Source organism: Thalia democratica, chromosome 5, assembly GCF_965202585.1.
Source record: "Thalia democratica chromosome 5, ktThaDemo2.hap1.1, whole genome shotgun sequence".
In the NCBI taxonomy this organism is placed as follows: Eukaryota; Metazoa; Chordata; class Thaliacea; order Salpida; family Salpidae; genus Thalia; species Thalia democratica.
Window position 1 is genome coordinate 62,966,523 of NC_139169.1, and position 144,179 is coordinate 63,110,701.

Below are 144,179 nucleotides of genomic sequence, written 5' to 3' on the forward strand. Positions count from 1 at the left end.
TCGTCCTTATTAGGACTCATCAGTCAGTCACAACCGAAAAATTTGTAGTCGTCAATCTACAAACGGTTTATCATGCTTTCACATGAATCAACCATTTGCTAGCAATGATCAGTGACGTCAGCATTGTCATTTGCCGTGCAACGTTTAAAACATTGTCCACTAAGCAAGACATCTGGCACGCTCGTTTTAGTACGATCAACAAAAAACATCGGCGAAAGTCAAGTTTTTCGGTTGAGACTGACTGATGAGTCCTAATAAGGACGAAACCGGTCTCAGTCTACCGAAACTTGTGGTCTGATGATCGAATTGGCGTGATCAACCCTATTGTTAAACTTGAGCTTGTCTCACGGCAAACGAAAGTCCAGGCTTCTGCTCTGCTGACTTTCGCCGATGTTTTTTGTTGATCGTACTAAAACGAACGTGCCAGATGTCTTGCTTAGTGGACAATGTTTTAAACGTTGCACGGCAAATGACAATGCTGACGTCACTGATCATTGCTAGCAAATGGTTGATTCATGTGAAAGCATGATAAACCGTTTGTAGATTGACGACTATAAGTTTTTCGGTTGTGACTGACTGATGAGTCCTAATAAGGACGAAACCGGTTTCAGTCTACCGAAACTTGTGGTCTGATGATCGAATTGGCGTGATCAACCCTATTATTACAAAGTTTTACATTTATAATTTGTCTAATTCATTTAACAGCGCAGTTCTAAGGAAATTATACATCAAATCTAAACTCAAAATAAAAGATTCAAAGAGTCAGAACGCTATGCTTCATAAAATCACTAAAATTGTAGTTATTTTAGTGAGTTTTGTTTATCAACAAATATGTTTAAGCTTTAAACGATTAGTTATTTAAGATATAAACTAGTAAATCAAATTGGTTTAAAATTGCTAAAATTTGTGCTTATGGAATAAAACTTTTTATAACATATCTACGATATTGTAACAAATTTATTAAGTATTGTTTTATTTTACCTAGTCTTTTACATTTGTTGTATTTGTTTAACGTTCAAATAACTATTTCAGGTTATAGCATTCGCAACAGACTGGTTTCTTTATCACGTCATAAAGATGTGGCGCCACTTTGACCCGAAAAATTTCCCTTTCAACATGACAACCGCCTACTTGGAGATAGTGGGTCAGTTGCTAGGTTACTCGAACGCGTGCATCGACCCCGTAGTGTACGCGTTCGTCTCGAAACCCTTCAGGAATGACTTCAGGAGTGTAGTGGGTTTTTGTGGAATCTGCAGATCCGAGTCGCGGGAAAATGTGAGAGGTGCGAATAAGCGAGGTGGTGCCAACAGCACAAAGTTTACTTTGGATGCGAGTGATAACAATTTGAAGAAAAATAAACTTTTAGAACGCTCTAAAGCGGGTTGCTGTTATAACTCGTTGAATGTTAGAACATAAAACCTTTTTTCCGCTCTTAACTAACACTAATTTATTTTTCCTTCAATATCTTCTTTTAATATTGCTCTAATTCTAACTTTTATTTTTCATGTAAAAAAACTTTATGTCAACAGTATCAGTATTTAATTTTCTAAAATGTTCAAAAAAGTTTAAATTTTATTTATTTTTTTATTAAAGTAAAACTAATGTTTACTAGTTTTTTCTTTTGAGTTAGACGTGTTCATTTAAAACTACGGTCAATTTTCTATCAAAACTGTAAATAAATTTTAAACAACTTAAGAGATTTTTCAGGATATTTATCCACTGATCCTATTTTTCAAACTCACGTAAAAGAGTTAGTATTCATAAATAATTTTTGAAAATAAATACTAATAATACATCATTGTTTCTGTCGTTAAATAATAAGCGTTAATAAAAAAAAAGTATTTTTATGTACTGAAAATAAATAGAATTAATTAAGTGTTATCTTTGTTAAACAACTCTATTTTGTTGTTTACAAAACAATAGTTGTTTATTTACTTATTTTTTATAAGCTATTACATTTGTTTAACGCACAGGTACAAGTATTATTGATAAATATTTTGAAAATACTAATAGTTTTTTTTTTCGTTTTAACGCATAGTTAAGTGTCATATCATATGCTTCAAACATAATGGAACTTGATATAAAACAATTTATAAAGCTCTGAAACTCTCATTAAAGTACAAAATTTTAGATCAATTACTGAACAACTTATCAACAGAAAGTAAATTATGACTGTAATAAACGATACAGTTTGGTTTTTTATACATTAAAGCTATTTTGCTTTCACATTTGATAAGCAAAAGAAGATATTTCGCAAATCACTTTAGTTTTAAACTTTAATTTTTTATAATTTTTTCTAATTTGTAGGATGAGGCAATATTAGTATCTAAAAGTTAAGTTTTTTCTGTGATACAAAAGGTAAGCAAATTTAATTTCAAAACAATCTTAATTTTACTTATTTATTTATAATGACTTAAGGAATTTAAAACCTCAGTTATATATATATATGTATATATTTAATTTATGTTTATAGAAAGAAATGTGATTGGTCAGAACATATAAAAACCATAAAAACAAAGTTACGTAAAATACTGGGTTTCTGATATAAAAACAAAATATTTCTTAAATGAAAAAGCATTATACTAAGTTTTTAGTTCTCTGTTTACAAGCAATATTAGGTCTGGTTTGTTGTGCTTGGAAAATAAAAATAAAAAATAAATGATATATATTTTTTCTTATAAGCAGAGATTTTACATGCATAGATTGTAAGAAATATGATGATAGTGTTAGACTTTGATTGAATAGGCTATATTTTAATACTGGTTTTGTTTATGTCTTAACTACGTGGTCTCCAGTAACTTATAAACTGACTGCTTTACTTACAAACTCAAGCTTACAGTAATAAAGTAACAAAACTTATTCCTAAGTTATGAATAATACACACTTTGGATAAATGCAGTTTACTTTATTTAAAATAATAACTAATAATTCTCAAGAAACAAACTATTAAATCACGACACAAATAAAGCCTATGAAAGTATTAACAATCGTAAAGTTCAACTAAATACTAACGATGTAGACGTTTTCTTGATTCTCGAAACTAGTTAATGAAACGTCTTGCAGTAAGTAAAACAACTAACGATTATTTAAAAGACAAACGCCGTTATATACGCGTCAAAATGAAATTAACTCCTTTAAATAAACAATGTTGTTTTGGGATTTGGGAATTTTGTTTTACGAAAGCTTATCGAATGTTTTTGTTATTACAAAATATTTCGTATTTATTTCCGCTTTAAAATTATAAAATTAAATTTTAGTTTCATTACACTATTTTATTTTAGTTTTTCAAATTCGTGAATAAAGCCTGGTTTTAAATAATTTAAATCCTTAAAATCCAACTTAATACTACGACTTTAAACTTTTACACAAATATTAAAAGCGTGGGTGAAAAAAAGTAAGAAAAAGAAACTGTATTACTTATTATCTCAAAAATTACATAATTTTCAAAAAATAAGATAAAACATAACATAAGGACAAAGTAAAAATGATAGTCATTTTGTTGTTTTTAATAATTATCTTCGGTCTACATGTCTTCGGGCTTTTTGTTCTCAAGCTTCTTCTTTTACGGTGGTTTATTTTTAGCAGGAACGAATTGTTTCAAACCGATTGTTCTAAACTTCAAAATCAAAAATTCATCAAGTTTACTTGTTGACAAAGAAAATATCCATCTTTTCATTGTCCATCATTGTAGTATTCATTTGAAAGAATTCATGGTACAAAAATACGCGGCTCAAAAAAGCATAGTTGAGAAAGTTTAGTAAAAACTACTATGTTACTATGCCAAAAGATAATAATGTAACTGTCACTATTTACATTTAAACCAATTATTTTATAAAAACAAAAAAATCTAAGCATTTAGAGATGCATTGAAAAGAAAATTAATAGTTTTAATATATAAATAAATAGTAAGCTGAGATTACTATCTTAAGTTAACTTATAATCAATCAATCTAATTTACTGAGGATACCTAAAAATATTTTTCTTTTTTTATGTTTGCATAGTTATATAGTTTCATATAGTTACAATTTTTGGCTTAGAAAAACATTAACAAAAACAATTTAAAAATAAATTTGTTTTTGTTATAACTCATTGTTTTTGTTTTAACTTAGTTTTTCTAAGGTTTTTTTCTCATTAAGTGCGTAGTCTATAAGTGTTACAGTACTTATTTTTATACTTCTATTTATAAAAGTTAATTTGAGTTTATGGTTAAATTCACTTTTTTATAAAGTAATAATAGTTTTATGATATTATTTTGGTTCTAGTATTAACTTCTTTCAGTATTTTAATCAATTTAGAAAATATAATTTAACTTTTAGCATTATATAGTGATAAAATTCAACGTAAAAGTAATTCAGCTTTTTACAAATTTACCTTAAATAATAAGTGGTAACTTATTTTTTAGTTATTTTCATGCCTGCTTTTAGTATTGTTTATCTCATTTTATAAAATAAGTTAAAGCTAAAATTTTTTAAGTCTAGAAATGTTATTTACTTCTATATTTACTCTTTTCAGTTTTAGGTTTTTTAATTTGACATAAATTAGTTTAATATCGTTTAACTTTTTTTTTCTTTCATTTTATTGGTTGTTTTATTTCTTTAGATTTAAAAGAATTTTAATTTCTTAGCTCCTATAAAATTTTTGAAATCATGTGGTGTAAGAATCAATAACCGAAAGGTTTTTTCGTGCACCAGGTCCTTAGACCAAACTATTTAAACGCTTTTTTTATCGTTCAACAAACAATATATGTATATTAATTCTGATTATTTTTAGTTTAGTAGTGAAGCTGTTAAAGCTTTTATTTTTTATTAAGTGCATGCAAAATTTGAAAGATTTTGAAAGCATAAAAACTGGTTAAAAACACCATTGAAAAAAAAAAACTGTTTTTATTCTTTAAAAAACACTTCGTAAGAGATTTTTCGTTCATTAAAAATTCAATGTTGCTTATTGAAACAGAATCTGATAATTAAAAAGTTAAGATCAGGTTCCAAAAAATAAATGTTGTTTGTTAGTTTCTTGATTGAGTGCTTGCTTATAAATAACACGAATTTAGTAAGAACTTTCTAGTACATGAATAAATCAAAAAACAGCTTGAAAAATCTACAAACTTATTAGATATAAGTTAAGTTCAAAACGCTTTAAGACAAAAGTCCGTCTTCAGTAAACTTATGCTAAACTTTTGAGTTTATCATAAGTTTACTGAAAAGGGGCTTAAGGCTTTTGAACTTAACTAATATGCAATAAATTTGTAGATTTTTCGAACTATCTTTTGATTTTTATTCTAATTATTGATACAAAATAAAAATCACAAGTAAAAAATTGACTGTGTCCTGGACTGATAAAAAGTTTAATTTTAAATCTTGTCTAGTATATTAAGGTCAGATTTTGTTTTTTGTTAAACTAAATAAGCTTAAATTATTATTTTTTAAATTTCATAAAAGCGAATTAGGTATATGTCATAATATATAACTTAGTTATTGTTTTTTAACATAAAAAATACAGATAACGTTTGTTTAAAATATCATTTAATTGAAAAAACATTTTAGTTTGAGTTAAAAACAAATAAACTTGAAATTATTTATATATTGATTAGTTTTAATTAGCATTTTGCTTAAAAAACGTTGTTTTAACTTGATTGTACTCGTTTTTTGTCGATACGTGGTATAAACGTACTTATAAAAAAAAAAACAATAATGGTACGTATTACATTTAAAATAAATAAATACACTTAAAATATACAAATATCAATTAAAGATTTAGAATACTTTTTTTATGACATTTCATAATAGCAGTCTGCACTGCAGTCCTGCATTTAAGTTTAACTTGACTGTTTGCCTTGCAGTGTTAAACATAGTTTATGTATTTGAAAGTAATTTTTATAAATGTTGAAAAATTGAATAAATCTTGTATTTTAAATACTTTTACAAAAAAAGTTTTTTTGTTTTTTTATTTATTGTAATGTATTTCAGGCGAATGAACAAAACTTAAGATTTCATTTTCTTTCAGTATTAGTGACTTGTGTTGTATTTCATTTTCTCTAACTCGAAGCTGTGAGTTTTTACAATTCACGTTTAAAATCCATAATGGTTTCAGTGTTTACCCTTTTTAAGTATTTCATGAATACAAAACATATGATAAGTATTAGAGTAAAATTGCTACATTCTAAACATAAAATTTTATGAAAAAGTAAAATATCTAAAACTAAATCAAATAAATAAATAGTAATATTGTTAGAAACATAGAGAACAGAGTTTCTCAAACTTTTTTCCATTTGAAGAAATTAAAAAAGATATGGCCTTCTTCAACAATATTTTTCAAAAACTATCCTAAAATACATCTAAGGACTTTTTTTAGCTCTTCATCATCAACTGCAGAATGTCTAGTGTAGGATTCAAATTATGTCCTTGTCAAGTACCCATACTACACTCATATTCATTATAACAATCTTAAATATTAACACAGATTCTTGCACCTTTTTCACATAAAATTTTTATTTTGATGTTTATTATTTTTTACACCTTCAAATTTTTTTAGTTCATAGGAATCACAAACTTTTATTTAGCTCATTTAGAATGCAAATCCTAATAAAAATATTTTTGAAAAATTTATAGAACGAATCAGGTAGGCCATTTTATCTAGATACCTTATCAACCTGGAATTTTTTAATTTAGATTTAAAAATTCTAGAAAAATAGGAATTTTGATGTACTTATTATGAAAAAAGAATTCTGATTAAAAAAAAACAAAATTTTTTCACTTTATTTATGAAAAGTCATATACATACTATTTAAGAAAGAAAGAAAGAAAATTGTGAACGCTCACAACTATGGTCAATGGACTAGTGTGGAGAAAGACCTTTTGGTTATCAAGCCTCACACCATATATTTTATAACATTTTTTGAGCAGTTTTAATTAAAACCATAATAAAATCTTAAGATCAATAAAAAATTGACATTATTATTAATTAATTGATTTTTTTATTTTTTTCAGAAGTAACTATTTAAATCAACTCAAAAAAAAAAAAATTTAAGAAAAATTGGTGTGTTCTCTTTTTTATACCCATTTTTGCTAATATTGACTATGCACTTAAAAAATGCAACATAAAATTCCATTATAACATAAAAAGGGAGAAGTGGTAATAATTCTGTGAAAAAGAACTATTTAATACATTTATTTCACAGCATTTAAATTAATTGTTAAAATTTTTAACTAATATTCTATAATTTATTCTGTTTTAACAGCTTGTTAATATTTAGCAGAAGATATATTTATGTTTTTAATAAAAAAAACTTATTCTACTAAAATTAGCAGTGTTGCCAAAAAATCTAGAATCCTAGAAAAATCACTAAAAACCTTTAATTTTAAACAATTTTTACATTTAGAGGGATGAAATTTTAATAAGATAAAAATTGTCATGTTCTATAACTTTTTTCTGTATAATTATAATTTTATTTATTTTAAACCACACTTAAAGTAGCATTATAGTATCCTTTCTATACTGTAGTAAGATTATAATGTAGTGTACAACTATACTAAAAACCATAGTTAAATTTATATTCAACTTATACTAAATGCTGATATTAAATAATACTTAGGGCTCCTCTATATAAAACTAGGCTTGACATTGAATGAACATATTATATTAAAAAACAGTTGCAAAAACTAACAAACATATAAAGAAAACCAACTTAAGAAATTACTTTAAATGTATTCAAAACTTTAACACTTTAAATTCTTAGAGAAACATACAGAATTAAAAAAATATTATAACTAACTACTTAAAATTTAAATCAAGAACTACTTATAAGAAATAAAAAAGAACTTTACAGTAGACAACAAAAAGTGCAAATGTCTACATGTTAGCAGCAGCAAGGTGGACTAGAATGCACCCACTACTCTCTGTGGCTAGTTTATATAGCAGGGGTTGGCAAACTGTGGCCCGCGGGCCACATTAAAAATTTTGTTCAACTAGTTTAATATACTAATATTCTTGAAAACACAAAAATAAAATTTTAGTGTTATAATTAAAGGATATTCTATCGCCTAATTTTTTTGTTCAAAAAAATTGTCTCTAATTATGTTTTTTAAAGCACATAAAAAATTGTTTCTTTTTGACCTGCCGACCCCTGTTGTATAGCAATGTTCACAACTTTATTCAACATTACATCAGGAATTTATTATATGCTCTTTGTATTCTCCCTATGTTAACTGTAACAAAATTACATCAGTATTTTAATAGGTTTCTTTCAAGAATTTCATCTTAGACACAAAACGGTTTTAAATACAATTTTATGTACAGTTACATTCTTATACTATTTAAGACAGTTTTTACCTTAAATTTATTTTTTTACTAAACATTTAAAAAAAAACTTGTACTTTCAAAAGCCTTGAAGAATTTTAGAAAAACTTTTATAAAATTTAAAAAACCCTAAATTAGTGACATACTGAATCTACAGGATCTTTTCAGTAACTTTACATTAATTAAAACAATTTAACAATCTGAAATTTAACTTTTACTAAGACAAGAAAAACTAATAAAAAAAACCTATAAGAAACATTACTTGTAAAATGAAATTTATTTTTTTTTTAAATTTTATGTGTTGTTAAATTCATAACTAACATTAACAAATGTAAAAGCTAATAAAGATAAAATTACTATTAATAAAAGTGTCATTGAACTTAAGATTTACAATCTAGCTAGATATATATTTAAATAAATAGTGAATTTTGTATTCATTTATGGAAGCTATTAAGCTGGAGTCATGGAAAAACATGACACTGTTTGTACTTTTTGAAAAAATTCTGGAACTGTCATGAATTTTGAACAAAAATCATAGTAAAAGCTCAAATTTTGAAAAGTCTTTCTTAAAAATTACTTCAGCGTAAAAATATATTTATTTAATATTTTATTCATTATTGCATTTTTTGTTAAGTTTTGAGTACTAAATAAACTGCAAAAATTGAACAGAAAAAATAATTTCCAAGTAAAAAATGTTCTAAGGCTTATAATTTTTTTTGGCTTTAACTGGACATTGTTACAGAAGTTAAATACAAATTTAATTAATTTTATATACTATATTTTTTTAGTTAATGAAAATAATACGTCTAAATGTTTTGAAAACCAGTCTTCTTGATATTGTATAATATCATAAATTGTTGATAACAGTGATTGTTATTAACATACAAAACTGCTGATGTTGTATACTTATAGGTTACAACTCTACAAAAAAAGTTTAATTACAGTAACTAACTGTTTATACAAGTTAATATGTTCTTATTTTAATACCCAATTCTTCTTTTAGACATCTAATTTTATTTTTGTTTTAATTATTGTCAATGTTAAAATATGACTTTTATTATATAATCTTGACTTTTATTATATAATCTTGAAAATATTTTTATTCTTTTGTTTATAGAAAAAGCACTATTAAGGGGGGAGGGGGGTCAAACACCCTTTTTTTTTGAAATTTGATCTTATTTTATATAGTTTTTATTTAGCCACAAGATGCTTTTTACAGTTTTTAAAAATTCAAAATAATTTTTGAGATATAGCTGGTCTAAGCTGGAGGCATCAATAGGATCCTGATGGAAGCCGCAAACTAAAACCACAAATAACTAGAAATAACTAAAAATCTATCTCCTCCTACTTTTTTTTTTCAGATAACTACCTCAATTTTTTAGAAAATGTTTCTTGCAATATTTAGAAAATTCTGTTGGAACAATATATAAAAAAATTAGAAAATAAAAACTTTATAACAGAAAAACAAAAAAAATACAGTTTTGTTTCTTTATTTTTTATATAAAATTTTAATTTTTTAATTTTTTTTTAAATTTTTAAATTTAAATTTTGACGTTTTTTTTTATTAAATTATCTTTTTATTTTAAGTTTTTATTATTCTTTTTTTTTTTTACTTGTTTTTACCCTAGTGCAAAAATGACCCTTTGTGTAAAAGTATCCTTTTGTGCTTATTTACCCTTCATAAAAATATTTTATTGTAAATATTTACCCATCCCTATTAATTTTAACCACCAGTTAGATCAGGGCTTACCATGTGGCCCCCTTGGGGGCCATGAGGAGCAAAAGGGTCAAAGGGAGGACCATAATTTAAAATTTACACTAGATATTCTGGATTTGATGATGAAGAGCAAAAAAAAATCTTGGGTGATATTAATAGTTTTTTGAGTAATTTTGTTAAAGGGGGCCATAGCTTTTTTAATTTCTGTTCTGGGGGTCCTGTGTTAAATGGATTTCAAAAGTTACTTTTAAGAATAGAAGACTGCAGCCAACACCATAAGTAAAAACTGTATTTTTTTGGTTGTAAGCTCTTCTCATGGACTTATAAATGACTACTGAACACTGTGAGCTCTAAATGTTTTCAGAAGTTCCAATAGTTAATAGTTTAAAAAAAAAAAACAAATCTTGCTTAAATGAAGTGATAGATATTTGTGCAGAAATGTTATATAACCTTGAAAATCCGACTCTGAAAAGAAGTAATTTTGTTCGACTAATGAGACTCGCAACAGAAGAAGTTGAATTCAGTTTTAATAATATATTATACCGAGAAATTGATGGTATTGCCATGGGTTCCCCATTAGGACCTACATTGGCAAACATATTTATGGGCTATCTTGAATACAAAGTTCTACCAGAATTTGATTCAAATTGTAAGTACATGAGATACGTGGATGATTGTTTTGTTATCAGTGATAGTGTAAAAGTTAGTAATTTATTGTTTGAGAGGTTGAACTCTTTGCATAGTGCTATTAAATTTACAAAAGAAAATGAAGAAAATGATCAAATATCATTTTTAGATGTTTTAATCAAAAGAAAGGATAATAATTTCATAACGTCTATTTTCAGAAAACCATTTACTGGTCAATACCTTAATTTTCAATCATATTGCAGTAAAAGAAGAAAAATTGGTTTGATTAAAACCCTATTTCATAGAGCAAATAAAATATGTTCGCCAGAAGTATTTCAGAATGAACTTAAGGTTATAAAAGAATTACTAATAAAGAACGGATACCCTAATCCGTTGATTGATAAGGTATTCAAAACTGAATTGAAAAGACTAAAGTACACAAAACCTTATGGACCAGAGAAATGTCCTGTTCTATTAATTTTGCCCTATGTGGGTGAAAAATCAAAACAAGTTGAAAGAGATATCAAGAATATGACAGAAAAAGTTTACCATGCTTCTAAACCTAGAGTAATTTTTACATCTGCTGCTATCCTAAATCCTAGAGGTAAAGATCTAATACCCTACAAACACAAAAGTTGCGTGGTATACACGTATAAATGCTGTTGCGCAAACAGCTATATAGGACAAACATCTAGGCATTTAGAAACAAGAATAAAAGAGCACGTACCTAAGTGCGTGAAAGACCATATCAAAAATCAACCGAAGAAAATGAGTATTGCAACCTTAAACGCAACAAAAAGATCATCAATTTCAGAGCACTTAGTAAAAAATCCTAAATGTGGTAATAATTACAGTGAGACAAAGTTCAAAGTTTTAAGAAGTTGCACGAACATTTTTGATTTAATTAAAATAGAAGCTATTTATATTCACTTAGACAAGCCAGAATTATGCAAACAAAGAGAGTTTGATTACTCATTATCCTTGTTTAAATTAGACTAATTTTGTTTTGTTTTAAATGTTACAGTTAATTATGTTTTCCTTGTTGTTTTTAATTTTTTGTTATAGTTTAGGGTTTTTTTTTACTAATTGATTGATAATTTCTCATATAATTAAAAAGGCTATATAAGTTAAAATTTGTTTTACCTTGTTACAATTGTAATCACACTGAAGAAAATTGTTGAAATATATTTGTGTTGTTGAAAAAGACTTGTTTTATGTATAAAAAGTTAAAATTAGCAGACATATGTTTAAAATTTTAAAAATCTTGCTGTGTCATTTTTCAAATTGTTGAGAGTCTTTGCTCTGTCAATATTTTTGCTTTTTGACAGGTCTGAGGTATTATTTCTTTAATATCTGTTGGTAAGAAGTTTGAGATAGTTTCTGATGAACATTTCCATTGAGGTCACACTCACATACTATATCTAGCCATGTGCCTTGCAGATCTCTTAAGGTTTCTCCTTACCTCCTTCATGGACAGCTTTAATCATATTCTTTGAACAAGGAGAGCCTACTCTTGCAATGACAGTATTTAAGTGTATTTACCTTATTTATTTTCATAACATGGTAACATGTAGTTTCAACAACTTTCAAGAACTTCTAGTTTCTAAATTTGTCCTATCTGACCAACAAAGCTGAACTATTTCCTCGTTTATGCTTATTAAAGAAGTTACAAAAATGCTATTTTAAAAGCTCTCTGAAAATATCAAAAGAAATATTTATTTTGAAAGCCAAAAAAAATTAATTATTTTTTTTGTTAACTTGAAATTATTCCTAGGTATTTTGCTTCACCTTGTCAGTATGTTTTAGATATAAAAAGAAACAAAGTTGTATTATTAATGTTAAAAGATACAACAGTTTTGCTCACGTACTCAAAAAACTATTTTAATTTAATCAACCTTAAATAATTATAATAAAAAACACAAAACAATCTAATGTACTTGTACATTTGCATTAATACATTTTTGTAGTTGCAATGTGTTTGCTTTTAAAAAAGAAAGTTTAATTGTTTTGAAAAACTGTCAGCTATATCAAAAAATAGATTTTTTGTTCTTAAAGATTATTAATAGAAATTTTTTTGTATGTAAATATTTAATTTAATTCTTTGGAAGTTTTTTTTTTAGAGCTTTAAAGTAGATTGTTTAATTAAGATATATCAAACAATGTTTTTAAAAGCTTTTGTTGTTTTTGAAAGACATTATATATGAAAAAAAAAGATTCTTTAAAAGAGTTCTATTTGAAAAATCTGTCTTTTTATCGATTATGTCTTACTAAATGGCAAAAGCTTTGAATAACATTGTTTGGTTTATTTCAGGCACCAAACTAGTTATTTATTTTATACATTTTTAAGCAATTGTTTTCAAACCTTTCAGTCTAATCTTCTAATAAATAAAAATTTTGATGGAAGAAACTTTATAACTTTAAGGATTTTTTTTATAAAACAAACAAAGTAACTTTTTTTTTTCACTCATAACTTTTTTACTCTTCAGTTTAAAAATATGATTAGACTAACTTTTTAAAATATTAAAAGAAACGTTTCCAAAAAAATAAGGGTATCTAGCTCAAAAAAAGGTAGATAGATTTTTAATAAACTTTAGAATTTTTTCTGTAAAAAAATATCAAAATTGATCTTTGGTCTAATAACTATTATAGTGAACTTAACTTTTAAAATACTTATTTTCAAACTTTTTAATAGTTGATGGAGTTTAGTGATTATATTACTACAAATTGTACTTTTTAGGTCTGTTAATTTTCTTGCGCTAAAAAATATTTTTTCTGAAAAATATTTCAGGTTTAAACCTTATTTCAATGTCTGTTATAATATAAGCCTATATAAGATATGAGTTGAGAAGCTCATGTTAGTTTGATATAAAACAAGCTTGTCTAATTTTGTAAAGCTTACATTGTCATAGAGTTTTGAATATAAAACAACATATCCAATTATTAACAAAGCTTACTTGAACAAAATTGTTTTTCTATTTTAGTAAGTTTTTTCTAGCTAAAATTGGAGTAGAGCTGTGCTAAGCTAGATACATTTTTATTTTAATTGGAGCAGATTTTTTCTCTTTAGCTAAGTTATCAACCTTAATTTGAATGACAGTAACTTATTGTGTTTTTGGAAATATAAAGCTTACAGTGAACTCGTTTACTTTTAAGTTTTGTTATTCTTTTTTTATTTATTAAATGGTTCTGACATATTAAATTTTTGAAGGAAAAAAAATCAGGTAAGTTTTAATAACTAGAACTAAATAAGTTTATATGTACATTTAAAAACACATTTAAATTAAACAAATAGAATTATAAATATATTTAAAAACTTCTTTTTTAATAATATCTAAAGAAAATTGTTGCTAATAAATTGAAATTTTTTAGTTGATCATTCTCCTTGTATTACGTCAAGAACTCTTATTGTTATCTATAAAGTAAAATGTTCACAAAAAAATTGTTGACAAAAAAAAGTAAAACATATTTTAGATAGACATTATGTAAATTCTAGTTTTTGAATTAAAAAAATGTTTTTTTTCAAAAGAAAAATTGCTAACAGCTACCAATTGTTTATATAGTGCTGTATAAGTTATTAAATAAGTTAAATTTATTGGTGTTGACTAGTTTTATAATACGTTAATAAAAAAGTATAAACATATTAGTTAATTTTTTTTATCAATTAAGTTTTCAATATTGTATATATATCCATTTTAAAGCAATACAAAAATACAAAGAATGTATTGTCTGTTGTGTACAATTGATTTTTAACCTAGTTCTTCTTAAAACAGTTACATACAAGTTTTTTTTTTAATTTGAAGTGAAGTCAATAAGTTTACAATTTATATGTTTATATCATGTTTTACCTATACCGTTTAGATTATTTTTAAGAGGATAGTAGGAAGTTTAACTTAAATAACCACTAACTCCTAATTAAATTTTTTAGTATGAATTATAATCCAGTTTTTATTGAGTATAAAGTTTCCAATAAAAACCTATGGACTAAAAAAATTTGATTGCCAAATTTCATGAAAACTTCAAATTTTACTAAAAATCTATCTTTTTCTTCTGAGCTAAAGCAAATTTTTAGGAAGCGTTCTTAGCAATATTTTAAAAAATATAGTCCAAACAAAAAAAAATATAAGTATTATGACCAAAAATAAGAAGTCTATTATATAAATAAATTATAGTCAACGTAATATATTATTATTCAAAATAAGTTTAAAATTCCAAAATCTATAGACAGGGTTGCCACTTAACCTGGAATCCCGCAAAAACCTTAAAATACTTAGAATTTGACAATTTAGGCAAGAAAAACTTGAAAAACCTGGATTTTTAACAATTTTCATGTGTTTAATAGTAAAATTTTGATTTGACTCAAAAAATCTATCATATAGATAAAAAAAGTTTGTCATCATCAAAAAATTTTTTATTAAAAAGCATATTTTAAGTAGCTTTACAGTTCTTTTCAATGTTTTATACTATTTAACACAGTTTCTTACCTTTAATTTAACTCTAAACTATAAATAGACCCAAAAATGTGTACTTTTAAAAACCTGGAAGAAATTTGGAAAATCTGGAAAAAAATTAAGAAAACAAGTGGCAACCCTGCATAGACATATATTTAAAAGTTCTTTATAAAATTTGGACTGAGCAATTAAAAAAATAGCTCAAAACTGTAGGATAAGGTTTGATCATACCAATTGGATCATCAGACCAAAAACCTTTGGTAGACTGAGACCAGTTTTGTCATTTTAAGACTCATCGATCAGATTGATGAGTTTAAAAGGACAGAACCAGTCTCAGTCCACCAAAGGTTTTTTGTCTGAGGATCAAATTGGTAGTAGTGTTAAGTATGAAATTTAAAAAATTGTCTCCCCTATGCCCTGAATGGTTTTAATGTACTTGTTTTAATAATTGTAATATAACTTTTTATAAATGCGCTTTGAATAAAAATATTTGTTGTGCACAAGTTTATTCTTTGGTGATCAACTATACAAATATTTTGCAAATAAGTGTTTAATTGTTTTTTTTTATTAATATGTAATCAATTTATACAGCAAGTATTTTAGTTAAGTAAACCTTTTACCATTATATTATTTTGCTGTTTAAGTCATAACATTTAAAAGATAATTTATTAGCTTATTTTCTGTGCTCATTTAAATAAACTTGATTTTTAGCTTTAAAGTGAGTAAAAATTTCATAGTATAAAGAAATTTTATCAGATTGTAATTTAATTTAAAGATGTTTAACAAATTAATTTCTATAAATAACTACTGAGTGTCATAATGTAATTGTATTTTACAAAAGTTTCTATATGTAAACCAAGTTTATTACAAAAAAAAAATATAATTTTAAAAGCATGTTATAAATAATATAAACAGATAATAGTTTTATCTCAAAATTTAAACTTGAAAACTATAATTCAGGTTTTAATAAGTAGGATCATTATAATTAAAAATGTTAAGTAGGCTCTCACTTCTGACAAGGGTCACCAGAGTCAAGCCAAACTCAATCGCAGCATTACAAAAATGCAACTATGCTAAGAAAGCAGGTGATCAACACAATATACCGTACAAAAGTCAGATAATGAAGGTTAGTAGCAGCAGTTGTAGTACATAGTATGTAGCAAGTAAATGAAAACACTGATGGAATGTTTTTAATAAATTTGTATTAGCAATAAACAGGCCATAGGGGGTGAGCATCAAATCTGAGCTTAAGAAAAAAAAAAGTTGTTACTCAGTAAATTGAGCATTATTTTATAGTCAACACAATTGTTCAAATAATATATCTAAACTAAACAATGGGAATAAAATAGTAAAATAACATACATTTTTGTTCAATGTATTTATGTAGAAGTACATTGTTGTTCAAAAGTGTTATATGTAAAATTAGCTCTTCCTTTAGTTAATGCCGTTAGATTGTTTGGTTATATTTTTAATCTCAGTATCACGTTTTTACAAAAAATACTTTTTAATGATTTTTAAAGATTTTGAATTCATATTTTCATTCATTAGAGCATATTATTTTTAATTTGAACAAATACTTTTAGGCTGAAAGATGGAAAAGACAGTGGTTGATTGGACTCAAGAGGAAAGCAGAGATAGAGGGGAAGCCTGACCCTGTGCCAAGGAGGTTGCTTGGCAACTGGGATGAGAATGCGGAAAGAAGCTGCTTCCAAGCGAGGTTGGGCATAAATTTGGAAAATGAACTTTTAGAAGCTGTTTTCAGAGCAACCAACTCAGAGGATTCACAGAAGTATTCTCATGAGGATCTTGTGCAAGCAGGTGTTGATTTTTCATCAAAGCTTATCGAAAGCTGGCTATCTGCCACTTACAAAAGAGCACCTCTAGACTGTCTTGAAAAACTTGCTGAATTTTTACTGGGAGATGAAAACATAACACATGTTGCTTCACACCTTGGGTATGATGATCTGGTGTTTGCTGAAGAATGCCCCACATCAGCTGCAGTACTTTCAAACTGTTTCAGAGCGAGCATTGGCGCAGTCTCAATTGACAACCCTGAAAAGGCAGCTTACATTATGTTAGACCACGTTGTTCCACAGTTGGTAGGTAAGGATATTCTCCACGACATCTGGCAGCCTTACGACCCAATGAGAATGTTGAATGATATTTTAAAAGAGCACAGCAAAGGTGAGGTTGAAGCGAGGTTGGTCTCACAGACTGGAGTCAACACTGTCCTTCCAACGTTCCAAGTGGCGCTCTTTTCAGGTGAGAAATATTTGTCCCAGTCAGTGGCAGAGTCGATTGTTCTTGCTGAAGAAGATGCTGCCAAGATTGCATTGAGAGAAATTTTTGATATTGGAGAAAACAAGGCGTTTAAAGTTGGCATCAATGCTGATGAAAGTTTCGTTAGTCAGCTTTTGCTGGGTGTTGATGGAGGTAGTGCTAAACTTTCTGCCTCTCAATAGTTTCTTTATAGACAATTTTTCGTAGACCAATTGAACTTAGTACGTTAGGATTTTGTTTGCATTTGATTGATTTTGTAATATAGTAACTAGTTTTGATTTCTCTGTTTTACAATTAACTTTTGCATATTAATTATTTTCTAGCTATGTAAAAAATAGCGTTATTATCAAGCTATGTAAAGTTAATTTATAGCAAAATATTTCATTTATTGCTATAATTAATTTTTAAATTTTCCAAATAAATTAAGCTTTTACTTTAAAACAATTTACAAAAAAAAAATTCATACTAAAGTAATTAGTTATTTTTTACTTTTTTTTTTGTTATTATAAACACAGATTTAATGAAGCTATTAGTCCACATCTTTTTTTGTTAAAATGTTTGTTACTTTGTAATAACATAGTATCTTAACAATACAATCGACAGTAATAAAACTTTGCTTCTAGGTAAAAAGATAATAATGTTTTAATATTAAGTGTATACAAAATAGCATTTATAGTTTTGAAAATTCATGTGTTTTATAAACACTTTGTTTTTGTACTAATTTAGATGTATATTCATAGAAACACCAGCTTTTATTATTTCGTCAAACTTTCAGCTTTTTATAATCAATCACACTGAAATGCAACCATGTAGAGTTAGCATTGACCCCCTTCCAGCCAATAACCCCACTTTTACCGCCGAAACTTCACGCTCCAACGAGTTTGCATCTCACCTTAATCTGCGCCCGCTCAACAAGAACGACATCGACCAGCTGAAGTCGCTGTGCTACGACTGCTTCCCGATCAGCTACCCCGAATGCTGGTACGAGTCCACGACGTCGGACCCCAAGTTCACAACTTTTGCGGCGTGCCTGCCGGGGACGGACCGGATCGTTGCCGTGCTGGTGGCGGAGCACAAGCTGGTGGAAGGTTGCAACGTGGAGGACAGGAAGGTTTTGCTTGACAACAACGACGAAAAGTTTCCGCCAGAATCCACCTATGTTACGTATATACTGAGGTAAACTTACTCAAATTTGGTGTAAATTTCAAACTTTAATAGAGTTGATCACTACTTTATTATTTTTCTGTTTTAATGGTGTCTTGAATAGTTTGTACCAGTTACAAAAAGGCCCCAATTAATTATTTTTCACATTAGTTAAAATCGTAATTAAATAAGGGGCTAAGTAAGTAGCATACTTAAACAAAGGAAGCTGTAATTCTATTTTCACCTATTTGACATTTAATTAATGTAAAATTTTGTTTAATAAGCTGACTATTAGTTTTGCGTAGATGTAGTTTAATCACTAATTGTATTAAAACAATTTTTTTAGCTTTTTTTTTGCTTTATACATACATTTTAAAAGTATAAACTTGAAAATTAATTATACTTTTTGCTTTTAGGTTACTTACTTTATTTAAACTAAATTTTAAACTAAGATTAAGAAACTAAACCCAAAAACATACTAAATAACTTTCTTAATTTATATCAAAGTTTTTTTTTAACAATTTAACAATGTTATTTTAAATTTTTAAGTAAGTGAAAAACAATAACAAAATAAAATTTTATAAAAATTTTAATATATTGATAGTTTTTTTTTAAAGTGTTTTTAACTAAACTAAAATTTCAAGTTAAAAATTTAAGCACATACATATTTTTTGATCAAGTATATATAGTTAGTAATAAGTACAATTTGAAGACTAGATGAGTTTAGTTTGGTCAAATATATAAAAAATCAGTCAAAGTTGACTTTAAAAAAATCTTATTTTAATATATTGTTATGTTTTAATTTTTTGAGGTTTCATTGCATTTACTGATTTTTACCTAAAAATAAGCTATACATTTTTTTGAGATTCTATAAATTTGAGTAAAATAAATACTGATTCATTAAATTTAAACATGGAAGGTTCACATTTTAGGCTATTAAAATCTTTTGTTTTCTTATTACTATATTGTATAATATATTGCATTACCTTTCAATAATAAGTATATGTTTCAATAGCTTACACACTTGATATACATTTAAACCTTGTTTGTTTTTTATAATTTAATAGCATTTGTTTTTCATAAAATGAACTTTGAATATTTTAGTTGCAGAAAACTTTTATAACATACTATTATTTTAAATGCCTCAAAAACTTGCAGCTAAGTAAAACACTTTTTGCAAGCATAGTTGATTGAAATACAAAAATTAAACTTCAAAACTTAGTTTTAAATATAAAAGCTTTTTTTTAAATCAATGTGATAACAAACTATGTAATGAAATTTTCTAAGACTGTTACTGTGTTTCTAAGACATTATACAGAAACTTAATACAAATTCAGTTAACTTAGACAGATTATTAATCCTAAAAGTTTATTTTTGAAATTCTCTTAATGCACTTCAATAACAGTTTAATAAAGAACTTTGTTTAGTTTTTTTTATTTAAATTTGTTTGTTATATTATAAATTTGGTAACCAGGGGCAAGTTTAGGCTTTTTTTGAGTATCAAAGTAATTTACTCTAAAATGATTGAGCAACTGCTTTAAGGCATGTTTTATAAAAATCGACTTCAACAAACCCAATACCTAACATTAATATATGATTTGTGCAGTAGTTTCTTTTTGTGTACTAGAAGTAGAACTATTTTTGCTAACCTAGCTGTTAAACTAGATCATAATTTTTCGAACTCATTTTTACAATCGTTAACTTGGCATAAATTTAAAAACTCATATTGCCTCTTTCATTAGATATCGCCCCTTTACTAGTTGTTGAACCCCGATATACAAAGTCACCTTCAAAGGGGCGGTATTGCTCACTTTAATAAACCCTGAACTAGACCCAACTTAACAAAAGCAAGATGCTTGAATAGAAATCAAACTATTTTTATATTTGATAAGTAGTTTGTTTATAGTTTATTAGTTCATTTTCATGTTTGACTTTTTTTGTTTTGAGTTGTTTTTTTATTTTGTACTACTATAACTAACTTGAGTCACAAACTCCAAAGAAAATAAATTTCCCAAGGATGTAGTAACTTGATATTTTAAATGGTGTAGGAAGTGAATATATGAGAATGCTGTAAATAAATCAACAAAACATATACTAAAAGATCAAGTTTCAAATTATTTTTCAGATAATAACTTAGCTTTTTACTTGTAGCTAATATTTAGCTTGGTTATAAGTAGTGAGTACAGCATAAGAGAATAGAGTTTGTATTTTAAACACATATAATTTTGGTTTCATAAGAATAATTATTTAAAAAATAGCACTTGAAATTTTAAATAAAGTTTTAAAGCAAATAGTAGGTCCAAAATAAAACTTAAGTATTCTTTAAACATTTTATTGTTGTTTTCAAATAAAAAATTCTACTAGTATCTGTAACTTTCATACTTACAGCCTGGGAGTGGCCAGCGAATACAGAAGGAAGGGAATAGCTTCGTTTCTGCTGAACCGCCTCATAAAAGAATGCACGATCAACACTCAAGTTGCAACCACTCAGACAATCATCACCAGATGCGTTTACTTGCACGTGCTCGCCACTAATTACCAGGCAATTAACTTCTACGAGCGTCATGGTTTTCAAAAGTCAGTATTGTTTGTGTTGAAAAAGTTACAATAGTTTAATTTATGTATACATAGCTTCATTCATTTTCGTTAAGCGTTAAACATAAGTAAAAATGCTTGGATTTTTTTTTATATATATTCTCGGAATTATTTATTAAAATACAGATTTAATTCAACTACTTTTTTGTCATAAATATAAAAGTATTTAAAAATCAACTTTTGGTTAAAAGTTGTTTCTTTTCTTTAAAAACATCTTAGTTGAAAAATAACAAACTTTTTCACTGTAAGAATAATAAGAACTAAAATATTTTTAAGAAAATATTTCTCTAACTGCTAGTAATTATTACATGTTTTGAATTAAGAATTAAAGTGCACTAATATTTTTAAACATAATAAGTTCTTTTTTTTTCAACAGAAAAATTGCTTTATTTGAATAAATAAAGCCAGAGTAACTTGTAGTGTTTAGAAAATTAAAATCTGAAAATTGTTTATAATTATTAGCAAATAAGTCTAATCCAGGTCGAATTTGTAAATTTTAAAACTTGTATACATTCTTGAAAAAAAAAAATCATAAATTTGTCAACTTTTAAACATGTATATTATTTAATTGTTTTAGTTCACAAAAAGCTGATAAAAATTATTTGTAAATAAATTTTCAGGATTTCTTCGTATCAGGCCAAATCAGAATACTTTTTTGTGGAATTATTCTTAAAGTGTGAGAATTTATCAGTAAAAATGCTTAAAAACTTCCAACTTCATAATAGAAATTTGAGACTTTTTTTAAGTAGATAATTAAATTTTTGTTTATTTTTAATTAAACATTTAAATTTAAGGGATTATTCGTAAACAAGATTTATTTATCAGTGACTGGGGTGTATCATAAAGTGAGTCTGTCAGTGTTGCTGTAGTTAAAGTAAGTTTCAAAATTTAAAGATTGAGTGAGCGAGCACTCTAAAAGTTAAATATTAAATATTACAGTGGTTGCATTACAATTCAAGTTCCTACACATCATAACCTCGAGGTATTTTCCAGGGTCCATATCTAGTTAAATAATTTGAAATTAAAAAAGTAAAAATATGTACAAAAAACTTATATTATTAATAGACTGCAACCCTTTTACAAATTATAGGCTTTCATCGTTATAAGCCCAACTTAGCAATGACCAATAAGAATGAATGGAAGTGTCAGTTTTAAGCTGTCAGTCTGGAGTTTTTGTAAATAAACTACCTAACCTTTGCAAATAACTTGTCATATCATATGACTGCACTGTACAAAAAATCTAGTGCTTAATGATATTTTTTCTATAAAAAACATAAACAAATAGGTTTCAATACTTCAATTTTTTACACTAAAGTATTTAATCATGTCTCCGTTCAACAGGCTGTGCCACCTGCGCCATTATTACGTCATAGGGTTGGAAAAAAAAGACGGCTTCTCCTACGCGCTCTACTTGAACGAAGGCGCGCGACCCAGGACCGGCAGGCAGATTGTTGTTCAGGGAATTACCCTTGTTTCGAGGTACGTGGCGTGCAAAGTGGTCATGTTGGTTGTTGGCGCGTACACCAGGGTCAAGAAATTCGTCAGCACGGTCGCTTGAGGTCGCGCGTGAGAGGTACAAGGTTAACAGAAGGTATCTGGAAAGGAATAGTTTAAGTTTTGATTTTTAATTACGTTCTAATCATAGTATTCTTATAAATAGTTAAATATCTCCAAAGCGTAACGTTGAGAACTTTTGCTTTTTTCGTTTCAGGGTATATCTATGAACACTGAACAAATTAATTTTTCAAAAAGGGGTTTCCTAAAGAGAGCTTAGTGCCGCTTTTTGTCCCATGTAATTTTAAGTTAATCTTACGCAGCTTAAACGAGGTTTGTGTCACTATGAAGGGTAGCTTTACTAACTATAGCTTATCGTTTTTATCAAACTTTTTATTTAAAAAGAGTCACAAAATGTATTTACCAGTCAAATGTTGAAAAATTAAGTTAGCTCCTTAAATTTTGTAAGATGTTTTAGGCACATAAGTTTAGTTATTCTATATATATATATGCTGCAAAACACACATAATAAGCTGTCAATCATGGCTTTAATATTTCTATGCATTCTGAAAGTATTAGTATTTTTTGTATTACAAATTAAAGAATGAGGTATTCTGCTGTTTATTTTTTAGAATTGTGTAAATTGATTGCAATATTTTTTAGTAAACAAGCTGTAGAATGTAGTACATATTTTTTGCTTAATTTAGCATAAGTCATGTAGTGTTTTTATGATCGAATGTGATAAGAACTGTATAAAAAAAAAATTACATACTATTGTTATTTTTCTACAAATTTTCCTATTTTTCTTTTCTTAGTGTAAGACACTGCATGTATTTTATAAAAAAAACTTTTAATGAATAATTTCTACCATAATTGAAAGATTTTTATCAGATTAAAGTTAACAATTTATCAATCATATATTTGTTTTTTTTAAAAACTACTTGAAAAGTGTAAAAATATTGGTATAATTAATTTGATGAAGAATCTGAATTATTATTAAGCTTTTTGAAAGTTAGCTAACTATTTTTTATAGTAAACACTGTAATCATGTAGTACAAAATAGTCTTAATTTTTTTATATAAAAATTAAGCAAAATTTGTTTTCTTTCTAAATCGTGATTTTTATTTACTTGTTTTTGCTTATATTTTTTGCGAAAAAAAAAAACACTATTAGTTTTGAATTTTTTTTCACATGTGTTAATATTAAACTCATAAGTAAAAAATATATTATCTAAATACTTATAAAAATCTTAACAAAATGATATAGTTTGTTGTAATTGAAAACTGTATTAAATAATAAATAGTCGGAGATATAGATTATTTCTATGACTAAGTAAAGTATTTTCAAATCATTCTTTATACAAAAAGTTGTCAAATCGTGCTAGTTTCTACTGATTTTTGCAATTCTTTCTCCTGTCTTTTGGAATTAAGGAAAAATGGTAGCAAAATTTCCTTCTGTCAATGAATTAAATTGAATTAAAAAGAGCAACTTTTTTTTCTCTTCCAGCATTTTCAAACTTTTGTCACCTGATTGAAATTAATGATTTATTCGAAAGAAAAATCTGTCCCGTGTTCTGACTTTAAATAAAATGGATTTTATTTTGAAGCATTTTTACAGTTCAGTTTGTAATTTTTATTAAGTATGTTTGATGGTTTTGATGCAAAACGTTCTCCAAACCTAATTAATTATTTATTGAAAAGTAACATACAACTTTCCAAGAATGAGTTTTATAAAAGTTTATTAACAATTACAATCTACAACCTTTGAGTTTTATTCAGACTTCAGTCATTCAAATTAACTTGAAACCCTAAGTTACGTCCAGTTTAATTTTCAATCATGTTAATAAATTTGTTATAACTTATTGTCTGGTATCTCAATTGTTTGTTTTGTGGTTAATACTATTTACATTATAAGTTAAAAAACTTCTTACTTTTAGTTTAATAATTTATGCATGTATTCAATGCTTTTAAAAGTTCCGTTTATATTTTTCAACTAGTGATTTGTTAATTTTTCACCTAACGTTGTTAACTTTGTTTAAAGTTGTCTAAAAAACACAAAAACAAAGCAATTATCAATATAAATTTTAAACCCTCTTTTGTTTTAACAAGTGAATTTCATATTAATTAAATTATTGAATCATTTAATACGAAAAATATTAATGATTTTTTTCGAAACAAATAAAAAAAGAGTAAAACATGCACTTTACAACAAAAAATTAGCAATATTTAAATATTTTACAATTTATGATATTTCCTTTTATGATCATTATAATAATTTTTTCGTCTTAAACTACGATGACCTTTCTCAACATAAATTTTGCATGTGGCTTCGACTTTAGTTTTTTGTTCTGACTATTGAAAAATAAACTTATACTTCAGTGAAATTGTTTGAGTGTTTTAAGTTTTAGTTAATAATTGTTGATACTTTTTACGTTAGCAGAAAATAAATTTTACGTAAAGCAATGTTAACTCATTATAAAGTACATAGTTTAAAGTTTATTTTCGAATAAAGTACTAAATAAACAGAAAAAAAATTATTTATTTTAACTTTCTGCTGTATGCATTTAGACATGAAAAAATTACATAAAATGAAGATAGGAAGATTAACATTATTCGAAACTATTATAAAAAATAATCTTTAATATTTAAAATTATAAATAGAAGTTTAAATAGGCACCACCTAGTATAATAAACTAAACATGTGAAGTTTTCGTAATCTAGAATTTGTGCTCGTTTAAAGTAATTTAAAAATACTTCGAAGTCCTTTTTTGTAGTAAACATTTTGTAACAGAAAATTCAAAAACAAAAAGTTTTTTTTTAAGAAGGTAGGCAACTTTTTATAACAAAAAAAAGGTTCTAAGAATTTTACATACACAAAAATACATGTTGGGCCAACATTGCTCTGAACTTGATAAAGCGGAGTTTTGTATAAATTGAATTATTTTTATAATTTTTTTATTATTAATCTATTCAAGATTACATTAACTGAATTTTTCATACTAAGTAAAAAAAAATTCCTGACTTCAACTACTAGCTTACCAAAGTATTTTTGCATAATGACTTTTTGTACTAAAAAGCAGGGTTATTTTAAACATGAAATTAAAAATTTAAATAAATAACTTAAAATTTCTGTGTTTTAACAGCTTGTAAATATTTATTGATTTTAAACGTAAAGTTTTTATAAGTAAAAATAACTTTTTTTTTAATAAAACTAATCAATGACATTAAAAAATAAGTCATTAAGAGTATTTCTTGTGTATACGTAAACTAAAATATTTTTAAAAAGTTCTGCATATAAATAAAATAGTATTTCTAAATGTCTATATTACTTAATTAAAGTGTACTAAACCGGTTAATTAAAAAAATATGACTTAATCCTCCGACAAGTATTTTAATCTTCGAAGCTTAAAGACATTAGTTTAATTTTTTTATTGCTTAAATAGTTAAAACAAGCCTTTTTAAATATTTATTGAGCAAAAATTTATACAAATTTTAAAAAACTATGAGAAAAAGTAAGTTAAATAGTTAAAATACTTAAAAACTTAAAGTTAAAATAGAACTTTAAAACTTTTTATTTATTTTGTTGATATTATATTTTAAATAAATTTAAATTTCATTTAAACTAAAACCCTCCAAATCGGCTCACACCAACTGGTATGACTTCTGTCAGAATTTTTTTTTTTTGGTTTGAATTTACATTAAAGTCTTAGATTAGAGGTTTTAAATAAACGAAAGTTGAGAGCGATTTTAATTGTATTGAAACAACCTGAAGAAAATTTTATGGTTAGCTTTATAATAAGAAATAACATAAAGTCATGGTACAGAGTGGTAGTCTTATGTTATTGACAGCCATAGTTGCAATGACTTTTGAAATTAAGTGTTGTGCGTCTAGTCTTGACCTTTTAATAAAAAAAACTTTTTTAACTGTTATATTCGAAATAGCTTTATTTGTAATGATGCTGTAAAACAATGTTCACGTTAGGCCAAGCAACTGACACACGCATGAGCAGTGATTACAGTTAGGATCAGTAAGAGCTTGATTGTCATCAGACAAATAAAAGTTTTCTATGAAGCAAATACGTATCTGAGTTTTGACTGAATATAACGATCTCAGTATGATAACTTTTCTGTGAATAAGTGAGATCGTAAGCAAAGCTCAAGACTTTGTTGAATGGTGAAAATAAATCATTGATTTACCATTGGGTATAAGCTTTTTACAAAAATTCCAAAGGTTTTGTAATGCTAATACAAGGTTGGTTTACTTGCATGCAATGTTTTCTCAAATTCATAACAAAAAAACACTTAAAAATCTTAAATGTAAGCTTAAGTATATAGCTTAAAAACATAAAACTAAAGCTAAAATTATTGTAAGGATCATTGGTAGCAGATATATAAGTTGATAATGAATTTGGATTAAAATATTTTAAAAACTGATATATTACTAAATCTGAAAGTTTGAGTAAATAATGTTTACCAAGTTTTGGAACCACTGCTAAAAACTACTTTGATCATATATTGTTACTTCTGCTAATGTTAAGTGCTTAATCTTTAAACTAAAAGATTATTAAATATATTTAAAATCTGAATTATGCTTTTAAAAATTGAATAAGCCCATCCAAATTATTTTACACGTTTCTGTTTATTCAAACACTGCTATTATATTACAGTTTAATTTCACATTGCTTAGTTCAAGTTTTTTTTTACAACTAAACAATACGTAACGTGCAAATAAAGTTTATAAAAAATAATTACATAAGTATATCAAGCCTAAAAAATAGGAAAATTAAATAAAAAAAGCATAGAATCTTAGATTTCTACATAAAAATTTTATTACATGTCGTATTACTTGGTATGCTGAGCCCAAAAAAAAAAGTACGAATAGTCGGCAGGTGCAAGAAACTTAAACAGGATCAGTATTGAAGTTCAGTATGAGTGTTTACTGCTGCAAATCAAAACTTTTCTTTACTCGAAAAAAACATAACATACCTCATAAGAAGCTAAAGCTTCAGTTATAAATATTGAGCAGAGTATTTGTTTTAATTTAAAAACGTATTACAGTTGAAAAAAGCATGCACTTATACAAGATTTAAGGAAAAAAAAAAACTTTTAGGCAATTTTTTTAAAATCTGGTATGTTCTTTAAAATTAAAGAATATTACTACTAGCCTAAAAATTATAATGAACTAGTATCAAAAGTTAAAAAAAAAAAGTACTAAGTATCTTGTCAATATTAATTTTAAGCTAAAACTTTTTGATTTTTGGCGGTTTGCAGTATTTATAAATTTATAAAATACAAATTTTATTATGTTTTGTTTTGAATACACTACGTTATAGTATAAAAAGTTAAAATAACTATATTAAATACCAATTTCGATTTTTTTTATTTTAGTTCAACTACATTAGTTTTTACAGTTTTTATTTTGGATTTATTCAAATAATGATATCTAATCACAAATATATTTTACATATAAACAAATTTAAACTTTAATTCACATTTATCGGAAAAAATTGTTTTAAAATACTGTTTTAAGCTTTACAATTGCTAGTTTCATAAAAATTACATTTTTGTACACCAAACTTTAATTTTTGCATTTAATTCTATAACACTTTATCTAAGTACATAGATAGTTGTTAAAAGTTATTAAAGCACGCTTATGCTCTCATAGTTATTTTTACTGAAGTTTATCGTATCACCAACTTAAACTAATTTTTTTTATTTGGTTATGTAATACTGGTACGTCCTAACTCAGAGATCGGCAAACTGAGGCCCGCGAAAGGTAAAATTCAGCGCGTGAAAGAAAATTTTTAATTTACACGAATTAATCTGGGATTTGAAATGAACACTAAAAAAAGTCTAGGTAAATTTACTCGAGGTTAGAAACTTACACTAGATATTTCGGGATCTGCTATGAAAATTAAAACTACAACTGCCCCTGTGAATATTTATATTTTCAAAGTTTAGCCAGCGACCACCAAATGCTGCCTACCTCTATACTAACTAAAAAAAGAATAAAATTTAATTTTGTTAAGAAAACTTGAAAAAACTTCATGAAAATATTTGTTAGAAAAGTTTGTAGATTAATGTCGAAATTATTTCTAATAAAAACAAACATTTTTAAAGACAGATTATTTTTGTTTTTCATCATAGAATTTTAATAAACTAGTTTACTGTAGACCAACACATGTTTTTGTTAGACTGCTTAACTATGATCAGAGGTAATTTTTTTAAGTCTCCAGGTATACAATTATATTTTTTCTTGCTTTACTTTATTTTGCAGTTAAATTTTATTACCTAAAATTAAATTTAGTATACCTTTTTTTAATCTTGTTATACGTCATATTTTCAAAACTCCATATAAAATTTCTTCAGTTCATTTAAATAATACATAGTTTTAGAAGTTTACCTTTAATTTTTTAGTATAATTTATTAACTGTTAAGTTTTATACAAGAACTAAATACAAATTAAGAAATTAGGAGCAAGTAAAAAAACTTTTTTAACTTTAATTATTTAGACAAAGCTTCTTAAACACAAAATTAAATACAAATTTTTTCCACTTTGTAATGGGTTAAATAAAACATAAGGTTAAAGTAAAGAACAAATGACAAAGTCGTGACAAACGCATGATAAATTTTTGTTCAAACCTTTGCGAGCTGTTATTTTTCTAATGCAAAATGCATCCCACTTAAAAATTGTTGTGCAAAATTCATACACCTAAAAGCTTAAACTATTTTTTTTTCTAATTAAAAAAATTAAAAGTTAAATGTAAACTTTTATGATAACAATTTGTTTAAAACTTTACTCGCATTGGGATAATGTTGCACTTGGTCTAAAATTTTTCTGAGAAGAACAAAAATTTTTTTAAAGTTATATAATGAGACCTACAAATACCGTAGAAAGCATTTCTAGTTCATGTTAATTGATGAAAAGAAAAACTTTTATAGATTTTAGCTTTACAAAACAACAAGTTAACCTCTGAAAGGTTTGATAACAAAATAACATACTTATATAAAGAATATCTTTACTACGTATGAGCTCGTGGAGCTTATTAAGCTTCTACTATTAATCAGCTATCAAAATGTACATAAAAAAGCTGAAAAGTTCACATGATAAATTCATTGCTCAAAAACAATTTATTTTAAGTCTACTTTTTAGATGGTTTACTATTGGTTAAAACGTTGTGGGAAAATAAAACTTAATTGATACTCTTGTAGTGCTACTTGTTTAAATAGCTTAAACCAGGAGTCGGCACTCGGCAGAGGATATTGTAAGTAACGAGGGCCGCACTCTTTAGAAAAAAGTTTTCCACGGGCCACATTAATTTTAAAAGATTTTAGTAATCAGTACAAAACACTAGTAATCTTTATTTGATTGTTGCAACAACTCTGTTTTGAGTTTTGCACTTGCGTTGATATAGTTTTTAATAAGGTTTACAGATTTAATTATAAACTGTTGTGCAATCAAAACTAAGTTAACCAAGTTTACTTTTATAGAACTCAACAGTCAACATTCGCCTGATGTTTTCATTTTCTTTTTTATCTCAGCCACAAAGATTTATGCAACGGAATATTTTTCCGTTGCAGGAATAACATAGTTTAATGAAGACTTGCTTTGGTAAAGTAGCAAAGTGTCATAGTCAAAACGAAACTTTGTCAACAGTGACCGTCGAGCATTTCTGACACCAATTTAAAAGTTCTCGGCTGTTATCTTATCATTAAGATAGATTTATTACAAAAATTTTTTTTTACTAGTTTAGAAACTAGATATATACATACTATTAACAATGTTTTTCATGCTATTTTTTTAATGATTTTACAACGTGTCGTGTACTAGCTTAAAAAAAACGGAATTAATTTAATTTTAAAATAGTAAGTTAGCTTAGGTGAAAACCCCTACTTCAAAACTACTTTTCTTTCAGTAAAAACTGCAAGTAAACTAAAAGTACAATTAAAATGGTTCAACCAATTTCTTACACAAAAATAAACACATTTCAAAGAAACCTACTTGCGGTTTTGTCTTCAGGAATTGCACTTGTTAATCCCTACAGAGATGGTTAGTTTAATTATGTTTATTATTGAGTTATAAGTAGCAATGAGTCATACATTGTAACCAAACATGCTTTAATAATAATTTTAATCTATAACAGATTGAAATTTAAATCCAGAATCCTGAAATTCAAAAACTTAAACAAAAATGACCTTGAACCTAACAGTTTTTTAAAAGTATCTGGGAAAACCTGAAATTTATTTCTAAGGTATATTCATAATTACATAATACTGATTTTATATAGAGAATTACTGTTATATGAATAAATATAGAAAATTATTATTATTATTTTTTTAAAGTAATTTTTAAGTATCTTTTCAGTAAGTTCACACTAAAATGTACAAATTTTTACCTTAAATTCCATTTTATACAAAAAAATTAAATTGTAATTTTTATAACCAGGAAGAAAACTAAAAAAACCATGGGCCCCATGTTATAAACACCATGTTATAATGTTATTTTTGTTATTTATACAATTTATCTCTTTAATCCTACCTTATAAAGTTTTTAATTTTTTTGTGAGTGAATAACTATATCTTTTAATTTTATGACTTGCTGGAGTAAGGTTCCTAATGACAATGTTTAAATTTGTAATATTAGTAAGTTCTAAACTAAATACTGCTAGGCAATACATGTTGAAAATAAAATTTTTGTATAAATTAAAGACATGGCTTTTATCATAAAAAACAAACTCTTGCTTAGAATGAAAATATTTGTAAGTTGATTTAAACTTTTGAAAAAATAGTGATATATTAATTTAAGTATTTTGATACTAAAAAAAGTTACTATTGATACCATTAATTAAATTATCATTACACAATTTTACAAATGAATTTACTAAAAATATTTCCAAATTAAATATAAACTACACCAAAAGTAATATTACAAACCTTATCCAATTTAAAAGTTTCAAAATAAACAGTTTTGTATTCTTAGCCAAAGTATGTTTATTTATATTTGTCAAATTAAGTTTTTTGCTTGTTCTGCATTTTTAAGTTTCCAACATATTAAGGGCATAGGAGGGTATTCACTTTTTTCACATTTTGATCTTATTTTATAGAGTTTTAGCTAAGATACATGGTACTTTTACAGAATTAAAAAAATCAAAATATTTTTTGACATATAGAAGCTCAAAGTCAGAGGCAACAATAAGTTCCTTATGGAAAGCACAAACTAAAACCGCAAAAAAAAAATCTATTTCACTAAAAATCAATCTTCTCCTAAATTTTTGAGATAGATACCTCAAACTTTCAGGAAATGTTCCTTGCAATATTTAGAAACTTCTGCCGCAATAATACAAAAAACAAAAATTTTATTAAAAAATAAACAAAAAATAAACATTTTTGTTTGTTTTTTGTCATAAAAGTTATATATTTAAAATTTTGTTCCAACAGAATTTTCTAAATATTGCAAGGAATATTTCCTGAAAGTATGATGTAGTTATCTCAAAAAACATACAGGGTTCGTGCGCGTCAGGCTAAGTCAGGCTAAATCAGTTTTTTTGAAAAAAGTTGAAAGATGTCAGGCTAAATCAGTTTTTTTATTTAAAAATATGAGAATCTCAGTTTTTCTCAGTTCAAATGCTTGAAAATCTTTGATTAAAAAAAATTGAGAAATCTTTTTATGATCAAATTGAATTGTGTTTTTATTTCTAAATAAAGATATAGTTATTAAAGACAAGGTCAGTCAGTATATGTAAAAATAAATGCTTAAAACTTTAAATTTTTTTAAGAATCTTCATTATTTTGTTTTGATTAGATTATATATGTCATAATTATAAAAATTCATAAAAAAATACAGTTTAAATATTACAGTATAGTTCAACAACTTATCTGTTTGTTTGAATTTGTTTGCATCAGCTATGTTTTTCAGAGCTTAGTTGGTTGAACTGTATTAATTTCTAATTTAAAGGCTTTATATCAATACTTTTTAGGTTAAAACTCTTAGCAGTTTATTCATATATTTTACTGTATGTTTAAAGTTATTGGAGATATTCACAACACTAAAACTTAGCTTTAAGATATAAGTACTAGGTTTTGTGGGAGTACAAACTCTAGGTACAATTCATTTTTCTTTACAAGAACAAAATTTTAAACGTTTTTTTCAAATAAAGTGTAAGCTTTTTAAATCTTATATGACATCAACAATCACTGTATTTATTTAGAGTTTAGGATTTATAATTATGTATCAATTTTAAGTATTAGTCAAAATACCATAATAAACATATTTTGATTATTTAATACTTGTGTAAACGTTTCATTTTAAATGTTAATAACACACGACAATGCACGTCGTTTTATTATAAATCTTCTGGTTATAATGATTTTACTTAGTGCTTAATTAAATTGAACAATTGTGTTTAGTAATATATATTAAGTTTCTACACTAGTAATAGATTAAATTATTTAAAAACTTATCACTGAATTTGTTATGTTAAGGGCATAGGGGTGGGGGTCAATCACCTTTTTCACAATTTAGTCTTATTTTATTGAATTGTAACTAAGCTATGAGTTGCTTTCTGCATACTTTTGAAACTCAAAATATTTTAGAGATAAAGCTGGTTGAATTTGGAGACTATAGTAATACTAATCAAGACCCCCCAATACCTAAAATGACTTTCAAAGGGGATTTTCCTTACTTTGAAAAAATGTCAGGCTAAATGAAAAAAAAATTGCGCACAAACCCTGAACATAGGAAGAAATAGATTTTTTGTGATTTCTAGTTATTTGCTGATTTAGTTTGTGCCTCCTATAAAGAACCTATTGTAATCTCCAACTTTGACTGGCTTTATCTTAAAAATTATTATTATTTTAAAAAATTAGTAAAAAGCTACTTGTCGCTTAGTTAAAACTTGATATAATAAGACTAAATTGTAAAAAAGGTGAGTCCCCCCCTACATCCTTAATTTTAATTTTGTTAAATGTAAGAATTGAAATAAGTTGGTTTTTATAGTAAATATAAATAAAAAAAAGTATAGTTCTACATTAAATATGATTGCGCTACTGGTTTAAATATTTAATATCTAAATCTATGAACAAATTATATTGATCATTTTTTGTTAATAAGTTTTATATTTAAGACATGTGGTGATATCTATGATTTTTTTAAAGAATTTTTATTTTTATCAATTTTTTCAACTGTTATGCAAAAACAGCAGTAAAAACCAGTTATTTATCCATTAAAAAAAGTGATTTTTCTAAATTTAAAAAATATTTTTATCTTATCTAAATTTATAAATGTTTTATAGATAATAAAGAATATATTGTTAATTTTGAAATTTAAGGATAGATTTTTAATAATATTTTATACTTTTTAGAGTGATGACAACACTATCCATAAAATTTCTCAATAATTTTTTTAAAATAAGTTAGCTGAAGCAAAATTCTTATTTCTTATGTATTGAAAAATTATTATTAAACACTACTTTGATATCCTTAAATTTTTGACTTAAAATAAATATTCAGTTTTTGAAAAACTAGGTTTTTAAGTATAGTAAACTTTTTTAAGGATAATATTGCCAAAAAAATATATTCTAAAAAAACTTATTTTCTTTTTTTTTTTTAACTTGTTTTAAGCTGAAAGATTTCAAATATGTCTTAGTTGATCCATAGATTGATTAAAATTTACATCTCAATTTGTCAGTAATAATGCAATAAAAATTATTATTAATAATTGAATGAAATTATATCCTGTTATAAGCAGGTTTGCAAAAAAAACTCAAAAAACCTTGGAAAATGACAAATTAGACAAAAAACAATCTGGAAAGACTAGGTAATTGATAAGTTTTCAATAAAAACCTGGAAAATCTAGGATATTTAGAGGAGTTTATCATAAAATAAAAAAATTCAAACAATATTTGAAAAATCTATCATTTACAAAAAACATTTTGTATCATTTAGAATTTTATTTAATTTTAAGCACTAAAAAATTGTCATTGTAGTCAGTTTTCCATATTTTTACACTATTATTAATAATTTTTTAACTTAAGTAAAATTTTGTATTAAAATGAACAAGAAACTTATTTTTTCAAAAACCTGAAAGAAATTTAGAATGTACGGAAAAAAAATTCAAAAATCTTTTTGCAACCCTGTAAAAAAAGTGTTTGTTTGTAGAAATGATATTTTGTTACAAAATATTGTTACTAGCATATTAAGTTGTTTTTATGTACTGATAGTATTAAATTGTATTAAGTTGTTTTTATTTTATACTTTTATGATAACATACCAATTCTGTAAGAAACACATTCTAAGTTTAAAATTTATTCGCATGACGACTTTCAATTTTCCATTAGTCATTATCAACAAAATACTGTGCAAAAATAATTAAAAATTAGTGATAAACAACTAAGTATACAAATAACAGTAATTACAGTATATAAAAATTTATAAATTAAGATTATAAACTACAATAAAATAATATGTTACAGAAATACTAACAAATTGTTAAAATAATATATATCAAACTAATCAAAAATTCTCAGAGTATGGGTAATACCTGGTTTAGTTAATTGTTTAATTAAAATTGGATTATAACGTTTAATTAGTAGAGCTTCACTTATCAGGGTCTCAAATTTATTTCTACATTCTTTCAAAATTCCAAAACTATTATCAGTTATTTTTTCATTTTTACAAACATTACAATTGCTAATGTGGTCAGATACAGATGTTTTGCCTTTTAAATGTTCTTTAACTCTTTCTACTAGTGGTCGTGAAGTGAATCCAATATACTGAATACTCCTATCATAAGAGCATTTATACTCGTAGACCACGTTGGATTTTAATTCATAGGGTGTCTTATCTTTATTACTGAAGTAATTGCTTACTTTTGTTGTGGTAAAAATAACTTTGAAGTCTTCGATGTAATTGTTTAAACGCTTTTCTAGTTTCTTTTTATACACAATACTAGGTTTTCCAATATAAGGTACCTTTACAATATTTTTGAAGTCTGAGTTACTTAGTTTTTGCATAGTGCAGTCTTTATTAATATTATGAGATCTTACAATTATGTCATCAACAAATTTCTTTGGATAACCATTAGAAAAAAAATTTCTTTTAAGTTTGTTATTTCTTGTTTGTAAATGTTATGTGTAGAAGCTATAATTCTTGCTCTGTTTATAAACCACAGTTTTAGAGCTCTTTTCCATTTAGTTGGTGCCACTGCACTAAAATTTAAAATGACATCTGTATCAATTTCTTTTTTGTGTACCTTTGTTGTTATTTTGATATTAATGTCCAAAAATGGGAGTTCGTTTCCACCTAATTCATATGTGAAGTGATAGACTTATGTAGTTTATTTAACTTTTTGTGGAATTTTTCGAATGAAACATCTTTTCGGAAGATACGGATATGTCGTCAACATATCAAAGGTATAAAACTGGATTGTTTTCATCTTTGGTGTTAAAGAGATTTTTTGTCTACTAATATGTTATTTTTAGTTTGAAAACTATAGAATTAACAAAAGTGCTCACTACTAATTAAAAGACCAATGAAATTATTGAAATCAGTTTTGAATAGTTTTCAATTTATTATAACAAAAATAAAACTTAATTTAAAAAAAAGGCTTTAGAATGAAAAAGTACCATGAGTTCACTTAAACTATACACTTAGTTAGTCTTGAATGCAAACTTTGGTGATGTCAGCAGAAATAAATTATGATAATTTTTTCACTAGTCATCTAACTACTTATTATTCTTACAAAATTTAAATATTTACCTGTATGGTGAATCTAAAATATCAATGATTTTACTCATTCTGTTTACAAACCTCAAAGTAGCTAAGCGTATAGTTTTTTTTCTTAAATATAATACTAACAATTTATGAATTCTAACTAATATTAATATTAACTTTTCAGACATGGTAGCAGTCAGTGGGGAAACAACAGCCACCAAGTCCATATTCAACCAGATAGAAAGAAGAATGAAGGCCAGCGAGGAAGGCAGCAGAATTTTAACTGAGAAGCCAAGAATAAGTTCAACCACTTTGGATTTGGAAAAGTTGTCTCTGTTGCCAGAAAACACTCTAGGAAGGCAGTACACTCAAATGTTGGATAAATATGTGAGTTATATGCTTTCAACATCTTTATTTTCTTGAGTTCATGATCTAGTATCTTTTATTACCTTTTTTTTTCTGTAGTTAATTTCACATAAGAGTTTAGTTTACATACAAGTATTTATAATGTTTAATTTATAATTATTGATATTATTATAGATATTATGTTATAAACTGTGCTGGATAAATTAGTAACTATAAATTAAATACTTTTTCCGTTTTTTTACAGTTATCCTGATGCTTAATTATTTTTTAAGTTATAAAATCTTTAGTTTAGTTTAATTTTTTATTTTTAAAATTTTATTTTCTACAAAAAAATAAAAAAGTCTTAATTGAAAGCTTAAATTATATACTCATATACTCTATATATAAGTACTTTCTGATGAACATAACAATTTTATTAAACATAGTTTTCTAAGAAGTTCAGATTTAAAGTAAGGGAACAAGTTTTTTTATTGCTGATTTTATTATAATTTAGAATAAAATACTTAGAATCTATCTTCTTTTTTTTCATTAAAAATAAAATTTACCTCAAATTTCCAGGAAATATATCTTGCATTAAAATAAAATCAAGTTTAAATAATCAAAGAAAACAAATTAAAATTACTCTTATGACCACAAATGAAAAATTGTTATTTATTTTTAGAAAAATAAATTTTTACAAATTCTTATTAAAAATCCCATTTTATATTTTATTGTTAATAGCATGAGAAAATCTAAGATTGATTCCCTAAAATCATAATAAGTGAAGTTTTAAAGGAATGATTTTTTGTCTTTTCAATAAGTTTTTTCCTTAGGAAAATATTGATCTATTTTACTTGTACCCTAATATCTTAGAACATAATTTGAATTTTAAAAGACGTAAAAACCAACCGCTAGCCAAATCTATAAATAGTTGAAAATCTATAAAATTATTTTAATTAAGAATATTACTTTATACCCATATGGCCTAAAACGTAGTTAAAATTTGTATTTATCACTTTTAGATTATTTGTGAATTATATGATACTAATGATTTAAACTGTTTTTTAAATTATTAAATATTTTTACTAGTTGCGTTAGTTTTTTTAATGTAAATTATTAGTAATAGATTTTATTTTGGTACTATTATGATAAAATTTAAAATTAACAATCTGTCATATTTTAAAATACTTTAAATTTGTTTAGATTATTTATTTTTTTCTCTTCTTTAGTCAAAAACTTCTTAAAACTAAACTGTATGAATCTATTTTTTATAAAGGTTAGTAATTATTGCTACTTTATAAACTATCAAATGTGAAAATGTTTTTGGATTTAATTAAACATTTTGAGTTTTTAAGCCATGTATAAATAACTTACTTCAAATTTAAGAAATAAAAAATTTACTATAAGTTTTAACTAATAAATGTTATTATGACAGTAATAAAAAATTGAAAAAATCCATTTTTAAAAGAGAATCATTGTTAAACCACATTTACTACGAATTAAAAAAAATGGAATCATAAATTATCAGATTTCATGTGTTTTTTCACCTCTAAAATATGTTTTTTTTGCAAAATATAAACTTCAAATGTTTTATGAGATATCATGAGCTTTGTAAAAAGATTCTTGAGAAATGTTTAATGACCAATTCTCGCTAAATTAATAAAAAACTACCGAGTATCTTACTCTTTCTACATATTTGACCATTTCCCTTATATTTAGAAAAAATATGTTTGTAACATATATAAAGTCTTGTCAGAACTTTATTTTTAAAGATATATAGAAACCAAAATATTTTTTTTCTAAAATAATTTTATATTTCACGGTTTAAATACATCTTCAGACAAAATGATCAAAACTTTATGAAGAGTATGCTGGTAAAGCTTAAAACGTTTGTTCAACAGTTGTAAAAGAGGATAAATTGTTAGTTAAATAATATTTTTTTTGCCTTTTTGGTTGTTGCTTTCTTTAGGGAATCTATTACACTGCCTAAATTTGATCACTATATCTCAAAAATTACTTAAGTATGTTAATTGTGGTATAATTTTTAGATCTGGTAGAATTTTTTTTGTTCATTCCTCTTTTCTCTAAAACTTTTGAGGCATTAACTTGTGAGAAGAAAAAAATATTGTACGTACGGTATAGCAGGCAAAATAGTTTTCAGAAAAAATAACACAAATTAAATGGCTGTAAAGCTGATTGTTATAAAATTAATTGGGACTGGTGAAAAAGTCAATTAAGACTGTAAAAATTTTTTTAAGGATATAATAATGGCCTCAATTTTTAAGCTTGAAGTAAAGTCTTTTACGTAACTTTTATAAGGAATAATAATTTAAATTTATTTTTAGAATGTCGTCAATTTTATACAAAAAAAATTAATGCAATGGATAGTGAAAAATACTTTATGGTCAGTTTTCTCAGAATATTAAAAGATCAGTAAAATCGATCTCCTCATATTCTCTTATGATATATTCCTCAAATTGTTGGAAACATTTGCTTGTTTTATTAAAAGGCTTCTGTAGTTTTTTATTAATACTAAAATGTAAGCATTTTATGACTGACATTTTTAAACTGTTTAAATTTTTATGATACTATATTTTTTTTTAAAGGTATAGACCAGAGGTTGGCAGGTCTAGAATATAACACCTTTAATATTCTTAAAAAAACCTGTTTATAACCATACTTTTGAAAAAAAGGAGTATATTAGTTTGTCACTAGTTTTTTATCAAAACTTATTTTTGTCATAATACGTAAATTTAATGATTGAGTTTAGCCTTGTGGCGCCAGTTGGTTAATTCATGGTAGAAAAGAGTTTCAAAAGTATCACTAAAAAAGTTAAGTATGAGATATTTTTTGATTGAAGTTTATTTTTCACCGTTTTAGTTAATAACCATATTAACTTTTCATCAAAAACATTAAAACAGGAAAAAAATAACTCTTTTAAACATAATCAGTTTTGTAAAAAATGTATGAAGTCAAGAATTTTCAAAACCGATATTCTTTAAATTTTAAACATTAAATAAAAATATATCTCCTCCTTTATTTTTAAAGTTATTTACTTCAAACTGCTTGGAAATGTTCTTTTTTACAAAAATCTTGTAGGAAGCGAATTTTTGAAAAAAAAAAAGTTAAGTCTAAAATTGAATAAAATATTTTTTTTTTCTTTATTTTTCACAAAAAAATTAGAAAAAAAAAGTCTGTTTTTTACAAGTTAATTAAAAGTTATTAGGATAATTCTGAGAATTTAAAAATTACTTGCTAAATAACTGAAGGATGAGATAGATTTCTAGTAGAGTATAGACTATTTTAGCTTTTTTAGTTTGCGCCTCCTATTGAGAACCGATTGATTTCTCTAACTTTGATCGCTTATGTCTCAAAAGTTACTATAATATTTAACAAGCGGTAAAAAGTAGTTGGTAGCTTAATAATATATAAAAAATAAAACTAATTTTTAAAACAAGTGTTTTAACCCCCCTCCCCATGCCCTTAACTATCTACCTAAACATTAAAAAAAAATACTGGAAGACATGATGCTGATTATGAGCTTGGAGTTATATATAATGGAAAAACACTTGAAGTATTGAAATTATTTGAAATCGCATTGATATTAAAATAAACATTTTGTTATTTAGATATGATTATTCAGTGAAAGAACTAAATAAAAGTTTAACTTCAATTTTATGCTGTGAAAAAATGTTGTTGATGTATCTTTATGGAATTATATAGGAACGGTTTTTCTTCTACCGGTACATAAAACTACAACTGATTTGTATAACTATCAAAACACACTTTCTAATTTTTGTTGAATAATATTTTTGATAACATTTTACAGAATGTTTTAAAAAATGACTGCAGTAACCTTTTTAACAATCCCTTACAATAATTTTTTATCAGTTAGAAAATTCTGATTGCCTTTATGCTCTTTTTACATAAACTTCTTCAGAAGACTTCTTTCATTTTCACTTGAAATTTTAGCACAAATTTGCATTGTAAAAACTTTCAAACTGAAAACGTTTTTAACACTGATGCAAACAAAACATTGCAGCAAATAACGCCGGATAGCCGGAAGACGGTGAGGTTTGTTGAAGACCCGCATCACGCGTACATCATGCAGAGGTACCGGGAAGTTCACGATTTCAACCATCTTTTGTTAAGTTCGTTTCAAGTTGTACGTTTTTAATTTATACATTTATCTGTTGTTAAACTTTGATTATTTACATGTTTGATCTAAGGAATCTGGCCGGATTTCATTTCAACTAAAAATTTCAAACTAAAAATTTTTTGAACAATTTTTGAAAATTACGCGGTCCTTTAAGATTTATATTCCAATATGTCTGGCTAACAAATAGCTTTTCTTGTAAGTTTTGCCAACAACAAGAAACATTTCCCACGTATGATAAATAAAAACATGAAACATCGGTGAAAAAATTAAGTTTTAAGTTTAGTGTTGAACGTTATGATAATTCTAATCTAGCTAGAAAATTCTAATCCTAGTTTTTTGGGATCCGTAAGATTACTATTTCAGGGTGGCCACTAAACCTTGAATCTTGAAGAAATCTGGAATTTAAAAAAATAGGCTGAAAAATCTGTAAGAACCTGAAATTTGAGAAAATTTGATAAAAACCTGGAGTTTCGAAGAACTTTTGTATGTTAAGTAGTACAATTTTAGTTTGACACAAAAACATATCATATAGATAAAGTATATTTGTCATGGGTGATTTTATTTTTAAAAACATATTTAAAGTAGCTTTTTACTGTTATCATACTATTCAATACAGTATTTTACCTTAAACTTAGTTTGAAACTAAAAATAGACCGAAAACCGTGTACTTTAAAAAACCTGGAAGAAAAAAATTCTAAAAACCAATTGGCCACCCTGCTAATTTTTATGGGTAGGAGTAAAATTTGCACGAAGAGACACTTTTGCTAGAAGACACTTTAGCTTTTTGACGAAGACACTTTTGCACGGGTTGAAACTTTTTATTTATTTTTATTTTTTTTACTATCACTGTTACCTTTTTTCGATAACTTATGTTTTCCTCCTATTATTAAATAGCGTAGAATCTGTATTTATTAGCTTTTAAATTTATGTATTAAACTAAACTTTAAAGTTTTCAATTGTTACAACAAGTTTTTGGTATGTTTGATCTTAATATGTTTATAATAACTTATTGAATGGTTGTTAATTTTTTTATTAGACTATCTCAACTAAATATCAAAAGCTTTACTGAAATACTTGAAAAATTTTAAGCCGAATTTAACATCTGATTTTCTTTTGTTACTAGCATAGTCAGTTTTAATATTGTTCAACACAATTAATCTTATGAATTTAATTGTATTTAAATGAAAAATAATAAAGCATCTGTGTTTTCTTAAACTTAACTGTTAAGCTTATCAGAAAAAATAACATGAAATAAAAAGTGTAAAATTATTGTTTTAAGTAAAGTTTACTTGTATAAGTACGCATACATTTTTTGTAAAAACATTTACAAATGAGCTTTAAATTTGATTGTGAATAAAAGTTGGCTTTTTGTTATTACTTCTATCCATTTTTGACTAAAAAAAGTATCATAAAATTTTATTTTATCTTCAAAATTATAGTGGCCCATAAATTTTTTAAATAAACCTGGCCTGTCACATTTAAAAGGCTGCTGGTCCCTGCTGTACGCGGCCGGTTCTGTTCTCTAACTTGCCCTCATTGCGTAGATATTCAGGATTTAATAATATAAATAATACAATAAATATATATGATGACAGATGCGAAGACGAACAAGTACGGTGAGGTGGAAGTGAAATATTTCGAAGCAGTTCAAACAAATCTGCCCATGTGTTGGCTGGCTGCGGTTGGTGGCACTTTGACGTTAGTACCAAGTTTCTTGGTGTAAAACATTTTTATTTTATTAAATATATTCAAAATTGTGAATTAAAAATATTTTTAGATGATTCTATCTGAAAAGGTTGGATGGTACATGAAAGTTTTAAAATAGAGTAATTATTGAGCTAATGATCCTTTTTGAATTTAGTTTGATTAAGTTTCTAGTATTAAATTTGTAATTTTTTTGTATTATTAGTTAGAAATACGTATTAAAAGGTAAAATAAAAAAGCTTGACTACAGTACCTAAGCATAAAAATTTGTTTTGCTAAAGATGTTAAATAATAGCTTATAAAGTTTAACAAAAATCAAACTTATTTTTGAAAACACAGGAGTTAAAAAATAGCATTACCAAAACTTCAAATTAATAATTTTTAAGAGATTGTAAGTAAACAAAATAACATTTATCAAGAGTCTTTACATTTACTTAAAAACTTTGTTGTTTTTATTTTGTTTTGTTATAACCAAATCTAAAACAACTGATCCTAACCTAAAAAAAGTTTTCGTTAAGATAATTTTTTTATGAATTTTAAAACAATTATTACGAACTTGTTCATAACGTTACTGTGCTCTAATTAACCAAAAGTCATTTTAATTTTATAGATAATATAAGTAAAATAATACAACACTACTCTACCTCAATGTTAAGTATAGTTCAGCCTGGAATCATAGAAAAATCTTTAGTTTGACAATTAAGCGCAAAAAAGAGCCTAAAATTTTGAAAAATTTTCGGAAAAACATAAAACAAAAATTTCTAACATTTCAAACAAAAATAACTAAGAAACCCCAGAAAAAACTGGAATTTCAAACTGTTTTTACATGTTAAAAAAATAAAATTTCATTTAGACACAAAAAAATCTATCACATATATATAATTTTTTTGTGTCATATGAAAATATTTTACTAATAAACAAGTAGTTTTACAGTATCTTTTCAATGTTGTTATACTATGTAAGTCAATTTTTCACCATAAATTTTTATTAAAGATAAAAGTGGACCAAAAAATTTGTTAAAAAAAAAAACTTGAAAACATTTAGAAATACTGAAAATAAAACATTCAAAAAACCTTTGACAAACCTGATAATTGTAGTAACTAAACGTTTTTAAAACCTTCATTACTAAAATATTTTTCAAACTGTTTATAATTTATCTTTAATATATATATGCTTGATGAATATGTGGTTGGGTAAATTAGTACTCAGCAGTAAACCTTAGTCTTAGCCACTAAATTACAATAAATTACTACAAATTAATTTAAAAAAATATTATTTTTGTGCTTTATTGTTGCTAAGTATTATAAAATAATACTAATTAAGTACTACTAAAAACTAGACTAAATTATTAACTGTTTAAAGTAGAAACAGTATTAGAAATTTTCATTTTTACTTTGTACATTCTAAAGCTATAACTTTTAAGTTTTTATTTACATTGTTACTGCGAAAAATCTTGTTTTGTTAAATAATTGAAATAATTAAAAACTTAGTTATAATAATATTTTTTAATTTTTTTAAATTTATTTATTTACAAAGGCTACAATGTTTCTCCCCTAAGGGATCTTCAGGCCTGTTAAATAAAATAAACATAAGACGATGGACAAACTTAAGAAAAAACAATAATGCAAAAAATTATAAATGAATTCAAATTAAAATTAAAAATGTATAGTGCTATTGCTAGAGAATTAGTTAAAAAAATAAAAAGTTTTATAATAATGAAAAAGACTTTTTTAAACTTTTAAATATGCTTTATACTTACAATAGATGATTTGTTTTATATAGGTTTGGATTTAGCTTAAAAACAAAACAAAATGGCGCTTAACAAATGAGGGTACAAGTAATAACATAAGTAGAACTAAGTGATAAAAGAATTAATACGCTAAGTTTTAAAATAAAAATTCCTAAAGTGCGGGCAGGTGTAGAAGAGCTCTTGTCTTTTGTTTAGAATTCGTTTCTTATTAGCAAGTGCTATTTCTATTTTCTCCAAATTGCATGTCTTACAGATTTTACCTATATTCTTCATTTCCCTGATTTTGTGCATTATGCTCCATTTTAAATCGTAGCTGGTGTTATTGTTTTTTAAACTCCAAATGTACTTGGAAAGCTCTGTTCCCTTGTTATTTTCATTCTTAATATCGCTAATGTGCGCATACCATCTCTTTTTGAATTGGTTTCCTGTTGATCCTATGTATTCTTTTGTTTCAATCTGACTGGTTATCGTCGCCTTATAAACAACATTCTCCTGCAAACATTTGCCACTTAAGGGGCAGGAGTCTTTGTCGCGGCAGTTGCACGTTTTTTCCTCTTGGTTGTTCTTATGATTCAGTTTGTTTAGTATCTTCCTATTGTGGGTACTTATTAGTGATTTGACATTATCCATACAACAGTATGATATTTTGCAATTACTTCTGTTGAAGATCTTTTTCATGCTCTCTGTTTTGAAATGTTTGTCAATTAGGTCTAAAAATTTCCCCCCAATGTTGGTTTTTACTGACTGGCAGTATGGGGGATTAAAATACATAATTTTTCTTGTTCGTTTACGTTTCTTCTTGTCGATAGGGTTGGTTTTGTTTTCATATTCAAGCTTGTGTTTGAAGTTGGATTGGAGCAGTGCAATTTGGTAGCTATGTTTTGCATTATTAAAGGTTCTTAGGTCTGTGGACAATCTATTTAGTCTTTTCTCAATCATCTTGGGTAGGTTTTTCTTGATTATCTTCGGGTGGTTGGAGTCACTACTGATATATCTGATTGAGGAGTTTTCTTTTCTATATGGCATATAGCAATTGTTTGCGAGGTCTAGCGTGATGTCCAAGAAGTTGCATTTAGTCATACCAATTTCCATTGTTATCTTGAAACCAATGTCTTTAAAGGTCTTTATTGTTTGTTTTTTTATATTCTCGAGGTCCTGGTTGTTTTTGTGCTTGATTATCGCCAAGCCATCATCCCTATATAGGCCTATCTGATTTGACTTGTATGTTTTCCCTAATCTATCAAGAATGTGCAGACCAATAAGGTCGCATAACTCAGCTCCGAAGTACGACCCCATAGGGACGTCGAACGATGATTCTTGATTTTTCTTGGTCCATACTTTACCATCGTAGGTAAGAACTGAATTACAAGTGTGTGTTACAATCTTCACATCTTCTTCACTTATCTCAGTGAACTTTCTTGCAAACTCTATAGCATTCATAAGGTGTGTTAGTTTGATACTTGGGTAAAATTTTTGGATATCGAAATTAACAAAGCATTTTTTTGATTTTTCATTAATACTGTTAAACCATTCAATGACTTCGTAAGAATTCTTCCATTGGATTAACGTTGACTTCTTTTTTATTTGGTTTACAATATTTTCTAGTATATTCTTACTTATTTTACCTAGATGATTCTTGCTTGGGTTAATAGTTCTGCACTCGATGTTTAGTGGGAACTCTTTCTTATGGTCTTTAACCGTAATGAATGCATCAACTGAGGAGAATTTAGGTATTTTTTTGTTTTTGAGGTTAAAATGCTTGGATGATATAATTTTCTGGGATTCAATATTGATTTTTTCTATAATGTTGTTATCGGACACTTTGTATGAAGAAGTCAGACAGTTTTTCATTAGTCTGTTGTATGATTCTGCGCTGGTCATGTACATGGATCTACTTTTATCCGCGAATACAATTAGTTTATCTCTTTTGAATAAATTTCTCAGATCATTCCTTAGGTTATGTTGAAATTTAGATATAAATTTATTGAATTTAACCTTACTTATCAACTCAAAGAGGTCTTTCTCGAATTCCTTTAATTCGTTACTGAACGGGGCCGATTTAGAACTTTTGAAAATATGTGTTTCAACATGTGTGGCTTCAGGTAAGTCATCTTTATTATGGAAGAACATCTTCCATCTCATTCTGTTTATGAATTTTGCTGCCGCATCGTATAATTGGTTTCAAGATAACAATGGAAATTGGTATGACTAAATGCAACTTCTTGGACATCACGCTAGACCTCGCAAACAATTGCTATATGCCATATAGAAAAGAAAACTCCTCAATCAGATATATCAGTAGTGACTCCAACCACCCGAAGATAATCAAGAAAAACCTACCCAAGATGATTGAGAAAAGACTAAATAGATTGTCCACAGACCTAAGAACCTTTAATAATGCAAAACATAGCTACCAAATTGCACTGCTCCAATCCAACTTCAAACACAAGCTTGAATATGAAAACAAAACCAACCCTATCGACAAGAAGAAACGTAAACGAACAAGAAAAATTATGTATTTTAATCCCCCATACTGCCAGTCAGTAAAAACCAACATTGGGGGGAAATTTTTAGACCTAATTGACAAACATTTCAAAACAGAGAGCATGAAAAAGATCTTCAACAGAAGTAATTGCAAAATATCATACTGTTGTATGGATAATGTCAAATCACTAATAAGTACCCACAATAGGAAGATACTAAACAAACTGAATCATAAGAACAACCAAGAGGAAAAAACGTGCAACTGCCGCGACAAAGACTCCTGCCCCTTAAGTGGCAAATGTTTGCAGGAGAATGTTGTTTATAAGGCGACGATAACCAGTCAGATTGAAACAAAAGAATACATAGGATCAACAGGAAACCAATTCAAAAAGAGATGGTATGCGCACATTAGCGATATTAAGAATGAAAATAACAAGGGAACAGAGCTTTCCAAGTACATTTGGAGTTTAAAAAACAATAACACCAGCTACGATTTAAAATGGAGCATAATGCACAAAATCAGGGAAATGAAGAATATAGGTAAAATCTGTAAGACATGCAATTTGGAGAAAATAGAAATAGCACTTGCTAATAAGAAACGAATTCTAAACAAAAGACAAGAGCTCTTCTACACCTGCCCGCACTTTAGGAATTTTTATTTTAAAACTTAGCGTATTAATTCTTTTATCACTTAGTTCTACTTATGTTATTACTTGTACCCTCATTTGTTAAGCGCCATTTTGTTTTGTTTTTAAGCTAAATCCAAACCTATATAAAACAAATCATCTATTGTAAGTATAAAGCATATTTAAAAGTTTAAAAAAGTCTTTTTCATTATTATAAAACTTTTTATTTTTTTAACTAATTCTCTAGCAATAGCACTATACATTTTTAATTTTAATTTGAATTCATTTATAATTTTTTGCATTATTGTTTTTTCTTAAGTTTGTCCATCGTCTTATGTTTATTTTATTTAACAGGCCTGAAGATCCCTTAGGGGAGAAACATTGTAGCCTTTGTAAATAAATAAATTTAAAAAAATTAATTTTGTCTCCAAAACTAAAATTGTCGAGACCTCTTGTGCCCAAGGAATAATCCTTGCATATATAATATTTTTTAACATAGTTAAGATAATTACCGTCTTAAAGTATCAATTAATTCCCAATATAAAAACCATAAATGTGTATGAAATTAAAAGAATACATAAATTGCTAAAACTATCTTTAACTTTTTTTAAAATGGTACTGTATTTTTTTGTAATAAATTAGAAATTTAAGCTAGTAAAACAGTTATGTTTTAGACTAGTCGCAATTAAGTTAACGTAATAGTAGTTTTACAACTAATTTGTTTTTTTGTTAACATTCAAGTTTGTAACAATGTAATAAAGTTAGCCAATTAAATACCTTTTAGTTAAAGTCAATTAGTTGTTATTTTAGTCAAGTAAATTTGATTTTTAAAAATAAAAAAGAATAAAATATAGTAAAAAAGATGAATTCTAAAATACAGCATGAGTAATAACTTACAAGCAAGAACCATATCGTAGTAATAATTAGTAGTTTGAAATGGTAGTAAACCTTCAAATTACACGTCTGCTTCTAAAATAGTCAATGTAGATTAATGTATTTATATTATGCCTGATAATAATATTTGTTATAACAATTGTATCTTAAAAAAAAAAAACTGTACAGGTTGAGTAGCAATAAAAGAAGTAAGCTGGTTACTAAGCAACTCGGTAAAGTGTTGAACATTGCAAATAGGAGCGAGTTTTTCATGAACATTTATTTCGAAGAAAGATTTGACCAGGACGTTGATGATTTACGAAGAGAAATGAAAATAATTGATTGAATTGCAACTTATTTTGTTTAGGAAATATTGCCTAATTAACAGGGCAATAATTTGTTTTTATTAGTTAATATTTTTGTTTGTTTTTTATACCTTTTAAAAAATTAAGTTTATTTATTTGATTTTTTGTTCTTTAGTTTTTTTAATTGATAGTTTACATCACACAAAGATAATAAAAAAAAATTAAACATTTAAACATAATAAATTTGGAATTTTAAAATAATGTAAAATTAAATGGTAGTTCGATATTTGTTTTTGTTATTGGTATTGTCTACACATCCAGCTAAACGATAAAAACTTCTTTTAATTATAAACATAGCGGATGAATGCTATGCCTGTAGACTTTTTTGCAAAAAATGTATGAAAGTACAGAGACTGTTTTTCCTTAAAAGCAAGTTATGTTTGAAATTTTTACTTAATGTAGTAATCAGTTCATTCTAATTTATTTTTAATTCAAAGTTAAGTGTAACCTACATTTTTTTTCGAACAAAATACTTTAACATTTTTAAGAAAACAAAACGAATGTAAAAATTTTAAAGAAACTATAAACATAAATAGTACTTACCTTATTTCTACAGCTCTTATTTTTAATAGGGCTGGCCTTGTCATTTAACCTGAAAATTAAGAATTCCGACAAATACCCTAAAAATCCTGGAATTTTATACTATATTTGAAAGTTTAAAGTTTTATAGTGCACAAAGTTTTAAACTTTGACAATTAAAAATTTTGAGCTCCGAAAATTTACGACGTTTAGTTTAAAGATAAATATTTGAGTTCAAAATTTGGCGTTTTAGTAAAATATTGTACAATTTTTTCTTTTTATGCATGAAATACTAGCCTGGAACTACATCCTTGCTAGTTTAAATTGTAAATACTTACAATATTTAAGATTTAGCCTTTTGTTATTGAGAAAAACTTGATCTGCTTCTTTTCTTTAATATTTTTTTAAATGTTTTAATTTTCTGTTAGGTTGCCAATATTTAAAAGGTTCCTACTTTACTTCTTTACTTAATTTTTTTGAAAAACTCTTGATTTTCCTGGATAAAATTTATAAGTTTTGAAAACTACTTGACTTTTCCTTTGTTCTTCTTTTTTTGCTTAGACCAATTTTCAATAACACATACAATTGTTTCATAGTGGAATTAAGATTCTAAAAATTGTTGGAATTTTGCTTTGAGATTTTGTAGCAAAAGTTCAAGTTTCTAGCCCGTTCATAGCTTCAAACTAAAAAATTCAGTAACGAAAGTCGTGCAAGTCAAACTGAAATGTATACAGTATGCAACATAGGTTATGCAAGATGGCGCGAGGCAGTTAGAAAAGGTGTTTTTGCTAAGATCATATTTTGATGTCTTTAAAAATCAACGGTCAATTAAAATAAAACTTTAATATTTTCATAAAAGTATTCTTTTGCTGTTTCAATGGTTTAAAACAGAATTTTAAAGCTTTGTTTGACAAATTCAGTTAGTTGTTTTATTAAAGTTTGTTCAATTTTATGTAAAGTATATGTGTTTTTTGCATGTATAGCTCTAAGTATAAACAAACTTTCATATATTAAGGCACTTTATGCATCAATTGATTGGACATGTATATACAGTTTAAAAATTATTTGGTTAAGTAGGTTTATAACGAACTAATAGAACAATTTAGATTAATGTGGAAAACTATTATTTTTTAACTTTTTCTATCAGCTGGTGTAATCTTTGCAAAAATTACTACAGTAGTTGTCTTTAAAACTCACATTTTATAATTCCAGCAGGAAGAGTTCATTTTTATCAAAGCTTTATAATTAACATTTATAAGCTGTTAAAAACAAAAATAAGTTTAACTTTTTAATTTTTAAAATAACGTGATTTGTAATATAAAACAAAGATTAGAGCAAAAGCGATTTAAAGAGCTACTTTAAATCTGATAACTTTTGTTCTAGTAGAAATTTATATATTTCAATAATTTCAATAGATATAATTTTGAACTATTTTGAAATTTAATACGTGAAAATATTTAGATTTGTACAAAATTTTACGTTCTGATTTTAGTTGAAAACGATTCGGGCTCATTAGGTGTTTCTAATAAAATTAAATATTTTTGTAATAAAGTATATTAGTCTTAACTTTTTATAGTCAAAAACTAGAGTTATACATTCCAACAACTTTAAGGAAATAGTGTAAGAGGTTATTTTTTAGATTCAAATATATTAATAAATTTTATCAAAAGGTTAAGTAAGTTATAAAGATTCAAAACTCTTTGATAAATTTGTCCAGGACAATACGTTAGACTGCACCTTGGTGTATGGTACGATAACCGAAAGTAGTTTTTGTACACCAGTTCCTTAAATCTACCTTTTTAGTCGCTTTTTTTGTCGTTAAAAACACCATTCAATAAAAAAAAACGCTTATTTTATAAACTGTTATATAACTTAAACTAATTTTTTTTAAATTTTGTGTCTAAAAACGAGATTAAGTCTTTTTAAGTAGTCAGAAGGTGTATATATTTTTTTCATCTATTATTATTATACTTTAGTGAAGACTCTTTTTCATGAATCAGGGTGACTAATGACAGATGATAATGTTTACTTAGTTTATTTTAAGTATTATGTTATAAAACTATTAAGTTCTAAAAAAATAAGTTTTTAAGTATACAATAACAACAATTGGAAATGGAGTTTAAGAAAAACTATATAACAATATTTATTTAATTTTAAAACTTTAATAGAAATACTAAATATATACCGACTTTTTCAAACTTAATCAGCGTAAAATGCTTTTTAGAAATTATTAAACTGTTTTATGAAAGTTTGCGTTTACAACTTGCAAAATTATTGTTTTTTTTTTGTTTTTTAGGACCTTAATTTATTTCTTCTTTCTTTTATTCACTTTTCTTCAAACATAAGACTGTCAATTGATCATCTGTTAGCTTTTTCCATCTATCAGTTTCTACAAGCTTTTCCAGCAGCGCCTGAAAACGTGTAACTTGAGCGGCCATCGTTACGTTTGCAAATGACCAACTTAGTGTCAAGAAAACACTTTAAAGTGTCACGCGTCCTCAGAACTTGAAGAAGCGCTAGCCTTTGAACCAAAGGTTTGCGAAGCGATACAGCCAGTGCGTGTTCGTTGCTAATTCATTGTTGCTGTTTAGTTTTGGGAAAACGACAGATTCATCGTTGGTTGATTGTAGTAGATTTTTCTCCTGCACTTTTGAAGATGTTAAAGTTTAGCTGCTGTTCAGTAGAGTACTAAGTACGGTACACGGCCACTTTTGTGCGGACTTACAGCTTTGGATAAAACCAAGTTTTAACTTTGTAGATATCATAGGTAAAAGTACTTGAATACTAAAGCAAAGATATAAAAAGCTTTTCACGTTTTCAATGTACTGTTAAAGATATATATTGCAATTGTAATACTTAAAACATTCAGATTTTTTACGTCTGATTGTGAGGCCAAATGTGAATACGTAGAGAAATAAATTCAATACTGTCTGCAGATCTTTGCCAGATTTAGCTACGGGTGCAGCAGTATGAGTAAGTAGTTTATCTAATTACACTTCAAAGTACTTCATTCAAGTAATAGTGCTTAATCAAAAAATAAATTGCAGAACGTGAGAAAACAATTTAAAACTACTTAACAACAAAATATCAAAGCTAATTTTTTCGAACTATTTTGGTAATTAAACCTTTTACTCAGTTTATTTTAGTTTACAAACTAATATCGAGAGCCGTAGTAGCCGGAGTCAACAGCAAAATTATTCTTCTCAAATATGTCGATTCTTATAAGTTATGTCTTAACATAACGACGAAAGCTTTGTAAATACTTTTTGTTTTATCTATTTGTACTGTCTATATCCAATCTCAGAAGCTTCTGCTAAAACACTTCAGCTGTTGTAAACAGATACTTTGCGGACAGCTTGACAAAATTAACTCCCAGTGAGTTAATGCTATAAGTTTTTATCTTGAATTTAAATTGCACTAAACTTGAGATTTTTTGTTTAAAAATAATAAAATTTAAATTATTTTCTGATACATTTATTTACTATACCCACATACTGTTTATAAAACTGACTAATCAGATAATTTTATATTTAAAATATTTTATAGTGCTTCAATTTGATTTAAGATAAAAGCTTTTTATACAATATGTAGCTTTTGTTAGCTGCTTTTTGAGTCTTTTATTTTTGCTTAAAACTGTTGTTTTTTTATTTATTTAAGATTAAAACTCGAAGATCTGTAAGAAACTCATCTAAACTCTAATAGTTAAAAAAAACACACGTATACCTTAAAAATGACTGTTTTTAAATTGCAAAGTAATTTTATACTTGAAGCTAAATGTAAAAACTTTAAGCTGATACTTTACAGCAATAAGTCGCCAGCTTTTATAAGTCGCAGCTCAATTTTCCTAGAAACGCGGGCCGCGCTGTATAAAATGATCTTCAGCAGGTTTTGAAAACACTTGTCGTAATCATCATGAAATTAAAACTTAAAACCAATAATCTCACAACGTAAGCAATATAAGGACAACATCAATGAGTATTTATTAAACTAAAAGCACAATTGTAAACTTCTACCACTAAAACTTATTTTATTATTGCTTTGAAAAAAAGTATATTCTGAGCTAAAAAGTACTTTCGCGGGCCGCAGTTTGCCTACCCTTGCTTTAGAATAAAGGTATATCAAGTTTTATTATGAAGTTTGGGTAGTTAAGAAAAGTTTGAAGTTAGTTAAAACTAAAACTTTCTTAAAACGATCTTTTTCAATGTATTTTTTTAATTTAACAAAACTAGTATAATAAACAAAAAACGTCTTAAAATCTCAGCGTTGACGGGAATTAATTATGTAAGCAACTTATCTATCAATGTTATTATCACTTTATTCTTTTACATCACGGTAAAGTTAATATAAACCTGTGGATTGTGCGGTAACGTTCTGCGGCTAGTTTCTTATAATTGACACAGTGGTGCCAAATCGCATTTAACTGGATTAGGGAATGAAATATAATGTAAAGTCCGTATTTGTTAACACTTTAGGTAAATAATTTTAATGTGACCTGACTTGACACCTATTGAAGTTTTTGAACATAATCTGAAGTATAAAATTTCAGAGTGTTTTCGAAGAATACATCGATTAAAAATATCTACGAAATCTAAAATGTCTTTGTTTTTTATCTTAATCGCGTGTTTTATTATATATTTTGTTTTAGTTAACTAAGTGTATTAATTTTTGTAAAGTTTCACACATTTACCAAATCGTGCGGAAAAAACTTTATTCGTTGAAAATTATATATATTATTGACAAAAAAAGCGTAAAAAAAATAAAATGGTTTTACAATAATAATTTATTACGTAAAAGGTTTTTTTAAAGTTTTTTTGGACCGCTGATCTTTAAAATTAAATAAATCAAAATATGGTCTGATCCAAACCCTTCAGGTTGCTTTGCGCCAATTTACGTAAAGTTGTTTGCAGACAGAACTTATTTATTCGGTTGAAAGTGCTAAATGAGCTTCTTAGCTTTGTGACCACAAATTTTTATGTAATAAATCATAAATGCATTTTTTCCCATAGTGCGATGTATATTCAATTTATAACTATGTAAGTCTAAACCATTTGATAGAATTGAGTAAGTAACACTTACAAAAATATGTCGATAAATACTTTTACAGTATATATGGTGCTTTGATAGATAAACAATATACTTCAATACTGAAGTTTAGTTTTAGATAGTATTTTTTTTACGAGAAATTTTAAAGTTTTATTAAATTTATAGTGGATAAGTTAGTTTTTTATAACACAATAAATTAGAAAAAAAAAAACAAAATAAAAGTTAACATTTGCACTTTGTTAAAAGAAAATAAACAAAAGAAACAAAAGTCTATTAATTTTAATTTAACATAACAAAAGGAAAAATATGTATTAAAAAATTAATAAAATTCAATACCTGTTTGAAAGCGTTTGCTCGGATTATTTTATAAATATACAACCTTTAGCTAATCAAAAGTTTAATACAACCTCAAACTTTTAATTTGATATCGTTAAATTTGTCTACAAAACTAATCCTTTAACTCGCTATTGAATGTATAAAATAGCGTAAAGTAGATTTTTTTTCTAGTTGTTAGTTCTAATAGAGATGACTTGACTAAAAAAAACTTTAAATGACCTTATATTTTTAATATTGTTTTTTATAGTTTTAAAATTTCTATTTCCTCATAGTCTGAAAGGTTTAATACATTACATAGTTTAAACATCTAGTAAACACTAAACTATTAAGCAAATTTATACTTTTTGTATTTTATCTAAATATTAGCACAAATAGATTAACGTTTTTAAAAGTAGTATTTAATTAAGAACACTATTAGAAATTTTGATACGTGTGTTCTCAATAATTATATTTAGAATATAATTTAGCCTTTTTTATATGTAACTAATGAAAAAAATAGACCAAAAACTATTGAGTTACTGAAATTTAGCTCATGGAGTTCTAAAGTACTATCTTTATTCTTGTTTACTATTTAACTTATTATAAAAACTTATAATTACAAAGGTGCTTAATATAAAACTTAAAACAAAACTACTCAATACATGTTTTACAAGTTATTTATTATAACTTTAAAAGCTTAAGTGTAGTACTGGTTTAACGTGGTTTTTGTTACTATTTTAACTATAATATTTTTAGCTTTAATTTTTGTTTCATCGGCAAAAAACAAACTGTTGGAATAATGTATAATAATTAAAGAAAATTACTAGTACTTTATTATCTTAAAAAAGGTGGCTCGTAATTCGATGACTAAAACGTCTTTCTATACAAAAGGTATTTTAGCCAAAATTTAAGATGGTCGATTAAAACTTTGATAACCTTAAAAAAAAGAAAAATTAATATGAATAAGATATATCAATAGATTTATTAAACAACCAGTAAAATGATTAACTACGAAGTCATTGCCAAACAAACAAAACTTATGAGAAATGCACAAGTAGTAATGATATGCATTATATCTTACGCTATGTTTCTGGTTGGTTTACAAAACCTTTTATCGGTGTTCATTTCTCACACGCCAAAATACAGGTTTGTTCGATTTTAATTCAAAATAACTTTTGTAAAAATTTTAAACACATTCGTACTTAAGTTGTAAAAAAACTTAAATTTATATAGTATTAGATCTGAATTTAAAACAGTTATTATTACAAGTTCAACCTAAAATAAACGTATCAATGAATTAAAAAACAAAAAAATATTTAAAGAAATAACTTATAAAAAATGCATAAAATAAGAATAAGATGTAACGTTATAAGGCGTTAAATCCTGGAGATCCTGATAAGCTAAGCTTATCGGAATGTATATCACAGATGTTCTTGTGCTAAAACTTTATTCCGACTAACGGCGTTTCACTGCTCTCAAATAAATTTAAGAACAGATCTACGGAGTCTATAAAATGTTAACACACATTAGAAAAAAAGCAGAAAAAAGCATGTATAATTATGTATAGTGTTTATCTAGGTAGTAACTATAAATGGACTTTATGGTTTAAAAACAAAGTTTGGGATAAAAGCGTAAAATTATAAAATTGTCTACAAAAAAAACAAATTTAATAAAAGTAGGCACCAACCTCAAAAAGCTCTAAGAATAGGCAAATTTTAAAAATGAAAATTAAATTGAGTTGTGCAGAAATGTTACGTCATAATAATTTTAACAAATTATTCAATAATTTATACAGCTTGAAAACATGAAGTATTAAACTTGCAAGAATATATAAGTTTTGTGAAATAAATTAGTACATAAATAGACAGAGTTATTTAAAGTAGAATCGTCGGTTATGGGGACAGATATTCGATAAATCTTGCCGCTTATTCAGAAGTAGGTCTTTATCTTCTGCTGCAATTACTGCTCTTTCTGTATTGCAAGTTGGGCAAATTCTACTTACTCCGTTGGATGTATGTTTTATCTTTGAAACAATACTCCACTCCATGTTTGGCCTTTTACCGTACCTGTGAAAAAAGCTCCAGACATAATCCGATAAACGCGTGCTTTGTTTTTTATTTATATTTTTAAAAGTATGTTTATGATTAGCATATCTATCCTTGAAACTACCTGCTGTACTTCCGATATAAATTTTATCTGGGCCCTTACTTTCAACTTTAACTTTATAAATTACATTTTTAATTAAGCAATTACCTTTTAATGGGCAGTTATCTTTGTTTAATTTACGGCAATTACATGTTTTAGGCATATTACTTAACTTATTACTATTAGGGTTAGCTGGTTTTGAATATTTATTTATAGTTTTATTGTTATGCATTTTGCTTATACTTTTAGCGCTATTATCACTTACTTGTTCTAAGTTTTCTTTTATCATTTTAGAAATACTTCTAGTTATACGTTGATTATTATAATCTACATTATTGTTAGTATTATTGATATCGATATTTTCATTATCATTAATATTAAAGTTATCATTATAGCTTATATCTTTAATGTTTAAAGTTTTAATATGTTTTACATTATTGTTACCATAATTAAAATTTTTACTATTAGGATTATTATTATTATTACTGTTATTAAAATTATTATTATTATTATTATTACTGTTATTATTAATTTGATTAGTATAATTAGAAATATTGTTCATATCTACGTTATTACTAACTTTATTACTAGAGTTATTATTTGTATTAGCTTTGATATGTCTATTTTTAAAAATTTGAAATTACTGTTTTGTTGTGCGATTGTATTAAAGTTTTAACATTACTCATGCAACTATAAGAAATTTTAACTGTCTTTCTATTAAAAATTTTGTTATAAAAGTGGCTATCGGGGAAGTGTTTATCGACTAGCTTTAAAAATTCTTTACCTAAGTTTATATTAACTGAAGAGCAATATGGAGGATTATACCACATTATATGTCGGTTACGCGGTTTTTTGCGTTTTTTATCTACATCTAATTTTTCATACTTTAATTTACATTTAAAACCTCGATTTTTTAATTCATTTTCGTACGGTGCTTTTATTTCGTTAAATATCTTTTCGTTCGAAGAGAGGGTACTTAGACGTTTTTGTGTCATTACCGGGAGGCATTTTTTTACATGGTAAGGGTGGTCAGAATTAATATTGATAAAGTTTAATAAAGAATTCGGTTTACGGTACGGACGGTAAGTATTATTAGATAAATTTAAAGTAACATCTAAAAAATTCGTTATTTGCGCTCCTATTTCTAAAGTTATTTTAAAACCGATATCAGACATCAATCTAAACGTTGACTTTTTAATTTTTTCGTAAACAAGAGGTTTTGAAAGATCAATAACACCGAGTCCATCATCTCTATACAACCCACAATTATCAAAAATACTTTTGAGTTTATCTAGGATGTATAAGCCTACAAGATCGCATACCTCCGCTCCATGAAAACTACCCATTGGTATATCAAAAAAACTATCGGTATCATTTTTCTTCCATACATCATCACCCGAAAAAAGCAAAGAGTCGCACGAATGGAATATAATGTCTGTATCAGATTTATTAAAATTAGAAAATTGGGATGCATAATCTAGTGCGTTAATTAAGTGCGCTTTCGTAATAGACGGGTAAAATTCGACGATATCAAAGCTAATAAAACGCTTACTACTTTTATTGTTAATATTATTAAACCATTGTAATAGTTCACCAGTGTTTTTCCATTGGATTAGACTAGTGGCTGTTCTTACGTCTTTAATTATACTAGTTAAAATTTGTTTAGATATTTTACCAATATGCGTTTTACTTTTACTTATTAGTCTGCACTTGACTGTTGCAGTAAAATTATCTTTATGATCCTTTACTGTTATATATGCTTGCGATCTTTCTAACTTAGGTATACGTTTACCAGTAATATTATTTTCATTTAAAAGTTCTTGTGCACGGGAGTCTATCGTATCAGCCGGATTATTGGTACATTTTTTATAGTTTTTTGTGATATTATCTAAAAGTAACTTATCATAATTTTTTGGACTGATTTTATACAAATTATTAGTTTTGTCTGCAAAAATAACAAGTTTATTAGACTTTTTTATAGAATTGATCTTGTTACGTAAATTATATTGAAAGTTATTAGTTTTACCGGGTTTAAGTTCAATTTTATTAATTAAATCAATTAATTCAGATTCAAAAGGTATTAATTTTACACAGATTGGTGCCGACTTTTTAGTCGGGAAAGGCAAAGATTTACTTATTGTACTTAATTTACTTGTGTTCAAATGAGCATCAGAATTATCAGTAACATGGTTTGTTTTTATACACAACTTTTGTTCGTAATAAAATGCACGCCATCTCATCTTTTGGATGATCTTTTGGATCATCACTTATCAGGTTAGATTGTTTCATTACACAAACGCCCTCATCCAAAAGATGAGATGGCGTGCATTTTATTACGAACAAAAGTTGTGTATAAAAACAAACCATGTTACTGATAATTCTGATGCTCATTTGAACACAAGTAAATTAAGTACAATAAGTAAATCTTTGCCTTTCCCGACTAAAAAGTCGGCACCAATCTGTGTAAAATTAATACCTTTTGAATCTGAATTAATTGATTTAATTAATAAAATTGAACTTAAACCCGGTAAAACTAATAACTTTCAATATAATTTACGTAACAAGATCAATTCTATAAAAAAGTCTAATAAACTTGTTATTTTTGCAGACAAAACTAATAATTTGTATAAAATCAGTCCAAAAAATTATGATAAGTTACTTTTAGATAATATCACAAAAAACTATAAAAAATGTACCAATAATCCGGCTGATACGATAGACTCCCGTGCACAAGAACTTTTAAATGAAAATAATATTACTGGTAAACGTATACCTAAGTTAGAAAGATCGCAAGCATATATAACAGTAAAGGATCATAAAGATAATTTTCCTGCAACAGTCAAGTGCAGACTAATAAGTAAAAGTAAAACGCATATTGGTAAAATATCTAAACAAATTTTAACTAGTATAATTAAAGACGTAAGAACAGCCACTAGTCTAATCCAATGGAAAAACACTGGTGAACTATTACAATGGTTTAATAATATTAACAATAAAAGTAGTAAGCGTTTTATTAGCTTTGATATCGTCGAATTTTACCCGTCTATTACGAAAGCGCACTTAATTAACGCACTAGATTATGCATCCCAATTTTCTAATTTTAATAAATCTGATACAGACATTATATTCCATTCGTGCGACTCTTTGCTTTTTTCGGGTGATGATGTATGGAAGAAAAATGATACCGATAGTTTTTTTGATATACCAATGGGTAGTTTTCATGGAGCGGAGGTATGCGATCTTGTAGGCTTATACATCCTAGATAAACTCAAAAGTATTTTTGATAATTGTGGGTTGTATAGAGATGATGGACTCGGTGTTATTGATCTTTCAAAACCTCTTGTTTACGAAAAAATTAAAAAGTCAACGTTTAGATTGATGTCTGATATCGGTTTTAAAATAACTTTAGAAATAGGAGCGCAAATAACGAATTTTTTAGATGTTACTTTAAATTTATCTAATAATACTTACCGTCCGTACCGTAAACCGAATTCTTTATTAAACTTTATCAATATTAATTCTGACCACCCTTACCATGTAAAAAAATGCCTCCCGGTAATGACACAAAAACGTCTAAGTACCCTCTCTTCGAACGAAAAGATATTTAACGAAATAAAAGCACCGTACGAAAATGAATTAAAAAATCGAGGTTTTAAATGTAAATTAAAGTATGAAAAATTAGATGTAGATAAAAAACGCAAAAAACCGCGTAACCGACATATAATGTGGTATAATCCTCCATATTGCTCTTCAGTTAATATAAACTTAGGTAAAGAATTTTTAAAGCTAGTCGATAAACACTTCCCCGATAGCCACTTTTATAACAAAATTTTTAATAGAAAGACAGTTAAAATTTCTTATAGTTGCATGAGTAATGTTAAAACTTTAATACAATCGCACAACAAAACAGTAATTTCAAATTTTAAAAATAGACATATCAAAGCTAATACAAATAATAACTCTAGTAATAAAGTTAGTAATAACGTAGATATGAACAATATTTCTAATTATACTAATCAAATTAATAATAACAGTAATAATAATAATAATAATAATTTTAATAACAGTAATAATAATAATAATCCTAATAGTAAAAATTTTAATTATGGTAACAATAATGTAAAACATATTAAAACTTTAAACATTAAAGATATAAGCTATAATGATAACTTTAATATTAATGATAATGAAAATATCGATATCAATAATACTAACAATAATGTAGATTATAATAATCAACGTATAACTAGAAGTATTTCTAAAATGATAAAAGAAAACTTAGAACAAGTAAGTGATAATAGCGCTAAAAGTATAAGCAAAATGCATAACAATAAAACTATAAATAAATATTCAAAACCAGCTAACCCTAATAGTAATAAGTTAAGTAATATGCCTAAAACATGTAATTGCCGTAAATTAAACAAAGATAACTGCCCATTAAAAGGTAATTGCTTAATTAAAAATGTAATTTATAAAGTTAAAGTTGAAAGTAAGGGCCCAGATAAAATTTATATCGGAAGTACAGCAGGTAGTTTCAAGGATAGATATGCTAATCATAAACATACTTTTAAAAATATAAATAAAAAACAAAGCACGCGTTTATCGGATTATGTCTGGAGCTTTTTTCACAGGTACGGTAAAAGGCCAAACATGGAGTGGAGTATTGTTTCAAAGATAAAACATACATCCAACGGAGTAAGTAGAATTTGCCCAACTTGCAATACAGAAAGAGCAGTAATTGCAGCAGAAGATAAAGACCTACTTCTGAATAAGCGGCAAGATTTATCGAATATCTGTCCCCATAACCGACGATTCTACTTTAAATAACTCTGTCTATTTATGTACTAATTTATTTCACAAAACTTATATATTCTTGCAAGTTTAATACTTCATGTTTTCAAGCTGTATAAATTATTGAATAATTTGTTAAAATTATTATGACGTAACATTTCTGCACAACTCAATTTAATTTTCATTTTTAAAATTTGCCTATTCTTAGAGCTTTTTGAGGTTGGTGCCTACTTTTATTAAATTTGTTTTTTTTGTAGACAATTTTATAATTTTACGCTTTTATCCCAAACTTTGTTTTTAAACCATAAAGTCCATTTATAGTTACTACCTAGATAAACACTATACATAATTATACATGCTTTTTTCTGCTTTTTTTCTAATGTGTGTTAACATTTTATAGACTCCGTAGATCTGTTCTTAAATTTATTTGAGAGCAGTGAAACGCCGTTAGTCGGAATAAAGTTTTAGCACAAGAACATCTGTGATAAAATAAGAATATTAATAGCATAGAATGTATATATGTCAAAAAATCTAAACCTTATACAAAGTTAAAGTTAAAATATGTATAAAAAAAAGCAGTTATTACTTTTAGTTAATAAATTTTTTTTTTGGTAACTTTAGTAATGATACAAAATCTTTTTTTAAATTTTAAGTTAAACCCAAGTTAGGTTTGTAAATAAAACTGTTTTCTGTCTTTAAGTCCTAAAAGTAAAATAATCATGTCCAGATGCAATGTCCCATCAATAAATGAAAACAAATCACTTTTAGTCAACAACAAAACATTTGTGGAAAACAACAAAATTGATGCTTGTAAAAGGTAAAAAAAACTTTTTGTTTAAAATAAGTTTTGAAAACACTGTTATTTACGTAGCATCAAAAAATTTTAATAATTAAAGAAATTGGTTTAATATTAAATTTACTTTAATTACTTGCATTAGATTAAACACTGTATACTTTTATTTAAATTCTTATAAAGTACTAATGTTGTTAAAGAACTAACTTATGCTAACACTTAACGTCAAAAACTAAAAATATATTTCAATAAAATCTAAATGTTTAATATTTTAAAAAGTAGATTTTAGGAAATTATAGATTGACAAAACTATGAAAGCTATATATCAAACATTTTAAACGTAAAAATAAATTAACTTATTAAACAAAAAAAAAAACTTTATTTTTTATTATCACTTTACAAGCTTCTTTTTTGCTAATAAAATCAAATATTTTTTCTTACATAAGTAGAAAAAAAAATTAAAACTTATAATCAATATGTTTTTAAGAGATTTTTTTAATAAATATTTTGAAAATTTAAGTAGGCGGTAGTTCTTATAAAAGATTTAACAAATAGTCTTATCGATACGAAGCCAGTATTGTAAAAAAAAAACTTAAAGTTGTGAGTAAATAAGACTACAAACTTACAAAATTTAAATTATAGGAAAATTATAAAAACCTTGTAGTTGTACGTGAAGAAATGTTAAAAAAAATTAAAACAAAATAAATTTTAGATACGATTACAATGAAAATCGATGTAATACAACTAAGTTGAATTGTTTGAACAGTTCTGTACAACTAGTGGACTGTGACAAAGGCTTCATTTATGACGATTCACTGTTCACTGAAACAATTGTAACACAGGTTTTTTTTATAATTAAATAGTTAAGAAAAAGTAATTGTCTGTAAAACTTAAAAAAATAGCAAATGAATTAAAACTTATAACTTTTTATATGCTCAAAAAACTTTAGGTGTATATCTAATAAATATTGTATAAAAGTACTAAAAATTTGGTGTTGTAAACTTTTGTCAAATTTTAAATGTTTTATATTTTAATATTTAAAACAAATTTGACAAAAAAAATCAGCATATATTCAAAAAGAACTGTTTGCGTTTACAAACTTTGAGCTAAAATTTTCAGTTAATACATAAAGTCTAATACATAAGCCTCTAATTAAATATTTCGCAAATACTATTATTTACTTAATCCACCGATAAAACCACACCGAAAGAATTTAAATTTAAAGCTGTACTTAAAATTGTTACATTTCTTTAAAACATATTTACTTAGTTTACTGTTTAAAGAAAAATATTTTTTTAACTTGCATAAATATCTCTGATCAAACTTAGGTTTATTTTTATTTTTTTTAGTACGACTTGGTTTGTGATAGATTTTATCTCAAGTCTCTGTCAACAAGTACGTATGAAGTTGGTTACTTGATTGGATCAATTCTTTTTGGAGCCATTGCTGACAAGTGAAATATTTTTCTTATTACGCTAAATGGAATTTAATTTTGTATCAGTTTTCGATTTCAAGTATATTTTCATACTTTGATTTGAACTTGAAACTTTAGTAAATAGAAAATCTTTAAACAAATTCTTTAGTACTAACAGCTTTACTAACTAAAAATATTGTTTTTTAAACTGTTTAATAAAAAATATAAATTCAATTAATATTTTTTACTACAAAATCTTAATTTTAACGCAGTTTAATGAACGAAAGAAATGTTATTGTACGAAAAATATTGTTGTATCATCAAGTTACTTTACTTTATTGAACTTTTTTCAACTCAGAATAGGAAGGAAAAACACAGCTATATTGACATTTGTTGGTGGTTGGGCATGCAGTTTTCTCTTGCCTTACAGCAGCACAATTGCAACGTTCATGATAATAAGAACACTGACAGCCATATTCTATATCGGGGTGGCAATCTCCTCTTACACTTGGGGTAAAAAATAATCTCAATAACTTAGAGTAGCCGATTTTAGATTAAGACCTATATGAATGGCTAATTTAATAAACTAAAGTTTGTACGCTGAAATTTCTTAACTCAAAGTTTAGGATACAAAGCATAAAAGTTAAAAATAAAAACAAAAATTGAAAAATTTCTGAAAAAAAGCCGACCATAAACGACTTCAAGTCTTTATAACATAATTTCAATTAGTTTTACACGATTGCCTTAATACAATTTTCCATAAAACTAAAGTAGTTTGTTGCTTAATGATGATAAAAACACTTCGAAATTATTTAAAGTAGGTTTTATACATTTATTGTTTAAATCTTTTATATCACAAACTTATGTTTATTTTTCTAAATATTTAACATGCCTTTACGTGTTAGTTGAATAACTATGTCCTGCACATTATGATTTTTTGTTTAGCTTTTTGTCTTAGCACTTCAAAACACACTTAATATTACTTGCATCGGAGGATCGTAAGTCATTAGAAATACTTTAAAGATATTTTCCAACAACAGAAAGTAATGAGAATTAAAAAAAGAAGTTTAACATAAGTTTTTACTATAAAAAAGTAGATTAATAACGTTTTAACAAAAGCTCATCTGAAAATTAAATAAAAAATATATACGTCTCATATAAATTTTATCTCAAATGTTTCAATCTAGTATCGGAGCTTGTACAATCAAAACACAGGATAAAAGTAACAGTGTTTTATATGATCATGCATCCTACTGGATACATTGTAGAAACAGCCATTGCGTACAAGCAAAGAAACTGGAAAGAACTAATGGTAGTTTGTTATACTAAAACTTTAAGTAGTAAAACTTTTAATTTTAGCATAAGAATACGTTTTATATTAACAAATTTTTATCAAGTTTAGCGTATAGTTTTTACTGCCAATAAATAATTTATTTCTAATATTGTAGTTGAAAAAAAGTAGATAATTGAAAAAAGTAGTTTTATGTTAAGTTGCTTATAGACATTTTAGTTGTTGTGTTTCTAAAATATACTCCAAGTACATATGTGTATTTTAATGATAAAAATTTAGCTAATTACAGTACAAACTACTACTTTTAGTAAATTAGACCGTTTGAATATTGATTTTAAGTTTAAATACTCTCTTATGTATTTTATTAGACTTTTTAAGGAAGAAAAACATAGATTTTTGTTTTTCTTCACAACTCATGATAATCTTAAAATAAAAATCCTACAGTTTGTTTTGAACTTGCTTGGAGTTCCATTTTTTTTTCTTTATTTTAATTCTTCCCGAATCACCAAGATGGTTATTTGCAACAAATCAAAACAAAAAAGGAAAAAAGGTTTGTTTTTAAAAAATGTTAGATTGATATTAAAGTTAAATTTGAAAACTTTTCTTGGTGCTAAATAAAAATTGTTTTTACAAATAGAAAACAATTTTATTATTGTACTGAAACCGGTCGTTGTTTCAATATAAATATGACAAAAAAGTTTAAACTTATTTATCAAGTTAAATAGTAATTTCATTATTTATTAACACATATTAACGAAAAAACAATAAACAAAACATTTAGAAAGATTCTATAACACATAATAGTACTTACTTTTAAAATAAGTATTATCAAAATTTAATTTACTCTAGTTACCATAAACTTCACCATAAATTCAATTCTGATATTAAGATTTAATTTTTTTAGTTTTTAAGTAAACATTTTGAGTAATTTTTTTTTAAATTTCATTGTTTAAATGCTATTTTCCATGACTGTTACATATCTTTTTAGATTTATTTAAGCACTGACGAGGTCTTTGACCGAAACTTTGTTCGTAAAATAACTTCTTGAAAGAAAAAATTCTTATTCTAGTTACAATATAAATATCAATTTGTTGTTATAAAATACACATTTCAAGGTTATTGGTCAGATGGCGCGTTTAAGCAGACAGGTAGTTGATAAAAAACTATTTGAAGATGCAACCGATGAAAATGAAAACTGCATTAAGGTTAGAGAAATTCCGTCAAAGGTTATTGAGGAAAAAATTAAATTGTTTGAAGTATTAGTTATACTTACAGAAAAAGGAAGCACAGAAATATCCATCTTTAATATTGCTAAAACATTCTTCAATAAGAAAAGTGACCTTTAAAGTTATGTTTTGCTGGTATGTGTGTAATTTTTTTAATACTAAATTTGAAGTTATAACAAAAAAGTTTAAATTATGTAAGAACTATTCCAACAATTTCAAATAAAATTAAGCTTTACAAGTTTAAGAAAGTTAACTTGCTACAAAAGCAATACTTTCAGCCAACTTGTTTAATTTTATTTTGCAACATTTTAAAAAATAAACAAAATCTTATCTCAGGACTGCTGCTTGTTTTGTTTATTATGGAGTTTCATTGAATACTGGAGAATTAGATGGAGATTTTTTTCTCAACAATGTCATAAGTTAATAACTTATGTTAATAATTTTTTTAATAAAAACTTTTTTTTTCCGTTGTGTCTATAAGTTTGTGATATTTTATTATCAATTACGGTAAACATTTACTTATTTTTGTAAATAAATAAAGAAAAAAAATAATTTATAAACATAAAAAAACTAGTTCACATATTGTTCAAACTTATAAAGCATGTGTTGCGTTGCAGTAAAAAACTGTCCGTATATTTTTTTATAATTTCGTTTCATTAACCTTATTTTGAATTTATAGACGGAATCGTAGAAACAGCATCTTATTTAGTTGGTGCATTTTTGATAAGCAAAATCGGCTGCAGACGAGTCTTTTCCGGCTGTTTTCTGCTGGCAAGTCTAGGAATTGTCGTTTCAATATTCATAAAAGAGCTAGTCAACGAAAACTCAGGTATTTTGTTTTATAACTTTTAACACTAGAACTACCTGATTGCTAGCCACAAGATTTGCTTGCCTCATTTATAAGTACTTGGCTATCTATTCTTTTAAAAGTTTAGGAATTCTTTCAAATCTACAAATATACAATTTTTTAACTAACAATAATCCTTTAAAATAAAAATGTTTTAGTTTTATTGTAAATATGTTGCACATGAAATAAATATATAGTCTAAGTAAACAAAGCATTAGCTAATCATTAAAGTAAAGTCGTAATATAGCATTAAATAAACCTTTTTTTATTTTCTTAAACATTTTTTAAATTACAGAGTTACAACTAATCGGAACAGCGTTTGCATTTCTCGGAAAGTTTGGAGCTTCATTTACGTTTTCTTTTGTTTATTTGTTGACTTCAGAAGTCTTTCCAACTGTACTAAGGTTAGTGTTCTAGTTTATAGTTTATCAAAATTAATTTGTCTAAGTAAATTTTATCCAAGTTAGCTAAGTTATCTAAATGGTATGCATTGAGTTCGTTTAAATATACGCAAATTACGAACTTTTAGTCCGACTGTATTAGGGCTCCACAACAAAGTAAATGTCCGGACAAAGACTAATGTACTTATTACCAGTAGCAACGCGTGGTATATTTGTTAGTAGGTACAGAAAAGTTACTCATTTAATTAATTGAACAATTACAATTTTAAAAATAACGTAATTTTTTTTACTCCATAAACAAAAACTGAAAACACTTAACTTTTGTTAATATTATAAATGTCTTCAGTCTTTTAATTATTTAAATCAGTATGAAGTAAATAAATATGTATCATAAAATACTTTTACTATAATATTTTTAAAGGTGTTTATAACACTTTAATTTCATATAAACATGTTTATAGCCTAAGCCCATAAGAGAGTCATTAAGTTTTCTACGTACTAATATTTATTATTTTTTCATTTTTTCTAAGCCTTTAAAAAAAGATTTTCTTTTTTTCATTTCAATTTTTTTAGCTCTTATTTTTTATGTAAAGTATTTTATACTTTCTTAACAAAACTCTTATATTTTCTATTTTGTTTGTAAATATAATATTTATTTTCTTGAACTTTAGTAACCTTTTGATTAGTAAAGCAGTAAAACCAACAAAATTTATTTAGAAAAATTTTAGGAGGCTTTACCTCTAAAGATAAATTAAACTTTTAAAAAGGCGAAACGATCATTTAGATCTGACTCTTAAACATATGATGACAAAATAAATTTAATAATAATAGTTAGAATACTCAGGAATACTTAATATAGCCATGCTTCATTAAGTTTTTTAGTCATATTTCAATATTTTTTTTTCATTAATAATTACATAGTAGTTCATTAATAAGATTACGATGATAAAGTTATGATTTATAAATAGAAAAAATTGACCATTCAAAAATTATAAAAATTTTAAATTTTAGAAATTGAATTATTTGCTCTCTTTGTAATTATGATGAAATTTACTTGCTTGACTTCTGCATTACATTTATAGCTTATGAGGTGAATTAATACACTGATGAATTCTTATTTAAAACAAAACCCCCGTTTCCTGAGTGTGTCACATCACAATATTGGTTTAAGTCTTAAATTAGTTAAACTAAGTTGAAGTTCGATATGCTTTTTGATGTTCTTAAGTGTTTATTCTTTTGCTTAAACATTAACATTTTTTTCTTTTCTTTTCGATTTACCTCTTTATTCAATTTAATTGAAAATTTTTAATATAAATATTATTAATAATGTTTACAGTTGTTTAGTATTTTTGTTTTTTTTTTGACTATTTTGAGTGTACATTACATAAACTTGTTCTGTTATAGGGTATTTTCAAAAAAGCATTCTAAACTTATGCTCAAATCCATATGGGAGTTTTAAGTTTAATAGAAAATGCGCTCGAATTTTGAGAACTAGTTATTCTGTATTTTCAGGTCTTATATGAAGAAACTTCAAACACAAAGCTAAAGTGTTAAAACATCTTTTTTCTTAATTTTTTCTTTCCTATAAAACAACTGCTCCAATGCGCCACCCAACGCGTCTTAATATTCTATGTTGAAGTCTTATATAAAAAACTTAAAATACAAAACTAAAACGTTTTTATATTTTAAGGTTGAGCAACTGCTCTAGTGCGCCACCCACGGGTCGCCCTGCTTGTTGCTAAATGTTTAGTTTTTATTCAAGTTTAGTTGTTTCATAAACAAATAACCTGCATGCTGGTTGTTTGTTTAAGTTTCAGTTTTTTGATTAATTCTGTTTAATTCAATTTTAGACTTAATTACAAAACGTTAATTATTAATTTACTTTAAAAATTTTAATTTTTAGCATTTTTACATGCAGGTTAAACATAAAAACAGAAATGAGCTAAAAAAAAAAACAAAAGTCCGTAGCTGACGAGATCAATTAAATATACTAAAGGATAATGATTAAACTGTTATTATGAATTTAAATTTTTTTCTACACTTTAAATGCTTATAAACTTTCTAAATGCGCATAAAGTGAATCTAACTTGATAAATAAACAGTTGTGTAGTTTTTTTTCACAAAATGAAGCTTTGTAATTCTTTCGCAAATTATAATAATTATTATTATATTGTTTATTGTGCAATGTTGGACTCAGGTATTAAAACCTGAGCCACTTAAACAGGACACACAAAAAGAGAAAAAGAAAATAAACTTATATTCAAAACTTTAAGATAAATTATATATATATATATATATATATACAAACATAATTTAAATGAAAACACAAAGTTAAACACAATATGATAAACAAATGAACTAAATTGAAAATTCAATTCAAAAAATTCAAACTTATATATTACTTAGTACACACAGTAAAGAAGTTTTTCTAAAATCATGGCTTATAAAACAAAATTCATAACTACAAAATATATAAGTAAACTAATAGTTTGTAGGGGGGAGGCGTAGGGAAACGAATATTTTTTCTTTTGTTTACAGTGGAAAATTAGTGAATTTTACTGGTTCTTATCGTATTTAAATCAAATCTTTTTAGCTTTAAACGAAATTGTTCTACCCTCTCACAAGATACTATATCCTGAGGTAGTCTGTTCCACATAGCTTTTGCTCTGTGAAAAAATGCGCCTTGCCACTGACTGTTTTGAAAATCATGTTTACATTTTAATTTCAAATTATTTCCTCTTAGTTGATATTTATTTTGGGAAAAATTAAAAAACTGATTAAAAAAACTTTTATATTTGCCATTGATAATTTTGTAAAGAGTTAATAAATCAAATTCCCATCTTCTATATTCCAGTGATATTAAGCCAAATTTAATTATTCTATCATTATATGACGTGTAAGATATGTTGCAACGACTACAAATATGACGGGTAAAACTCCTTTGCACATATTCAATTTTATTAATATCCTTTTTTAAATGGGGTGACCAAATTTGGGTACTAAACTCAAGTTTAGGGCGAACGTATGTTTTAAATAGTTTTGTCAGAATTGAAGCAGAACTAGTTTCAAAACTTTTTAATATTTGATAACATGTAGTTTTTGCAATCTTATATAAATAGTTGATATGTTCATTCCATTTCAAATCTTTGTAAATATAAATTCCTAAATCTTTAAAAACTTTAATTTCTGGTAGCTTGATGTTATTGATTAAGAGGTCAGTTGGAGAAGATTCTTTTTTGTTAATGATTAGAATTTTACATTTGCTAGGATTTAAGTTTAGTTTTCTTGTTTTTAACCATATGTAAATATTATCTAAAGATAGTTGTAATGAAGTATTTGACTGACTAAAGATTTTGGCATCATCTGCAAATAAGCTTAACTCACTTTTAATATCAATGTTTGAACAAATATCAGTAATATAAATTAAAAAGAGAAGGGGACCAACTACACCACCTTGTGGTACTCCACTGTAGATTGTTAAAGAGTCAGAAAGCGTATTATTGATGAGTACTCTTTGTGATCTATTATTTAAAAGCTATCAAACCAATCAATTAAGCTTTCATGTAGCCCATACTGATTTAAAAATTTTAATAATCTTTTGTGTGATACTGAATCAAAGGCTTTTTGAATATCCGTATAAACTACTTTAGTAAATTCATTTTTGAGATAAGGAACTAACCAAGAATGTAAGCATGTTAACAGTTGAATGGTTGATGAGCGGTTTGGAACAAAACCAAACTGTTTGTTAGTTAATAATTTGTTATCAAAGAGGTAATTGAGAATTTTTACAGATACAATATGTTCATAAATTCTTGAAAAGCCACATAAAAGCATAAAAATTAAACATAGTAATATCAAAAACTATTTTTATAAATTAGTTTGTTTAACTTTCACATTAAATTAAAAACTATCAGGTTTAAATATTATAGGAATAGCGGTATTAATGATACTATTTAATATTTAAGGAGTAACAGCATGGGTATGGGAAGTTTAGCTGCAAGAATCGGAAGTATATCTGCACCTTTCGTGATTTCAATACAAAAAACAATAAGTTGGCTTCCTAGCGCAATATTCACTTCTGTTGGTAAGTTAAGTTGCAGCTAAACTTATATTTGTTTAAATAAATACTTATATCTTCAAAAATTAAAATTTTGTTGTATATTGCAGTGTTGTTTAGATTATTTCTCTATTTTTATGAACTTATAAGTCAAAAATAATAAAAAGTTACAGCTACCATAAACAACCAAGTTAAGAAAGTCTAAGGAAGTTTTAAAAAAGAAGTTTAGCTTGGTATTTGAAACTGTTTTTATCAAATATTTTAGGGTTTATTGCAATAGTTGTGTCACTATCGTTGCCTGAAACTCGAGAAATCGACAGCATTGAAACTATCGAAGAAGCTGAAGAATTTTACAAAAACAACAAAACAAACAGAAATAATTGTGAACTGTAAGTTTTTATTTATAGAATATATCTAAAACATTCAGCTATTTGATAGTAAAAGAATTAATCAATAATGATTTTTTATAAAACGCACATTTGCTTACACGTTAATCTTTATAGACGTCTAATCATTTCTTTGTATTATAATTTCCATTAAAACTTTAAATAGGTTTATTAACGTTTTAAAACAAAAAAAGTCAATATTTTATAAATTTTTAACCAAATTTAGCTTTCAGCATTTTAGTCTTTGATAAAATATTTGAAAACACACTGTATTTAACAGACGTAAAGAGAAAGAAGAAAGCTTATGTTCAATTGGGGATAAAGTAAAAAATAATATTTCAAGAAAATGTGATACTAGTGTTGTAGCATAACAACTAGTATTCTTAGTGTAACAAAATCTTGCCTAAAAAAACATTTTTTTTCTAAGCAAACTTATTTAGCTTATTACTTTCAGTGTCTAAAGTAATGTGTTTAACTATGTTTTTGATTTTCTGTAGGATTTAATTTTTGTTTATAATAAAATCTGTTTAATTCAGTTGATAAAGTTCTTTAAAAGTTGAGAATAAAGAGTTAAAATTAATTAAAAACATTTTATACGGCACTAACAAGATTAAGCAACAAAATTCTAACTACAAAAACTATTAAACTACAAAAACTGTTATTTTATAAAATTATACACCGATTACGTTTGTGTTTCTATATCTCGTGGTTTTCTGTTTATTTAATTTTGTTATTAAATTATGAAAGTGTCATACATCAATTTAGAACTAAAACACTTGTTAAGAAATAAATTCCAGATAAAATTACTTTTAGTTAATTGACTTATTCAGACTGGTTCCCTTAGTTAAAAAAAAAACTAAAGAAAAATTCAGTTTTTAAATTAAAAAGTACCAAATTTATTTTTAAAACTTTTTTGTAGTAAAGTTATTTTAAAATATCAGGTATAATAAGTTTTAAATAACGTCGTGCAATATATTATTTTTATATAAATTTTTAAGGGGGAAAAATTTTGTGATGTTTCTTTTAAGTAGATAATACTTATTTAAAATATTTTTTAAAATTTCATTATAAAAATATCTTTATAATTATTGTGTTTGTTGTTTATAATAAGCTAGTATTTAACGATCTTCTTTATAAATTTTTGTCAAGAATTTGTTGAAAAGTTTGTGATTTAGTATACAATGTGTACCTTAAATTGTTGAAAGTTTAGGGTACAAGCTTTACGTAAATCTTTTTTCAACTTATTGACTTACTTTTTCATCAATTCTAGTAATTTTACATAATGAACTGACAGTTGTTAAAAACTCAATTTAAACTCCTGGATATGATTTATTGACATAAGTTTTTATAAGTTGCTTACTTTATTTTTAAAAGTAACTTACAATTTAGCTACCACGTTAAAATCTATCTAACCCTATAAAGCATTAGTAGCTAAACTGAAGTTTCCTGAGAAGTGCGTAAAAGTTATGTTTTTAACCACATAAACTTTTGTTTCTGGCAGAAAGTTTCCCAAAAAACAGCTTACTTTACAAGAGATTGTATTTAAAAAGTAACTTTAGTACTTTTGGTGGTTCATTGTGTTAGTTATTTGAAGTTACAAATACCAAAAGCTAAAAGTAATATATAAGCATTAAATTTAGTGATTTTGTTCGCTTGTTCTAAGTATTTATGCGATTACTTTATAAACATGTTTAAAAATAAAAATTGATTTTAGTAAAATGAAGTTCAGTAACCTCTTAGAGTTAAAAATTTAAAAAAAATATTTTAACGTATAACGATGCTGTTTATTTTTGTTTTAAACCCAGAGATATAAAACCTAAAGAAAATATAAATTATTCGGCTCGCACATTTTGCCTTGTCACTCACTTTAAAAAGCATAAATACATATACGAATAAAAGAATTTTTTTAAAAACTATTGCAAATATTGAAAGTTTCATAGCTTAGAAAACAAGCTAGAAACTTTAAATATTTGAATAAACAAATTTTGATATAAAATTATTTTGCTATTTTTATTAGATTAATACAATACAATTTATAAAACCTTGAAGTATGTCATACTATTAAAAAAAAAATTAAATAGTTCTGACAAAAATTATAAATAAGTCAAAATAAATTTTATATAGCACACATTAGTATAATTAAAACAAGTTTGAGTTACTTGTTTTAAATTTAGCCTCTTTTAACTTAAAACTGAAACTAAACAATTTAACTAATAACATAAAACAAAAAAAACATTTTTTTTTGATAGAGGGGTTAGAAAGGCATACTTTTAGGTTCAGCAACCATACTAATCTTAAAGTATTAAACCACAAACGAAAAGTTGAGATTCAATTAAACTTAAAAAATTATAATTTTAGTGTAAAACACTATATATCTAAAAAAAGTAAGTAGCTTATTTTAGAAGTTAAAATTAATCTAACTAAAATGAAATTTACACATAAAAAAATTATTTTTATCTTACTAGCTACTCAAGCTATTGAACTTGTAATTGAGAAAATAGTATATGGTTATGAAAACTTTTATTTAAAAACTTACACAAACTGATTATATAAAGCCTCATAAACAGTCTTTAATTCCATCATTTATTAGTTAAAATTTTTAAACATGAGTGTTGCTGTTTTGCAAATTGATAGTTCAAAAGTTTTTTAATCAGGTTTTATGTTGAGACTGTAGAGTTACTACGTTTTTAAGCAAAAAAAGTTAAAATTCAGCGTTCATAAAAGTTTTTAAACGACTTGTTATGTAGAATAACCAGTTGCAGTGTACACACCATTTACTTTTTATAACTATCATTTGTGCTTAAAAATAAAACAAAAACGACTTTAAGTGTTTTAAAAGAAATTTAAACTAACATTAACTTAACAAAAAAATGTGAGAATTATTTTAAAAACATTTTTAACCTTTGCTGCCAATATTTATTATAAAACTTATGGATATTATATGGTCTAATATGGGATCCAGGTTTTCATTTATGTGTAAACATCATTAATTACATTAAAACTTTTTTAAGATTTATTACTACTGCAAGTAATGAACGTTTAAATCAGTATACTTTTAAAGTTCTTTCTAAAGCTTTTAAGTTTTTTCAACGTAGAAAAGGTATTAAACTACAAGAAAATTCAGCTACTCAGTTCAAGTTCAAACGCCTCCTTGACGATCTGCTATTCTCAGCTTCGGTGTCTGAAGTCGCTTGTATCGGGGTGGGCAGTTTCCTGAACCTCTGCAAATACCTTTGTGGCTTCCTGATCGCGGAGTTTGTTTAGAAAACCAAACAGCACACCGCCAACACAACCACAACGGCTCTGACCACGTCCGAAAAGCTCTCCATTTTCGAGCCGCTCGCCTCCAAAGCCTCCGTCTTCTTGCGCAAGTCTTCCACGACGCTTTTCAACGACTTGATTTCAAACTCCAGATCCTTTTTGGATTCCCTCACGCCTTCAACCGCCCGCTCCATTCTCTCCTTATCCATCCTCATCTCGAAGATCTGCTTCTCCTGTCGCTCCTCGCTCCTCCTCACGCGCTCACTCAGCATCTTCACTTCCACGTTCAAGTCTTCCGCCTCCTTCGTCGCCTCCCTCACGCGCTCACTTATCTTCAGGAGAAGTTCCCCGTCCCTCCCTTCTCCCCTCACCTCCATCAGTTTGGTGTCGACGATCCTGGTCACCTCGTTGGGGTGCGTGTCCTCGTGCGTCTTCATCTTGGCGGAAATTTCCGAGAGTTGGGAGAAGTGGTCGCGCAGCACTTTCTCCATGATCTCCAGCTGCCGCCTGTAGTGCTCCGTGCTGATCTTGCATTCGTGCAGATCCATCTTCACCGCCACGAGGTCGATCTCTGCGGTTTTCGTTTGGTACTTGTTGAGAGAGTTGATGGCGCTGATGGAGCCTAAAGTTTTGAAACTTGTTTACTTTGAGTGGATTTCAACTTTTAAAGCTACGTAGTCTTATTTTAACAATGTCTAAGATTTTTTGTTACAGTAGTTGAAAACATTAGTCCTTAAAATTTTTAAATTATAATGTTATAAAAAGTTCTAAGAATGTAACATTATTTTGCAGGATAATGTCAAGTTTAATATGTATATTAAAAAGAAATGATGCTCTCTAGGGTTTCTGTGAACTAAAGCATTAATATACGCTTGTAAGTAATCTAAAAGCACTATTCAACTCTGCAATTTAAAATTACTTTTTTGTAGTTTACCCTACATCTTAAGTGTATTGTTTTTTTTTTGTTTTACCTTACACTTTTAATTCAGTAGAAAATATGGCTGATTAAAAACCTGTAATGGTTTTAAATAGCTTATAACCGAGCCTGAAATAACAAAACTTTATTCATTTGACTTGAGTGAGTTTTTTTTGAGTTTTTATTATTTTAAAGTTTTAATATATTTTTTTAATGTCTTTTGTTTGTTTAGCGTGTTTTCGTTAGTGAGGTTTAGAGCATGCTAACCTTACAATGACAGTTTTTCGCTTAAATTTATTACTGTAACTGTATTTCGCTGAATAAAAGCTCTTTAAACTGCAATAAAACTATACCAAAAAAAAAATTATTTTTAATAATGTTATATATTTAACATACAAGAATAAAATAAGCATCATAAATTGAAAAATATACATACTTTCTAACTGAACAAAAAACCACACAATAGGTCACATATATCCATATAAAACTAATTTTTTTTTAATAATATTAAGCGATTTAATCCTTATTTAAAATGTTATTGTTGGTTTTGATATAAATTTACTACACACAAGAGTAGTATAATAATTGTTTTGATTAAATAAATTAGGATAAATTTGTCAAAAGTAATTTTCTATAAAATCTATAATTTATAACATAATGAAAACTATTGCATAAACAAGTTCAATAAAAAATACTACCTAAAAATTAAAAATGTTCCCCTGAATAATAACAATAATTGTAACTTATTAATTTTTTATACTAATTTTTTTCGATCACAAGCTATACACAGTCTTCTTAAACTACATAAAAACGCACTCATTGTAATTGAACCTCGTTACTGATCTTGAAAATAAAAAAGCTGTGATAATTTGATGATTAAGGATAGATTAAATTAAATATTACTTTTTTATCCTTAAAAAAATAATAATACTTATGTCTATCTATATGTTTTTAATGATGTATGAAATACTTATACTTTTAGCACTATAATAAACTACTGATAAAATCCAACTCATATCTGATGTTTGTTTCAAAAACTTTTATTGATTTTATATGGCTTACTTATGTACAGTTAGTAACTTATTATTATAAAAAAGTTACTTTCGTTAAGTATAAGCACTTTCAAATTTTGGTTGAGAACTTACAATAACAAACATAATAAAATTCATTATCATTTTTTATTAACTTAAACTGCTTAAAGCAAAATATGCATATAAATAAATTGAGTTCTGTTGAAATTAAAACATTAAATATAAAAAAACAAAGTACCTCGACAAAATATGAAACATTCCTCATTAGTAAAATTTTCAGCAGAATTTTCCGGTAAGCTTGTTAAAAAACCTTTGACCATGTTGAAAAGCATTTTGTTTTCGCAAACCACTCTACAAACATTGTCATTTCCTGGATCAAAATTTTTGACAAATTCGTCTGAACCAGCAATAGAAAGTATCAATACGTAAAATAATGAAAGGTAGTTTTTGAGACTCATAGTTTATTAAAACTGTAACTTCTGCACTTAAGTTTAAAATTGATATTTTAAGATAAGTACTTTCTAGAAAGCAAAATTATTAGTTTAATAAAAAACTTAATCTCGAAAAAATTTTTTTAAAGTTTTAAAAAAAAACTTAATATTTTTTAAGTTAAGCTGTTTTTCATTGGTTATTTGGTTTTTTTACAAAATTACAAATTTAATTTAAATGCTTTTTATGTAGCAAATGCACATGCCCGTGTATAAAATGAAACATACGTAACGCTTCAAAAAAAAAAATTAAGTGCTTTATCTTCTTTTTGTGCTTCTGACAATAAAAAACAAAATAAGTTGCTAATTGGTTGAAAAAGGTTAATAATGAACAGTTCAACTGATGCAACTAAACTAAATCTAATTCCACCGATAGGGGATTTTTTATTTGCATTTACTGAAGCGTAATGGGCGAGCCATTTCAGCCTTACGATACTATTGTCTGCATTTATAAAAATATTCGTGAATTCATGCACGCCTTTGATTTTAATATTATTACGCGTTAAGTATAGTAACACACTTCTAACGCAAACTTTTTAATTGTTTTTGTTTTGTTGTGTGTTTTATACCGAATAAATTTTATTAAGTTTAAAGTTTGACTTTTTTTCTTCAAAAGTAAAGCAAAGACAAACTTAAAAAAAAACATATTACCACAGGATGTAGTATCGTGTATGAAAGTGAAACATTTTCGATTAAAACTAAAAAGATTTAATTAAAGTAGTATAAGTATAATAATAGTTCAGTAGTTTTTCACAAAAAAATTACAGAAAAACATATTTATCTCATCTAAATTAGCTAACGATTTGTTTATTTTTCTATTTGTAGTACTAATTTTTTTATTTCCTTACGCCTCCCCCTGACAGAATAATAATTTAACTTTATTGTTTTCGTACAACTAATTTTTTAAGTCTTAAGTTATCGACTTTTATATCAATTAAATAAGTTCAAACTTGTTTTGAGTTTTTATAATTTTAACTACGATTGATATTTTGTTTATGCTTTTTTGTTGAAAATAAATGTTTTTATTTTCATTATTCTCATTGTGTGTCTTGTTTAAGTGGCTCAGGTTTTGATGCCTGAGTCTAAAATTGAACAATAAACAATATAATAATAATATAAAAAATTTCAAATAAACTTACTTAATTATTCATATACTTTAACTTTAATCTTTTAAAACTTTTTAAAAACGAAACGTTCTGCGGCTAGTTTCTTATAATTGACACAGTGGTGCCAAATCGCATTTAACTGGATTAGGAAATGAAATATAATGTGAAGTCCGTATGTGTTCGCACTTTACATAACAAATTTTAATGCGGCCTGACTCGACACCTATTGAAGTTTTTGAACATAATCTGAATTCTGAAGTATAAAATTTCAGAGTGTTTTCGAAGAATACATCGATTAAAAATATCTACGAAATCTAAAATGTCTTTGTTTTTTATCTTAATCGCGTGTTTTATTATATATTTTGTTTTAGTTAACTAAGTGTATTAATTTTTGTAAAGTTTCACACATTTACCAAATCGTGCGGAAAAAACTTTATTCGTTGAAAATTATATATATTATTGACAAAAAAAAATACAATGGTTTTACAATAATAATTTATTACGTAAAAGGTTTTTTTAAAGTTTTTTTGGACCGCTGATCTTTAAAATTAAATAAATCAAAATATGGTCTGATCCAAACCCTTCAGGTTGCTTTGCGCCAATTTACGTAAAGTTGTTTGCAGACAGAACTTATTTATTCGGTTGAAAGTGCTAAATGAGCTTCTTAGCTTTGTGACCACAAATTTTTATGTAATAAATCATAAATGCATTTTTTCCCATAGTGCGATGTATATTCAATTTATAACTATGTAAGTCTAAACCATTTGATAGAATTGAGTAAGTAACACTTACAAAAATATGTCAATAAATACTTTTACAGTATATATGGTGCTTTGATAGATAAACAATACACTTCAATACTGAAGTTTAGTTTTAGATAGTATTTCTTTTTACGAGAAATTTTAAAGTTTTATTAAATTTATAATAAGTTAGTTTTTTATAACACAACAAATTAGAAAAAAAAAACAAAATAAAAGTTAACATTTGCACTTTGTTAAAAGAAAATAAACAAAAAAAACAAAAGTCTATTAATTTTAATTTAACATAACAAAAGGAAAAATATGTATTAAAAAATTAATAAAATTCAATACCTGTTTGAAAGCGTTTGCTCGGATTATTTTATAAATATACAACCTTTAGCTAATCAAAAGTTTAATACAACCTCAAACTTTTAATTTGATATCGTTAAATTTGTCTACAAAACTAATCCTTTAACTCGCTATTGAATGTATAAAATAGCGTAAAGTTGATTTTTTTTCTAGTTGTTAGTTCTAATAGAGATGACTTGACTAAAAAAAACTTTAAATGACCTTATATTTTCAATATTGTTTTTTATAGTTTTAAAATTTCTATTTCCTCATAGTCTGAAAGGTTTAATACATTACATAGTTTAAACATCTAGTAAACATCAAACTATTAAGCAAGTTTATACTTTTCGTATTTTATCTAAATATTAGCACAAATAGATTAACGTTTTTAAAAGTAGTATTTAATTAAGAACACTATTAGAAATTTTGATACGTGTGTTCTCAATAATTATATTTAGAATATAATTTAGCCTTTTTTATATGTAACTAATGAAAAAAATAGACCAAAAACTATTGAGTTACTGAAATTTAGCTCATGGAGTTCTAAAGTACTATCTTTATTCTTGTTTACTATTTAACTTATTATAAAAACTTATAATTACAAAGGTGCTTAATATAAAACTTAAAACAAAACTACTCAATACATGTTTTACAAGTTATTTATTATAACTTTAAAAGCTTAAGTGTAGTACTGGTTTAACGTGGTTTTTGTTACTATTTTAACTATAATATTTTTAGCTTTAATTTTTGTTTCATCGGCAAAAAACAAACTGTTGGAATAATGTATAATAATTAAAGAAAATTTACTAGTACTTTATTATCTTAAAAAAGGTGGCTCGTAATTCGATGACTAAAACTTATTTCTATACAAAAGGTATTTTAGCCAAAATTTAAGATGGTCGATTAAAACTTTGATAACCTTAAAAAAAAGAAAAATTAATATGAATAAGATATATCAATAGATTTATTAAACAACCAGTAAAATGATTAACTACGAAGTCATTGCCAAACAAACAAAACTTATGAGAAATGCACAAGTAGTAATGATATGCATTATATCTTACGCTATGTTTCTGGCTGGTTTACAAAACCTTTTATCGGTGTTCATTTCTCACACGCCAAAATACAGGTTTGTTCGATTTTAATTCAAAATAACTTTTGTAAAAATTTTAAACACATTCGTACTTAAGTTGTAAAAAAACTTAAATTTATATAGTATTAGATCTGAATTTAAAACAGTTATTATTACAAGTTCAACCTAAAATAAACGTATCAATGAATTAAAAAACAAAAAAATATTTAAAGAAATAACTTATAAAAAATGCATAAAATAAGAATATTAATAGCATAGAATGTATATATGTCAAAAAATCTAAACCTTATACAAAGTTAAAGTTAAAATATGTATAAAAAAGCAGTTATTACTTTTAGTTAATAATTTTTTTTTTTTGGTAACTTTAGTAATGATACAAAATCTTTTTTTAAATTTTAAGTTAAACCGAAGTTAGATTTGTAAATAAAACTGTTTTCTGTGTTTAAGTTCATTTGAAAATATTCATGTCCAGATGCAATGTCCCATCATTAAATGAAAACAAATCACTTTTAGTCAGCAACAAAACATTTGTGGAAAACAACAAAATTGATGCTTGTAAAAGGTAAAAAAAACTTTTTGTTTAAAATAAGTTTTGAAAACACTGTTATTTACGTAGCATCGAAAAAATTATAATAATTAAAAAATTGGTTTAATATTAAATTTACTTTAATTACTTGCATTAGATTGACCATTGTATATACTTTTTTTGCAACTTTTATAAAGTACTTATGTTATTAAAGAACTAACTTATGCTAATACTTAACGTCAAATACTATAAAGTATATATCAATAGAATCTAAATGTTTAATATTTTAAAAAGTAGATTTTAGGAAATTATAGATTGACAAAAGTGTGAAAGTTATTTATTAAACATTTTAAACGTAAAAATAAATTAACTTATGAAACAAAAAAAAAACTTTATTTTTTATTACTACTTTACAAATTTCTTTTTTGCTACTAAAATCAAATATGTTTTCTTACTTAAGTAGAAAAAAAAAATTAAAACTTACAATCTATATGTTTTGAAGAGTTTTGTTTTATAAATATTTTGAAAATTTAAGTAGACGGCAGTTCTTATAAAAGATTCAACACATAGTCTTATCGATACGAAGCTAGTATTGTAAAAATAAAACTTAATGTTGTGAGTAAATCAGACTACAAACTAACAAAATTTTAAACGATACGAAAACTATAAAAACCTTGTAGTTGTACGTGAAGAAATGTTAAAAAAAACGAAAACAAAATAAATTTTAGATACGATTACGATGAAAAACGATGTAACACAACGAAGTTAAACTGTTTAAACAGTTCTGTACAACTAGTAGACTGTGACAAAGGCTTCATTTATGACGATTCTCTGTTCACTGAAACCATTGTAACACAGGTTTTTTTTCATAACTAAATAGTTAAGAAAAATAAATTGTCTATAAAACTTAAAAAAAAAACGTAAATGAATTAAAACTTTTTTTATGCTCAAAAAACTTTAGGTGTATATCTAATAAATATTGTATAAAAGTACTAAAAATTTAGTGTTGTAAATTTTTGTCAAACTTTAAATGTTTTATATTTTAATATTTGAAACAAACTTGACGAAAAAATATCAGCATATATTAAAAAAAGAACTGCTTGCGTTGACTAACTTTGAGCTAATTTTTTTTAGCTAATACATGAAGTCGAATACATAAATCTCTTATTAGATATTTCGCAAAATACTTAATACTAAATACTTATTTACTTAATCCACCGATAAAACCACACCGAAAGAATTTGAATTTAAAGCTGTACTTAAAATTGTTACATTTCGTTTAAACATAATTACTTAGTTTATTATTTAATGAATAATATTTTTTTTAACTTGCATAAATATCTCTAATTAAACTTAGGTTTATTTTTATTTTTTTAGTATGACTTGGTTTGTGATAGATTTTATCTCAAGTCTCTTTCAACAAGTTCATACGAAGTTGGTTATTTGATTGGATCAATTCTTTTCGGAGCCATTGCTGACAAGTGAAATATTTTTCTTATTACGCTAAATGGAATTTAAGTTTGTATCAGTTTTCGATTTCAAGTATATTTTCATACTTTGATTTGAACTTGAAACTTTAGTAAATAGAAAATCTTTAAACAAATTCTTTAGTACTAACAGCTTTACTAACTAAAAATATTGTTTTTTAAACTGTTTAATAAAAAATATAAATTCAATTAATATTTTTTACTACAAAATCTTAATTTTAACGCAGTTTAATGAACGAAAGAAATGTTATTGTACGAAAAATATTGTTGTATCATCAAGTTACTTTACTTTATTGAACTTTTTTCAACTCAGAATAGGAAGGAAAAACACAGCTATATTGACATTTGTTGGTGGTTGGGCATGCAGTTTTCTCTTGCCTTACAGCAGCACAATTGCAACGTTCATGATAATAAGAACACTGACAGCCATATTCTATATCGGGGTGGCAATCTCCTCTTACACTTGGGGTAAAAAATAATCTCAATAACTTAGAGTAGCCGATTTTAGATTAAGACCTATATGAATGGCTAATTTAATAAACTAAAGTTTGTACGCTGAAATTTCTTAACTCAAAGTTTAGGATACAAAGCATAAAAGTTAAAAATAAAAACAAAAATTGAAAAATTTCTGAAAAAAAGCCGACCATAAACGACTTCAAGTCTTTATAACATAATTTCAATTAGTTTTACACGATTGCCTTAATACAATTTTCCATAAAACTAAAGTAGTTTGTTGCTTAATGATGATAAAAACACTTCGAAATTATTTAAAGTAGGTTTTATACATTTATTGTTTAAATCTTTTATATCACATACTTATGTTTATTTTTCTAAATATTTAACATGCCTTTACGTGTTAGTTGAATAACTATGTCCTGCACATTATGATTTTTTGTTTAGCTTTTTGTCTTAGCACTTTAAAACACACTTAATATTACTTGCATCGGAGGATCGTAAGTCATTAGAAATACTTTAAAGATATTTTCCAACAACAGAAAGTAATGAGAATTAAAAAAAGAAGTTTAACATAAGTTTTTACTATAAAAAAGTAGATTAATAACGTTTTAACAAAAGCTCATCTGAAAATTAAATAAAAAATATATACGTCTCATATAAATTTTATCTCAAATGTTTCAATCTAGTATCGGAGCTTGTACAATCAAAACACAGGATAAAAGTAACAGTGTTTTATATGATCATGCATCCTACTGGATACATTGTAGAAACAGCCATTGCGTACAAGCAAAGAAACTGGAAAGAACTAATGGTAGTTTGTTATACTAAAACTTTAAGTAGTAAAACTTTTAATTTTAGCATAAGAATACGTTTTATATTAACAAATTTTTATCAAGTTTAGCGTTTAGTTTTTACTGCCAATAAATAATTTATTTCTAATATTGTAGTTGAAAAAAAGTAGATAATTGAAAAAAGTAGTTTTATGTTAAGTTGCTTATAGACATTTTAGTTGTTGTGTTTCTAAAATATACTCCAAGTACATATGTGTATTTTAATGATAAAAATTTAGCTAATTACAGTACAAACTACTACTTTTAGTAAATTAGACCGTTTGAATATTGATTTTAAGTTTAAATACTCTCTTATGTATTTTATTAGACTTTTTAAGGAAGAAAAACATAGGTTTTTGTTTTTCTTCACAATTTATGATAATCTTAAAATAAAAATCCTACAGTTTGTTTTGAACTTGCTTGGAGTTCCATTTTTTTTCTTTATTTTAATTCTTCCCGAATCACCAAGATGGTTATTTGCAACAAATCAAAACAAAAAAGGAAAAAAGGTTTGTTTTTAAAAAATGTTAGATTGATATTAAAGTTAAATTTGAAAACTTTTATTGGAGCTAAATAAAAATTGTTTTTACAAATAGAAAACAATTTTATTATTGTACTGAAACCGGTCTTTGTTTCGATATAAATATGACAAAAAAGTTTAAACTTATTTATCAAGTTAAATAGTAATTTCATTATTTATTAACACATATTAACGAAAAAACAATAAACAAAACATTTAGAAAGATTCTATAACACATAATAGTACTTACTTTTAAAATAAGTATTATCAAAATTTAATTTACTCTAGTTACCATAAACTTCACCATAAATTCAATTCTGATATTAAGATTTAATTTGTTTAGTTTTTAAGTAAACATTTTGAGTAATTTTTTTTTTTAATTTCATTGTTTAAATGCTATTTTCCATGACTGTTACATATCTTTTTAGATTTATTTAAGCACTGACGAGGTCTTTGACCGAAACTTTGTTCGTAAAATAACTTCTTGAAAGAAAAAATTCTTATTCTAGTTACAATATAAATATCAATTTGTTGTTATAAAATACACATTTCAAGGTTATTGGTCAGATGGCGCGTTTAAGCAGACAGGTAGTTGATAAAAAACTATTTGAAGATGCAACCGATGAAAATGAAAACTGCATTAAGGTTAGAGAAATTCCGTCAAAGGTTATTGAGGAAAAAATTAAATTGTTTGAAGTATTAGTTATACTTACAGAAAAAGGAAGCACAGAAATATCCATCTTTAATATTGCTAAAACATTCTTCAATAAGAAAAGTGACCTTTAAAGTTATGTTTTGCTGGTATGTGTGTAATTTTTTTAATACTAAATTTGAAGTTATAACAAAAAAGTTTAAATTATGTAAGAACTATTCCAACAATTTCAAATAAAATTAAGCTTTACAAGTTTAAGAAAGTTAACTTGCTACAAAAGCAATACTTTCAGCCAACTTGTTTAATTTTATTTTGCAACATTTTAAAAAATAAACAAAATCTTATCTCAGGACTGCTGCTTGTTTTGTTTATTATGGAGTTTCATTGAATACTGGAGAATTAGATGGAGATTTTTTTCTCAACAATGTCATAAGTTAATAACTTATGTTAATAATTTTTTTAATAAAAACTTTTTTTTTTCGTTGTGTCTATAAGTTTGTGATATTTTATTATCAATTACGGTAAACATTTACTTATTTTTGTAAATAAACAAAGAAAAAAAATAATTTATAAACATAAAAAAACTAGTTCACATATTGTTCAAACTTATAAAGCATGTGTTGCGTGCAGTAAAAAAACTGTCCGTATATTTTTTTATAATTTCGTTTCATTAACCTTATTTTGAATTTATAGACGGAATCGTAGAAACAGCATCTTATTTAGTTGGTGCATTTTTGATAAGCAAAATCGGCTGCAGACGAGTCTTTTCCGGCTGTTTTCTGCTGGCAAGTCTAGGAATCGTCGTTTCAATATTCATAAAAGAGCTAGTCAACGAAAACTCAGGCATTTTGTTTTATAACTTTTAACACTAGAACTACCTGATTGCTAGCCACAAGATTTGCTTGCCTCATTTATAAGTACTTGGCTATCTATTCTTTTAAAAGTTTAGGAATTCTTTCAAATCTACAAATATACAATTTTTTAACTAACAATAATCCTTTAAAATAAAAATGTTTTAGTTTTATTGTAAATATGTTGCACATGAAATAAATATATAGCCTAAGTAAACAAAGCATTAGCTAATCATTAAAGTAAAGTCGTAATATAGCATTAAATAAACCTTTTTTTATTTTCTTAAACATTTTTTAAATTACAGAGTTACAACTAATCGGAACAGCGTTTGCATTTCTCGGAAAGTTTGGAGCTTCATTTACGTTTTCTTTTGTTTATTTGTTGACTTCAGAAGTCTTTCCAACTGTATTAAGGTTAGTGTTCTAGTTTATAGTTTATCAAAATTAATTTGTCTAAGTAAATTTTATCCAAGTTAGCTAAGTTATCTAAATGGTATGCATTGAGTTCGTTTAAATATACGCAAATTACGAACTTTTAGTCCGACTGTATTAGGGCTCCACAACAAAGTAAATGTCCGGACAAAGACTAATGTACTTATTACCAGTAGCAACGCGTGGTATATTTGTTAGTAGGTACAGAAAAGTTACTCATTTAATTAATTGAACAATTACAATTTTAAAAATAACGTAATTTTTTTTACTCCATAAACAAAAACTGAAAACACTTAACTTTTGTAAATATTATAAATGTCTTCAGTCTTTTAATTATTTAAATCAGTATGAAGTAAATAAATATGTATCATAAAATACTTTTACTATAATATTTTTAAAGGTGTTTATAACACTTTAATTTCATATAAACATGTTTATAGCCTAAGCCCATAAGAGAGTCATTAAGTTTTCTACGTACTAATATCTATTATTTTTTCATTTTTTCTAAGCCTTTAAAAAAAGATTTTCTTTTTTTCATTTCAATTTTTTTAGCTCTTATTTTTTATGTAAAGGAATTTATACTTTCTTAACAAAACTCTTATATTTTCTATTTTGTTTGTAAATATAATATTTATTTTCTTGAACTTTAGTAACCTTTTGATTAGTAAATCAGTAAAACCAACAAAATTTATTTAGAAAAATTTTAGGAGGCTTTACTTCTAAAGATAAATTAAACTTTTAAAAAGGCGAAACGATCATTTAGATCTAACTCTTAAACATATGATGACAAAATAAATTTAATAATAATAGTTAGAATACTCAGGAATACTTAATATAGCCATGCTTCATTATGTTTTTTAGTCATATTTCAATATTTTTTTTTTCATTAATAATTACATAGTAGTTCATTAATAAGATTACGATGATAAAGTTATGATTTATAAATAGAAAAAATTGACCATTCAAAAATTATAAAAATTTTAAATTTTAGAAATTTAACTATTTGCTCTCTTTGTAATTATGATGAAATTTACTTGCTTGACTTCTGCATTACATTTATAGCTTATGAGGTGAATTAATACACTGATGAATTCTTATTTAAAACAAAACCCCCGTTTCCTGAGTGTGTCACATCACAATATTGGTTTTTGTTTCTATAAGTTAAACTAAGTTGAAGTTCGATATGCTTTTTGATGTTCTTAAGTGTTTATTCTTTTGCTTAAACATTAACATTTTTTTCTTTTCTTTTCGATTTACCTCTTTATTCAATTTAATTGAAAATTTCTTAATATAAATATTATTAATAATGTTTACAGTTATTTAGTATTTTTGGTTTTTTTTTTAAACTATTTTGAGTGTACATTACATAAACTTGTTCTGTTATAGGGTATTTTCAAAAAAGCATTCTAAACTTATGCTCAAATTCATGTGGGAGTTTTAAGTTTAACAGAAAATGCGCTCGATTTTTGAGCAGAATGGTCATTCTGTATTTTCAAGTCTTATATGAAGAAACTTCAAACACAAAGCTAAAGTGTTAAAACAGCTTTTTTCTTAATTTTTTCTTTCCTATAAAACAACTGCTCCAATGCGCCACCCAACGCGTCATAATATTTTATATTTTATTCATATATAAAAAACTTGAAAACCAAAACTGAAACGTATTTATTTTGATTTTTAGGTTGAGCAACTGCTCCAATGCGCCATCCAACGCGTCGCCCTGCTTGTTGCTAAATGTTTTGTTTTTATTCAAGTTTGGTTGTTTTATATACAAATAACCTGCTCGCTGGTTGTTTGTTTAAGTTTTAGTTTTTTGATTAATTCTATTTAATACAATTTTAGACTTAACTTACAAAACGTTAATTATTAATTTACTTTAAAAATTTTAATTTTTAGCATTTTTCCATGCAGGTTACACATAAAAAAAGAAATGAACTAAAAACAAAAGAAAAACAAAAGTCCGTAGCTGACTTTGATCAATTAAGTATACTACAGGATAATGATTAAACTATTACTATAAATTTAAATTATTTTCTACACTTTAAATGCTTATAAACTTTCTAAATGCGCATAAAGTGAATCTAACTTGATAAATAAACAGTTGTGTAGTTTTTTTTTCACAAAATGAAGCTTTGTAATTCTTTCGCAAATTATTATTATTATATTGTTTATTGTGCAATGTTGGACTCAGGCATTAAAACCTGAGCCAGTTAAACAGGACACACAAAAAGAGAAAAAGAAAATAAACTTATATTCAAAACTTTAAGATAAATTATATATATATATATATATATATATATATATATATATATATATATATATATATACAAACATAGTTTAAATGAAAACACAAAGTTAAACACAATATGATAAACAAATGAACTAAATTGAAAATTCAATTCAAAAAATTCAAACTTATTTATTACTTAGTACACACAGTAAAGAAGTTTGTCTAAAATCATGGCTTATAAAACAAAATTCATAACTACAAAATATATAAGTAAACTAATAGTTTGTAGGGGGGAGGCGTAGGGAAACGAATATTTTTTCTTTTGTTTACAGTGGAAAATTAGTGAATTTTACTGGTTCTTATCGTATTTAAATCAAATCTTTTTAGCTTTAAACGAAATTGTTCTACCCTCTCACAAGATACTATATCCTGAGGTAGTCTGTTCCACATAGCTTTTGCTCTGTGAAAAAATGCGCCTTGCCACTGACTGTTTTGAAAATCATGTTTACATTTTATTTTCAAGTTATTTCCTCTTAGTTGATATTTATTTTGGGAAAAATTAAAATACTGATTAAAAAAGCTTTTATATTTGCCATTGATAATTTTGTAAAGAGTTAATAAATCAAATTCCCATCTTCTATATTCCAGTGATTTCAAGCCAAATTTAATTATTCTATCATTCAATGACGTGTAAGATATGTTGCAACGACTACAAATATGACGGGTAAAACTCCTTTGCACAGATTAAATTTTGTTAATATCCTTTTTTAAATGGGGTGACCAAATTTGGGTACTAAACTTAAGTTTAGGGCGAACGTATGTTTTAAATAGTTTTGTCAGAATTGAAGCAGAATTAGTTTTAAAACTTTTTAATATTTGATAACATGTAGTTTTTGCAATCTTATATAAATAGTTGATATGTTCATTCCATTTCAAATCTTTGTAAATATAAATTCCTAAATCTTTAAAAACTTTAATTTCTGGTAGCTTGATGTTATTGATTAAGAGGTCAGTTGGAGAAGATTCTTTTTTGTTAATGGTTAGAATTTTACATTTGCTAGGATTTAAGTTTAGTTTTCTTGTTTTTAACCATATGTAAATATTATCTAAAGATAGTTGTAATGAAGTATTTGACTGACTAAAGATTTTGGCATCATCTGCAAATAAGCTTAACTCACTTTTAATATCAATGTTTGAACAAATATCATTAATATAAATTAAAAAGAGAAGGGGACCAACTACACCACCTTGTGGTACTCCACTGTAGATTGTTAAAGAGTCAGAAAGCGTATTATTGATGAGTACTCTTTGTGATCTATTATTTAAAAAGTTATAAAACCAATCAATTAAGCTTTCATGTAGCCCATACTGATTTAAAAATTTTAATAATCTTTTGTGTGATACTGAATCAAAGGCTTTTTGAATATCCGTATAAACTACTTTAGTAAATTAATTTTTGAGATAAGGAACTAACCAAGAATGTAAGCATGTTAACAGTTGAATGGTTGATGAGCGGTTTGGAACAAAACCAAACTGTTTGTTAGTTAATAATTTGTTATCAAAGAGGTAATTGAGAATTTTTACAGATACAATATGTTCATAAATTCTTGAAAAGCCACATAAAAGCATAAAAATTAAACATAGTAATATCAAAAACTATTTTTATAAATTAGTTTGTTTAACTTTCACATTGAATTAAAAACTATCAGATTTAAATATTATAAAAATAGCGGTATTAATGATACTATTTAATATTTAAGGAGTAACAGCATGGGTATGGGAAGTTTAGCTGCAAGAATCGGAAGTATATCTGCACCTTTCGTGATTTCAATACAAAAAACAATAAGTTGGCTTCCTAGCGCAATATTCACTTCTGTTGGTAAGTTAAGTTGCAGCTAAACTTATATTTGTTTAAATAAATACTTATATCTTTAAAAATTAAAATTTTGTTGTATATTGCAGTGTTGTTTAGATTATTTCTCTATTTTTATGAACTTATAAGTCAAAAATAATAAAAAGTTACAGCTACCATAAACAACCAAGTTAAGAAAGTCTAAGGAAGTTTTAAAAAAGAAGTTTAGCTTGGTATTTGAAACTGTTTTTATCAAATATTTTAGGGTTTATTGCAATAGTTGTGTCACTATCGTTGCCTGAAACTCGAGAAATCGACAGCATTGAAACTATCGAAGAAGCTGAAGAATTTTACAAAAACAACAAAACAAACAGAAATAATTGTGAACTGTAAGTTTTTATTTATAGAATATATCTAAAACATTTAGTTATTTGACAGATAAAGAATTAAATAATGATGAATTTTTATAAAACGAACATTTGCTTACACGTTAATCTTTATAGACGTCTAATCGATTGTTTTTATTATCATTTTAATTAAAACTTTAAATAGGTTTATTAAAGGTTTAAAATAGATAAATAAAGTCAATATTTTACAGATTTTTAACCTCAATTTAGCTTTCAGCATTTTAGTCTTTGATAAAATATTTGAAAACACACTGTATTTAACAGACGTAAAGAGAAAGAAGAAAGCTTATTTTCAATTGGGGATAAAGTAAAAAATATTATTTCAAGAAAATGTGATACTAGTGTTGTAGCATAACAACTAGTATTCTTAGTGTAGCAAAATCTTGCCTAAAAATCTTTTTTTTTCTAAAGCAAGCTTATTTAGCTTATTACTTTTAGTGTCTAAAGTAATAAGTTTGACTAGGTTTTTGATTTTTTTTAGGATTTAATTTTTGTTTATAATAAAATCTGTTTAATTCAGTTGATAAAGTTCTTTAAAAGTTGAGAACAAAAAATATAAATAATTAAAAACATTTTATACGGCAATAACAAGATTAAGAAACAAAATTCTAACTACAAAAACTATTAAACTACAAAAACTGTTATTTTATAAAATTATACACCGATTACGTTTGTGTTTCTATATCTCGCTGTTTTCTATTTATTTAATTTTGTTATTAAATTATAAAAGTGTCATACATAAATTTAAAACTTATTTGTTTTCGCAAACCACTCTACAAACATTGTCATTTCCTGGATCAAAATTTTTGACAAATTCGTCTGAACCAGCAATAGAAAGTATCAATACGAAAAATAATGAAAGGTAGTTTTTGAGATTCATAGTTTACTAAAACTGTAACTTCCGATTTTAAATTTAAAATTGATATTTTTAGATAAGTACTTGCTAGAAAGCAAAAGTATTAGTTTAATAAAAACTTAATCTCGAAAATAATTTATAAAAATTTAAAAAAACTCTTGTTATTTTTTAAGTTAAGCTGTTTTTCATTGGTTATTTGATTTTTTTACAAAATTACAAATTTAATTTAAATGTTTTACATGTAGCAAATGCACATGCCCGTGTATAAAATGAAACATATTTAACGCTTCAAAAAAAAAAAAATAAATGCTTCATCTTCTTTTCTGACAATTAAAAACAAAATAAGTTGCTACTTGGTTGCAACAGGTTACTAATGAACAGTTCGACTGATGCAACGAAACGAAATTTAGTCCACCGATAGGGGTTTTTTAATTATTTTTACTGAAGCGTAATGGGCGAGCCTATTCAGTCTTACGACACTATTGTCTGCATTTATAAAAACATTCGTGAATTCATGCATGCCTTTGATTTTAATACTATTACGTGTTAAGTATAGTAACACACTTCTAACGCTAACTTTTTTATTGTTTTTGTTTTGTTGTGTGTTTTATACCATATAAATTTTATTAAGTTTAAAGTTTGACTTTTTTTTTCAAAAGTAAAGCAAAGACAAACTTAAAAAAACATATTACCACAGAATGTAGTGTCTTGTGAGAAAGTGGAACATTTTCGATTAAAACTAAAAAGATTTAATTTAAATAGTATAAGTATAATAATAGTTCAGTAACTTTTCACAAAAATTTAACAGAAAAACATAATTATCTCCTCTAAATTAGTTAACGATTTATTTATCTTTCTATTTGTAGTACTAATTATTTTTTTTCCCTACGCCTCCCCCCTTACAGAATATTAATTCAATATTATTGTTTTCGTACAACTAATTTTGTAAGTCTTGAGTTATCGATTGCAATATCAATCAAATAAGTTCAAACTTTTTAATGAGTTTTTTATAACTTTAACTATGTTTGATGTTTTGTTTAGGTTTCTTTTTTTTTGAATATAGTTTTTTTGTTTTAATTTTTCTCATTGTGTGTCTCGTTTAGTGGCTAAGGTTTTGATGCCTGAGTCCAACGTTGCACAATAAACAGTATAATAATAATATCAAAAATGTCAAATAAACTTACTTATTTATTCATATACTTTAACTTTAATACTTTTAAAAAACAAAAAACATTTTCATTCAAAATATTATAAATGTAATTTATTACAAATTATAAAAAGGTATTTAATAATAATTTTAATTTTCCATGAACTAGTTTTTTTATTATTCCTATACTTAATTTTTTTTAAGTTTTTATTTTGGGTGGTTTTCCAATATTTGATCGTTTTCTTGAGTTAAAACAGGTACATTACAAAATAAAATTACCTAAACTCGGTAAGATTAAAGTTTAGGAAATGCTTGAAAAGATATAAGATACATTTTCCCCGTGAATTAAAGTTGATAAATGTAAACAAAAACATCAGTCTAGTGTAATTACTGGCGTCTATTTCTATTTAAACATTAAACGAAAACCTTTAATACTCTAACTGAGATTTTAAGAAGTGGAAATAGTATAAGTACTGAAATAAGTTCAATACAGAAAAGTTCTCTGTAATTGCTTTTTTGCTATTGTAAAACAATCAGTAACACAGCAGAAAACGATGCAAGTCTTAAATTAAGTTAGCAGTTTTATTTTCTAAAGATACATCGAGACGATAAAAAAATATATTTTAGCAAAAACAAGACTGATAAATCAGCAGGTGATTTTTAAGTATGCAGAATATGATTTGGCATATTTTTGTTACTAAAAGTTTTGACAAATTTAGCGTGCTATTATTAATTATGTTAGAACTTGCAAACTTAAAACATTCAAATTTAGATGAACTGATTTGTATAAGTTTTTTTTAAGTTTTGTTACAATTCAAAACTATAATGGCTTCTTTATCTTGACGCTGTTTTACAAAATTCTGTTTTGTAAAGATCATACAGCAAAAAATTTAAAAAATAATGCGAGTAAAGTTTAGCATTTCAACAGTTGTATAGCTTATATTTTATCATAGTTAAACTTAACAAGCGTATTGTGTTAACGGTCTTAGAACATTTAAAAAAATTGCAGTTTTTCTAGTTGTAAACAATTTAAAGTAAAATAAATTTATGTATAGAACATGTAACAAGCACCAAATGATTAATTTACTTTGAAAATTTATTTTCTATAAACTATATTTTAATTATACCTCGTGATAATTTAAATGGTAAACATTTTTGTAAGAAGTTAATTTAAAATCAGTTAGTTAAGAAGATTGTTAAAAACTTTAATATAAACTTTTATCTTAATGATTTAGAAATGTCCTGTAGCCTTTAAAGATGTTAAATACAAAGAAACAAAACAAATGTTTAAAAGCTATAATATGCGTAAAAATCATATGTTAATCATTTGCGCACTGTTGATTTTTGTTTCTAATTAATGGTTTAACATACGGTGCTTTCATGAACTTTATCAATATAAAGTTATTTGCTGTTTTTAATGTTACAGAATAAGTACTAATACTTTTGTTAGAGTTCCAAAAACAAAATTATTTACTGTTTTTAATGTTACAGAATAATTACTACTACTTTAATTGGAATTAGAAAATAAATTTTAAACAAATCTTTTACAGTATAAAAAAGAAAATGAGTTCATTTTACTCAAAAAATTGTATGAGGGTAGCAAAAAATGTTCAGTGCAATTTACTTTGCTCGTTTCACACGTACTGATGGGTATGCAGGGATAAAAAATCCAGAAAAACAGAAACGTTAGAAAATCATCATTCTTTTATTTGCCTCTCGCACACGAAAGACTTCTTCCTGTAGCAACCCGACCACTGGATGGGGCTCTGGCCCCTGTTCATTTGCTCGGCGTTGTAGTAGAAGCAGTAGGGCCGCCAGTAGAAAGGCTTGCCGTACGATCTGAAGTTGAACAAGCCGCCCTTGCTGCCGTCCTGGTCGGCGCCGTTCCACTCGTTCGAGTCGTCGTTCCTGATCCAGAAGTGGTCGAAGGTCTGCTGCAGCGGAGAGATGATGTCTCTGCGGGGAAAATAAATATAACAAATTTGTTTGAAAATGTTTAATCAAAATGAAGTTTTTGTTAGATTTTAGTATTTTTCCTTCAAAGTCTTGTAACTTAATGAGACAGATTTATCGTTTAAACTAGATTTCTTTTTCGGTAAAGTTTAAACAACATACAATGTAAGTGTTTATACAACATTAAATGGTCAATAAAAGCAAAGAAATCTTTCAGTTACACCGTCACATAAACAGGTGTAAACTTTCTGTTTGCTTTATGGTTATTTTTTGGTTCTTCTTTTTCAGTATAAATGTGGGAAGAAACAATTAACCTACTAAAATTGAAAAAAAAACATTAATTTTCTATAAAATTAATGATTTACTGAATCAAAATCCGAACGTATCTAACTTTTATAAAACATCTGGATCCGACCGGATCTTGTTTTTAAAAATGGATCAAAATCTTATAGTTCAAACAGATTACAACTCATTTTTTCTGTAAAAACAACACCTAATAAACCCTTAAACAAATATTAAAGGACAAATAAATCCAACAATCAAAAAGTATTAAAACCATTATATAAATACTTAATATTTTAGAAATAAAACTAGTCAAAACAAAGCAACATAAACTCACATGACGTTTTGTTCCGACCAATGCGTGTAGTTTCTCCGTTCGTACTCCCGCCAGTACGGGTTCTCATAGTAACTGACCACCTTGTTCTCGTCGTACCTCTTCAGCGTGGCTTGAACGAACAAGGACTGGAAGGTGGCCAGGCCCCACCCCAACCCGAGACCCCAGCAAAATTTGCGGGCGTCGGTGTACGAGGTGTGGGTGTTGTGGTACCTGTACAGGTACTCCGTCGTCAGCGGGTAGTCCTTCCGCAGGCCCATGTCCCTTCTTAGTGGTTGGCGGTCCTTGGACACCGTGAACTTCCAGCGGTACTCTGATAAAAAGTAAACTGACAAAAAAATTTAATTTTGTTTTTTTTACTGCAAACTTTGTGTTAAAAAATATTTAACGAAATTTTTAAAACTCACAAATTGCAACAACTAAATTATTTTTCACATTTCTGTTTTACAGATTTTTCAGTTGCCAACTTTATAGACATTAAAATCTTCCAGCTTACTTCCAGCAACTGTATTTACGTTTAACACACAAACGTGTACGCAACCAACCGTAACAGCTGTCCCACCTCCCGTAGCGACTTCCGTCGACGGTCTGCACGCACCACGGCCAGTAGTAGTTGCGCAGGGTGTCGGCGCTTTTAACGCTTCCGCTGTACCAGTTCCTGGTGCAAGTCAGGTTGTTGGCGGCTTGCCACTTGTCTTTATAATGCGAGTACAGCGTGAAGTTGCACTCTCGCATGTTGCCCCCTTTAACCACCAGGTCGTACACTCGGTCTGTTCAAAATGGTGAGTGAAGTTAAAGCGGTGCATGAATATTCGTACAAAATTCATCGTATATGTTTTAATACTACAGTCATCGTATTTGATTTATTTTTATTATTTGAGCAAAAAATTATGATAGAGTGCTAAAACCTATTGCACGGCTGACATGCAAGCTAGTTAATAGATATACATTGCTTTAATTGAAATAAAATAGAATATCTCCACCAATTTTTTTAAGATGAACTTACTAATGATTTTTTAATTATTACTACTAACTACTTATTATTATTATTTATTACTTTGCTAGCATACAAGTAAAAAAAAGAAAATGATTTGTAATGTATTGGTACCAATTTAACTTAAAAATTAAAAAAATAAAATTTCTATTGTTTTGCTTATAAATTAATTTTTAATTTTAAAAGTCTTTATTAACTTTAATAGTCTTTATTAGTTTTAGTTTGAAATAAAATAAATCATACAATTCTAAAACAATTCTAAAAAAGTAAGTAAAATTTTTAATACGACTAACTTATTGGTTTTTCAGCTGATGTAGCAGCAAAAGCCTGCAAAAATATAAGTTTTGTTTGCGACGGTTAAAATCATTGTAAATAATATGACCAAAAAGGTACATCGTTTTTATCAGTGTTATTTAAATGTTATTCAAGAGTTTAACATTTTTATCTAAAATTATTTGATTATATTACGTTTACTAATTAAGCATAAAATCTTTAACTGTTCTTAAAAGTATTATGATTATCAAGCTTAGTGTTAAAATTTATCCCGTATAAACTAACAATTTAACAAAAACATTTAAATACACAGTGTTCAAAGTAAGAAACTAACTAACCGCAAAGAAGAATAAGCAAAGTAGTCGCATTGCAATGATGAAGTTATTTTTTGTATTTCGAATAAGTTCGCTTTTATATATGTTCCTAGATAATACCTTTGTTTGTGTTTGAACAAAATAGTTAGCACTGAAATGAAAGAACACTAACAGTGTCAAGATACAAAAATGTGCTATTTTTTAGCAATTTAAGTACTTTGTATAGGGCTTTGTTTATAACTAAAATTAAACAAAAAAAAAAAAACAATGCAAACATATGATTCGCACAACTTTTTCATAACTTCTCTCATTATTTAATTTTTGTTACATAAAATAAGTTTTTGCTAATTACTAAAAAAAATTTTGTACAAACAACGATTGTTAAATATAATGTTTGTAGTAATTGCTAATATAGTAATTGAACTAAAATTTTTACTGCTGAAAGCTAATTAAGTATAAAACAATTATTCAAGTTTTAACTACAAAATACATTTATAGTTTTAAATTATATTTGAGTTATAACAAACAAATTATAAAATTTTACAAATATTTTTAATTTTTAGCGTTTTATAAACTTAACATTTACAAATTATTACCGTTTGCCTACTTACAAATTAAAGGGAATAATTTTGAAAATTTCCATTACAATTCATATTCAAACACAAAAATTATTTTTACACTGGTCTAATCATTCAAATATAGACTTTTATTTAAAACTTTTACCTTCATCTTCTAAATTATAACCCATAGCCCTTAAACCTTAACATTTTGAACATTAAAAACATAAAACAAATAGTCCAAGGTAGAGCTGTAGAACGTACGATCGGAAAACCGTGTCTGAAGCGCCAACAATCTCTGGTCCGCGAAGTATTTATAACTTGTATTTTGCAAATTAGTAAGTAAGTTGAGGTTTTGAAAGGTGTTCTCAATTTGCTTTTTCGTTTGATTTTAACTTTTATAGCACAACTAGCATTTATATACATAGAAATATATAGATAATGTTTAAAGTAAAATAAAACTAAGTTAAGGCAGTCTGGAAAGACTTTTTTGAAGCCCTATAACGACTTCAAATGCAAATAAATTTCTTTGCGCACTCTTAAAAAAAACTTCATAATTTAAATACATGCTCTATGATTTAAAAAACACAAAGTTGTTTACGGTATTAAACGTTTTGATAAACATAGAAAAATACTAGAAATACAGTTCATACAAGTTTTCTATTTTACAGAAAGTAAAGGTTGATTTTAATTTTGTAAGTGCAATAAACAATTCCTGTGCAACTACGTAGCATGTTTCAATTTTAGGTACACACTGATGTTAATAGTACACCTTAAATTTTCTTAAAACCTTTTAAAAATTTATGCTTTATTTTATAGCTAAAATAAGAACTGTAAAAATTTAGATAGTAGTTTTACGAGATAAATGTCACTAACAGAAAATAACTATTTATTTTTAATCGGTAAAGACTTGCTTTTAAATGTTTATTCTAAATTGAAATACTGTATTTCATAACTTTAAACTAAAAAATACTCTTTTTAAAACTATTATGTTATTAAAAAACTACCCTTATTCAAACCTTTTACTAGCACTATTTTAAAATAACTATTAAGTTTCTAAATAGCTTAATATTGAAATAAATAAATCATTTCATATCGTCATGTATAATAAAACTATACAGTTTATACTCGATTTATATTACATACACAATCAATAACTGTTTTAAGCACTTTAAATACAAACCAACTTATTACATCGAATACTCATGTAAATTTTAATTTTATGCTTAATATCATATATAAATAAAATTTATTAGTAAATTAAGTATGTTAGTAGTTGTAATAAAAGTAATAGCTTAATTAATAAATAAAGTTAAGTTTAGTTACCATGTTTACAACAAAATTTATATATACTAATTAAGAATACAATCTTAACTACTTAGCATTAAATACTAGACTACGTTCTTAATTATGTCAACTTCTTTTTAGTTTTATGACCTTCATAACTTATCTAAACAAATAAATTTTAAGTTTCTATATTAATCTGTTGTTAGTATTTAATTTGATATACAGTTGAAATCTAAAGTTTTTATATTTTAATCAATATAACGTAAATTTAAAATAAAACAAGTGTATACATATTATAAAGGTTATTGTAATACTTTGTATATTCTTAAACTGTTTCAAACCAATATAACTTTAAGAAAAGTAATGATTATTTTAGCGACTAGATAATTTTTTAGCTATGAATGAAAACAAAAAGTAGTTTGTCTAACTGAATTACTGTAAACTACTTTGAATTAAAAAATCTTACTTCAATAGTATTTGATAACCTGTTTCCTTTGTTTATTTAACCGTTATTAAATTTCTATAACTACTCTTTATATCAAATTTGCTCACGCCTTACTCAATATGCTTAATGTTGTTTAATTAATACTTTCTCGAACACTTTATGTTATTTTAATCACCACTATGTCATAATTGAAGCTGTGTCATTTTTTACCACAAAATCTAAGACTTGGAACTGCGAGTCTTAAAAATAGGTCTAACTTAATATATTTTGAATAAAATTGTAAACTTGGTAAACTATTTGTCCTTAGTCATAACTAAAGCGGGAGGTAAAAATTTCAAAGTGTTACTTTGCGTTAGTAAATTCATATTTAGCTTTGATATAAACGAGTTAACACCTTGTGCATATTTTTTAGGTTTCCTATCACAATTACTGAAAGAAAAACACTTTGTTTATTTACCGTGTATAATTCGAATGTCGAGAGTATTTTCAAAAAGTGTATCGCAAAACACTAAGTATAACGCAATCGATAATATATATAAGTGCTTGCTAAAATTACCGCCAGCGATATGAGTATCACAAATTTCTATCACGTGATACATAGCTCTTCACGAAACTTAACTTTACAAAACACAAGATTTCGTGGTTTGAGTTGTTTGCAGAAACGTTGCAGGTTGTTTTTGTTTCTGTTTCAGACCTACTACTGAACAAAGTATGGAAATCAATGGATGTTTAAAAGATTAAATTTTCTTTAAAGCTTAATAGTTTTGTCCTATATTCTAAAGTAAAGTTTTTTTTTTGTTTATATTTTTTAAGTTAAAACATAATTTTAATTATTTTTATACCGTGTTTTGAATAAAGTATTTTACTGCATTTCAGTTAAAAGCCAAAACAAAATGTTTAGTATATATTACTTTTGAACTTTTTTTAACTCTTCATACCCATTATAAACTTTTAAAGTTAACATTGTACCAGTTTTATAAAGTACTAAATTTGTATTTATCAAAATTATAAACTACGTTTAAATTTAATTGAAAATACTAAATAAAAACTAAGAAGCAAAATTAATCATATTTGCTTATTATCATAAAATTTAAGGTTACAAAGTTTTTTGGCATCAAAATTTTAAAAGTTTATGAAACCAAAAAATAATAATCAATCTCTGATTGTTTTGAAAAAACATTGTTTTTATTTAGTATAGAGGTGTACTTTTTTTAAAACAAACAAATTGGATATAAAATAACTGCGTTTGACCTTAAAATTTATAGAAAATTAAAAAAAAACTGTTTTGTTTTTAATGGCTACAAACATGAATATATTATGCTGCTTAAAAATATGTACACACAGTAAATTTTTTAAATATTGTATATATATTTTTAATTAGTAATTATAAAATTTAAAATCCTAAAAAGTTAAGCAAGTAGTCTACCTTTGGTCTTTAAAAATAGTGTGTTAGTTTTTAAGCAAAATACTATATACATGTACGTAAATACGCTAAAATTATCTCATATTTTTATTTATTAACACTTTAAATAAACTAAATAGCTGAGTTAGTCTATTTTTAATAATGACCATGTAGTTACGAGTAAATCATTGTTACATACTTAACTGCTTATTTTATAAAATCAGAATTGTGTTATTTTTCTAACTATAACTACCGGTAAGCATTTATTTTAGATATTGTTTTGTGTTAGTTTTCTGTTTAACTTTCAAGTAGTATTAATATTAAAAAGTAAAAATTGCTTATTTTCAACAGCTTAAAAAATTATATGAAAACTAGGGTGAATATTTTTTAATTTTTTGTATTACTAAACAGTGTATGTTTTAGGGTTGTATACCTGTTTTTACTTCTTTTTTTGTTTAACAATTATTTGTTTTTTTATTTAAAAGTTTAAGTTTGAAAAAAAAAAAAAAAACTGTACTTTTTCTGGTTAAAAAACTTATTTTATTTAATATTTAGTTTATTTTGTAAGATAAAGATAACTTATAAATTTTATTTGATGTTTTATAACAAAGCATGAATCTTATATATTTAGGTAAATACAACAATAAAAATACTTTTATGTGTAGTGTATGTGAAAAAATAACTTAATTTAATATAATAAACTTTAAAAAAATACGAAAATGTTTTTATTAATTTGATTATCAAAAAAATATAGGAGAATATAGTTTTGTATACAACTTAAGATAACTTTTAATTTAACTAATTGTTAATAGTATAACAAAATGTAAAAGTTATAGTTGAATAGTTTAACTTAAGCTTTCAAATAAGAGCAAGTATAAATTTTGGTAAACAACAAATTTTAGAAATCTTATGGCTAGTTTTAAGTATTAATTAAATAAATATAATAAACCACTTATGACAATTTAAAAGTTTACTAAGTTTTTGTTTTTAAACAAAATGCGAGTAATCTCTTTAATTTAGTTGAAAACTAAATTGTTTAATTATTTCTTATTTCAGTTTACCTAAATACATACTTGCCTTTAATCATTATATAAAATAGTCAAGTATGTTTTGATAAAAAAGTCATAAAATATATACAATTTTCATACATTAAATTGTATTTGTCAAATGTAAAAAAAAAACATTTTGTACTTCTTATAAGCCGAGAGGCTTTTTCTTGTATGTTTCAAAAAATAAAGTTACATAAACTAGCAGTAGTAGTCTTTTCATTTAATGTAATATTAGAAAAGTAAAATAAATTTTTTAAAAGTGCTCAATTTACTATCCAGCGTATGCTGTTTTTGTGTAATTTTATAAATACAAAATAATGGCGTTAAATCAAGTTATGGGCAGATTTGATTGCAGTAATTCTACCCACAAATTAGTACCCATAAAATAAAACCTATTAAAAGTCCTACCTTCTGTTTAACAATTTAAATATTCAAACTTAGTAATAACTAAAAAATTGCTTTTTCTTAGTACTTTTTTTGTTCTGTTTTACGTTCTATCTAAACATCTAAACAACCTAGTTCTAATTAATTTTGTGGGCACTATCATACTTCTTTCTGTCCTAGAAAAAACGTTAAAAGGTATACGTGGTGTGCCACTCTATTACCGTAGGGTTATTTGTGCAACAGGTCCTAAAAACAAATATTTTGAGCTTATTATTTTTGCTTACCAATAAATATTTATTTTCGCTTTTAATTCTAAAGCTACAAGATGTTAAGTAAAAATTGTTTGAATTTAATCGGTTTATAAAAAAAGAAACTTAAAAATAGAATAATTTTAAGATAAAGGTAAAGTTATTTTATTTGTCGTAAGATTCTAACTCAACAAGTTTCGAAAAACGCTTTAGCAGCGTTGAAAAAAGGTTTTTTAGTTTGTTCATGCTGATTTTATAAAAATAAGAGAACAGTGGAACTTTTATTATTATTTGAAGCATTAAATGAGTTAAAACATTTCAGCCAAACAAAGTTGTAACACTCTTTAAAAAGTTTTGAGTTTAATAAACAACTTGAATGATAAGTCGTATTAACTTGGTAGAACCGTTAAACTGTCATTGGTTTAAATAAAGCTGCAAACTTAAACTCTTAAGCGTATCTTGAAGTTTTGTTTTGCAACTAGGTTATGTAATAAATCTAATTTCTTGTGATTATTTTCTATATTAAAATTGCATGACAAAAAGTTTAAGTTGCCAAAAACATTCATCGGTTTTCCATATAATTGCTGCGTTTAACCGCCTAATAATTTGAAGTTTATTACGTAAAACAGTTTTGAAATCTTCTTTTTATATGTTGTTTAGATAAAAATTTCAAGAAAAAATATAAGCTTATAAACAGCTCAAAATGTTTTTAGTTGTAGATGATATCCTGTCAGATCTATAATGGTTTTTAGCAGTGAAATTTAGAATTATAAAAGTTTTTTTAAGTTTAAACTATATCTTGCAATATTTTTAAAACATTAATATCCTTAACAGTTAGTTAAATTTATTAAATAAATTTAGCAATTAAAAAACACAAAGTTTAAACAACAAATCACTACATTTATATGTATAAAGTTTAAAACAGGTTTAAATTAACTTAGTTGTTTTAGTTCGCACGTAATGTTTTCTGTAATTTTACTAAGTATTTTTTTTAATTTATAATTTATAAAACACAATAAAGTATGAGCTTTGTTTAACACATTTTTTCATACTTTAAAGTAATTATAAGTTGTTGTTTACAATTATTTTAATGAGTACAAACTTTATACTTCTAAGTTAAATTTTTACAGCACAAAAATTTAAAAATAATAAGAGATTTATTTGTTAAGTATTTAAAAAAAACCTTTGTTTTTACAAGTACAATTTTCTTAACAATTTAAATAATTTACATTATTGTTTTTTGTTTAGACTACTTTATTAGTAAAAATTTCAATACAGTTTATGTAATTAAGAAACTAAGTTTATTTAAAAAGTTTCAAGTATATAACACAAAAATAATAACTTCTAGCAGCTAAAAAAATTACTTGTTTCAAATAAAAATGTTGTTTATAAGTTTCTTAAAATCTAAAATAGTTAAAAAATACAACGAACATGAGGTTTTAGATTAATACGTGTATAACAATCTTACAAGTATCACTAAAACCTATACGTGATCAAAATTAATTAATATTGTAAATATGATTTTAATAAATGCTACTTATTTGCAAAATATAAACACTAAAAAGTTAAAAAAATGTTTGATTAACTGTATTTAGAGTTTTCAAGCAGTCAGAAAAATGATTAACTACGAAGCCATTGCCAAACAAACAAAAATCATGAGAAATGCACAAGTATTAATGGTATGTATGCTATCATACGCTATGTTTCTAAATGGATTTCAAAATCTTTTGTCGGTGTTCATTTCTTATACGCCGAAATACAGGTTTGTACGAACTTAGTTTAAAATAACAATAATGAAATTTTCATTGCTTACTAAGCTTATTAACCATATTTTTAAAGTAACTAGTAACAAAGTTTAATAATTTCATTAATACATTGAAACTAGGAACGCAACATTATTCTTTTGATTTCTGTTAAACTATTTATGTTTTTAAACCGAGTATTATATTTGTATATACTTGTATTAAAAACATATTCCTAATTTTTCATGAAAGATTTATGATTGATCTCTATAAAAAAAAACTTAGTGTTTACCTACTGCGTAATTCCGTAAATAAAACAATGTAAATACAAATGTTAATATTGCAAAAAAGAATAATTTAACTTTGCTTTTGAATAAATAAATAAAACTAAATTAATTGAATATAGCACATATATTAAAATAAACTAGTTTTAATAAGTTAAGAAGTTACAAAAACTAAATTGAAATAATATCTTATAAAAAAGTTCATAATAATATTAATTAATAACTTAATTTATTTAAAATAAAATAAAAGTATTAAAGAAACTAAGAACTTCCTGAAGTTAGAATAAATATTAAATCATCATTATGAAAACACATATTTTTTTTAGAAACTATATTTTTAATTACACTCCACTGTAAAAGATGATATAACTTTCAGTTGAATTGTAAGCCGAACTTTTCATTTTAATGCACGGTAACGAAATTACGCGACCTGTTATTGGCATTGAGAAGAAAATTGGTGTTAAACTTACAATATAGTAATAATATCGATGGACAAACTCATATTAAAAAAATTTATTCAGGTGCAATGCTTTTTCGTTAAATGAATATATAGAAAACAAGTCTGTTATACCCAACTACACAGCTTTCGTAGGAAACAATGAAGTTGATGCCTGTAAAAGGTGAAAAACATTAAAATAACATTGTTTAATACAAAATTTAAACATCCTATTTTTTTAGTTTAAATCAGATTGAAAAACTTTAAAATATTATTGAAAAATGTTTTTAAGCAATAGAAAATTTATCCTAATATTATAACATACTATTTGCACTCAAAAGCATAATCTAATTATTTTAATAATTCTTTAAAAGTCCAACATGTAACAAAACTGTGTAACACTTAAAATAAATCAAAAGTTTTTAAATACTTCTGGTAAAATAATGTATTTTAGTAATTTTTATTTCAAATAGTTTTCAAGAGTTAACATAAAAACACGTAGTAAAGTTCATTACTAAGAAATTAAATTGCTAATGACAATTATTCTTTCTATTTTTTTATAAAGTTTGTTTAGAAAAGTCTCTCTTTTGTAAAATGTTTAATATTTAATATATATTTCATGATATACATAAAAACGGAGTTATATTTCAAATAAGCTCTTGTTTACAAAAATTTATTTAAAAAATGATAAAACGATTCAATTGTTAATATTTATTAACTGTTATTATAAAAAAAAGTTATAACTGATCCAAATAAAAAAAAAAGTTTAATTTTATATACGATATAATGTCGGCGTACGAAAAACAAGCTAGAAAACTATATACAATTTTTTAAACCAGCGTTTTTAATTTTGCTGATATCACCTCTCGGGAGATTATAACTAACATGTGGCAATTAATGATTAGGGGAAAAAAATTAAACAAGTAAATGAGTGATTAACTAGTAAAAGGGTTGTTTCTAATAAACACGACATCACTTTATTAAACGTATACCAAAAGGTGTGATCATGAAAGTGTATTAAACCAAGTTAATTTCAGATACGATTATGATTCAAATAGATGTAACGCAACGGATTTGAACTGTTTAAACATTTCTGTACAACTAGTTGACTGCGATAGAGGCTTCATTTATAATGATTCACTATTCACTGAAACCATCGTTACACAGGTTTTGGTGACTATCCAATCAGTTAGAAAGAATATATTTTTTGAGTATAAAACATAAACAATCAAACAAAACATTAACAAGTTTAAATAATGTCAATAGTTTTGATGTATAACTAAATAAAAGTTATTTAAACAAACAAACCACAACTTAAACTTTCTATGTTTTTAATTTTTATCTGTTTTACATTTTAATATTACAAAGAAAATCTAACACAACAAGTTGCAATACAGTAACCTCTCGCTTATTTACGCACATTGTGTCCACAGAAAAAATGCGTAAAGATACGAGAGGTACCAAATATACTAACTATAATGGGTGTTTTTTGATTTTGCTTCTAGTTAAAAGCAGACTGTGGACTTTTCCACGTTAAACAACTTGTTTATTTTATTTATAAACATGAAAACAAATTAAAAACTATACATAAACTAAAATTAATTTAATTTTACAGAAGAAGAACTTAAACTTAAAAGTAAATGTCAAATGATAACTAGTGATATGTTTACTAAACAAAAACAATTTAGATTTTTGTTAAGTATAAGCTCTATATTTATCAAGTATCATTGCTACTTTTTGCTAAGAAGTTTCATTAGATTTCTTTTTAGATATTTATTCATGTATAGGGCAAGGATGCTGTAATATTTATTTGTGTTTTAAACTCTCATTACTTCATTATACTTTCATTATTAAACACAGTCATATTACTTTCAGAATTTTAATTTAATCTCTTATTATCAACTGATAAACTAAGGTATAACTAAATGTTTACAAAATAGTCAAGAAACATAAATTTACAAAGTCTAAAGATATAGAGAGGTTAGCTGGCATTTAAAAACATATTTTAAATGAAATACATAAAACAAACCTAACTTGGCAAGATATAAAAAAATAAAAAAAATTATTTTCATAAAATTTAAGAATTCTAAAATGCGTAACTAAACGAGAAAGCGTAACGTCACGAGTGCGTAAAGATGCGAGAGGTTACTGTAATTAGAACTATTTTTTCAAATTATAAAGTATTGAAAAAATACTGTTTTAATATTTAACATAATTTCAGAGTTTAGTTTTATATCATACTAACAAAAAGGAATGTTTATATACCAGACTTTAACTTCTTATATTTAATTTTTTTTTTGTTATTTCATAGTCTAAATAAGTAGTCGTAACATATTTTTTTTACTTTAATTATATTTATTATATTATTAACCAATAAAACCAGGAACGGGTCAAATATGCACAAAAAAAAAATAAACAGAAGAAAAGTAATAAAAACTAGGGAAAAAAATCAAAAGATATAAACTAATAAAACAAAAAATAAAACAGCTACCAACCGGGGGTAAGGGTTAAGGGTAACAGTGATAAAAAATAAGTATATTACCTAGTAAAATTAATTAATTAAAACCATAAAAAAGAAGAAAATAACAATAATAAATAAGTTATAAAACAAACAAAAACAAAATAAAAACATACCGACCGAGGGTAAGGGTTAGAGGTAATATGGATAGTAAAAAATAATTTAAATAAAATAAAAAGTCGAAAGTTTTTTTTAACCCGTGAAAATGTATCTTCGTGCAAAAGTGACCCTTCGTGCAAATGCATATTCGTGTATATTTAACCCTTCGTGTATATTAGACTCCTATCTAATATATGGAAAAAAATAAACTTAAGGGATTGTTTACAAAAGAAATAACATATTATTTAACAATGACTTCATTTTCAGTGTTTTACATCAGAGAGTGAGTATTTTCTTATTAAATTTTATTTATATCTTTTCAGTTTGACTTAGTTTGTGATAAATTTTATCTGAAGTCTCTTTCAACAAGTACGTACGAAGTTGGTATTTTAATCGGGTCGATTTTATTTGGAAGCATGGCAGACAAGTAAAATATAAGTTTTCTAGTATGCTGAATGATATTTTAATTTATACCATATTAAAAAAATAGAATATTATTATTCCCTAATCCAATTCATTTTGAATAACTTTGAAAATACTTACTTAGTTCAAATTTATATTTAAACCAAGATCTTTTTATCATACATTTTTTCTTCATCCTTTTACAAACTAATAGATAAAAAGCTGTTATACACGGTAACATGAACAAGCTTATTTAATCAGCAGAATTTAATCGAAAAAGTCGATGTTTAAACATCTCAATTAAAAAAAATATTTTGTTGTTTAAGAAAAAAAACTTTTACGTTTATTTTTTAGATAATTTTTTGTAAATACTTTTTAAAACAGATTGGGAAGAAAAAAAACATCTATGTTTACGTTTTTTGGTGGTTTACTTTGCAGTTTTCTTTTACCTTACAGCAACACAATTGAAACATTCATAATAATAAGAACACTATCTGCTGTATTTATTATCGGCGTAAATATTTCGACGTTCACTTGGGGTAAATAAATTAACTGATGCATGAAATCATTTCATTGGTAATTGAAGTTAAAACGTTTACCTAAGTTAACCAAGTAGAACTTAGTACACAGAACTAAATTTAATCAGGCTTTTTATCAAATTTTTAACTTTAGGACATACTAAATATGAATTGATATAACAAGTTTAATGAATAAATTTCTTAAAAAGCAACAAAATTTTTCACAGTGATGTTCTGTTTATGCATCTGAGTTTATATCTTACACCTACTTGTTTTTTTTTTATTTTACCCATACACATGTAGTGTAAATAAGATATTTTTTTTGTAAAGTTTACCGTCATTACTAATAAAGTATATACTATAGTAACTTCTTTAATGTCTTAAACTAAAGTAATAAAATACTTAATATAATCAAAAATTGATAATAACTTTAATTCTTTTTAATGAGGTTTTAACTTTAAAAAAAAGTTTGACATTCAATAACTCGTGTTTATTACACAAAATTGCTTAACTAACTTAAAAAAGAGCTTATTTAAAAAAAGTTTAACAAATTTAATAGCTTTTAATACGTTTATTTATACTTAAATTAAATATCTGTGTTTTTATTATTGCTTTAGTTGCATAGATCTTCTTTTGTACTTTAACTTTTAACTGTTTAGATTAGGGATGGGCAACGTACGGCCCGCAGACTGAAAATGACCGGCTCCGGCCGTTTTTAAAACTTTAATGTGATCCGGCCCGCAAATGAAAATGAATGTCCTGCTAGCGAATTTACAGGCCCGCAAAGGGTCAATATTACAAAATTTGTATAAACTTTGTATCATTTTTTTACAAAACAATAATGAAAGAATTTGACTTCAATAACATGCTGAAAAATTACTTTATAAATTAATGTGTACTAATAAATACACTGTTTTGTCCTACTATTTTGTGATGTTCTTACTTAGTTGGAATATCTTTTAGTAAAATTACCCAAAGCAAAGTGTTTTTTTATTTTACATACTTACCTTTGTCAATTACAATTTCAATTCTATTTATAGACATTATTCAAATATCTGACATGTCTCAATTTACATCTTAAGTTGTTTGACTTGAGAAATATTTTTGAACTTAGAAGATTTAAAAAAGTGATCAACTGTATCAATAAAATTAGACTTTGGTTGGATCAATCTTTTATTTACATTAGAATCCGACCAGATCCGTATCTCGACTTAAAATTAGTTTCGATTCGGATTTGGATCTAAGAATTCATTATTCGGCTGGATCCGGATACTAGATCCGGTAAATCACCGATTCGAAATCTTCCGGCCCGCAAAAGACTAACTGTTTTCGAATTCGGCCCGTTGATTAAAAAACGTTGTCCACCCCTAGTTTAGATCAATTGCATTTATGATGTGCACATCAAACATTTTAGCGTGCACATAAAATTCAATAAAGTGAAAAAGTATTATTAAATGATATTTTTTTGTCTTTTTACCGTAAAAAATTTTATCTATATTCCATGTTAGAAGACGAGCGTGAACTTGGCTGGAGTGGCTTTTTTAGTAATTTCTTTTCAAACCAAACTTTCAAACCAATTATTTTCAATTTCGGTAATCCTAACTTGGAACTTTTTTTATTATAAAGAACGTTCTTTTGCTTTGTTTTCACAATAATTTCCATCGAATTGGGGTTTTACTTTTGTAATGGGGCCCTTTAAAATTTAACTTTTTTTGCATAATTTTACTTATTACTTATGTTTTCCGAAAATAATTAATTTTATTAAATTTATACTTTTTAACATACTTATTAAACTGAGTTAATTAACGTTATAAATATTTTTTTTATTTTTTTTTTATAACATATGCCTAAATCAATTTTTCAGAAAAATTAAAAATTGGCACAATTTTCGTTTTTTTGGTTTATAGTTTTATCGCAAAAATACAATATCTCTCTAATAATTTTTATTTATAATGGACTTATAAATTTAAGTTTTATGATGTTGTTATACTTTTTTTTTAATTATTTTTTTTAATATATAATCCGTACAAATTTTTATCCCTTAAATTACGTAAACAAAGTACTCAATTGCTAAGAATTTAGATAAACCTGTATGGATTATGTATTTTAATAAATAAATAAATTAAGAAAAATATATAATAGCGTCATAAAAATTAAATGTATAAGTCCATTAAAAATGAAAAATTATATAGAAATATTATATTTATGCGATAAAACCATCAACCAAAAAAACGAAAATTGTTCAAATTTGGAATTTTGCTGAAACATTGATTTAGGCATATGCTATAAAAAAAATTGAAAAAAAACTAAAAATAATGCTTATAACGTTAATAAACTCAATTGAATAAGTATGTTAAAAAATATAAACTTGAAAAGTAATAATTACTTTAGGAAAAAATAGGTGTTAAGTAAAAAAATACAAAAAAACATTAGATTTTTAAAGGGGCCCCCCTACAAAATTAAAACCCCAATTCGATCGAAATTATTGTGAAAAGCAAAGCAAAAGATCGCTCTTTAAATAAATAAAAAAGTCTTAAGTTAGCCTTAAAGAAATTGTAAATAATTGGTTTTAAAATTTTATTAAAAAAAGAAATTACAAAATAAGCCATTCAAGCCAAGTCTTTAAGTGGTTCAAAGTTTTTAACACGTTAAATATATCATAAAATACTGAAAAAATAAAACAGCTGTTTTTTTGATAATTTGTGTGCACAAAACTTATTATGTAGTAAAATAGTGTATTTTTTAAAAAGTTAAAGACCATTGTCTTAGTTAAATAATTCTTTTGAAAATTCTAACTTTGCTTTTGTCAACACGTTAATTGAATTAGTTTAAAAACTTAAAAACAAAGGTAAAAAGTTTAACTACAATATAAACAAAAGCTAAAAAAAAAACTTAAACTGATATTAATTTTGGTTGAAGTAAGTTTAAAACTACTTTTAAAAATGTGTGTGTAAGTTTAAGAAAAAATGTACATGTCTCATACACACTTTATCGAAATCTTATTTAGTTTCGGAGCTCGTACAATCGAAGCACAGAATAAGAGTTTCGGCAGTTTATTTCAGCATGCACGGTGTTGGTTTTATTGCAGAAACACTCATCGCGTACAAGAAAAGAAACTGGAAAGAACTCTTGGTAGTTTTCTCTTTCTTCTAAAATTTCAAGTACTATTGTTTAGCGTGTAAAGGTACAATGTTATGTTTTCATTTTACTTTTTTTACTTAAAGTTTAGTTTTGCGTTTAAATCTAAGTTTCAATATATAGGAAAGATTAACAAAAAAATAAATTTTAAATTCTTAAGCCAAAAACGTATGAACTTTTGACATAAGAAATGTTATTCTTTCACCAAACTAAAGTTTATAATAATAATAAAATTTACAAAAGGAATATTTAAAAGTTTACATAGTCATTTGTTATAAATTTTCATGATCTTATGAAGTCATTTAAAACTACTTTTACATCTATTTATACTTCTATTTGCAAAGTAATACTAGTTAATAATACTTACTACAATTATTAAGAACTACTTTCTAATTATTGATATTACTGTAAACAATTAAAATATATCTGTTTACTTTTTTGCGTTCTAGTTTGTTACGTTAAAACATTGTCGAATAATTTTTTCTAGTCACATTATGAATTTTATGGATACTACTGACAGTGTTTTTATTAAGAAAAAGCTAATTGAAAAATATGTACTGTAAACTAAGGCAAGTTATAAAACGTAGTTTTCTCTTTTTTTTTTGTAAATAAATGTTTGCTATTACGTCAATGTTATTTATAAATGCATTTTTTTCAACATTTATACTGTTTATGATTTTATAATTAAAATGATATTCTCTAACAATTTTCAGCTAATTAGTTTTTGATGTTCAATTTAATCTCTACACGTTTTTTGCATTCTAGATTGTTAAGTTTCAAAAAGAGTAAACATTATTATATATCTTTCCATTCACAATTTATAATAAAACTAAAATAACAATCCTACAGTTTATTTTGAATTTGCTCGGAGTTCCATTTCTTTTCTTTATTTTAATTCTTCCCGAATCACCAAGATGGTTATTTGCAACAAATCAAAACAAAAAAGGAAAAAAGGTTTGTTTTCAAAAAATATTAGATTAAAGTTTTTAACAAAAATAAACATTTTTGATTGCAAATTAAGTTCGATTGTTTTGTTTGATTTAAACGAAAGAATTTGTTTCAATTGTTTTGTTGTATTTAACTACATTTATATTAAATAAACTTCAAAATTTCTTCTAAAATAAACATAAAAAGGTTCATAAAAGTTAGGAAACATTATTTTCTTGAAAAAAGCAGTTTCTTACTCATTTCACTTAAAAGAACACAAATATAAATTGGTACTTACAGAAATATTTTTGTAGGTTATTTATCAGATGGCGCGTTTAAGCAAGCAATCAATAGATGAAACACTATTTGATGATGCAATTGATGAAGATGGAAAGGTAATAAACATTAGAGAAATCATTAAAATTTGTTTGTCTAGTATTAAGTGCAAATTGTGTCAAGATTAGCTATTTTCTTAAATTTAAATGCTAATTATACTTACAGAGAAATGAAAAACGAAAATATTCCTCGTTGACATTGTTGAAATACTCTTCAACAAGGAAAGTTATCTTACAAGTTATGTATTGCTGGTAAGCAAACATTTCTTTTTGGCTTTAACTACTTTATAAGCTCGTTTAAGTTTTTTTCAGAGTAATATTTGCTAAAGTGTAAACGGTTTCTTTTAGTTGTTTAACTAATAACTAGTCCAAGAGAAAAAAACATCTATACATCAAAATTATTTCTAAAGTTCATGGTTAACTTTGTTTTGTTTCTTAAGAATAAGTTTTCATCAAGCTTAAGCTTTAATAGAACTAAAATTTAAAGCTTAAAAAACCTTAAGTTCTCAAAGTATTAAACTGCTTATTAAAAAAGATTTATAATATCAAAAAAAAAAAGGTTATATCGGTAAGAAATAACTAGAAAAGGGAAAAAAACTCAAAAAGTAAATAGTAAATGGGCGATGGCTTATAAAAGTGGTATAATCTGCTAAGTGTGCAGTTATGCAGATGAACTCGGGACACCCTGTACTGTTGTAAAACGATGAAAATATTTTTTTAAGTGGTCACCTGTTTCAATTCAAATAGTTAAATTAAAGAACTTAATAAATAGAGCACTTAAAAGTTTTATAAACAATAACTACTCGGAGCCATTTTAATTTGTGATCATTGCACAACGCATGAAGCACAATGTTAAATAAAGAACACTGAATTTAAAATTGTCTCATTAATAAATATAAACTATCAGAACTAAACTTTTTTGATATTAAAAAAAAAATTTAAAACTAAGATTATTTAGTATATACGAAAATAAAAAACAACTATTGTTTTTGTAAGTTTTATATACCTAGTTTACATTTAAAAGCAAAAATACTAGGCTTATTAAGTAAATATATGTCTAGTTTTTTTAACAAGGAAAAAAAGTGTTCTGTAAAACATTTTGATAAAAAATATAAATAAATTAACTAGAATAAAAAACTTAAAATAAAAATAGGTAACTAGATGTTGAAGAAAGTTTTTATTACACAAGAATAATATTTTAAGTAAACTAGTTTATTTTTTCAACATAAGCATATTATCCCAGGATTGCTTCTATGTCTGTTTATTTTGGAGTTTCATTGGATTCTGGAGAGTTAGCTGGAGACTTTTTTCTCAACAACATAATAAGTTAATATGTATTTTTTAAACATTTCATTCAATTAAAAAAAAAACATGTTTGTTTTTATTCTGAGGTTAGTTAAAAGTTGTTGTATTCAATTATTATATAACTTATCTTGTATATGTTGTTTAACAAAAGTATTTAAAGTGTTAAAAAGTATTTAATACAGTTTAAAAACAATTTTATAGGTTATTCTGCACAGTACTAATTGACAAAAAATAAGACTTTTATTTATTGACCTTATTTTGAATTTAAAGACGGAATCGTAGAAACAGCATCTTATTTAGTTGGTGCATTTTTGATTAGCAAAATCGGCTGCAGACGAGTCTTTTCCGGCTGTTTTCTGCTGGCAAGTCTAGGAATCGTCGTTTCAATATTTATAAAAGAGCTAGTCAACAGAACCTCAAGTAGTTTATTTAAGTCTCTGTAATTACTAGAACTATATGCACAAGTACTGAAATATTTGTTTTCCCTTACCAAAAGCTTGGCTGCCAACTGTTTAGATTTTATTAATATACTTTAAAACTCTAAGCATGAAAGTTTTCAAAGTAATAAATACTTATTTAATTTCATAAAGCTTTGATTTTGTTTTTAAATTCTAATAAGGATTTAAAGAACAAAAAGTATTTAAACTAACACTATAAATAAAATCTGTGTGTTCATAAAAACAAATACAAAATAGATATTGTTTTAAGTTTCAAACAAAATTATTTTATCAGAGTTGCAACTAATTGGAACTGCATTTGCATTTCTAGCAAAATTCGGATCTTCGTTTGCTTATTGTTATATTTTTTTGTTGACTTCGGAAATCTTTCCTACTGTTTTAAGGTTAGTATGGTAGTTAATGATATTTTTAACAAGAACATTTTCGAAGTAAATACTACCATAAACATACATAGTCATATACATAGAACAATTGTTTAGAATATCAAAACGTTTGAAAACTTTCAAACAAATCACGACTTATCCAAAATTAAATGTCAAATAAAGCTTTTTTTTCCTGAAATTTTGTTAATTTGCCAGTGTAGCTTAATTGTAAAAAGGAAATAAAAATGTGCGATAAACGCATCATTTTATAATTTACACAAGTTCTTACGAAAATTTTACCGATCAAGCCTAATCAATAACAACATGAAAGCTTAAATTATACAAAATAGATTGTGGTTATACGATATTTCTTTAAACAATTTTCATTACAAAATAGCTGATGTTTTGTTCAGTTTAAAACAAAGTACTTGTTCTGAAACCTGTTCTGCTATAGACGGCAGGGGCGTCGCGTGGGGTGTTGCACTGCCGCAACTGCACCACCTTGAAATTTTCTAAGAAAAAAAATAAGTATCTATAACGTTTTCGTTTTTTTTTTGAACGAAATCTCTTTTAAATCTTCAATTTTGAAAACGACCATTTTGCCCACTTCACTGCCGCAAACTCTTAGCTGACTGCCGCAAATGAACTCAAAAAAGCAAAATTTCTTCAAGAATTACCGCAAAATCAATATCTTGCGGTAAGTAAGCTAAGTTAAAAATTCCCTAAAACAGGACTTGCTTAAGTATCATCTACAAGCTATTGTAAACATAAAATAAAAACAAAGCAAGCTACTGCAAAGGATTAAACTTGAGTTTATGTACCCACATGATTTTTTAAATTTAACAGATCACTTCTATTAAAAGATTTGTCATAAATTGCATATTTTGAAAAAAAAGATAAAAACCTTAAATCACCAAAGTCTTAAAAATTTGATTTTTTATTTTAATCTGCATACATATACTTAACTATAACTGATTATTGTTATCATAAAGTTAATAAAATAAATAATAAAATTCAAGTTCTGAAAAAAAGAATTAATAAGTTTATTATAGACTTCTAGTTCACTCTTACAGAAAAATATTTTAGATTTATATTAAATAAAAAATAGTATTATTGAAACAATCACATATTTAAATAAAGTAAATAGCCTTAATTTAGAAACTTTGATTACTTAGAGTAGTTTAACATTTTAGGAAAATTTAGTCTACCTCTACTTTATATAACTTTTGGTTTAATTTTTTCATAAACAAAGCAAAAATTTTAGATAAAATTGTTGAAACATGGTTGCCTTGCCTCATAATCAGGATAACTTAGAAATGTTAGAAACTCAAGATGACCCAAGATAAATTAAAACAGACCAAACTAGTAAAATATTCAGGCTGACTAAAGCAGTTTTAATTTTTACTCTGAAAATAACAAGGTTATTTAAAATTAAAAAATAAGTTTTTTACCCCTATGGCCACATGAAAACTAACTAACCAAACTTTTACTTCTATAATGGTTACATATTTATAAATTATCTTTAAAATTCTTGAAAAGTTCAACAGCCTCACAATTAAACATAAAAAAGTTGAGCTCCTGAGAAAAATACTGTCATCAAAATGAAAAAAAAAATTTAAATAAAGAAAATATACTCTTAAAGAACTATTGAATCTTAAACCTTCAACAAAAAAACTTTAAATTTAGAAAAAAATTTAATAAAAATCTTAATGTCTGTAAAAAAAAATTGTGCAAAATACTGAGGGGTAAGGGGGGTGTATAGGCTCTTTTTTTCATGTTGTTCTTATTTTAACTTTTTCAGAAAGCTAATAGTTACTCTTTAATAAACTTGAAATTTCCAATTAAACTTTTTATTACAACCAGTCAAAGCCAGAGAGTACAATGGTTTATTATACAAGAAACAAACCAAAACAGCAAAAAATACAATTTTACTGAAAACCTATATTCTCCATCATTTTTAAAACAATTTTTAATTAAACTTTTTCATCCTATTTTTTTTTAAACTTTATACTTTTGTTGAAGAGAAGTTTTCAATTTTTAAGTATCAATATATATTTTTATATATACAAAAAAAAAACTTTTGTTATAACTTTTTTTTTCTTGGTGTTTTAAATATCTAATTTAGCAATTGTTTTTTGTTTTATAAAAGAAACATCTAAAGATTTTGAGGCCAACTTATAAAAAAAAGATATGATTTTAGTGATTTGATTTATTTGTTGTTTGAGTTTATATTATAAAAATAAGGATTCATTTGTACCTCTGACTGTGAATTACCATATCTCAAAAATTTTAAGAATTTTTTATATTGATAAAAGATGACTTGTAGTTAAATTAAAACTGTATAAAGTAATTTCAGTAAAATAATTCTAAAGTAGATGTTAAGGGCATAAAGGGGGGGGGGGGGGGGGTAAAACATTTTTTTAAACACTGTTTTAGTTTGTGCCTCCCATTATGAACCTTTTGTTGCCTTTGACTTTGACCGGCTATATCTTAAAACATATACTGAATTTTTAAAATCTGTAAAAAGCATCTTGTAGCTTAGTAAAAACTACATAAAATAAGATTAAATTGTTTCATCCCCCCTATGCCCTTAAAAGCAAAGCTTATCTTCAGGTGTAGCAAAAGTTCAGTTGTTTTCAAACTTGACAGTAAAAACATATTTTTATTAAAATAATTGATATTTTTTTAAATTCTGCACCACCTAAAAAAAATACCACGCGACGCCACTGATAGACGGTAGTGTTCTATTCAGCATAAGTATATTATTTTCAAATTTTATTATTATACAATAACAAACTAACGTACGAAGTTGATTTTGTTAAGTGTTAAAAATTTTTATTTGTTTTAACCACTATTCAATATTTAAGGAGCAACAGCATGGGTATGGGAAGTTTAGCTGCAAGAATCGGAAGTATATCTGCACCTTTCGTGATTTCAATACAAAAAACAATAAGTTGGCTTCCTAGCGCAATATTCACTTCTGTTGGTAAGTTGTTTACTTTGCAGCTAAGTGTTATGATTACATCATTAGAATCTCAATGATTGTTAGATTATTTAAAACTATCTCTTATCAAATACTTTAGGGTTTATTGCGATAGTTGTGTCACTTTCGTTGCCTGAAACTCGAGGAATTGAAAGCATTGAAACTATTGAAGAAGCTGAAGAATTTTATAAAAGCAACAAAATAAATAGAAATAAAAGTAAAATGTGAGTTTTTATTTAAACATCATGTTTAAAACTTGATTTTGAATATATATCACTACAAATTGTTCTTAAGTGTTTATATCTAAATAAAAACTATTGTTAAAACTGTCATCTGAAAAAAATTCAACAAATTTAGTCGGTCATTATATTAATCAATTTTATATAGCTTGATTCAAGTTAATTCCTAAAAAAAAAGTTTCAATTTAAAATAAAGTTAGTTTTTGATGACTTAAGTTAGGAATGCTTTAAACGGTCAGATAACCATCTCTTTACAATAGCAATGATCGATAGTTTTACGTTTTTTATTTCTAGTTTTTTTAACTAAACTCGAATAGTTCTCAAAGAAAATCATATAATTATAGACTGTAAAGTGAAATTTTTAAATTCAATTCAATTTAACAGACTTAAGGGGAACGTAGATAAATTGCCTACAATTGAAGAAAGTTAAAGGATACAGTTAAGAAAATTCTTGTTCTTGTTTAATAATATTAATTTTACATTAAAATGTAACTAATAAAAAATAGTTATAATTTTAGTTTATAACTTTCTGAAAACCAGACTTAAGTAGTTTTTTACATTTTTTATTTGAACTTATCTACTGTTTTATCTTTTCGATATTTACAGGTTTCAGTTTTTATTTGCAGAAAACTTTATTTATAATAATTTTTATTAGCTTTTAAAAATATTCAAACTTTATTCCGTAAAATATTTAAGCCTTTCAATTTTTACAATTTAAATGTGTTACTTAAATAAAATACTAAAATCTAACATTGAACTGTTACTTGAAACTATTTTATTATGTGTCTTCACACTTATTTATTGATTTTTTTAAGCATTTAATACTTACTTTACAAATGAAATATGAAATCATAGAAGCAGTTCAATAAACTTTTTTTTTGACTGTTTTTTTATTATAAACTTAAAGTACTAAATACTTTTTTTATGCAGCTTTATATATCTTTTATATTTTTTTACATAAATGTACATACAATGCTATTTATATTCTTTTTTATAATAAGTCATAGCATTATAAAAAACAAACTAATTGTTTTAAATTAAAATCGAACAAACCTGTATTTTGGCGTGTGAGAAATGAATACCGATAAAAGGTTTTGTAAACCAGCCAGAAACATAGCGTAAGATATAATGCATATCATTACTGCTTGTGCATTTCTCATAAGTTTTGTTTGTTTGGCAATGACTTCGTAGTTAATCATTTTACTGGTTGTTTAATAAATCTATCGATATATCTTATTCATATTATTTTTTCTATTTTTTAAGGTTCACAAAGTTTTAATCGACCATCTAAAATTTTGGATCGAGTACCTTTTGTATAAAAAGACGTTTTAGTCATCGAATTACGAACCACCTTTTTTAAGCTAGGAAATAACTAGTTAATTTTCTTTAATCATTTTACATTATTCTAACAATGTTTTTTTTTTTTGCCTATGAAACTAAATTTAAAGCTTAAATGGATAACAGTAAAAATAGTAACAAAAACCACGTTAAACCTAAAGGTTTAAAAGTTAAACGTAAGCTTTTAAAGTTATAATAAATAACTTGTAAAACATTTATTCAGTAGTTTTGTTTTAAGTTTTACAATTAGCACCTTTGTAAATATAAGTTTTTATAATAAGTTAAATAGTAAACAAGAATATAGATAGTACTTTAGAATTCCATGAGCTAAATTTCAGTAACTCAATAGTTTTTGGTTTATTTTTTCTCATTAGTTTCATATAAAAAGGCTAAATTATATTCTGAATATAATTATTGAGAACTCACATATTAAAATCTCTTCTTTATTAAACTTCTTTATTAAAACCTACTCTTTTTAAAATGTTATTTTATTTGGGCTAATATTTATATAAAATACGAAAAGTAAAAACTTTCTAAACAATTTGATGTTTACTAGATGTTTAAACTATGTAATGTATTAAACCTTTCAGACTATGAGGAAAAAGAATTTTAAAAACTAAAAAAAAAATTAAAATATAAGGTCATTTAATTTTTTTTAGTCAAGTCATCTCTATTAGAACTAACAACTAGAAAAAAGAAATTCAACTTTACGCTATTTTATACATTCAATACCGAGTTAAAAGATTAATTTTGTAGATAAATTTAACGATATCAAATTAAAAATTTGAGGTTGTATTAAAATTTTGTGTAGCTAAAGGTTGTGTATTTGTAAAATAATCCGAGCAAACGCTTTCAAACAGGTATTGAGTTTTATTAATTTTTAATACATATTTTCCTTTTGTTATGTTAACTTAAATTTAATAAGCTTTTTATCTTTTTATTTCTTTATTTTCTTTTAACATAGTGCAAATGTTAACTTTTAATTTTTTTTTTTTTTAATATTTTATCGTATTATAAAAATCAGCTTATCCACTATAAAATTAATAAAACCCTGTTTGATATTTTTTTTAGCATACTTGTAAACTGAGAACACCACTTTTTGTTTTTATAATAAATTCAATTATCATTTATTTGTAGAAAAAATATCTGGAAAAGTGTTTTTATTAATACTTTTATTAGTTTTTAATATTTTTTTTTTATATTTTAAGAACTCAACATAAATTCAATAGTTTGATAGCTATAAAGAATTAAACATTTTACTTAAATTAAAAGTATTTATCTTAAACGTATATTTAATTAACCTCATTCCAATAATAAAAAAAATAATAAACAAATAAGTTAACAAAAGGTAAATCAAAGTTTTAGGTAATTCAATCTTTTGAAACTAAAGTTGAATCATTTCTCTTACAGTTGAATATGTTAACACTACAATGCTTGTGATTTTGTACAACACTTAAAAGCATAAACAATACATTAACAAAAACCACTTTTACTAGTTTTAAATAACTATGTGTGTAAATGAAAATTTTGAATTTAACTTAACAGTTTTTCTTAAACATTTTATTTTTAATATCCTGTTGTAGAACTATTTTTTAAGTTTTCAATTTTTTTTACTGTTAATTAACATTGGTTTTCCTTACACCTAAAAAATCCTATTGACACATTAAAATTTCACATGAAAATTAATACTTTCTAGAACTAAACTTCAGTATTGAAGTATATTGTTTATCTATCAAAGCACCATATATACTGCAAAAGTTTTTATTGACATATTTTTGTAAGTGAAATTTCAAAAATGGTTTAGACTTGCATAGTTATAAATTGAATATACATCGCATATAAAAAAAAACTGACAAAGGGGAAAATTATGTAACAAATTTGTTACATAATAATTTGTGGTCACAAAGCTAAGAAGCTCATTTAGCACTTTAAACCGAATAAATAAGTTCTGTCTGCAAACAACTTTACGTAAATTGGCGCAAAGCAACCAGAAGGGTTTTGATCAGACCATATTTTGATTTATTTAATATTAAAGATCAGCGGTCAAAAAAATACCTTAAAAACACTTTTACGTAATAAATTATTATTGTAAAACCATTGTATTTTTTTACGCTTTTTTTGTCAATACTAAATATGATTTTCAATGAATAAATTTTTTTCCGCACGATTTGTTAAATGTGTGTAACTTTTACAAAAATTAATATACTTAGTTAACTAAAGCAAAAAATATAATAAAACACCGGATTAATATGAAAAACAAAGAGATTTTAGATTTTATAGATAATTTTAGTCGATGTATTCTTCGAAAACACTCTAAAATTTTATATTTCAGACTATGTTCGAAAACTTCAATAGATGTCAAGTCAGGGAACGGGTCACTTTTGCACGAAGACACTTTTGCACGGATGGTCACTTTTGCACGAGCGACTCTTTTGCACAAGCGTCACTCTAGCACGAGGGTCGTTTATTTTTTGCACGGCGTCACTTTTGCACGGAGGGTCATTTTAGCACGGTCGTCACTTTTACACGCAGGGTCATTTTTGCACCGCGACATTTTCGCACGGCGACATTTTTACACGTAAACACTTTTTCACGACGTTATATTTGCATGGCGATATTTTGCAAAACGTCACTTTCGCACAGCATTATATTTTCACTTATATACTTATGAACTGAAAATTTTTTAATTAATCAGTCAATTTTGAACGGAATTTCACTTTTGCACGCTTCTAATTTTTATTTTCTCAAATAAAAATTTAAATAGATTATAGTTTTTTTTTATCAACTTAAATAATATTTGCTTTTAAACGCAAATTGTTTTGAATGAATAAAACACGGTAGTTTTTTTATGAAGTTTTAATGTAAAGTTTTTATAAATTTACTCTTTCAAGAATTTATTTTACAAACTAAGTTTTAGTCAAAGACCTCGTCAGTGCTTAGATAAAGTTCATTAATAAAAGTTTTTATTTAAAGTTTTACGTAAAACAATATAGTAATGTACCACAATTCATTAATTTAAATTTATAATCTTAATTTAAGTAAATTTATTAATACTTATTTTCTAATTTTAAATAAAAACTATTTTGAATACTTTAAATAAAAATAATCTGATTCTCGTTAATTTTTAAACAGAAAGATAGACTTAATTTGATAAGGCTTTAAAACACGAGTCTTGAGTATTATTTTTTATTTATATTCTCTTGATGTGAAAATTAACATTATAAAGTTGTTAAACAAATATTTTTAATTTATTTTAATTTAACTAATTGTTAAACTAAAATAAAAGATTTTGTTAATTTATGAAGTGTCAAGGTATTTCAAATTTTACTTGATATTTATTTTTTAGTTTTTTTTTAAATTTAGCGTGAGGATAAATAGAACAATAAAATAGCGCATTTTTCATCATTTAAACTCAGATTATTTCATTACTATAATGTTGCATGATCATGATAAATCAATTAGAGAGTAACACTTGGAAGTTTAAACTTAGGTTCAAAGAAAATATACTATATTATTCTTTAACCGCTGCAGTATTTTAATAATGAGGCTTGGCAGAACTCTTTTTTTTATCGGTCAGTTGAAATATGGAACAAATTACCAAATGAATTAGTTTTTCGCAAACTTTTTAAAGAATTTCGATTAAAATTGAAAAAGTTTTATCTGAATTATATCTGTGTTAGTAAATTAATAAGTAATTATTATCAACCGTTTATTTAATTTTAAGATTTTGCTTAGTTAATATTTCAATTTTATTAGCATCACCATTAGTCTATTAATAACGAGTTATTTTTCAGTGTATTTATAATTATTCATCTTGTCAGTCTATTGTTAATGTCCTTAAAGGGGAACGGGTCACTTTTGCACGAGGGGACACTTTTGCACGGCGACTCATTTGCACGAGCTTCACTTTAGCACGAGGTGACACTTTTGCACGGCGTCAATTTTGCACGGAGTGTCACTTTTGCACGAGGAGACACTTTTGCACGGTCGTCAATTTTGCACGCAGGGTCATTTTTTGAACGGCGTCAATTTTGCACGGCGGCATTTTTACACGTCAAAACTTTTGCACGACGTTACATTCCGATGGCGACATTTTTGCAAAGCGTCACTTTTGCAAGGCGTTATATTTTCACGGATATACTTATGAACTGCGAAAATTTTAAATAATCAGACAATTTTTAACGGAACTACACTTTTGCACGCTTCTAATTTTTATTTTCTTAAATAAAAATTTAAATATTTTTTTTTTGTGTGTCAACTTAAATAATATTCGCATTTAAACGCAAGTTGTGTGAATGAATAGATCGTGGTAGTTTTTAAATGAAATTTTATTGTAAAGTTTTGATGAATTTATCCCTGCAAGAATTTATTTTACAAACTAAGTTTTAGTCAAAGACCTCGTCAGTGCTTAAATAAAGTTCTTAAATGAAAGTTGTTATTTGAAGTTTTACATAGAACAATATAATTACCTACTACAATTCATTAATTAATATTTATAATATTAATTGAAATAAACTAAACTTTCTAATTTTAAATAAAAACAATTTTGAATACTTTAAATAAAAATAACCTGAATCTCGTTAATTTTTAAACAGAAAGATATACTTAATTTAGTAAGGTTTTTAAACACGAATATTGAGTATTATTTTTTACTTATATTCTCTTGATGTTAAAATTAGCATTATATAGTTGTTAAAAAAATGTTTTAAATTTATTTTAGTTTTAAACAACTGTAAAATTAAAGAAAAATAGATTTAGTTAATTTATGAAGTGTAAAGGTATTTCAGATTTTGCTTGATGTTTATTTTTTAGTTTATCTTTTAATTTAGCGTGAGAATAAACAGAGCAATAAAATAGCGCACTTTTCATGGTATAAACTTGAATTATTTCATTACTATGATGTTGCATGATAACTTATGTTCAAAGAAAATATACCACATTAGTCTTCAACCGCTGCAACATTTCAATAATAAGACTTAGCAGAAATATTTTTTTCATCGGTCAGTTGAAATATGGAACAAACTTTCAAATGAATTAGTTTATTGCAAAAATTTTAAAGAGTTTTGATTGAGGTTAAAAAAAAATTATCAGAAATATACTTGTGTTGGTAAAGTTAATAATTTATTTTTATCAATTGTTGATTTAATTTTAGTATTTAGCTTAGTTTATAGTTCAATTTTATTAGCAGCACCTTCCTCTATTAATAATGAGTCATTTTTCAATGTATTTAATGATTTTTCATATGGCCATTCTGTTGTTAATTTCTTTGGAGCATTAGATTTTGTTTTTGTTGTTGGTCAATGCATTAAAATATTGACGTTAGTCGTTCTACATCAAAGCGTAAATAAGTATAAGTTTAAGGTTAAAATTTTGCTTTTTATCCTAACCTATGATTTTTATATCAAATTATATTTTTATCTTTGTTTTAATAAATAAACTATTTGTGTTAATTTTGTTTTTTTTATGTGTCTTTCAGTTTAAGTGGTATAGGTGTTTATGCCTAGGTCCATCATATGGACAATAAACTTGTAACCGTATAGTAAAATATATAAAAAGACATAGTTGTTGATTAATATACTAAAGTTCAAAATAAACTAGAACAATATACTTACACTTAAAGTTTTATTTTATCCTAGTTTCTAAAAAAAATATTTTTTTTGTCCTTGGTATGAATCTTTTATAAATAATTTTATTTAATCTTTTCTTAGTTTGTTTCTAACATTAACTTTTACTGTTTGAGATTTTTAATCTTTCATTTTTTGCCTTTGATATAAGTATGTTATAAAATTAAGGTTTTCAGTTTGTTTTTATATTAAAAATTTGGTACTAGCTAAAAATTTTTTAACCAAAATGCAAAATTGATGTTCCGTGCGAAAAAGTCATCGTGCCAAAATTTCGCCGTGCAAAAATTTCATCGTAAAAGTGTGACGTTGTGCAATAATGCTATCGTAAAAAAATGTCGCTGTGCAAAAATGACCCTGCGTGCAAACGTGACGCCGTGCAAAAAAGTCCCCTCGTGCAAAAGTGACTCTCCGTGCAAAAGTGACGCTCGTGCAAAAGTGTCCCCTCGTGCAAAAGTGACGCTCGTGTAAAAGTGACGCTTGTTCAAAAGTGACACCCACCCGTCCTAGGAGCGTTAGGTTTTTACTTTTATTGTTAGTCAATGCATTTAAATATTTGATGATGATCGTTCTACATCAAAGCGTAAATAAGTATAATTTTGATGTTAAAATTTTGCTTTTTAGTTAACCTATAAATTTTATAATTATTTTTTACTTTTTTTCTAGTAAATATACTGTTTGTGTGAACTTTATTTTATTTTTATGTGTCTTTCAGTTTTAGTGATCTGGGTTTCGATGCTTAGGTCCATCAAATGGACAATAAACTTTTAACCGTATAGTAAAATATACATAAAGGCTTAGTTGTTAATTAATATATTAAAGTTCAAAATAAACTAGAAAAGTTTACTTACACTTAAAGTATTTTTTTATCCTAATTTCTAAACAAATTAAATTTTTGTCCCTGGTATGAATCTTTTAATAATAATTTTATTTTATCTTTTCGTTAGTTTGTTTCTAACATTAACTTTTACTGTTTAAGATTTTAAATCTTTCATTTTTTGCCTTTTATATAATTATGTTATAAAAATTTAGTCTTCAGTTTCTTTTTACGTTACAGATTTTTTCAGCTAAAAAACGTTTTACCAAAATGCAAAATTGATGTTAGGTGCGAAAAAGTCATCGTGCGAAAATGTCGCTGTGCAAAAATGGTATCGTAAAAATGTGAGGTTGTGCAAAAGTATCGTTGTGCAACAATGCTACCGTAAAAATTGTCATCGTAAAAAATGTCGCCGTGCAAAAGTGTCCGTTCGTGCAAAAGTGACGCTCGTGCAAAAGTGACACCCACCCGTCAAGTCAGGCCACATTAAAATTTTTTATATAAAGTATTAACAAATACGGACTTTACATTATATTTCATTCCCTAATCCAGTTAAATGCGATTTGGCACCACTGTGTCAATTATAAGAAACTAGCCGCAGAACGTTACCGCACGATCCAAAGGTTTATATTAACTTTATAAATAAATGATAATAAATAATAATGATAATAAGTAAGGTGCTTACATAATTTATTCTCGTCAACGCTGAGCTTTTAAAACTCTTTTTTGTTTTTTATACTAATTTTGTTAAATGAAAAAAATACATTGAAAAAGTTTGTAGAAAATTCAAACAAACAAACTTACAACCATATTTAAAAAACATTTTTAACTAAAAATAAGTTTTAGTTTTAACTAACTTCCATCTTTTCTTAACTACCCAAACTTCATAATAAAACTTGATATACCTTTATTCTAAAGCAGGGGTAGGCAAACTGCGGCCCGCGAAAGTACTTTTTAGCTCAGAACAGTGGCGTCGCGTGGTATTTTTTTTAGGTGGTGCAGAATTTAAAAAAATATCAATTATTTTAATAAAAATATGTTTTTACTGTCAAGTTTGAAAACAACTGAACTTTTGCTACACCTGAAGATAAGCTATGCTTTTAAGGGCATAGGGGGGATGAAACAATTTGATCTTATTTTATGTAGTTTTTACTAAGCTACAAGATGCTTTTTACAGATTTTAAAAATTCAGTATATGTTTTAAGATATAGCCGGTCAAAGTCAAAGGCAACAAAAGGTTCATAATTGGAGGCACAAAATAAAACAGTGTTTAAAAAAATGTTTTACCCCCCCCCCCCCTTTATGCCCTTAACATCTACTTTAGAATTATTTTACTGAAATTACTTTATACAGTTTTAATTTAACTACAAGTCATCTTTTATCAATATAAAAAATTCTTAAAATTTTTGAGATATGGTAAGTCACAGTCAGAGGTACAAATGAATCCTTATTTTTATAATATAAACTCAAACAACAAATAAATCAAATCACTAAAATCATATCTTTTTTTTATAAGTTGGCCTCAAAATCTTTAGATGTTTCTTTTATAAAACAAAAAAAAATTGCTAAATTAGATATTTAAAACACTAAGAAAAAAAAAGTTATAACAAAAGTTTTTTTTTTGTATATATAAAAATATATATTGATACTTAAAAATTGAAAACTTCTCTTCAACAAAAGTATAAAGTTTTAAAAAAATTAGGATGAAAAAGTTTAATTAAATATTGTTTTAAAAATGATGGAGAATATAGGTTTTCAGTAAAATTGTATTTTTTGCTGTTTTGGTTTGCTCCTTGTATAATAAACCATTATACTCTCTGGCTTTGACTGGTTGTAACTAAAAGTTTAATTGGAAATTTCAAGTTTATTAAAGTGTTAACTATTAGCTTTCTGAAAAAGTTAAAATAAGAACAACATGCAAAAAAGTGCCTATACACCCTCCCCCCTTACTCCTCACTAATTTGCACATTTTTTTTTACAAACATTAACATTTTTATTATTTTCTTTTCTAATTTTAATGTTTTTTGTTGGAGGTTTAAAATTCAATAGTTTTTTAAGGGTATCTTTTCTTTATTTAATATTTATTTGTTTTTCATTTTGATGACAGTATTTTTCTCAGGAGCTCAACTTTTTTAAGTTTAGTTGTGAGGCTGTTGAACTTTTCAAGAATTTTAAAGATAATTTATAAATATGTAACCATTATAGAAGTAAAAGTTTGGTTAGTTAGTTTTCATGTGGCCATAGGGGTAAAACACTTATTTTTTAATTTTAAATAACCTTGTTTTTTTCAGAGTAAAAATTAAAACTGCTTTAGTCAGCCTGAATATTTTTCTAATTTGGTCTGTTTTAATTTATCTTGGGTCATCTTGAGTTTTAAACATTTCTAAGTTATCCTGATTATGAGGCAAGGCTACCGTGTTTCAACAATTTTATCTAAAATTTTTGCTTTGTTTGTGAAAAAATTAAACCAAAAGTTATATAAAGTAGAGGTAGACTAAATTTCCCGAAAATGTTAAACTACTCTAAGTAATCAAAGTTTCTAAATTAAGGCTTTTTACTTTATTTAAATATGTGATTGTTTCAATAATACTATTTTTTATTTAATATAAATCTAAAATATTTTTCTGTAAGAGTGAACTAGAAGTTTATAATAAACTTCTTAATTCTTTTTTTCAGAACTTGAATTTTATTATTTATTTTATTAACTTTATGATAACAATTTTCAGTTATAGTTAAGTTTATGTATGCAGATTAAAATAAAAAATCAAATTGTTAAGACTTTAGTGATTTAGGGTTTTTATCTTTTTTTTTTCAAAATATGCAATTTATGACAAATCTTTTAATAGAAGTGATCTGTTAAATTTAAAAAAATCATGTGGGTAGATAAACTCAAGCTTAATCATTTGCAGTAGCTTGCTTTGTTTTTATTTTATGTTCACAATAGCTTGTAGATGATACTTAAGCAAGTCCTGTTTTAGGGAATTTTCAACTTAGCTTACTTACCGCAAGATATTGATTTTGCGGTAATTCTTGAAGAAATTTTGCTTTTTTGAGTTCATTTGCGGCAGTCAGCTAAGAGTTTGCGGCAGTGAAGTGGGCAAAATGGTCGTTTTCAAAATTGAAGTTTTAAAAGAGATTTCGTTCAAAAAAATAACGAAAACGTTATAGATACTTATTTTTTTTCTTAGCAAATTTCAAGGTGGTGCAGTTGCGGCAGTGCAACACCCCACGCGACGCCCCTGGCTCAGAATATACTTTTTTTCAAAGCAATAATAAAATAAGTTTTTGTGGTAGAAGTTTACAATTGTACTTTTAGTTTAATAACTACTCATTGATGTTGTTCTTATGTTGCTTACGTTGTGAGAATAATGGTTTTAAGTTTTTTTTTTTCATGATGATTACGACAAATGTTTTTAAAAACCCGCGGGATATCTTTTTATACAGTTATACTTTATACTGTATAGTAAAAATTTTAAATTAAATTCAATTTAAAAGACGTAAGGGACGAAAATAAATTTACAACAAATAAATAAAATTAAACGATACACTTTCGAGAAAATAAAAATCTTGTATATTAATATTGTTTTTACATTAAAATCTAACAAACAAAAAGTAACCATAATTTTATTTATAACTTTCTGAAAACCAGACTTAAGTCGTTTGTTTGATTTTTTATTTGAACTTATCTATTTTTCTATGTTTTTGATGTTTACAGTTTTTAGTTTTTATTTGTAGCAAACTTTACTTAAAATATTTTCTATTAGCTTTTAAAAAAATTCAAACTGTAGTCCGTAAAATATTTAAGGCTTTCAATTTTTACAATTTCAAATGTATTACTTAAATAAAATACTAAAATATAACATTGAACTGTTACTAAAAAAACTATTTTATTATGTATCTGCACATTTATTTATAAATTTTTTTTAAGCATTTAAAACTTTCAAAGCAAACTTACAAAACAAATATGAAATAATAGAATCAGTTTAATAATTTTTTTTTTTCAAACCTATTTTAAAATAGTTATTTATTAAACAGTTTTGAATTTTCAATTTCGATTTTTATCCAACAAAGACGAGTTAAAACATAAACGTTGCAAAATCTAAGGAAAAAAGTTAACGAAATAATAAAACATTTATAAGATTAGAGCGTTGGCTGTTTAAAGCTTTTTTAAACCAATTTACTATTGTAATTTCAATTTTTTTGTTTCCTTCCGAACAAGACTTTTTTATTGTGCAACTTTTTGAAGCGGCAAAACGAAATAACAGTTTGTTTCCACCTTTGTCAAGATATTCAAAAATTCTTTTTCCATCACAAATTTTTGTATACTTAGATTTAGAAAAAGTGATAACTATTTTGTACTTTCCACTTTTGAAGTTCGATCTCAACGAAGGCTTGTAGTGTAAATTTCGTAAGTGCTTCAGACATGACGTCGAACGTACTTTTAAATTTTTGTTGCTGTTTTCTTTTTCATTTTCTGAAACTATTAAAATAAATCTTTGTATGTTTGCATCATCTTTTTCGATTAAGTTAATCAAGACCTCTGTGTGATCCTCAGCAACTAATAAATCGTAAACAACAAACGAAACTGATTCACCATTTGTTGCTGGCCAAGTTTCTCGTAGCTCAACTAAAGTTTTTCGTTCTGGAATTTTATATACATTGTTGTTGAAATAAGAAACTTCAAGTTTGTACAAATGCTTCAAAAACTTACATTTTGGCATCGTCAGCACTTCACCGTGAGGGTCGTAAAGCTCAACTGAATTTTCATTCGTACCACTCACAGTATAGTAGTGCCCTTCAGACAAGCAGTACTTTGCCGTGCTTCTTTTGAAAGTGGCCACCATCAAAGAGTTTGTTTTCACGCAGTGCTCGAGCACATCGCGCAGTTCGCAGCTCGAGTCGTTTGGAAGGTTCAAGTACTTTTCAAAGTAGCTGTTCGTGAGGCTTGTCATCACAAAGTGGGCCTTCACGCCCTCGGATCGTTCGTACTTCCCGTCAAAGTGCAGCTTCATCAAGGCTTTCTCCAGCAAAGGACCCGCAAAGGCTGATGTCAAAGTGCGGGAGTACTTCAACTCGGTCCCAATGTGAGGCAAACTGTCACTGACCCGCACGTAGTTGGCGCGTCCCTCCTTGTACAGAACAAAGGTGAAATGTGACGACTTTTGAGGATGTAGCTGGTACTGATGCTGGTTGTGGGGCACGATTCTGCTGTAAAGTTCTCGGTTGCCCGCCAAGGACGCCATTGAAGCTATCATGCCACAGTTGCCCAAGTTGCCCTGGACGAAACTTTTTATTGACACATTTTCATGCAAATTCACTTTAGTGTATTCAGATAGATGTTTCAAGGTTTCATCGTTGCTTGAGGAGCTCTTCTTGTATTTTCTTATTTTCAATACCATATGCTGAGCAGATAGTTTTAATTGTATCTTGCTAAAAACGCAATAAATTTTTATCATACGATTTTTGTACTGTAAAACCCCTTTCTTCAAGTTTTTTGACCGAAACTTACTAGCGTTGATTTTTTATCGTCTTGGAAAACTTCTTCTTTTTCTCTAGTTTATTATTAATAGAAACGATATTTTTCAGACATTAATTGTAAATTTTTTTAAACTAAATCCTTCAAAAATTATCTTAATAAATAACAGAAAACGTGTGTCAAAATGAGATTACTATACTAATTAAATGTTAACAAATTTTAAAATAATCCATTTTAATTCTTATTAACAATGAGGTAATTGTAAGTTTATGGTTACAAAATTTTGTAAAATGCTTAAACAAAACACTAGAAAAATACCTAAGAAGTTAGTTTTATACATAAAACAAATCTTAAAATTATTTGACTTAAAGAAATTTGGTACGTTGTAATCATAAATTTTTTAAGACCTGAAAACCTTAAAACTACTTTTTTTTTTATATGTTGCAAAGATGAAAAATCAACTTCTTATCTTTCACTCTAGTTTTCTTATTCTTAACTTTGTATAATATATTATTTACCGTTTATTGTTAATTTCTGAAATTTATTTAAGTCTTTTTTCTTTCATAAAACTAATCACATCAAAAATTAATACAAAGTACATATTCCCTTTAAGTATTTTCTAAACTTTGATTTTACTATACTTGAATTTTGCATTAAGGAATTACTCAATAACTTAACAATTTTTTTCTGTCACAAAGTAAACTATAGTTTGCGAGAATGATCATGTACTTTCTAAACTTTTCGGTGCAGATTTAAAAAAGTATTATAAAAAATGAATATAAATACAACACAAATTAACAGATAAACTCAAATGTAAAAAAAAGAAGCTTTTTTAAACGAGACTGCTGTGTTTAATTGTTTAAATATTAACTAATTACAGTTAAGCGTTTAGATAATTTCAGATGTTAGACCACAATTAGAAATTTAATGTAAGTATTAAAATTGTTTACAAAAACAAGTAAAATATATTAATCTCAACTAAAGAAATTAGTTATCAATAACTGTTTTTTAACTAATTTGTATAGTTATTCATACTTAACACAATCTAAAAGTCTTTTAACTGCTGTTACTAATAAGATAGACATTTTTAAATCATAATACAAGACAGTTATGTTATTTATAAGTATAGTACGGATTGATTATATTATTTTTCCTATCTTATCATAAACAATTTTATTTGTTAACATTTTTATACATAAAACAAAATATAATATCAATATTTTGAATCTAAAAAATAAAAGAGTTATAGTTGAACGTTTTTATGTTTGTCCAAATATTATTACAAAGAGTTTTAAGTTTAGTTTTAAAATGCTGTAGATCTTTTAAAAATTAAGTAAACAAGTAGTTATTTAACAACAACTTTTATAAAACATAAAACTTTGTAAGATGATAAATATCTTACTATAAAAAGTAATGTTTAGTACACAATGAATTACTAAACTATACAAGTTAAACAATTCACAAAACTAAAAAAAATGAAAAATAAGTAAAATACATCTAAGATATACAAATAAAATCTGTTCATCAACTGCAAATACAAATCTAATCTTTTTATTATTAAAAGTTTGTTGAAGTGCAGAACTTTACATTACAGGACAAAATGAACACTAAATGCATCTCACAAAATTATTGGTTATAAAGGACATCTTCAAAATAACTCAGTTTTTTTAAAAGTTGTTTATAAATGTAATTTGTTTTTGAACTAATACATTTCTTATGCAGTTTGTAATTTGTTTTAATTACTTTTAACACATAGTATTGTTTAAAAGCTGTTTTTGTAAATGCTTAACTTAGCAAATTTTTTAAGAAAAACTTATTCTACTGAAGAATTTTTTAGTAACAGTTTAATACACCATAATATTATTATGTAGGTTTTCTATTTTTAGTTTGATTATTTTTCGTCTACTTAGTTTAGTTTATGCAAAAAACTGTCTACTACTTTATACTAAATTACCATTTAATAAAATCTAATTACAATTCTTTCTAGCACTAAAATATATTTTTTATTTTGAGTAAACTTATCTTATCTTCAACTTAATAAAATTGATAAAAGACAAAAAAAAATTTTAGCCAAAAGAGATCATATGTATTCTCATTAAAAAACCACTGAAAAATATTTTAAGTTACTTTGTATTAAATCTTGTTTTGCTTTAGTTTTTGTCCTAACTAAAAAGAAAAATAAATATTTATTTCCAAAACTTATGTCTACCTTTTAGAGTCATTGCATACAAGTTTAAATTCAAAAAGTAGAAAACCAAAATAACTAATAGTATATCTTTAAAAATTAAATATGTATAGATATAGACTTAAAAAAAAATGTATGAATTCACATATCAAATAAATGCAAATATCTAATATATTGTTTGAGCAAAATGGAAGCTTACAAATCATAATGTTGGTGTAATCGCTTAACCAAACACATAAAAGTGTCTTTTAAAAGGATCCTTTTTATTAATTTAAAATAAATTCATCATTCTAGTACTGTCCAAATAGTTAGCAAAAATTAAAGCTATGTTTTTTTTTTTTAATAATAAATAAATTGGATAATGTTGCTTAAAGCTTAACGTTAAGGATCACGGCCAAATTTTTATTTTTAAATAAAATAAATTAAGAGGTGAATTAAAGTTTTAGTACTGTAACAATAATTTAGTACTCATACTTTTTAAACTGCATTTCAATCATAACAATTCATTTTTTCTATAAAAAACTGTACTTAACATTATTATAAATTATTTACTAAACTTGTATTACAAACCTAACTTTTCACAACTTATTAAAAACCATTTAAAAAGTTAACTTTCAATCAACAAACACTAACAAATAAAAAAGACAAAGTTTTTTGTATTAATACTTATTAAGATTTAACAATTATATAAAAAATTGGTATATAAATTTTGCTTCTTTAAAAGATGCAATTCAAATAACAAATTTATTATAAGAAGATTAATAAAATTATAATGCAAGACAAAAATACAGAACTAATTCAGGTTATATCTCTCTTGTTATGTACATTTAAATAAAAACTATTTATTGAAAAACAGGGTATTACCTATTATGCAAATATAAACTTACCGTGTGTTAGTTTATCATTAGCCTAAGAGTTGGTCCAGGCTTATTTATAACTATTAGCAAAAATGATTTGATAAGAGATATAAAGTTAAAGACTGAAAACAAGTATTCAATGTTCAGTTGGTTTAGCAACAATAGCTTTTTCAAAACTCTGCCGTAGTCTAACACTTTTGTATAGTATAGATCAGAGTTTCCAAAAATATTTTTCTAAAGGCTCCCTTTAAAATAAAACAGCCATGGCCCCTTCCGACAAAATTTTCCATAAAACTTCCCTTAAATATCTTAAGAATTTTTTTTTCTCTTCAGCATCAAATCCAGAATATTTAGTGCAAGTTACTAATTGTGGCCTTATGGTCCCCTTGTGGCCTCTTTGACCACTAGGCTTACTCTTGTAAACACTAGTATGGATCATACTTGTTAGAAATAAAAGTTCACTTGTTAAGCTGTTTACTCAAGCGTGTTCTACTTTGTGTAGACATTTAATTTAAGTATTCTTCTTTAAACTTAGGAGAAAGTATTAAAACGTGATGCTTTCTGATAACTCTGGTATAGATAGTATGATCAAGACTTGTTTAAGAGTGCGACTGTATGTGACTTTTAAATTTCTATGATTTTTTTTCTTTGGAAAAAAATATACTAACACATACAACTTCATTTTAAGTTTTTATGGATTTGCAGACTTCAATAAGTAAATTAAAAATGTTTGTAGCGATCACACGATCACCGTTTAAAAAAATTAACTAAAAAACATTAAACTTTTTATTTAAGTAAAGTTGAAGTTATAAAGGATTACTGTTTTCTCCTTACTAAACTACGAATACAATTTCAAGTATTTTTTATATAGCAGGTTTAATTTGCTTGTTTCGCACATATTTTATAAGCTAAAAACATGTTGCGCACAGGCAAGATATTTTTACTTGGCGGGTCAGTTTCTTTATAGGTGTACCGTATAGAACTTTTGTGCTTAATTAAGTTGATAAAGAACAAAAAATTTATAAAAATTCAAAGTTATTTGTTTTTTAATTGGCAAACTCAAATAGGCTTTGTTTATTTTGATAAGCTTATGTTAAAATAGCCGCAGCGTTTCTTAGATAATTTTGTTCTAACTGTGAACACTGTGTATTAACAAACTTTTATAGCAAATTTAGTAAGTTAAATATACTTTTTTTTCCTTTTGTTTGTTTTATTTACTCCAATTGTTAGGGTTTAAAATATTGTAACGTTAGTTGTTTAAGAGTTCGTAAATTCAATACGTTTCTTTAATATCATACTTAATAATGTTCTTCTCTATACTCTAAAAACAGGTTGAATAGCGTTTTATAAGAAACAAGATAATTTTAACAAAAAACGTTCTTCTCGGACTTTGTTAAAAAAAATAAAAAAGGTTTCGAACAGAAATATATCAATAAACCTTAAAAAGTACATTTTTTGAGGTACATGTGTAAGCTTTAAACTAAGAAGAAAAAATTACGCATCTTTATAAACTTTATCAAATAATAAGTTATCACTTTTACATTAGTTGTTTAAGCTTCAAGATAAAAGTTGTTTTACTTTGTTGGCCGCATTTGGCTCGCGGACGGCAGCTAATCGATCCCTTTGATAAAGAACGCTCAAGAAAAAAGATGATATAATGTATATTTTTGTAAGCTTGTAATAACAAAATCAAGTCCTATATAGTAGAGCACAATTTTTTAAAATAATAACAATGTTATTTGACACAACTATTACTTGTTGAATGCATTTTGTTCAATCATTGGCAACCGTAAAATAAATTTGAATTAGTTATTCTTTCCATTAAAGTAAGTGGTTTGTTTAAATTATGGTTTGTTGTTTTGTTGTGTATTTTAGTTTACTTTACTTAAACTAGCCTTAATAATTACAAATATTATATAGTTTTAAAACAGTCGGTTTTAACATTAAGTATTTTACCTATTATTTAACTATTATTAACCTCTAAGGTATGTAAAAACTATTTTATTTAAATTCTAACGAACACATGTATACACCTATTTTAGCTTCTATTCTTTCATTACAGTATTTATTTTTTTACAGAACCCAGTTGAAGTATGTTGATTCGTTAACACACAGAAACATATGTTGGTACAATAAAGGAAGATTACTCCATAATATGTTTTTATTTATATTCCAGTGAACTTGTTTCACTAAGATCTTTTATTGGCAAACATTTAAATCTATATTTTGAACAGAAAAAAATAGTGATTTATATTGCAATTCGTATTTGAAATCTAAAAATAAAATAAAATAGGAGTCTAAAGATATATGCAATCCTGTATATAAATTTAGTGTGCCGAAATATTTTTAACCAGCTGATTTACTCATATAAAACTTCTTATTTATATTCTATATATTGTTTGTTCTAATACTATCAAATTTAACAAAAAATAAGTAGTATACTACATAAGAACACTACAAAACCATAACGTACTAACTATAAATATATGTAGGTTAAACACAGGTCTAAGTGTATTACATTTCACAGACTAAAATTACTCAAGTAATGTTTTTTTTTAAATTTGTATGAGCATTTAATGCATAAACGCATTAGCTTAAATTAAACTTACCCAGACTAAACTTATACCAGAAAGTTTTCATGTTTTATTTAAACTTGTTCATGTTATTAAAAATGAAATGTTGCATCGTTGTAATTAATTCAAAAATAAGTTATTTAAACTCAGAAACTAGTTAATTAACTACTCCAACAATTAGAAATTACTTGTATATTGTTTTCCTATTGAAAAATCGTTTTCAGCTATACAACTGCTTTTAATTATTTTCAAAGCTAAGTAGAACCCCTTTAAGCTGTTGTAGCTGAGCACTGCAAATAACAGTTTTACAGAGGTATGAGATGAAGTAAAAAATTACTTACAATGCAAACAGGGTTTTTGGCAAATTTTCTCCAGGTTTTTAAAAGTACACATTTGTGGTTGTATTTTTAGTTTCAAGTTGTGTTTAAGGTAAAAAACTGTGTTAAGGAGTATAAAAACATTGAAAAGATACTATGAAGCTACTTAAAATGTGTTTTATAATAAAATAATTTGACGATGACAAAAAAAATTATTTGTATGGTAGATTTTTTGTGTCCAATCAAAATTTGTCTACTTAACATAGAAAATTTCCTTAAATTACAGTCTTTATTTTTAATTTCTCAAACTCCAGGATTTTCAACTTCAATTGTCAAATTCCAGGTTTCCAAGATTTTCGGCAACCCTGTGCAAAGTAATTAAAACCAGAAGTATTTAAATACTACTAAGGTGACTAGCTTCAAGCACTGTGGTTTTATCACTAAAATGTACAGTGTTAAAAGAACACAATAGTACAAAAGTATTAAAATTAAACTGAAGTATTATGCAAAAATAGCTTATAAAGATCATTGTTAATCCTATTAGACTTAAGAGAATGTTTAGAACTAGCAGATAGTTATTTTTGGCGTTACCTATTTTTTTTCCTTCGTAGTTTAATACTTATGTCAAATTTACTTTAGTTTCAAAAATTTCTTGAAATAAGCTTTGATAGCTCACTTAATAAGCAAAATACGAGTAAAATAAAACATTTGTTAAACTAAATTTTTTGTTTTCAACTGATTCAAGTAAAATTTTGAATAAGCTTTTTATTGCTGTAAACACAAAAATTTTTGGTCGCTTACAAAGTGTTAAGCGCGTTTTAACTATAATGAAAAAAAATGTTTTTTTTTAGCCTAGCAGTCACTAAAGATTAGCAAAATAGTATTGTCTATTACGATCATAAATAAAAATTAATTGTTACTTAAATATCTACCTCATGGTGATAAATGCGTTTAAACATTTACTTATGCAAAAATTATGTTTTTAGAAAGTTTTAAACCTTAAGTCCTTATTTACTACCCGAAACATCAACTATTATTTTCATTTAAGGCAGGTGTAGAAAAAACATCACTATTAACTGCTTAGCTACATTTACTCTTTTTTTCGTTTATTTTGTAATTCAATGTTTTTATTTTATAACCCGTTTTTAAAAAGACTTTTTGTCGTATTTCGCGTGTGTTTCAGTACAAGCGGTCATTTGATGTTGGACAAAAAAAAGCAAAACACATTAAAGTTTTAGATTATAACAATGAAAAATAATACTAATTTCTAAAGCATTGTAGTTTTTTAGATTTATTATTTTAAACTAACTTCGTTTTATAGCGTTGTGTGAAATATTTGTAACTATTTCTAGATTATACCAATCAATTTCATTTTGTAGCTCAACGTTGGTTTTGTAGCATTCTTGTTTTCTTTTTCTTAGATTTGAAACGCTTTAAACTATTCTAAAATAGCTACTTGAGACGGTAACTCAACAAACTTAACTTTATCTGAATTTGTTAAATTAGTATGTGCAGTTCTACCAGATCCAAAATAGCTTTGGATAGTTTGTTGATTGGGGTTCGCTAAGGTGGACTGTGCCGCCCTTTAAGAGGCGAATTTTGGTTAACAGGGGTCGTTAGTTAGTTAAGATGGCGAAAAAGTAAATGGTTAATTAACTAGTGATGAGCGATGTTTAACCAAAGACGGCGATTGTTTTAAAATTTCTACCATTTTGCAAAACTATTAAGTGCAATCTTACCAGAAAAACACTAATCTAAGCATAGAATCGATTTAATAAATCAGTAAAAAATTAAATACTTGAATTCTTTAACAAAACTAGATTTTGAATACCATATCACATACAGATTTTCACATACACTATGAATTTAACAAAATCAGAAAGTTTAATAAACGTAACAACTGAACATATATTTATATAAATAAGTTAAAATTAGTTAAGAAAACTAGAGTGATACAGTAAAATAATGCTAAAAAATTTTGATGCGAAGGTAAAAAATAAAAAAGCGTAGCAAAACTGTATTATAAAATTTTCTCAGTTTAAGGTTATACAAAAAATTAAATTAGGACAATAGAAATTCCGACAATTAAATTCTTTGAAAAAATGTTTCAAGGGCCACAACTTACAAAGTTATTTGTAAAAGTGTTTATTACAACATTTAATTAACAAATACTAATGTTTATACAATTTGAATTGTCAAAACTTGAATAGTTGTGCACCCGTATAAAGACAATGTTTATTGTAAGAAATGCTGACAATAATAAACTTAAGAAATAATAAAATACTATTTTTAAAAATATTAAAGACTTACAAGTTTCTGATGAGAAAATAAAACTAAAGTTTTTTTTTTATTCAGATTAATGCAAAATATAAGTTTTACTGGAACATTTTTATTTAATTAGTAAATGTATTCACTTTTGTACGACATTAATATAAGAAAACTTAAATTACTACACACTTTTACATATGTTTTGTAAAAATAATAACAAACAAAGATAAGTAAATAATATCATTGAAATTAAAGATTGTCGAAATAAAATAGCAATTAAAATGCAATAAAAACAAACAGTAAAAAAATATACAAATCACAGTATTCATTTGAAAATTAAAGCATCAGAGGAAATAACATAATTTTGAAAACAGTATTCTTTAGCGTCATTTTACAAAAATAATTAGTTTTTAAGGAGTATTAAAGTGATACCCAAGCTAAAACAAAATAGTATTGTAGAGAATAAACCCATGCTTAAAATAAAACTTTAATATAAATATTGCCTTTGAATTAAAGGTATCTATCTACATTTAGTGTTTTGAAAAACTTACATTGTTTAAACTTTAATTTCTGTTATATCAAATCCATTTTTAAACATCTCAAATCAAGAATGATTTTATATTCATTCCATTTTAATTCTATTCTGGATAATTAAGTTTGTATTTTTCTCTTTAAAATCAAGTTTAGGATTAAGTTCGATTGTTTAAACATTTCAATCATATAAGTACAATTTTTTTTAGTATAAGTTAAAAATTCCATTAAAGTAACTTTTGAAAGTATTTTTTTGATTTAAAAAACTGAAATTAATAATACCGAATTCGTTAGCTTTTTAAATTAAAATGAGATTTAACAGTACTGAATACTTTAAGAAAAAAAAGAAAATTGGAAACTTAGAATATTTAAATTTTGTTTGTGTTAAAAGTCTGTAAAATTATAAAACCGACCTTTGCAAAACTATTAAGTGCAACCTTACCAGAAAAACACTAATCTAAGCATAGAATCGATTTAATAAATCAGTAAAAATTAAATACTTAAATTATTTAACAAAACTAGATTTTGAATACCATATCACATACAGATTTTCACATACACTATGAATTTATACAAAATCAGAAAGTTTAATAAACGTAATAACTGAACATATATTTATATAAATTCATAAAAAGTATCCTACCAGTAAAGCATACATAAATACAAGTTCTAAAAAATTCAAATTTTTCGATTATAAAATATCTATTTGCTGTATTCTACAGAACACTTTGGTATTCAGCACAACTTTCATGTTCAAATTAGTAAAGACATTTGTCAACTGAAATAACTATAGCACTTTAAAACATCATACAACAATATGTTATGACACAAACTGCTTCACAGCTGAGCGATGGAGGCTTCGCTCAGGTACCCGTGCAGCTTGGCATCGAAACTTTTCTTGATATTCTCAACGCGGGTCGCAAGCGTGTCTCTCGTGAAAGCTCGTAAACTGTTTATGACGTCATGATGCTGATCTTCGTTGTTCGGAGGGCTTGGTAGTTTCGGTTTAGTTGAGACTAAACCATCTGCTGAAAGACCTGAAAAATGTATTTTATTTCATGAGGATAAGTTGTTTTAGACATGTGAAATAGTTATAAAATTTCAAGCACAAAAATAAAAAATGTAATGTTTTCTTTCTAATGAGGTATAAGTAACAGTAATTCAAAACATTGACATTTTATTTTTTGAAGTATTTAAGTTCAAAGAAAAGAACAAACAAATACTAAACTATGTATATAAAAATTTATTTTTTAGAACTATAATGACAAATCAATTTATTTAAAAACTTAATAACAACATAAGTGTAACACTAATAATAACTTTTGTTGATCAAAAAAATGACTAAAGATTAATAGTTTTACAAACAGTTGTTATAAACTCAAGTTTTGGTATCTAATAACTTTTATCTCATTTTAAGACTACCATACTTTATTTTTTCAAAACATTAACTAAACAAACTTTATACAAACCTGTAATTGAAAAAAAATCATCAAAATACTTTACAATACTTATGCATCATTAAGAAAAAATATTGAATGCATATACTTTTAAACTTAAACATAAAAATGCTTAAGTAGATATAAAAAAATAAATTACATAAATAAAATACGCATTTAATAACTACCTTTTAACTTATACTTTTATAAAATTTACCTTCATTTTGAATAGCAATAAGCAATGAACAAATTTCTTCAAAGTTAGGTCTTCTCATATAATTGGCTACAACACAGGACTCTATTAGGTAATATAACCTCTTTGGTACTGATTCGTTCGATTTGTCCACCTATGTTTAATTACGCATTTCAACTCATTAATTAAATTATAGTAACTAGAATAAATTTAAGAAATACCACTGACTTCACACTCTAACTCAAGCACCTACGTTATTCATCAACTAACTTTTATTTTAACCCACTTTTTCTTCAAATGAAATAAAACTTGTAAAACTCGTTTTCACCATTTTACAACTTGAACAATAGAAACAATCTAATTGTAAACAAGACTCACTCCGCTTCTGTTGCTGGTGAGGTGGGAGACGTCGGTGGATGACGTCATCATTTCGTACGTCACAACGGCGAACGAGTATACGTCAGTCTTGCTGCTGACGTGGACCGGTCGGGCGAGAAGTTCCGGCGCCAAGTATTTCGAATCACGTGACTGCAATGCAGGTTTCACCCTGGTGGGAGTTACACGGATTTTCAACAAAAAGTGTAAAAAATGAAGTAGTTGAATAAAAAGTGATGTTTTTATTGACTTTAAACATAAATTTTGACTAAAATACTTGTATATAAACATATTTTTTTATGTGCCAAAAAATTTTAATTCAAACTATTTTCATGTACAATCTGCCTAACATCATAAAAAATCAATGCAACTTTAATTATTTAAATAAACTTTAAGGCTATATTACAAATAAGTTCGGAATCGTGACCTAAAAATTTAATTTATGAAAAAATCAGATATGAGTGGAAAAACAAACCTGAGTTACAATTAACTTGGTTGAGTCAGCCTAAATTTATTTAAAACCTTACAAACTTACTCTTACTTTAAAATTTATATGGTTATATCTAATATATGACTGTTTAGGGGGTATTGTCATCACTTTGTAGGCGATTTTGGCTATTTAAGGGACATTAAGTTTGTCTGTTGATTAAGTAGGTTGGTAAAATAGTAAATGGGTAATTAACAGCTAAAGAAGCAAATTCTAATAAACTTTGACCATTTTTTTTAAGTTTATGCCAACGGGTCGTATATTAAATATAGTTCGCGAAACTCTGTTCTAAACTGTATGTTGAAAAAATGCTATATTGTAAGAGCTTTAAAACTTTAAAAACATTTTTAAAAACAAAGCATTTTTTAAAGTGTATGAAGGATTGGGAGTAAACAATTTTTTTATTCATACAATAATATTTAGTTTCATAATTCCGACTAAATCGACAATGAAAAAATTTACAGGGTATACATTTGTATTGAAAACTTTTTACAAAAATGACTATATTTTTTTTCTTTAAAAACTTACTTAAAGTTAAAATTTTAATCTATAATATAAAAACCGATGTTAATTTTTGTAAAAACCCTTTCCCCTTGCCCTTTAGCGTATTCAAACTATATAATAAGATTATGAAACTAAAAAAAGAGTATTACATATAACTTAAAGATTACTAAAATAACAATGGTATTACAATATTAAAATTGGTTGTAAAAAAAAAAAATAAAATAAACTAATACGATGTCAATTAAACTAAAAATAATTATTTTTCAACAAAGAATAATTGTTATAGAGAGTATTGCTAAAAAGGTTTGTCAGCTGCATTTATTACTAAAAGATTATAGTAAAAAGTTTACACATAAAAAACAAATAAGATAGTTTTTGTTCCACAACTCATAACAAATTTGTGATTCAAAATACAATGGTCAAATTATTAAAAATATAAACAACATGGTCATAAAATTACTTAAATAAAAATAACATTTGCAAAATTAAATAAATAGAAGTAAAAACCCCCAAATCAAGCAAGTAAACTACCTGGGGTAGATATTCTAACTTGATCGAACTTGTTTATAAACTTAAAAAAATAAATGTAGCTGCAAACTTTAGTATACATAATTAAAAAACTCAGAACTTTTTACAAGTTATCATTAAAAAAAAGGCATTGAAAACAGTATTCACAGAAAGTATATTACAATTAATATAAATACTTTAAATTGTTTTTTATAACGAAAATAATGTTTAAATTAACATGTGAGACTTTGGAGTACTTCCATAAGATTAGACTTACTGAAATTTTTTTAGAAATCAAACGAAAAGCCTCTATAATTCTTAATTTTAGCAGTTCGTGCACTTACAAGAGAATTTTGAG

The 144,179-nt window shown here is 25.7% G+C and overlaps 7 protein-coding genes across 7 annotated transcripts in view; all 7 read left to right on the top strand.

The window, feature by feature from the left end:
- The window catches only part of LOC145836723 (galanin receptor type 1-like), an 8,211-nt gene extending 6,795 nt beyond the window's left edge, over positions 1-1,416 (top strand). The window contains exon 5 of the mRNA XM_082944503.1: positions 1,033-1,416. Within this exon, the coding sequence (XP_082800629.1) occupies positions 1,033-1,416 (384 nt within the window). The remainder of the gene's footprint in view (positions 1-1,032) is intronic.
- A 14,636-nt stretch (positions 1,417-16,052) lies between these two features.
- On the top strand, positions 16,053-18,021 carry LOC145836033 (large ribosomal subunit protein mL44-like). Its single transcript, XM_082943822.1, has 2 exons — positions 16,053-16,213; positions 16,671-18,021. Exons 1-2 carry the CDS (start codon positions 16,079-16,081, stop codon positions 17,547-17,549), a joined length of 1,014 nt encoding a protein of 337 aa, XP_082799948.1. The 5' UTR covers positions 16,053-16,078; the 3' UTR covers positions 17,550-18,021.
- Positions 18,022-18,149: 128 nt separating this feature from the next.
- Positions 18,150-23,462, top strand: LOC145836089 (N-alpha-acetyltransferase 60-like). Its single transcript, XM_082943890.1, has 3 exons — positions 18,150-18,543; positions 20,899-21,087; positions 22,447-23,462. The coding sequence occupies exons 1-3, from the start codon at positions 18,167-18,169 to the stop codon at positions 22,661-22,663; spliced, it is 783 nt and encodes a 260-aa protein (XP_082800016.1). The 5' UTR covers positions 18,150-18,166; the 3' UTR covers positions 22,664-23,462.
- A 7,086-nt stretch (positions 23,463-30,548) lies between these two features.
- Positions 30,549-48,780, top strand: LOC145835917 (ubiquinone biosynthesis protein COQ4 homolog, mitochondrial-like). The gene is made up of 5 exons (XM_082943674.1): positions 30,549-30,648; positions 36,493-36,695; positions 40,696-40,804; positions 42,408-42,510; positions 48,439-48,780. The coding sequence occupies exons 1-5, from the start codon at positions 30,549-30,551 to the stop codon at positions 48,593-48,595; spliced, it is 672 nt and encodes a 223-aa protein (XP_082799800.1). The 3' UTR covers positions 48,596-48,780.
- A 16,574-nt stretch (positions 48,781-65,354) lies between these two features.
- On the top strand, positions 65,355-72,213 carry LOC145836724 (solute carrier family 22 member 15-like). The gene is made up of 9 exons (XM_082944504.1): positions 65,355-65,475; positions 66,041-66,130; positions 66,201-66,286; positions 66,488-66,570; positions 66,831-66,980; positions 67,294-67,402; positions 71,365-71,483; positions 71,722-71,845; positions 72,123-72,213. The coding sequence occupies exons 2-9, from the start codon at positions 66,053-66,055 to the stop codon at positions 72,211-72,213; spliced, it is 840 nt and encodes a 279-aa protein (XP_082800630.1). The 5' UTR covers positions 65,355-65,475; positions 66,041-66,052.
- A 9,877-nt stretch (positions 72,214-82,090) lies between these two features.
- Positions 82,091-91,420, top strand: LOC145836725 (solute carrier family 22 member 13-like). Its single transcript, XM_082944505.1, has 12 exons — positions 82,091-82,102; positions 82,729-82,832; positions 83,152-83,306; positions 83,981-84,105; positions 84,529-84,633; positions 85,200-85,289; positions 85,360-85,445; positions 85,647-85,729; positions 86,453-86,561; positions 90,567-90,685; positions 90,924-91,047; positions 91,330-91,420. Exons 1-12 carry the CDS (start codon positions 82,091-82,093, stop codon positions 91,418-91,420), a joined length of 1,203 nt encoding a protein of 400 aa, XP_082800631.1.
- A 12,786-nt stretch (positions 91,421-104,206) lies between these two features.
- Positions 104,207-118,805, top strand: LOC145836726 (organic cation transporter protein-like). Its single transcript, XM_082944506.1, has 15 exons — positions 104,207-104,352; positions 105,138-105,236; positions 106,090-106,219; positions 107,993-108,096; positions 108,456-108,610; positions 111,597-111,721; positions 112,577-112,681; positions 112,969-113,049; positions 113,156-113,241; positions 114,233-114,315; positions 114,565-114,714; positions 115,027-115,135; positions 117,982-118,100; positions 118,198-118,321; positions 118,721-118,805. Exons 1-15 carry the CDS (start codon positions 104,207-104,209, stop codon positions 118,764-118,766), a joined length of 1,662 nt encoding a protein of 553 aa, XP_082800632.1. The 3' UTR covers positions 118,767-118,805.
- Positions 118,806-144,179: the final 25,374 nt, after the last annotated feature.

What these genes read in the sequence shown, in the direction of transcription:
- LOC145836033 (XM_082943822.1), top strand. Translation starts at nt 16,079, where the DNA reads ATGTTAAGTAGGCTCTCACTTCTGACAAGGGTCACCAGAGTCAAGCCA. An exon ending in ACAAAAGTCAGATAATGAAG is followed by an intron (nt 16,214 to 16,670) that starts GTTAGTAGCAGC and finishes AAATACTTTTAG; the next exon opens with GCTGAAAGATGGAAAAGACA.
- LOC145836089 (XM_082943890.1), top strand. Translation starts at nt 18,167, where the DNA reads ATGCAACCATGTAGAGTTAGCATTGACCCCCTTCCAGCCAATAACCCC. An exon ending in TATGTTACGTATATACTGAG is followed by an intron (nt 18,544 to 20,898) that starts GTAAACTTACTC and finishes TCATACTTACAG; the next exon opens with CCTGGGAGTGGCCAGCGAAT. An exon ending in GAGCGTCATGGTTTTCAAAA is followed by an intron (nt 21,088 to 22,446) that starts GTCAGTATTGTT and finishes TCCGTTCAACAG; the next exon opens with GCTGTGCCACCTGCGCCATT.
- LOC145835917 (XM_082943674.1), top strand. Translation starts at nt 30,549, where the DNA reads ATGGTTCAACCAATTTCTTACACAAAAATAAACACATTTCAAAGAAAC. An exon ending in TTTCAACCATCTTTTGTTAA is followed by an intron (nt 40,805 to 42,407) that starts GTTCGTTTCAAG and finishes ATATGATGACAG; the next exon opens with ATGCGAAGACGAACAAGTAC. An exon ending in GCGGTTGGTGGCACTTTGAC is followed by an intron (nt 42,511 to 48,438) that starts GTTAGTACCAAG and finishes AAAACTGTACAG; the next exon opens with GTTGAGTAGCAATAAAAGAA.
- LOC145836724 (XM_082944504.1), top strand. Translation starts at nt 66,053, where the DNA reads ATGGCGCGTTTAAGCAGACAGGTAGTTGATAAAAAACTATTTGAAGAT. An exon ending in AAAATGAAAACTGCATTAAG is followed by an intron (nt 66,131 to 66,200) that starts GTTAGAGAAATT and finishes TTATACTTACAG; the next exon opens with AAAAAGGAAGCACAGAAATA. An exon ending in GCTAGTCAACGAAAACTCAG is followed by an intron (nt 66,981 to 67,293) that starts GTATTTTGTTTT and finishes TTTAAATTACAG; the next exon opens with AGTTACAACTAATCGGAACA.
- LOC145836725 (XM_082944505.1), top strand. An exon ending in TTTTCTCAACAATGTCATAA is followed by an intron (nt 85,730 to 86,452) that starts GTTAATAACTTA and finishes TTTAAATTACAG; the next exon opens with AGTTACAACTAATCGGAACA. An exon ending in GTCTTTCCAACTGTATTAAG is followed by an intron (nt 86,562 to 90,566) that starts GTTAGTGTTCTA and finishes TTAATATTTAAG; the next exon opens with GAGTAACAGCATGGGTATGG.
- LOC145836726 (XM_082944506.1), top strand. Translation starts at nt 104,207, where the DNA reads ATGATTAACTACGAAGCCATTGCCAAACAAACAAAAATCATGAGAAAT. An exon ending in AAAACAAAAAAGGAAAAAAG is followed by an intron (nt 112,682 to 112,968) that starts GTTTGTTTTCAA and finishes ATATTTTTGTAG; the next exon opens with GTTATTTATCAGATGGCGCG. An exon ending in AATAGAAATAAAAGTAAAAT is followed by an intron (nt 118,322 to 118,720) that starts GTGAGTTTTTAT and finishes TCAATTTAACAG; the next exon opens with ACTTAAGGGGAACGTAGATA.